General features: G+C 45.0%; 1 protein-coding gene across 1 annotated transcript; it reads right to left on the bottom strand.

The window, feature by feature from the left end:
* Positions 1-2,170: 2,170 nt before the first annotated feature.
* IL6R (interleukin 6 receptor) lies at positions 2,171-92,319 on the bottom strand. Its single transcript, XM_085637626.1, has 10 exons — positions 91,897-92,319; positions 39,802-40,050; positions 31,034-31,157; positions 27,735-27,910; positions 22,052-22,212; positions 19,748-19,892; positions 15,168-15,205; positions 12,846-12,921; positions 11,920-12,055; positions 2,171-4,577 (listed from the first exon to the last, which is right to left on the bottom strand). Exons 1-10 carry the CDS (start codon positions 91,979-91,981, stop codon positions 4,340-4,342), a joined length of 1,428 nt encoding a protein of 475 aa, XP_085493752.1. The 5' UTR covers positions 91,982-92,319; the 3' UTR covers positions 2,171-4,339.
* Between the last annotated feature and the right edge of the window lie 29,577 nt (positions 92,320-121,896).

The raw sequence follows: 121,896 nt of genomic DNA, 5'->3' as shown, positions 1-121,896 counted from the left end.
ACGTGACTTTCACAGTTACCGCAGCTTTCAAACAGGCAATCCTCACACACCATCCCCAAAACACATCCACTTGAGCCAACCAGGCTCCGCAACTATGCCTGATTCCATTGGCTCTCAAAACCTCTAGAAGGAAGTCTAGTGGCTCAATTCCACAGGTCAGAGTAGGTCACTTTCTCTTGACATATATTGAGTTTTTGAGTCCCCTAAGCCCTCGCCTCTCTCAATTCATATCCTCTTCCACATGTTGTCACACTTAGACACCAAACCTACTCTCCCACTTCTGCATAAATGCCACCAGATTCCAGCAAGTGACGTGTCCACTTGGCATCTTCGAGGAAGGGAGCAGAGGTCTGAACATCCTGGAAGAGTGGACGGTCTGCGGTGTTCGCAAAGTGTACAGCTCCAAACCAAGATAGTTCTACGTGGTCCAAACTACTAAGCATACCTTTCATGACCTTGTTCCATCTACAATCATTCTGGCTCCATCACCCCTTTGCCAAAAACCTAGACGGTCACCTGCACAAGGAACTCAATACTCAAGTGAGCCAACAGAACCAATTACCAGCTAAGAAGGATGCAACAATCTGTCATGCATCTTGGACGCAACTGCGCCATTTTAGGCACCGTAACAAATGCTAAGTAGTTATGCAGTGTCCTGCATGCCTCTTTCCAAAAACCCAATATAGGGACAGTGTACAGAATACTACATATAGATGCATATCTGGCTGTGTGACTCAGGAAAGCAGACTGGGTCAGCCTGCCCTTTGCAGCCCAAAGTGGCTGCTGGCGAGGAAGACAACCCAGGTCCAGATTATGTGTCTTACTAACAAATGCAGCTCAGGCACCGCCCACTGTGATCTCAAGATAAAAGATGGCGCCTCAGCGAAGCCAGCGTCAATGGCGTAGCTCTTCATATTACTACTATCACCCTTCCAAACTCTTCAGCTGCAGGGGCAAATGCTTCCTGGTGCAATACCCCAAGCTATAGGACACTCTACCAGTGCATAGCGGTGGAGTACCACCCATCCGTCCTTCAGAGACAGACTTGGCATCTTTCTCTTCTACCTGAAATCAATACTCAACCTACAGATCCCGCCCCCAAAGCTCCCTACTGTCTTTTTAAACTCGGTTTGACCAATCTTTCTGCTGATCCTCATCCCTGTTATTGTATGTTGTACACTTTCCTTATAAGCAACTCATTACCAGTAGGGTTTTAAGGCGCTAGGGAAAAGTCAAACAATACATGTAAAGATTTAGAGAAAATTATTCAAGATGACAAGAGGGACAGGTTCAAAGCTTTCTCTGGAAGGATGTCACATTGGTCTTGCTCCTCAATTCATGGATTTTTTCAGTTAGGCTTTTGATATTGCTTCTTATAAAAAAAAGGTGCTCCCACTCACCTGAGCAAAGCTTTCGCCAGGTTTCTATATGATGTAGTTTCCTACAGGACCAGTGTCCCTCTCACCTGAAGCAAGCACTCTTCTGATCTGAATATGACATGGGTTCTCTCTCACCTGAAAAAAGCTTATGTCAGATCTGCATATTACATAGTTCCCTTAAAGAAAAGTGTCCCCTCTCACCAGAACAAAGCTTTCTTCAGATCTATGTATGATATAGTTCCCTAAATGACAGGTTTTCCCTCTAACCTGAAGCAAGTTGTCTCAGGACCTGTATAAGATATAGATAGTTGTAAGAAAAGTTTTGCATCTCGACATGCAGAATGCTTTTGGCACTCGATGAACAAACGTGTTCATTAGATCAATCAATTGATGAAAATTAGGAATTTCCACAAAAACAGACAAGTGCGATATTTAGGGATGGCTGCATCCCCATGACTCAAGCTCCTGTATTCTTGACTAATCCATGTGTCTTCACCCAATTTCAGCCGTGGCCCATGCAGGTAAGAGTGGTGATTCCGGGGGGAGGGGATTTGACATATGACCATGAGGGAAAATGAAATAAATAATTACTTTTCCCTCGTCATCGTCTGTCGAAATCCCCCCTACCTGGCCCCACCGCTCTTACCTGCACGGGCCGCAGCTGCCCGATTGTAAGGTTTTATGTACAGACTTGTTACAATGTACAGCTCATATGTTCTAAGGGCTTCATTACTCAATCAATGCAAATATAAGTGTCATGCCACAGCACATTCAATCAGAGAAAGACCCACTTGTGTCATCACCGTGAATACATTTATTGACATATTTACAGTTTCAAAATATGAACAATATTTACAATGAATGTTAAATGTAAGAGAGGCGATGGAGTGGGCGGTTCAAACACCGGAAGTGCATAGCAGCAGAGTTTGAACAAATGGTCTGCAGAAAAAGGGAGGACAAGAAAGCTAATTTTTCAAAACAGGGCGGATAGATGAAGAGCACTTCATCCATCACTGGAGAAACCTTCTCCAACATCGCTGCGAAGACCTGGAACTCCTTACCTCTGCATTTCAGGCAATCTCCGTCTTTGACTCAATTCAGGAAGGACCTCAAGACCTGGCTTTTCGACTGAACAGAAGACACCTCCCCACCCCCTGCCACTAGCACCTTGGGACCCTTACGGGTGAGTAGTTGCGCTTTACAAGAACACTGATCGATTGATTGGAGCCACAACCTGACTTGATAAAGATGAAGCACAAACAAGAAGACAAGAGAAGAAAAAGAACAAGGTCAAAGGAAGAAAGTAACCTGTGACGTGTACATTGGCAGAAGACAAAGCATAGATAAAGATGCACTGAACAAGAGCTTTGTATTAGGAAAAGGGAGGAAAGGAGCCTTAGAAAGAGGGAAACACGAAAGAGGACAAGGGCCACGGAGAAGAGAAAGGATCAGGGAAGGGACAGGTCTTCAATATGGGTGGCAGGGTGGAGGAGATGAGCCATGAACAGAAGGGAAGCAAGGAGAAGAGGTGCACTCAATAACAAAGGAGTCTTAACTTTATAACTTGACTTCCCGATACTTTACTCTTAAAGCTGGGAGACAATCTTGAGAGAAACAGGAGAAATCTCACAACTTCAATGAAGATCTGGCAACAATCCTTCGTTAAACCCATTCACTTGTGAATCAGTGAAAACACAAATCATGAAGTAGCCGTTATGGGAGTAGGAATAAAGATAATGTTTGCATCTCGTTGAAACCTGTCCTCTATAATCACTACATATATGCGGTGAGATGTAATGAAAGGCATCTTGTTGCAAAACTGAAGTTACATTTTGCTCACTTTAAAGTATGTTTTGAAATTGGCAAATTCTCTCTCAAGGAATACCAGTTTGTTTCATGCTGTCAATCAATATGACTCTGGTAGGTCATGGAGTGACGTCAGAGATGTCGGGTTTGATGAGATGCCTCTGTAATAATACTTGAGGTTGAGAGCGGTGGTTGACTAGAAAGCTGCAACATCGTCTGCTAGTTAATTAAACAAGGTGAGACGCAAATCCAAAACCCATATTCTACATCAGCAACGTTCTTAGAATTTCAAGTCAAATAATGATAGGGACTGTTGAAAAGAGGGAATTTCTGTGGTATCAATTTCCATTTTGCAAGGAGGAACATTCCAAACCCTCACTACAAAATCAAAATGGTCTGAAATGCTCACAGTCATGGAGAGAGATTCTTTCTCCTAATCTAAAAGTTCAGACATTTTCACCGATACCGGCATTCCGTCCGTTTGGAAGGGCTGCCTGGTTTTCACAGGTTAGGGAAATGGGCCCATAGGGAATTAGGCAATTTTCTAAACATCACAAAACATCCATCAGCTGTACCACAAGAACACACCTACACATAGTCTAGGAGGCTAGACAGAATGTGCTCACCCTGCTTCGAAAATACTTCTTAACCCGGAAGTAGTGGCAAGATCGTTCCTTATCCAGCGACATCCAAGAACATCAAGGAGGTAAAAAAATAAAGTCAACAGTTCCCATTGACACTTTAGGCTTAAAGCTGAGTGATCAGTCCATCGTGGCATCAACATATAAACCTTTTGATAAGTGACTTGGTTTTTCTTGCTGGTATTTATCTAGTGACACAGCTTGTGCATTTAATTGATGATCATTCTTAACAAAGGAGACTGTAAACAAGGGTTCCAAATTGTCCAGAATGCTTATGGATGAGAATCTGTGTATTGAGGGTGCACGTCGGAGCCTCACAACAACTGTGTATAAACTTAACCGCAGACCCTTACAGGGATGGTGTGTATGCAAATGCACCCTTAATCCAAAGAGCACCCATGGATTGTCAACAATCTTTGTCTTGCAAGAAATACTCATCAATGGATACAATCAATTTGCTCAACATTGTCTCTAAGAGCTGAACCTCTCTGCCATGAAGCGATTATGCCACTGCTACCTGGAGAAAAAGAAGTAGTTCAGATTTGTGACATCATAACTACCCGGCGAGATAGAGTCTCCACTGACATCTGCAGGACCATCACTGACGGGAGACGATGGAGGAGACACCAGAGGGATGCTGTTTGGTGAAGGCTGCAGATCTTCTGGGGTCATCTTACTCAGCGGACAGAAGGGGAAAACAGAGTGGAGCTTTCCTCCTTTTGGGGAATCCTTCAGCCATTTTTTCTTGTACCTTCAACAAATAAGAATTTTTCGTTAATTGAGAAACGGAATAGAATTGATATTGTTTGGTGCTAAACCCCCAAACCACAAATGCCTTATTTGTAAAAGAAAAGTCAAAAAATTGTACATAGATAACTTTTTAGGACTCCCACATGAATGAGAGTGTACAGAATTCCCCTAAAATCAAACAGATTAGTTTGAAGGACTCTACAAAAATAAAAACACTTTTCTTAATACAATATGCCTCCAAATGTCTGCAAGATCTTTCCAACCAAGTGCTCCTTCACATAGGGATTTCCTCTTCAAAGTAATCCTCCAAGAAGTGTGCTGCAAAAGACAGGGTATTATGGACATAGCAGTGGCTACACAACCTAGGGCATTCATTCCATGCAGCACTGTCCCATCCTCATGAATTTCCTATTAACTGCAAGATTTGCCATTTTACAAAACAAGTGATCTGTACAACATTATAGAGAAATTGCTTTAGCATAATGTGCTAAAGGATTTCAATAGTAAAAAAAAGTCTTAAAACAATTTTTCTAGTCCCCACACTTCCTCAACCTCAGCCACTTTTATGTGGGCCAGTCTCAAGCTTATACACTCTACTGCGGTCAGTGGTAAAGCAGCTGAGACAAAAAGTGCTAAGATCCACAAATCACTAAGGGGCAGATTTACAAGCCCCTTGCACCAATTTTGCGTCACTTTTCCCATGTTTCAAGTGACGCAAAATTGGTGCAAGGGGCTTGTAAATCCGCCCCTAAGTGTGATGTAGAGAGCATTGGCTAAATGTCACTCTTCCACCTAGGTGACAAACCTGTTTCCCCAAGTCATTCCTTAAACTAACCACACATGATTCTGAATGGATGTAATCTACATCTCTTGAGGCTTTGCCTGAAGACCAAGCGTTAGTGGGGTCTAAGAACTCAAAGAGTTTTTTTACAAAGTTGGCACATGTACTCACTCGGCAAATAACATTAAAGTCAATTTGTTCAGGACTATTTAGGTAAAAGTGTCCCTTATGCAGATGTTGCATGCTTCATGCAGACAAATAATGTAGTTGGGCTTTACGCATCTTCTATACAAGCAATGTTTCAGGTCCTCTACATTACACTACTCTCCTGAGACTGAAAACTTGCCACTTAAGAAAAGTCTTTTAACATCCCGACACAATTCATTTAGATCGGAAAACAAGGTAAGAGGCTTTCTGGTGGCTGAAACATCTAGAGGGATGGAGAAGCAGAGCAATCTCCAATCCTTTACCTGATCTGCTACTATTGTCTGATGCAAGAATGTCAAGTGGAGGAGCATTTTGCAGCAAGTTTTAGACTGGTGGTTCATGGTCTCGAACAGAGTCAACAATGTATACCAATTGTTTAGCACTGCTTACTGGCTTCTTTGCCATCCAGAATTCCAGTAATTGGAAAGCAATTTGCTGTACCCTCTTTCTCATTTATGAACAGCAGATACATCAATGACCCGGGGGGAACTTGGAAAAATGTTTAACAGATTTGGCCAAACAGTATTATGAGTTTTATCTAAGTTATTACATTTCAATCTTGCTGGAGTAAATATCAGAAATGCACAGCACACTAGTGAATTGACACCGGTAATCGTTGGAATACAGTAACTGGTGTCTTCTCCGGTCAGTTGTTCAAATGATGTACAATGTCTAGAGTCCTTTCTCTATTGATCCACACACAACTACCACAAGTTTCAGCTGCAGACTAGATCCAACTGTGAACGCTACACATGTTTGCCTAAAAGACTCGCCTCAAAACCTACATTAGGCTTCCTCTCTCGTTCTGCCATGACCAACAACTAACTGGCTCATATCAGATGTTCGATTGTGTCAGTCATCATAATAGCTTCATTTGAGGAACACCAACTATGGTTTACAGTTCTGCTGGAGCTCTCTGGATTTTCTAATTCTTCTCTACAATTTCCCTGAAACTTTTGCCTTCCGAGGACCCCCACTGAATCTCTGCAGGAAGCTGAGGACCCCAGCCTAAGTCATTTGAACAATATGAACCCCGAAACAATACACAAAAAGGGAAACAATTTAATTCATGAACAAAATAAATAAATAAATAAAATGTAAAATTAAATGGAAAAGTTGGAGTTTTTCAGAATGTATTTTTAGTTCTAAAAGATGAGGCATTAGGCTAAACTCTAGCATATCACTTTGTCTTTTTTGCTCCTAATGTATGCTCTTTTTTATGTCCATGTATACCAGTACTTTAATGGAGGCCACCAGTTATCAACACTAGATTCTGTATACTGTACTTGTGCTGTTCCCACAAATTAAACTAAGGCTACCAACTTCACTTCTAGCCAGGGTTTCGGGGTAGGAAAACGGCCGCAGAGCCCGGGGCCAAAAACACAGGTGACCCCCCCCCCCCCTTGCAAAACCAGGTTGTTTTGTGATAGGTAATTTTGATGTCTCCTCAATACGTTTTGGGCCCTTGCCTATTGTGGGTACTTGCCCCACCCACACAAGTGAGGTACCATTTTTCTCAAAAGACTTTGGGGAATGCAGGGTGAGTGGAATTTTGTGGATCCACTCAGATTCCAGAACTTTCCACCACAGAAGTATGAGGAAAATTAGTTTATTTTGGACAAAGTTTGAGGTTTGCAAGGGATTCTGGGTATCAGAACCTGGTTTGAGCCAGACAATTCATTCCATCCTGGATTCCCCCGGATGTCTAGTTTTCAAAAATGTATGGGTTTGCTAGGTTTCCCTAGGTGCCAGCAGGGCTAGGGTTCAAAATCTACAGCTAGGCACTTTGCAAAAAAAGGGTCCGTTTTCACTGTGAAAATGTGGTGTGACCACGTTGCGTTTGGGGCCATTTTGCTGTCGCGGCCACTAGGCCTACCCACACAAGTGAGGTATAATTTTTATTGGGAGACTTAGGGAAACACAAAATTGTAGAGCAACAGTTATTACCTATTGACTTTCAATGCATTTCTGCCTTCCAAATGTAAGACAATGTGTTAAAAAATAAATCACTTTGAAAAATGACCTATAATTCACATGCTGGTATGGGTACACACAATTTCAGAAATGTGCAAATAGCTACTGTTTCCCATTTTGGAAATACATAGGTGACTTTCATACCGATTTTTCCCTGTTCATATTTTTCCAATTGAGTTGCTATATACGCGGTACACAATAAAAAACCATTGCAAGAGGCATCTCAGTTATTGGCTCTGGGTTCCTCGGATTCTTGGTGAACCTACAAGTCCTATATATCCCCACAACCAGAAGGGTCCAGCGGATCTAATGATATATTGCTTTTAAACATCTGTCATACTTATTAGAAGTTACAGGTGAAAACGTTGGCACAAATGGCTGAGTTTTTATTTTAACTCATTTTCAATTTTTTCTATTTTCAACTGTTAGTTTCTATATGAAAATCTTGAAGGATCTACAAAAATGACCTCTTGCCAAATTCAAAATGTTGTCTACTTTTCAGAAATGCATAGCTTTCCCGGATCCATCATTGCTAATTTCTGGGTCCCCTCCAGGGGAATCAACAAACCCTGGATACCTTTAAAATCCCCATAATGTTGGAAGAAAAGGACACAAATTTGACGTGGATACCTTATGTGGTCAAAAGGTTATAGGGGCCTAAGCGCAAACTACCCCAAATAGCCAAAAAAGGCTTAGCACAGGGGGGAAAAGGCCTAGCAGCGAAGGGGTTAAGCAAGTGTAATAGGTGCCACCGATCATGCCGTAAAATGTGGATTTCCCTAATTTACTGTAATGGGAAGATCTAAATGTATTAAAGACACTGACAAAAGTTGTACCCAACCTCTGTCTCTTTTTTCATCCAATATATTATAATTACTTAATTATTTAAATTTCAGATTGGCATGTATATACCACAGGATTACTATTTATTAAAAGGTTATGTTAAATGCTAAACATTAAGGAGGACCTGTCTTCCCTCCCATGTTTTTATTGCTATTTTGTTAGAGACTAATATATCTTTTTTGTGGTGTAGAGTGTCAATACTCAGTTCCTGGAACGACCTAAGGAGTAGTTGCTTTTAACTCATTGTGGAATAGTGTTTCTCCTTCTTGGAGCATCAATCTTCCCTTAGATGGTTCCTTTTTATCATATTCTCTGGCGACCTTTCAAAATCAGAAAAGAGTGGCGCTTAATGCAGCAAGGAACTGTGATTGGCTGTTGATGTCTACGCTGTTCGGCAGTTCATGTATCAGGGTTTCTGAGCAATGTAGTTTGTTTTTGCAATTGAACAACGGGATGTTATTAAATAAAGAGAGTTATGAAGCATAGCAGGAGCTTCTGTGTCTTTCTTTAAATTTGAACGTTTCCTTTACTATTAACAGAACCCCCCTTTAAGGCCTATTTCTTAGCTATTCAACTAGATGTGATGGGAAACAGCAAATACAACGACCGTTGAACAATGCGTTGGCAGACGAATGTGTCTGAACCTCGCATTACATTTACAATGAAAATCGTTACAGCGACATGCGTTAGGTCAAGCGGCGTTGGACTTTAAAGTCAACGCTTTCCCTAGTGTTACAGTAAATGGAGTTGGAAGAGTAAATTATACTATTCCAAAGTCCAGCACCCCATAAGGCATGGCGTTGTAATGACTTGCGCTGTAAATGGAATGCGTGGTTCAGACGCATTTGTTTGTTCCACCCGCGTTGTTAAGGAACGTGTGGAACATGAATGCGTGCGTGGTTGTGCCATACAACCAGATGTGATTTATTGCTGTGCCAGGTGCTCCTGGAATATAATACCTTTTGCATCTCTTTCATGGCCTCATTAAGAAGTCCTTGTAGGTGCACCCAATAACTACTCCCAGAAAGTTACGGATATCAAGGGCACCAGTAACTCTGTGGGCGCCATGCAAGTTAAATGGGATTACAGGTGGGAACCTGATAATCGTCTTCGAAATGAGGAACTGCTGCGGAATTCGTAAATCTGCGGAAACATGGCTCAGTAATTCCTCATTTTCTGTTGGAGTTTGATCCGGAGTGAAACTAAACAGAACCGTGTTAATCAAAGGGGCTTCAGGGAAGGTTAGTGAAGTTTCTCGATGCAATAGAATATTCTTAAACTTGGCACATGGGAACTGCAATACACTTTCGAGAAAAATGTATATTAATGCAAGCAGCAGAGCGTCAACCAAGACACCCTCGCCACAAACATGCATGTCCTGCTCGTCCTGCGGGGAGGGGCTGCAAGGGTGCCTTGAAATAGGAGCACCCCTTCATTATTCCCCATTGTGCCTACAGGACTGCACTGGTCTTTGGGGGCAGGCTTGACTGTGTTGCAGTACGCCATTCAAACCCTCAGCGATGCAGATTCAGTACGGCGGCTTTGCCTTGCACTTCATGAGCTCGACAACCTAAAACTTAGAATTGGATCCCAGGTGTCCAGGGGTTTCAACCAAGGCAGATCCAGGGTCCCCTCTACAATCCCCAATCTTGTTATAATTAGTCCTTTTCTATACATGCTGTTCTTCATCCAGGATGTGTTCACACGCCAAACGATTCCAAGCAGAAGGCTACCCTATGGCTAGAACACATCCTGGTTTATTCTATCACGAAGGTGTTCATGGTGCGCCAACATTGTCAAACACCAAGAGTGCAATGTAAACCGACATAGGTAGGGAGGCGCCTAGGCGCTGTACCACACTACAGAAATTTGAATACTGCCCCTCAATTAACTCAACTAAACAAAATTGATTCAAAACATCTCGTCAAGGTAAGTAGATGTGGAGCTAAGAATAGTAAATTTCTAGTTCCTTATATATGTTTACCTTCACGGTACATAGCTAGTTGAATACCTGACATCATCAAGGTGAGTAGGTGTGGAGTTAAGAATAGTAAATCTGTAATTCCTCATATATGCTCACCTTTATTATACGTAGGTAGTTAATTACCTGGCTATCTTCAAGGTAAGTAAATGTGGAGTTGAGAATAGTTAATCTGTAGTTCCTTATATATGCTCACCTTCATGATACGTAGGTAGTTAATTACCTGGCTATCATGAAGGTAAGTAGATGTGGAGTTAAGAATAGTAAATCTGTAGTTCCTTATATATTCTTACCTTCGTGATACGTAGGTAGTTAATTACCTGGCTATCTTCAAGGTAAGTAGATGTGGAGTTAAGAATAGTAAATCAATAGTTCCTTATATATGCTTACCTTCATGATACGTAGGTAGTTAATTACCTGGCTATCTTCAAGGTAAGTAGATGTGGAGTTGAGAATAGTTAATCTGTAGTTCCTTATATATTCTTACCTTCATGATACGTAGATAGTTAATTACCTGGCTATCTTCAAGGTAAGTAGATGTGGAGTTGAGAATAGTTAATCTGTAGTTCCTTATATATTCTCACCTTCACGATATGTAGGTAGGTAATTACCTGGCTATCATTACAATGCACTACCATTACAACACAGCTGTTACAATGCAACTGCCTTTACATCGCCTGCCATTACAACACAGCCATTACAACGCATGTCACTACAACGCATGCCATTACAATGCAGACCATTACAACAAATGCCATTACAACGCATTATAAGGTAAGTAATGGGGATTTTTTAAGTTTTAGGGTTAGTATGGGGTACATGCGAATAGTAATTTTTACCCCTACACTATCCAACACTTTCCCTACTGTTGCACTCACTGAAGTGGGAATAGTAATATTTACCCCTACACTATGCAACGCTTACCCTACTGTTGCACTCACTGGAGTGGCAATATTAATGTTTACCCCTACACTATCCAACACTTACCCTACTGTTGCCCTAAAAGTATTATGCATTGTAATGGTATGCATTGTAATGGTATGAGTTGTAATGGAATGCGTTGTAAATGTAGTTTCTAAAAATATGTTGTAATGGCATGCGTTGTAAAATCATGCTTTGCAATGGTAGCTGCGATGTGAAAACCACATTGTAAAAGCATGCGTTGTAAATCTTTGCGTTGTAATGTCATATATTCTACCTGGCTATCATCACGGTGAATAGATGTGGAGTTGAGAATAGTAAATCTGTAGTTCCTTATATATTCTTACCTTCACGATATGTAGGTAGGTAATTACCTGGCTATCATGAAGGTAAGTAGATGTGGAGTTAAGAATAGTACATTTGTAGTTCCTTATATACGCTTACTTTCATGATACGTAGGTAGTTGATTACCAGGTTATCATCAAAGTAAGAAAATATGGAGTTATGAAGTATAAATCTGTACTCCCTTGTATATGGTCACCTTGAAGCTATGCGGGTAGTCGATATTGAGCTGTCATTATATATGCTAATCCGTACTATTAACCAAGACATTGTGATGTGCAGCTAGCCTCTCACCTGATCAAGATTCCGACAAAAAGGATGAACCCGAGGGCCAGGCTAGCCCCTGCAATGACGAACGTGTACTGGGATATCTGCAGGTGACTCTTGTCTATAGTGGGGTCTGGAGGTCTTCGGCTGATGGCTGGCTGCCCTAGAGACATTAAGAAGAGACAGAAAATTACTGTATTTAAGCAACCGCAGACACCATGGTAGAACTGATCAAACAGAATAAAAATGACCAAAGCGACGATCTCTGACTTTATGGTGTGCGGACCAGAGAGACTCTCTTGGGCTCTGCTGTACTTAAAATAGGGATTGTCTGGTACTGTGCAGCCTGAATCTCTGTAGTCATTTTGTGCACCGAAGACGGTCTCTTGGCATAGAGAGAAGTAGTGTATCTACAGTGCGCCTACGGTAGTGACAGTCAATTCCCAGAGTTCACCACTGTAGATATGGAATTCTTACAACAGAGGTGGGCCCATATCATAGAGTTAATCTGTTCCGCTACGGGGCGTTAGCGATATGGCGGCATTTAGCATTAAGAGATAACAATTCTTGTGACTGTGCGTTATCTTTGCAACAGAGAGCAATACTGCAGTTATGACGAGCTTAAGATAGGGGCAGTGTTCAGCACACAGGGAATCTCTGCAGTTCTGGGGTATTACCAGAAGGGGGCACCTTTACCTTAGAGATAGCTCTTCAGTTAAGAGCCATTAACAGTAGGTACAGTGTTTACCATAGAGATAGGCTCTGCCATTGTGGCATGTTGGCGATAGGGCCAGCCTTTACCGTAGAGGGAAACTCTCCAGTGATGCTTTGCTGCCTGTCCATTACCACTGAGAGAGGCACTCTCCTGTGACTGGGTGCTACAGACAAGGGGCAGCCTTTACCAGAGAGAGCACGGTAGCTATAGTGTGTCTATATTAGAAGCGACTCCTTACCATAAAGAGGGTCTCCGTTGTTATAGTCCTCTTCTGAATAGCTGCTCATATCTTCTGTGGAATAGTCTGGTGGAAGCTATAATAAAAAGAAAATCACTGTCAGGGGCCATTATGTTACTCACATGGGTTTTAGTCTGTTCCTGACAGAAAGATCCAGGTCTCTGCTACTGAGAGGTCACTGGTACCTGCCCTTGAGAGAAAGACATAGGACTCTGATACTTGCAAATGGTGTGGCATTGACAGCAGGCATCATGGGCCTGTAAATGCAAAGGTCCCCAGTCCCCTATTGCAGAAAGACAGCTGTGGAGGTCAGTTACTGCAAACTGCCATGGGCGTCTTTTACTGCTAGAAAATGTTAGGTGTTATCCAGGTGTCTGTTACTGACAGAAAATCTCAGTTGTCTATTACTGACAGAAAGTTTCACGTGTCTCTCACTGACACATGGTTCCTTCTTACTTTGACTGACAGAATGTCCCAAGTGCCTGCTACTGACGGAAAGTCTCAGGTTTCTGTTACTGACAGAACGTCTCAGGTGTCCCACTGGTAGAAAGTCTCGGCTATCTGCTAATAAAACAAGGAGTGTTAAACAGAACATTTTATTTGTCTGTTAGTGATAGAATGTCTCAGGCGTCTATTATTGACACAAAATATCTTATTTACCGAAGGCCTCAAGGGTCTTTTACTAACACAATGTCTCAGGTACTTGTTAATGATAGGGGGCCTTGTACTGACAGAAGATTTCATGTGCCTGTTACTGATAGAAGGATTCACGTATCTGTTACAGACAGAAAGTCTTGGGTGTCTGTCAGTGACAGAAGATTCCATGTGTCTGTTACTGATAGAAGGTCTCAGATATCTGCCATAGACAGAATGTCGTGGATGTCTGTTACTCACAGGTTTGTTGTCAACTGAAATTCTTCGGTAAATTACTGGCTGAATGTCTGCAACTGAGAGAAGGTTCCGTATGTCTGTAACTGACAGAAGGTTCTGTATGTCTGTTACTGACGGAAGGTACTGTATGTGTCTGTTACTGACAGAAGGTTCCATATGTCTGTTACTGACAGAAGGTTCTGTATGTTACTGACAGAAGGTTCCATATATCTATTACTGACAGAAGGTTCTGTATGTCTGTAACTGACAGAAGGTTCCGTATATCTATTACTGACAGAAGGTTCTGTATGTCTGTAACTGACAGAAGGTTCCCTATATCTATTACTGACAGAAGGTTCTGTATGTTACTGACAGAAGGTACTGTATATGTCTGTTACTGACAGAAGGTTCCGTATGTCTGTTACTGACAGAGGGTTCCGTATGTCTGTTACTGACAGAAGGTTCTGTATGTCTGTAACTGACAGAAGGTTCCGTATGTCTGTAACTGTCAGACGGTTCTGTATGTCTGTAACTGACAGACGGTTCCTTATATATATTACTGATAGAAGATTCCGTATGTCTGTAACTGACAGAAGGTTCCGTATGTCCGTAACTGACGGAAGGTTCCGTAGATCTATTACTGACATAAGATTCTGTATGTCTGTTACTAACAGAAGGTTCTGTGTGTCTGTAACTGACAGAAGGTTATGTATTTCTGTTACTGACAGAAGGTTATGTATTTCTGTTACTGACAGAAGGTTATGTATTTCTGTTACTGACAGAAGGTTCCGTATATCTATTACTGACAGAAGGTTCCATATATCTGTTACTGACAGAAGATTCCGTATGTTTGTTACTGACAGAATGTTCCGTATGTTTGTTACTGACAGAAGATTCCGTATGTTTGTTACTGACAGAAGGTTCCGTATGGCTGTTACTGACAGAAGATTCCGTATGTTTGTTACTGACAGAAGGTTCCATATGTCTGATACTGGCAGACTTTCTCAGCTGTCTGATAGCAACAAAATGTCTCAGGTGCTTGCTAATTACAGGCAACTGTTATCGACAGAACATACTTGTGTCTTTTACGGACACAAGGGTTTCAGATGGTTGGTAATGACAGAAGGTTACATGTATTTTTACTGCAGTTCATGCACAAATAGGTGTTTGCATAGATATTGCAATTTAATGGGCCACCTGTAATCAGAGCCATATTAGGGTAGGAAAAGGAGTACGAAACGCTCCTCAAGAGTGACTGGTCAAGGAAAATACAAAAGAAAATGGCACAGGGAAAGATGCAGGGAATAAGAAAGAGAAGCCGCCAGGTCAGCCAAGGAGAGAGAAGCAGCAGAGTGCAGGAGGTTGGAGACAACCCAGCAGAGAGCAGACATTTGAAGGCCAGGAGAGAACTTCCAGCAGCTGGAGCTTGTATTGCTGCCATGTGCTACTCACCACAGTACTCTGCAGCTCCTCTTCATGCATCCCAGGGTCTGAAAGGGTAAGAGAGAAAAACATGCTCAGAGTCTGTGCGAGGCTGGGGGAGATAAGAAGTGTATCTAAAGTTAGAGAAGGAAGACTGCTGGGACTGAAGGGACACAGAAGTCAGCAATATCTGCAGAGAAAAAAGGAAGAAAGAAAGGGGGAGAGAGAGAGAAGGAAGAAAGAGAGAGAAGGAGAGAGAGAGAGAGATATGGAAGAATACATTTTCTACTGTGAGAGATAGGGAGAGACAGCTGATCCATATCTATATATATTATATATAGAGAGATAGACAGTGATAGACGGGATCAATATCTATCTATCTATCTATATACATACATATACTTATTTATTTTTTCTCGGCCCCCGCTTGAAGAATCACTGTGAAACTTTCAGGATAGGAGCGGACCGGAGCTGGCCAAAAGTTTTGAAAATTTCGCGAAGATTCGTCAATCGGCGCCAAAGTTATTCCAAATAGAATGTTGCGGATTTCCTATGGAAAATAGGTCCTAACTATATCTACCCACTGGCAACCGCCAGTAGGTAATATATATATATATATATATATAGAGAGAGAGAGATAGAGAGGAGAGAGAGAGGAGAGAGAGAGAGATAGAGAGAGACAGCGGATCAGTACCTGCACAGACACAGAAGGAGGCTTGTCATCGGCAGAGAGTGATAGACCAACAAGAGCCGTACCGACAGAGAGAAAAGAAGATGCCCTCTTTGCAGAAAAAGGCATCAGACATTTTATCTGCAGAGCAATATCTGAAGAGGGATAGAAGAATGAGTGTCATATCTACAGAGACAGGGAAGAGAGTAATATCTGCAGAGGCACAGAAGAACAAGTATGGTATCTGCCATATCTGCACAGATAGCTGAAACAGCATGATATATACAGAGAGGGGAGTGCTGCAGTGTACATAGAGAGAACAAAGAGGGCCCATCAGCAGACAGAGTGTAATATATGCAGAAAGAGGGGGAGGTCACAATGTGCATAGAGAGAATGAAGATTGCCCATCTGCAGAGAGAGAAGGGAGCCCTATGTGCAGAGAGTGTAATATATGCACAAAAAGGGGAATGCCACATATGCAAGGAGATACGAGAAAGTGTATCATATCTGCTGAGAGCGAGCGCCTTATCTTTAGAGAGAGCAGAGAAGAGCCATATGTGCAATGGTATAGAAGAAATATTCTCTAACCAAAGACGGACAGGGGAAAGTGCCTTCTCTGCAGAGAGAAAATCCATAGCTGCCCACCGACAAGAGCAAGTGTGAGAGAGACATATCTGAAGCAAGGGAAGGAAGAGTGCATTATCTGCAGAAAGGAGTGCTCTATCTGCAGAGAAACAGAGAGAAGAGTGCTCATCTGCAGAGGTAAGGGTTTGCTATGGTAGCATATGTGAATGTCATGCCAGCAGAGAGATCATTGCACACCTGCAGATGTGCCCACCAGAGCCACAAATCAGGACAGAAGTGTCAGGGCTGGAAAGAAAGCCCCATGGGTTATGAGAAGAGAAAGGAATGCAGAAAGAGGAAAGACATCTGTATAGAGGGGTACCGTAACCATAGAGTGCAGAAAGGAGGCCCATGTTTGTGGATAGATGGTTGTCACATTTTCAGAAAGGATGGGTCTTACCCAATGCTTAATTTGAGCCGGTTAAGGGCACATTCATTTACAGGGAGAATAAGTGATTTGCCCAGAATCACAGGATGTTGGGCCGACGCAGAGACTCAAACCTTGTTCCCCAGCTCTGAAGCTGGCAGCTCTGGCCATTATGCCACATACGCCCCTCTACTTACATGGACAGCAGTTGGTTCTGTTTCAGGCGGCGCTAACCAGAGAAATGGGCTGGTGCAAGCTGCCTCCTGCCGAGAGCCCCGGCACTTATTATTTTACAAATTAACCACTGGTATTACCACCCACTGTCCGAGAGCTAGCTGAGTTAGAAAGTTTCACTCTTTTCAGCCTTTCTTTTGGGTTTCCCTGACAGGGAATTCTGAACCCCCCCCCTTCTAGCTTACACCAGAGGACACAGATTGTGGTGTGACCAAACTGGGAGGGATGCACAAAATGGCAATAACAGCATGACACCATTCACAGAGGGGCACCAGCGGACTACGGAGAGATGTCTGCACGACTAGGATAAATACAGGGATGACACCTAGGTCAAAGTGCTAGTGTTCTCATGGACCACTAACAGGAATCACCCAGTGGGGCAGTGGCAGCCAGTCATTTTGGAAGGGAGGGTGGCGGGCGGGCCACACACACACATATACACTAATTCACTACCATGCATGCATAAGTGCACACACACACACTGACAACACTAACTCACAACAAATTCATACATTTATACATACATGCACACACCGAACATTCAAAAACATAAAACTCACCCGACCTGCTGCTCCTGTTGAGGAAAGCCTCAGAGGTCTCATGTGGGTTGGGACTGCTGCCTTCTCACATTGGCTGACTATAGGTCAGCCATTAGGGGAAGGCAGCTGTCCCCCACTTGTCACAGAGTGGGATGGGGTCAGTGAGACTGCTGACCCCACCTCACTCTGTGACGAGGTGTCCCTGATTGACACTCGGCCCTGAGCCCTTCAGGGTTTAAAACGGAAGCGCCCAGGTCCAAAGCCATCAGTGATAGTCGCCCTCATAGGGGAGGCCTTGAGACACTTTTCCAAGGCTGAGGGGGTCATGCCCACAGAGCTGTGAAATCCTCAGACTGGCAAAGTTCCGCTCTGGCAGCCAGGAACCTGCACCTTATTACTTTCTTGTGGGGACAGTGTGCACAAAATTCATACTAAGGATACTGCAAACTGCCTGGAGAAAAGGAGGAGCTGCCTCCCGGAGAAAAGGACTGTGGAACTACAATCCCCCAGACAAGAAGCCTGCCCTGTGGCGTCATCGGCCCAGCTGCCTGGCAGTTAAGGAGCTGTGTGAATATGTGGGTACAACATCTGCTGGGAAAATGGAATCTGCCTGGAGGGAGAAAGCTACACTTGCTGCTGTGGAAGGGCTGTGCTGCAGAGCCCTGCAGGTAGATAGGGGCTAGAAAAGGGGAGGCCCCACTCTTCGAGAACGAGAAAGAAAAATGCTCAACTGGGTTCTTGTGGGTGGCACTGGTGACTAAATCCTACCTCCAGGAACAAGGGGCAACCAACTCTGTCAAACGTGGCTCAATTGGGTGGCACATATTTGCAAAATGTTGTTATGTTACGTGTTGTTATGTTAATTTAATTTATAACGCACTCGAATCACCCGGGGGGGGGGTCAATCAGGTGCTGCCTCTCTGAACATCACTGCAGATGCTCTGTGGCCGGGGGCGCCCATGGAAGCAAGACTCTCGAAGTGGGGTTTAGTTTGAGCTCCCAGTTAGTTCATTTTACCACATGCCTGGCTGTGCTGGGCTTTAAAATGTGTCCATTTCTTTCAAGGTACTTCATGATGGACAGGGCACACCCACATGTTGTGTTGTAGGCGTCACCCGTAGAATGTTCCTCTTTAAAAATATTGTTACTACTTTCCTTTTTGTTAGTGTGGTATATTTTTTGCAGCCTGTGTATTGTGTATATATGAGATTCTATTCATGTTATTTAGCTTTGTTTGTATTAAAGTACTTTACATTTTTTTAAGAACAGCTGTGATTGACAGTGATGTAGTGAGTGTTACTTTGTGCAATAATGGCCGGACTGGGAACCCAAAGCAGCCCTGGCAGTTTTCTCAGACCAGGTCCTGGAGAAGCACTGCCTGGCCCCGCGAGGCTGGAAATGCTTGCTTGCTGCTTTTGTTACTGGGGGCTGCTATTGCAGCACTGCTGCAAAACCTGCCCCTCACTGCTGCAAAACCGGCCCCCACCCTTCCAGCCTCCAGGGTAAGCACCCGATGCCCGATACGGTCAGTCTGGACCAATGTGCATTACTGAGTTTCCAACCCTCATCACCTCTCTTAAGGAGCCTTGCATTGCGGTGTCACTGCTACCCATCAAGTGCTGAAGGGTGGTGCTTGGTTTTCAATTTGGGATGTCGATAGTCCTAGGACCTCTGTATGCCTGCAGTGAAAGACTGTTGACATCCCAACCAAGATCAAGGAGCCCCTGGATGCCCCAGGCCCCCGAAAACGTTCAAACACCCACTTCTAATGCCGATCCCCTATCCCTGCCCTGGAACACCCATTTCTCAGAACCTAAACTTACTTGAAGAAAATGCACCCTGGTAGACATAGGGTCAGGGACTCCTCTTATTCTGACTCTCTGACTCATTATATTGGGGTCCTGCCCAATCGTATTTTTTGTTTGCGATCATGGGGCATATTTACAAGGCCCCTGCGCCACTTTTGCGTCACTTTTCCCATGTTAATAATGATGCAAAAGTGGCGCAAGGGCCTTGTAAATCTGCCCCCATGTGTATAATTTATGCTTGCGAAATGTTTTGAGAAACAAACCACATAATCTACTATGTTGTGAGAACTTTGGCCACCACGAGACACATCCGTGCACACACCACTCTTCCTCCTTGAACAAAAGCAGAGTTTAATAGCTGGCCCTACCAGTCCAAGGGACGCCGGTGGCCTCTGGGCTCCAGTGACTCCAAGACCCATGTCCAAATTCCTCCTGTGCTCTCACCTGGACCAAGTGCCTTCGGTCAATCAAGGCATCTACAATGAGGTAGGAAGGTCTCAGCTGGACGTGTGCCTGAAACCATCAAAAACACAAGCAACAAAGTGTAAAGCACATCCAAGCACCAAACCACAACTGGACAGATGACGGGGCTGTCACAAGTGAAGGTGTGCACAATGTATATAAAAGCTACTATATATATATATATGTATATGTATATATTTAAAGGGAGAGTACATGACAGATAAAGATTTATTATTTCTATATTCCTAGCTATACATTTTTGCATATCAGTTGATCTTTCCTGCCTTTCATACGATAATGTCTGAGGAGGAGAGCTGTGTAGATGTCTTACAACAACAAAGAATCAACGTTAAATGTTCAATTTTCTTCTTAGTGAAAAGTTTAAAAAAAAAGTCAAATATGAGATCTGAACATTGTGCTTCATGTCCTACTCTAGTTCAAAAAAGGAAGGCCTTCCCAAAATGCAAGGTAGCATTAGTAGGAAAATGCTTCTGAAAAGTGAATCTAAACTAGTACATTTGTTAGTATATCTGAAAGGAGTTAAGATATCATTAGTAAGGATCAGATTGTTTGATTTAAAAAATCAATATATCTAGATTTTTTATAAAGGCGAATTGAGCATTTGAAGGCTTACAACATTTGTATTTATACTTTCTGCACCAGTTACCTTAAAGAAGCATCATTTAGTCGCTGTAGCTCTCTTGATCAGTTTATCACTTATCTTTTGAGCCATTTAAAAAAATCAAATACAGGCTCAGTCAGAATGAAAGCACAAAATTGATACTAAATCAGTAACCAAATTTGCAGAATATTCTAATTTGAGAATACAAATAGGTTCTCAAAGCCCTTATATTGCATGGGTGACTCATTACACATTCGATAAGGAGGTTATTACTAAATATTTCAAGGAATGTGCCTTCTCTATGTTCTTTCTTCTGTGTTGTAATTAAGTTCAGTATTGATAATGACGTTTTTCTCCGAAATAAACTACCATTTATTCCGCTTCAAGTACATGTGTATACCCTCTGCGTCTGTGACCCATACACACCAATAATCCAAAAATCATCGTCGCAAAGTCTATTGGTCTGCCCTTGACAACTCCACTATGTTTATTTGATTGCTGCAAATATATGTGACAGGCATTTAAAATGTAAAAATGAGAGGAAGTAAAAATGTGGTGTGCCTTCCTGCACATAAACAATCCAGAATGGCAATTTGTAACGTCTATGTGTGCTGCTTTGTGCAGCGCACATAGAAGTTGCAATTCATCATTTTTTTTAATGAATGTTTAAGTGCAGGAAGGGACACCTACCTGCACATAAACAATCATTCATGGTGTTTTGCTGTTTCTATGTTTACTGCACAATGCAGCACACATAGAAACAGCACAAACGAGGGGAAATAAAGCTTTTCTCCTCTTTGTGCCATGTTAAGACTAGGTTTTCCCTGGTCTTAATTTTGGCGCTTTCCCATATTTACGCCACTCTTGTAAATATGGGGCCGCGTCAAAATCAATGGGTATTGCAGCAGAACGGCCACTGCAACACCCATCATCCACCCCTTTCACGCTAAGGGGCCGATTCCGATCCGGGTCGGAAAGCACTCCGACCGAGTCGGATCCGGAGGGTTTTCCGACCGAGCCGGACCCCTACAGTCCGACCGAGCGAGTACGATGTGCACGTATGCTGTCGGACTCGGTTCGGTCGGACTCCCATAGAAGTCAATGGGAGCCGGTCGTACGACGCGTACATGGGCTCCCATTGACTGAATGGGTACGTCTCGAACAAGTGCGCCCCCTACAGTGGGTACGCGTCGGTGCCACCCGCACCATACATGCCTGTGTTGGGGAGACCCATAGGTCTCCCCCTGTGTCCGAGTCATAGGGCTGCGGGTGTCAAGGGGTCCGACGCGGACCCCCAAAGATCGACTCCAGGGGCCCTTATTTACAAGGCAGCTTTAAGCCATGCAACGTGGCTTAATGATGCATTGTAAATAAGGCAAAGCCCCTATCGCAGCAGAAACATCGTAAAAAGTAATACACCTGTGGCAATAGGGGCTTGTAAATATGCCCCTAAGCGCGTAATAGAAATGCAGAAGCCAGGTCACTGAAGTAGGAGTAATAGAGGAAGTAAAGTGTGAAAAAGATAAAGGAGGAAGAAAGACTGCAAAAGAGAGACTGAGTGACAGAAGCGCGCAAAACCCAGACTCACTGTGGTGACGAAGGAGGTGTGCTCTGCTCGATATTTCACTTGGAACTGAAGTTTGTAGAAAGAGGGGTTCCAGGAGGGAGGGTACTGCCATGTGACGATCAGCTTCCGAGGAGCACCCTGAACCGGGCTCACCTTCACATTCACCGGAGGATCTGGTTGGACTGTAGTAAAAAAGAAAATAAAAAAAACTGAATTTATTACTTAAAAATGTGTGATAGTTTTCTTTGGCAAAGAGTTCTGGCATACCATATAGTATATTGGGCTGTACTTCAAAACATTGTAGCAAAAATATTGAAATATTGTTTGCAAAAATATCCTCCCATTTGGTGTAGATTTTCAATTATTAACACTAATGAGGCAATATTTTTGTAAACAATATTTTGTACAAGGCTTTTCTGGCAGACGGTGTTTTGGTTACAATGTTCTGATATTCTGGTACCACACCATGTGCTGATACGCATGACTTGTTTCGAACTCTACAATGGCGCCAATAGCGCATAGCAACTGGCAATTGGCTTTGATTACTGTAGCCACCTCTGCAAGAGTGGATGGTCACCCAACCTCACACCACAACCAGAGAGCTCTTGCAAGGACACATCGTCTGTGCTAGAGTCAGATGAATAACTCCACGAATGTCCTAAAGCGAGCCCCCAAGACAATATTGGAAGTTTTTTCAGCGACTAGAAAACCTGTGAATATATGAGCCACGAAAAGCTGGGGGGAGATCATGACAGGACTCAGGGTTACAAGGATAAAGTAATAGAAAGTTTGGTATGGGCTGACAAAGACAGAATGAAATCCTATATGGCAAAAACATCAGCCAATTTCCAGAAAAATATGCTACCTTTTCATGTTATACTTAGACCTGGGTTACATTTTAATTATGCTGGAGAAATTTGCGAAATTCCAAAATGTCTCATTATGTGAAATTCAAAAAATGTCTCGTAATATTACATTACCCAACTTTATATTAATTTTTTTTAAGCAGAAGAACTCCTTACCTCAAATAAAAGTCTTGCAAGATACTGCAAGAGAGAGTGTTAGATAGAAAATATCTTGCTTGGAGTATTTTTGTACACGAATAGGAATCCTGCTGTAACTCACAAGACGTTGAAATATTGTCTTGCTTATGCATTATGAGAGGTCCACATGGGACTCCAACGAACCACATTTTGGTATGAAAGTATACATTCATAAAACGTTTGTGACATTTCATTGAATTTCCCGATAAGAAAATGAACCTATTCCACAAACCCCTGGCTACACTGCATTATCATCCCAGATCCCAGTATCTCAATGCATGATAACTTGTGAATGGTATTTGGGCATCCAACAGTGGAAACGACTGGTTAGGATACGTGCGGTCAATTCTCAAGGTCAAGTCAGTCAGATAAAAACATAAAACTTTATCTACAAACCAGAAAGGTTCAATAACTGATTGCACTATAGATGGTGGACCTCTGATGAAAGAGGCTCCCCATAGGCAGACAAGCAAAACCAGATAATTAATTAAAGACAATAAACAAAACAGGAGCAGATAATACTCGAAAACACTGATGTTAAGGAGAAGTAACCTTGCAGCTCAGGTTTGTGAATATTCGAGGCCTTTAAAATGGTAAAGAAATATATAAACAACAAAGGGGGACTGGGGACGTTTATAGGTCCAGCATACGAGCCCCTAGAACATATCAATTCTATCAAAAAGAGTATGCAGATCCTGAGAACAAGGAAATTAGAAGGATTGGTTGGTATAACTATATCTGTCCAAAGGTAGGAGGCAGAGTCTCCTCTTTTTGGAACTAGGGCCCTCACACACCCAGCTGGGTGTCATGCTTCATCATAGGGCTTGTTCCTCGTTGGGCCGGCGCTGCAATGCCCGACGGTCACCCTATAAGGGTCTCTTTGTTGGAGATCTTTTTGTTCCAAAGCTGTGATGTGAAGTGCAAGTATAGGGCTTGGAAGTGTAGATGAGTGTATAGAGTGTGTGAGTGGTGTAAAGAAAATTTAAAAGAAGACCAAGTAGTACTCTAAAACTATTTTAATCTGTGAGTCTACTTGTCAGTTTAAAAACAGGATTAGGCTACCGCCAACATAATGTTTTGGTGGTTGCTGATTTAGAGAGGTCAACATGTTTCTTGGTGAGTAAGTCACGAAAGTGATCAAATAGCAATTAACCAGGACACGAAATCAAAATTCTATCTACACAGTGCTTGGCATCCTAGTTAGTATGAGGGGTAGACCAAGCACTAAAACAACTTAAATGTGAAGTACCTGTAGTAATACTGAAGCCAATGTGGTGGGTAACCAACTACATCAAATGCTGGCAGAGGGAACGCTAAATTGTAGCGTCGGTGTTGTAGCGACTCACTCGCCGGACGACATACTCTCGCTCAAACAGAATGGTAAAGAAATGCCATGCAAAAAGCCAGATATAGGGAGGGCTCAGATGAGTTCAATATTTAAATAGGAAATGGTAAGTAGAGGTAGTAAAGTTATCTGAAGTAAAGTAAACATTCTCTTGCAAATTGCAAAGCAACGTTGGTCAAGAGAAACAGGGAGGTACAAGTTATATATCCATAAAATCCAGTGACTTAATTTTCTCTTACCGCACATGTTGTTACATCGAGCATTTGACAATTAGTGGTGGAAGTGTTGAACAAATGTCAATATCCAAAAACTGTAGAAAGATACTATTGATCCAGGATCAGACTCAGTTCTTGGTAGACAAAACACATGCTAGAATTCTGCAACAGTTTATTTCTCTCTCACTAGACCTGAGACATTTTAGTACTTTGTAAATCTAGCCTCCGCTGGCAGCTGACAGCCAAAGACACCGTTCCAGGTTGCTCTGGATACATCTCACATCTCTGATATCCTCTTGGAAGCAACATAAAGACTAAGGAGTTCTGGGAAAGCTGCAGAAGTCAGCTGGGACACCATCACCTGGTTCTTAGCAATTACTTTAATTAGTTCTTTGTGGCAGTTACATAAGGAACAGCCATCAATGATCAACCATGAGGGGATTGTTTAGTTTTCTTTGGTGATACTTAGCACCCATTGAATTGCATTTGTCTCTGGCCTTCTTTATGAAGTACACACTATTGAGTATCAAACTAACTTGAACCTCAATGTATCTCCCTCATACCAGTGGCTTGTTGGAGCAGTTTCATTTTCCTATAAAAGGCTTGCTGAGTAACTAGGCCAATGGAGAACAGTGTGGGATGCTTGATTGTTATTTTTAGGTCTGACATCAGCCAAGACCTTTTGATTTGACTAAATACTTATGCATAGGAGCTTTCAACCATTTTTCTTCATCCCATTGGTCTGCTATTGTGTCATTCCCATTTCTGCTCTCATCTGCTATAGCATACAGCAAGAGGGAATGGGTCAGCCCACTTTAGCTATTATCTAACTTCATTTTGAATGACAGCCCTCTCACAAGGAGCACATCCACACACAAATGAATTCTCTTGTAACGCCTGTGACTACTAAAGCAATGTGTACGTTTAAAGGCCAAAAAATGTCTGTTGCTTTTGATCAGTGTTTGTTTTTAAATTGATGAAGGCCCAGCAGCCTCTTCAACAATACAAAAACCATGACATAACAAAACAAGATTTGAGATAATTAAAAGGCGGGCAGCCACTGCCAGGCCTTTTGGCTTTGCCAATGCTTGTTATAATTTGTCATTATCCAAACATTGGGGTGCTGTGTTGTGAAGCGGTATGATCTCGTCCTCCGAAAACAAGGCATCAGGGAGACAGACGTACTTCTGGCTCAGAGGATGAAAAGGTGAGGGCTTTAATACGTGAAAATGATCTGACCGTAATTCATAATTTCATCAGGACCACTTTGCAGTCAGATACAACCATGGTGAGCATCACAGGAAGCCGTCCAGTTGACTGCGGGATCTAAGACCCCATTTTGGGTGTACTTATGCCACTCCAGCATTTCTTTTCTGGTGGAACTGGATTTTTAAAACGTCCTTGGATTTAGTCTAACTAGGCTGATTATTGTCACTAGGGATATGGGAGCTAGGTTTGCACACATTTTTATCAGCTGAAAATTTAAGACAAAGGTATATTCTGAGTTCATGACGGCTGTTCTGCTGAAGATCGAGAATGGGAATATCGTGATACCTTAGTATCAAGGACAAAATATCAAGCAGCAAAGTAATCAAACGTAAGTGCATATACTGAAGTATAGATTTACCATGCTTAACTCCACATATATGTACCTTGGTGATATATATTGTCATGGTAGATATATCTCTTCTATGTGGGGTTATATGTAGGAATACTATAGGGGCATATTTATATTATCAAGGTCCGGCGATAAATATCGCAAAGCGCGCTTAGCGCTTGCATATTTATTGCCGGCTATCTCTGGAATTTATCGCCCGGTTAGCGCGTTATCAACAACGCGCATCGCCGAGGTGATAAAAATTCCAGAGATAGTAGGGATATCGCAGTTTTCCATGGTGGAAAATGGCGATATCCTAGATGATAGGGCCTGTGGTCTTAACCACAAAATCCACCCCCCATGTTAGGTATGCCTTAGTCAGGATTTTAACAGACATTAAATTCCTGCATTAAGGCATACTTAACGTGATTTTAAATATCGCTAACCCTCCTTGTCAATATGACGAGCTGGGTTAGCGATATTTTCCCAAGGGAGTCTTGTCAGGCATGCCTCCTTTGCATCTCATAAGCGATGCGATGGGAGGCGTGTTGACACGGGGTGCTATTGCCAGTAACCTGTCGCTAACAGCTGTTAGCAACAGCTTGCTGATAGGGCGATAAAAATATCGCCACTTTAGTGGCAAAAAGTGCCGCTAATGTGGCGATATTGCCCTTGATGATATGCCCCATAGTACTTACCTTTGCATATTTGGCCCTAGATATTGTGTACACGATTTAAGGTTCCGCAATATTTCTCATTCAATATTCAGGATCGACACCGTTCCTATGGAACATAAGTCTGCCTCGCATTGGACTGCCAACATCGTTTTGTACCTCTGCCTGGGCAGCTCTGAACGTGAGGGACGGGGTTAAACGTGAGAAACACTGTACTGGGAAATGCATAGAACAGACTTAAGCAGCCTATACTCCCTGGCCTTGGGTCTGAAGTTACCTTGCTGAGAGGTCTGCTTGTAGGAAGGCTCCACCCATCATGAACGGTGCAGGGATTCTTGGAGCCCAAGGCGAAGCGATCTTCTGACACCCAACCCCTGCTGCAATGGGATCATATCAATGGCTCAACCACGTGCCCCATGCTAGTGACCCCCTAAGCATCTGCCATAGCATTTCCCGTAATGTGGCATCCACTGGGCCTCCCGCGGCATGAGGAACTTCCAAAGAGGTTGTCAAAGAGCACAACCATTTTTAGGTCTCCAGAAAAAACCAATGGTGGTTTTGACAGATATGATGCTTAGTCCAACGAATGCAATGCCTCTTTCAAACGCGTTGCTGTAGCACTTCATCTAATAAAGCCTCTTCTAGGATTCACGCCCATGTCTATGTGATTGCTTATTGTGTGTAGATGTGACGACCACAACATATTTAACTTTACGTACATATATCATGCATTAGATTACACACTACTGTAGGACTTACACACATCGTGTGGATACTACAGATTTCCAATGGACATAGGGGCCCTACAAATAAATATTGATGTTACGTACGGACGCTGTATCCGCTAATCATTTGAGGTACACTGAGCTGGCTGTCGGCCATGCTGGTGATGCACATGAACACCATGTGGCTGGTGTGATCCCCTTCTCCAAGTTTCAGCCGACAAATGTATCGATGTGCGCTATTGTAGTACGTACAAGGCTCGGTTTTGTGCTCGGTGTTGAACCTAGAGGAAACCAACAGCGAAGAGAACACATGTTAGACAAAGTGGAGCCCACTTCATTCGCCCACACTTAATACCCAAACGGAGGTTCGCACCCGCCCTAGTTCATCCAGAAACAGTTCTTGAATCTTATTTCAGTACACCTTATTCACACAAAAAAACTACTATCCAGTACTGAATGCATGGAAAGGCCTCCCAGAGGAAGGTGATCGAAACTAAATAAAAAAACGAAAACAAAAAAGATTGAAATAAACTGAGTCGTCATAGGTCATAAAACTAAGTTATAATGTTGGAGACAACCTTGCCTATGACGTCAAGGACGAGAAGGAAATAGGCTGAAAAAAAGAGCCCAGTAGTCCCTGTCCACATTAAAAACTCTCTAAATGGGGTCATCAAGTGAATGACGTCACAATACACCTCAATGCCCATGCTGACATCAACACACAAAGCTAGTAACCAATGAACAAGAGCTACTCATATTATTTCTTTATTTTTTTTAACCTTGTTTTTATTGATTTTACAAAACAATAAGACAGTCATCATACCGCAATATAAAGGCAGATAGGCACATAATATAACAGAACCCAGTTATCATCAGCATAGGATAATAGTCTTTAACAATGGTGAGCATCCGTCTGTGTCCTCAAATGGCAACATGTAATAGTCCAATATTCTCAAATCTGGTTATCCAACAGTCTGTTCGTGTAGAACATTTTCATGAACTTGTTATGTACAGGATGTTTAGCATAGCGGATGGTAAATTATGAAAACCTACAGGACTTAACATTGTTAAAACATCCTAACAACGAACGGGAAAAGCAGTCTCCCCAATTTCCCTCCCACCCGCATGCTCGGCCTTGTACATCCATCTATGAGATTTGCACAACATTCTCCACCACATGTGCGTGTATGTCGGCGTCAAAGTCTATCTCAATGGAGCTGTATAATCCTGTTCATTCACCTAGCAATGCACACAGGCAGCATGAGAAGCCCAGGTGACCCACAGTCGCAGGTCAGACCCCCTTGTCACGTCTCCAGGGCAGTTCACTAAGACAAGATGTCTATTGCGGCATACTCTTCCAGCATCGCATGCCAGCTGAGTGAAATCGGTGTCTTCCGGAGGCCCCTGAATTCCTTCCGCTGCAATTAGGTCCCTTCTGCTCTACCCCATTTCAACATTTCGGTATGCCTTTCCAATAAGGACGGGGCTCTAGTGGCATTCCAGCGTGTGGTTATGGCTCTCTTGGCCAAAAGGAGCGCTAAGTTCGCGAAACGTGCTGTAGAGTCGCCCTTCTTGTCACGGGGCCCCAGACCCAGTATACAGTGTTCTAAGGTGTCATTTTGGTGCACCGGGGCCACCGCTGTCAATATCTTACATACCGTCGCCCAGTAATGTCCCAGTCTAGGGCAGGCCCATACCATGTGTGTCAGCCCCGCGTTGGGTTCGTGGCAGCGCGGGCAGTCAGAAGTCGCCGCCTGAAACATAGCGCTCAGCCTGCACGGGGTTAAGTATGCCCTGTGTAGCAACATCAACTGTATAAATTTGAACTTGGGATTGCGGGAGACCTTCTTGGGGAACCCCAGTATAGTGTCCCATTCCTTACCCCGTAAATGTACGACCCACGTCCCATTCCCGAGCTATTCCTATAGACGCTATAAGGGACTCTGTAATGTATTAAATCAATAAAATGACCCCCATTTAGCCATCACTATATTGCCGAATTAGAAAAATTATTGTATATTCTTTATAAACAAAAGATTGCAATCTTGATCTTGCACTGTTTTATATAAATATATCGATGGAGTATAAAACATAAAATATATACATAATATATATAGCATATTGGTGTTTTTAATCTCAATATGAGGAAGGAATGAATGAAGAGTGAATGTTGATATGGGTAAGCAATAAAATACATGTTATTATGAACTTTGAATGAATATCTGAGTATGATAATAAATATAGTTTGATATATTAATATAGGAAATAGTCAGTAAACGTTTGTGCACATAGAATAAACAGGTTTCCAATTAACGAATAAATAGGTGATTATGGGGGGCTCATTGTATTAATCATCTATCAAAGCAACAGTCTAAAATCCGTTTTGTGGGTGAAGATGCAGGTGTGGGTAAAAGGGGCAGATTTCTTTCTGTGGACTAGACGGCCCCTTCAAGGTACAACCCACACTTTACTGGCCTACCCACCCTTGGCTCTATCAACACCACCAATGAAGAAGAAGCCACACTGCCAACACTCCCAATAAGGCACTATGGGGTAATGGACCTCTGATTTCCTGCTCCCTGCTGCTCTCGTTTGATCTCCCTCGAAGAACCCTGGGCTCGTCCAATGAATACCTGGCCAAAGTACCTCGAGTTAGAGGAGAACGACATGGAGGGCGTTCCTTCTCATTTAATGCGGCTAAACTCTGGAACACCCTCACCCCGTCACTGCGTTCGGTCAATCAGCTACTCTCTTTCCGAAAAATGCTCAAAACCTCGCTTTTTCAGAAAATTGCCTTGCAATAGAATATACAAACTATTTAGATACTTCTGTGCCGCACTATCAGCGCTGGGATACCTACGGGTAGCTATGCACTCTATAAGTGCTTATTCATTCACTTGACCAACAACAATCCACCCTTTCTAACATGGCAGGCCGCATACTCTCCTTTCTGTGGAAAAAAAAAGGTGCTGGGACTATGGATCCATTTCCCACCATCCACTGACATTATTGACAACTTGTTTTTTTCAACTGGGACAGGCTTTATTTGGGCTATTCTTTGTCATTTGGTTTGCCCAGGTGGGTCTTGTACCTCTCTGCACTATGCCAAATGAAGCTCTAAATCTGTGTGCATCGATACAATATGCTCTTTTATTTTTTACTTCCACGTCATGGCTTCCTACAAAGCAGTACAAAGAAACTCATAACTCCTTGGTTTTCACAGGAAAATATGACAAAAAAGTAAGGTTTTTTTCTACAAAGAAGAAGACAGACCATGGGAAAAGCAGAATGGGAGAAAAGAGAAACTGGATCAGGAAGAGAGACAGAAGAAATGAAAGATGGATGGAGAAAAGTCCTACAGAGAAAGAGATAGGGATAGAGGTAGAGGTAGAGGGTACACTCACCCTTTACGCACCAACAGAACAGCCCTGGTGGCGGGCGAGGGCCTGTGCGAGGGATGATACTCACATCGGATGATGCCAACTGGAAACTTGCGAGTGCAGGACATATGGGGCACCTCGAGGACCTCTAGGGAAAGAGAGGAACCACAGGTTTGTGACCACCAGTGTGTGATCTAATGTTGGGTTAACACTGCACCCCTACCTAGAGTCCAAGTTCTTCAACATTCATTCAGATTATTTTATAATCTGACAGGTGGCTACACATTGGAATCACATAGAAAGGAATGTTGCAAGTTATATATTACCTGTGAAGCTGTAACTATGAATTTCAAGATTAAAATGAGATAGCCACAGACACACGCTTAAGATGCTCTTATCCCCACATATCACCCTATCTCCCACATCTCACCACTGGGGTGCAAGGTACGAAAAGGAACCTAATGACCCTTTAGCCATCTTTCTCTCTCTCCTTAGGGTTTTAATGTCAAATTGCAAATTCAGTTTACCATTGTACTGGAAGGGCAATGAGGTCCCAGAAGGACAGTGAAGTGTATTTGCGAAAACGTAGTATAGCACGGTCAGGTCATGTCGAAAAAGGGTATAAGTTCCTTCTTCAGGATATATCTTCAGTTACAGAAAGATGATAAGTTCCATGTAGTGCCCCACCGGGAGCAGCCTCCTTGCTGCTCTGCCCAATACACTCCAGTTGACTCTTGTCTAAGCACCGACACTCCCAGCATTCTGATGACCTCACCACTGGCCGAGCAGCAAGGCAGAGAACAACAATGGGGAGGATGCATTATACCAGAAAGTAGATTACAACAGTATTTCATCTCCAACAAGATGCAGGTTTCACAGATTTTAGAGCGGTCTTCCTGACCTTCCTGTTTGCACATCCATGGTAACTAGAGTACAGCTCCGAGCCACAAAATAGAAACATCTTAAACATAAATATCGATAATATTCTCCTTCAGTCACTGGCCACAGAGATTCAGCACTTGGATCAAACACCACTAAAGGGTCTACAAGATCAGGCAAGACCATGATAGAATCTCAACAACTGGATCAAAAATGCCCTGCTTGACTGTCTGCTCAATCTGGCGTTAAGCCTAATGTTACATTCCCCACATTAGAGCTTAGTAGAGGTTTACGAGGCCCATGTGGCAGTCTCACATATCTCCGATAAGGAAATGTGTCTAAAGCAGATGTAGCTGCTTTAGCTCTAGAGTGTCTTTCATACACAAACATGTTTCCAACCCTGTAGCAAATCCCAACCCCTCATAAAGTCCATAAAAAGTACACCATGATCCTAAATGATCGGGTCTTCTAGGGTTGTCTTCTAAGAGTCAACATGCAGAGCTCTTCTGACAACCAGCACCTGAAGCTTTCCTGTAAGTTGGAGGCACACAGGGTTGGACTGGCCATTCTGCCACTCTGGAATTTCCCTGTTAGGCTGCATGCCAGATGGCCGCTTTCAGAGCAGGATGGGCTGCTATGACCAAAGCATGAAAGATTTACATGGGCCGGTTCTAATAATAACCTTCTGCAGCGTGGGGCTGGTTTGCAAATATTTGCCCGAGCTGAGTTTGGATATCAGTACAGTCAGGCATGCAACCTAGAAAGAGTGTTTTTAGATATTTTGACTCATTAATTTAAAAATAGAAATCCACTTAAAATTTAAAAAAAATAGGAATGAAGGCCGCACTAGTCTGGCATGATCATTTAAAATATTAAAAATTGGCAAAATATAACATTCTGAATTGGATCCAGGTTAAGGAGGAATTTCCAAATGGACTTCCAACTTGCTAACTTAGAATAAGCATGTTGCCGGAGGTGTTGATATGACCTCGATAAAAAGAAGTAAAGACATAGAAATTCCCTATTGAAAAACAACTTTGTATTCTCCCAATCATGATCTTGCTATAGAGAATTTATGAAGGCCAGAATTGGTCAATTTTTCATCCTTAAATTAGCCAAAATGCAGTAAAATGAAACCAGAAGAAAATGTACTGCTATGAGCGAGGATGGCTGACTCACATGCTAGTCACAAGAAATAAGTGTTTGCATGATATTCAGCCCATGGCAACATTAACGTCGAAACAGATCAGAACTTCAGATGCATAGACAAGCCATATATTCAACTGTTCTTCGTGGCAGCCTTTGGCAAACCTTGGGATGAGACAGAGCCTGAAGGTACCTTAGATACCCTTTAGTGCAATATCACTTGACGGGGTGGTTTCCTCGAAAAACATCAAGGCAAAACCAGAGACCAAAGCATACCTCAGATATTACAATGCACCACCAGTCAAACTTAGTCTGCAGATGCTTCAAACATCAACAGTGAAGACTATTGACAGAAAATAACATGGTCCTGCATAAAATGTATATCACGTGAAAATGTCAGACCAACCAAACCAGTTGATACAAATAGAAATATGTAGCATCTTTTGTGCACTCACCACCCAGAAATACTAAAAACAGACTTCAAACGCAACCCAACAACTTCAATGAAAGTAAATAGCACAAGGCAGGGAACCCAGCCCATAAACCTGAAGCATCATCATATCCATCAACACCATAACCTAATCTGCAAACAGTGCGGATAGCTTTTGACCTGGTACCTGAATTGGTGGCTACCACATGAACCATCAGACATAAAGATTCTAAAGTACTAGTTGAACCATGTCAATCTATCTGCGTCAAAGAGGTTTTCACCACTCTGGCCTCTGATGTCACAAAACTAGTGAATGTATATATTGCTAATGGCATTGTACGCTTATCCTTACAACTGAGCTTATTTACACTTCTCTTGAAGAGAGCAGGCTGAGACCCAGATGTGCTAGTCAAATCTATGATCTCCATGCAAGATCCTCAAAAGAGCACAGCAGAGGAATGCAACAGCTTATAGACAGACGCAATCTGTGACATGACAGGCAATCTGGTTTTCAGCCAAAGAGGGAGACACAACTTCTAATAAAATATATGCAAAAGCCTGCTCATAGCAATATATAATGTTAGTCCTTGCTCTCTCAGCTGCCTTCGACGTAATATACCTTGTAGTGCTGAACAAAAGGCACGAAGAAGGGCAGAGGGTGTCCTGATCAGTCCAGTCATCTCGCCATGAGCCCAACCAACAAATTCTGATTAAACCAGGCTAGTCATATAGATGCTGGGTAACATGTGTCATCCCACATGGCGTCCCCCTTCGGCCATTACTGTTCAATACAGATGCCTATTGGTACAGGCAATGGAGAGCCACTGCATTGATTTCCAATGTAAGCTAGTGAGATGCTGAATTACCTCCAGATGGAGAGGGGATCAAGGAGCTAAGCTGCTAACACTGGTGGCCTAAATCATGATCACTTTTGGATGAACTAAATTGTACTTTATTTAACAGCAATACAACGGAAATCTTGTCAGTGGGGGAGCACTGAAGATGGAGCGTTCTGATACAATAATCACAAACATTGGATCCTTTTCTAGATCTAGCACAGGAAGTGAAAACAGCTGGGCAGCATCTTGGAAAAACACCTAATAATGTAATTGCCAATCTTCAAGTTGATAAAAGGCCTCCAACCCTTACCTATCGCTACTGATTAAAATTCAATCCATAGTGGAAATCACCCATCCAATAGAATGAAAGAGTCAAAGGGATGGTTGTCACAACTTACTCCCTGCGTTCTCGTGTCCACCTGCCCCCTGCTGAACTGTGGGACTTTCCCGACCCTCACCTTCATGTACATACTGACTTCCAGCGATCTGGACTCTACTTGGAAATGGCCATCCATGCCGGGTTTTGTGGAAGCCAGCCTGCTCATGCCGTAAACTCCATTACCTAGAATTCCCTGCTCACTGCTTCGTCTCCACCCCTGCAGACCAAGGATGGGCGGAGGAATTCAGCTCACCTGTGGCTGGCTGCTGCTAGCCTGCCCACACCTGATGCATGTGATTACTGTGAGTTCTTTTAAGCCCCAGCTCCATTCAGGCCAAGGTTGGTCTTTCTAGCTGTATACCGGTGAGACCGACACTTGTTGCCAGTGTTTCCTGAGCCTTTGATGTCCTTGTTTCCAGGGTTTCCTGAGATTTAGTTATTCCTTGTTCCTGAGCTCCTGCTGTTTTCCTTATTCCTGAATTCGCACTGCCTGCAGTGCTGCCTTGACTCCTGAGCCTTAGTATTCTTTGTTCCTGTTTCTGAGCTGCACCTATTTCTTGTTCCTGATTTGCACTGCTTGCAGTGCTCTCTTGACTCCTTGTTTCCTGAGCTGTAGCTATTTCCTGTTTCCTTGAACCAGCACTGCCTGCAGTGCTACCTTGACTCCTGAGCCTTAGCTCAATTCTTGTTCCTGCCCCAGCACTGCCTTCTATGCTACTTTGTTTTCTTGATTCCTGAACCTGCACTATTCTAGTATATCCCTGAAGCCTCCCCTTCTGTGTATCCTTTTCTAGTCTCTGCCTTTCTTCCCATTTCCTTGGTTCCAGTTCCTAGCTTGCTGTCTTTCTATTCTTCTGTCTTGCTTCTGTTACCTTGTATGTTTGTTACCTGCTTTCTGCCAAGTGTGTACTGTGATTTCCTTCCTTTCCTGTTGAGCACTCCTCATTGCTAGCTCCTTGTCTATTGTGCTTGTGTTTAGTTCTACCCCTTGCTGTTACTGCCTTGCGTGTTCCTGTTTGAGCCCCAGGATCCGTGGGCACAGCAGACTACCTAGTTGGTGTTACTTGTTCACTGTGAGTATTGTCTTTGAGTTAACATCACCATAGGTATAAGCTCCACAGACCCTGCCTTTGCATGCATATCCTATATGTGGGTTTTTGCAGTCAGTATCTGTAACAGCAATTGTGGGTGAGAAACTTACTCTTACCGTGTGGAGCTCCAGAGTGCTTTACCCCTCACTCCCCTTTATTGTTAATGTTGTTTCATAAATATGTCTTGCACATTCGTCCTGGGTGTAGTTTTTCTGAATGCTAAATTACCTCATAAGTGCCTGTCCTTTCTGGGTCTTAGCCATTGTGTTCACTTGTACAGGCTTCCCCTTTGGATCCCTTTTCCTCCTCTGACTTCCTGTGTGATCCTGGGCAGCGCTGTACTCCTCTTTCTGTGCACATTTTCTACCTAGTGCCCAGTCCTTGTCCAAGTCCCTCACTTTGTTCCTGACATAGTCACGGACCGTCCCTGATAATGGTTTGGTTGACCAGCCTGGAAAACAATTTACATGGACCTTCGTCATAAACTCCAAAATAATCATTAGAATGTCTAAAACCAAGTTGATGCCCTGACTCTAGAAGTTCGGCTATTGGTACCGTTCATACTAGCCAAAAATCCTATTTCCCATGCGTAAAGCATCCAATAACAGAGGTCCTGGCTACTCTTAAGCAAACACAAAGAGATGATGGATAGAGCGCTTAAACTTTTCAGACACTCACCCCCGGTCACAGATCTAGGTTGAATCCATCATCGTTCTTTAGCACACTTCACCACAGCAGTTCAGACCCAGCTATAAACAAATCAGTCTTGACCCTATGCCTCATGGGAACAGTCCAGCCCGAACTGCCAAGGCTGGTCTTCTCTGGGCCGGTAACAAGCATGGTGCTGTTGTCCACGTTAGTGTGACAGCTGTACTTGCTTCTATGGCCCTTGCTGAGGTTACAGCTGTGGTTACTGGTCTACCCCAAGCTGTTGTACCAGATGTTGGTTCTACTTTGGTCCCTTTGGGCTAGCAACTGTTGAGTTGCCGGGTCCCTATTGTCAAGAAAGCTGTTTTTGCTTATGTTGTCCCTGCTTTTGACTTTGCTGTGGTCACAGCTGTGGTGGCTGCTATTGTCTCTGCTGTTGTGGCAGCTGTGGTCAGTGCTGTGGTCCCTACCGCACTTACTAGTTTGGTGGAAGTTGCTACCGCTGCTTTGGTGGCTGTTGCATTTGCAAATTGTTTCAGCTCTTGTTGGTATTGTGGTGGTGGATGTAGTCACAGTTGTTGTTGCTGCTGTGGTGCCTGCTGTAATACAACCTATTGTCGCTCCTATTGTTGTTGCTGTGGTGGTGGCAGATATAGCTGATCTTGTGGTCCCTGCTGTAATCCCTGTATTGGTGTCAGAGCTGTGGTCCTTTTTGTGGTGGCAACTCTTGTTGCCACTGTGGTCGTCAATGTAGTCCTGCTGTGGTTACAAATGTAATCACACCTGTTGGCCCTGTCTTGCTGGCAGGTGTTGTTGCTTATATTGTCCCTTCCCAGGTAGCAGCAGTAGTCTATTGCGTTTTATATGGCATACTGTGGTAACTACTGCAGACCCTGCTGCTCCGGCAGCTGTTGTTCCCTCCTATCATTGAAACAGTGTCTGCTGCTGTTGTAACAGCTATAGTTGGTGCTGTAGTTCATGTGCTGGTTGTTGCTGTGGTACCTGCTGCTTCTGGACCTATTGTTCCTATCATGGTAACAGCTGTGGTCTTTATTGTGTTTACAGCTTTGGTTTCTGTTGTTGTCGCTGCTGAAGTGGAAGCCATGGTTACTAATATGGGTCTGCTGCGGTTACATCTGTGTAGGGAGCTGTTGTGAATGCTGCATTTTCTGGTGTGCTTGCAACTAGTGCTGGAGCTGCTGTTGTGTTGATCTCAGCTGATGTAGCCAGTGTGGTTGCTCTGTCTCTTCTGTGGTCTCTGCTATTGTTGGAACTATTGTGGCTTCTGCTACGGCTAACATGATGGTAGCGGTGGTTGATGCTGTAGACCCTCTTGTGGTTACAGTTGTTGTTGCTGCTCTAGTCACTGCCCTGGTGGCAGTCTTGGCCACTCACCTTGACTCCCTGTTACTGAAGTGTTTCCCGCTGTGTTTTCCGCTGTGTTTGGCTGCTGAGGCAACTACTATAGCTCCTATTGTGGACCCTGTATGGTGGCAGCTGTTCTCATTACTCTGAATCCTGATGTTGTAATAGCAGTTGTAAACTGGATGCTAGTATGTGCACAACCAAATGTTTGTATACCTTAATGTAAGCAAGGTGTTCTGTGCACCTGGGTATCACTCACTGAACCCGAGTGAATCAAGTACAAATGGGCTGCATCTCCACTGATGTGGGGTATGTCCCCAGGGCACTGGTCTGATGTCCTCTATATGAGGTTACTCCTTTTGATCTCCAAATGTAAATAAATGATCTCAACCCCAATGGTTCACTGGCGTTGATTTATTTTTTATACAATCTCTTATGTTCGTTCTGTCAGAACGCACTAACAGACAGAACGCTACATGCGACTTGAAGCTTGAGACGCCGCCGCAGAGATCCACAAACTGTCCCCAGATGAATGCCCGTACGGCCGAAATGCATTGGGACCAATAAAATGCATGTTGGGATATGTAGTGCGCGTAACTACAAATAAGTTTAAATCAAGAACATAAGAGATTGTATAAAAAATAAATCAACGCCAGTGAACCATTGGGCTTGAGTTTATTTATTTACATTTGGAGATCAAAAGGAGTAACCTCATATAGAGGACATCAGTCCAGTGCCCTGGGGACATACCCCACATCAGTGGAGATGCAGCCAATTTGTAAAAGCAGTTGTAGCTGTTGTCCCTGTTCTGTTTACCACTTTGGTTAATTGTTTTTACAGCATTGTTAGCAGCTTTTATTGCTACTGTTCTTCCTGTCTTGTTGGTAGCTGTGGTCGCTGCGTAGGTCTTTATAGCTGTTGTTGCTGTTATCGTCCCTTACATGGTGGCACCTGTGGTTACTGCTGTAGTGACAGTTGTTGTTATGGAGCAAGGTCTGCCTAAATCTTCTAGAAGGTAATTATTTCACAAATATATACGTAGTGTGACTCTCTGTCAGAGGGCCGTGTTTTGCTTGCCTAGATTCTATTAGAGTGCCAATTGTTTCACTATGTAGAAAAATAACTTTGCATGGGCAATGGCTAGAGAAATCAAGGAGAACCTACAGCTTTGAGAAGGGAAAGAATTGATAAGTTTGGAGAACCTAATTCGCAAAAAATCACCCAAAGCTGTGCACATCCTAAGCTATATCAGCTAAGACCATAAGTGGTTCATCACTTCTGAGGGGCAAAACATTTCTTGGTAACAGTATTTTGAGGAGAGGGTTTGGAGTACTAACCAAGGAGTCACAAGATGGTTCACAAAATGGCAGAATGGCCTGGAAAAACCGGGAGACATCCGTTACATCGCGGTCTTTACACTGCAATACGTTTACAACGCAGGCATTACAATGCAAGTCGTTACAACAACTTGCCTGGATGGCGCTATTCACTAAGGAATAGTTTGTTTTACTATTCCAACACCTTCCCTACTTTTATGTAGGCTGGAGTTGGAATAGTAAATCATACTATTCCTAAGTCCAGCGGCCTCCAGCGCAAGTCGTTGTAACGACTTGCGTTGTAATGCCTGCGTTGTAAACGTATCACGGTGTGAAGACCACGATGTAACGTCACATATTCGGAAAGACCAATGCCCCATTAACACCAGGGTACTGTGTTGGGTCCTACCTGGACATCCAGGCTCTGGAATAAATTGCCAGAGCAGTTCTGACTCACCAATAAGGTGTGAGCACTTAAAATGGTTTGAAAACATCCCCTTTTCTCATAGGTTCATATCCTATCACTATTGCCTCTTCATTAAGCGCCTGATCCAATGAGGGGTGGAGAGCTATATAAAGAATGCTGATAATGAAGTGAGAATCCTACATAAAGGATTTCCTTCAACATCCCAGTTCAACTGCCCAATAATAGACTTTGGAGAAGTTCACAACCCACTTTCCTCTGTATTTTCAACTCACCTCCCACCATGAGGTGGATGCTGCCAATCTTGAGGCCATTCCTGTAGCATGTGTAGTTCCCAGAATCCCTGTGGCGCACGGACTTCAGCAGCAGCAGGGCGCCTGCCACCAAGCGGTTGGGGTGCTTCATGCCCAGGGTCCGGTTCTCCAGCCTCCAGGTGAAGGTGGCGTTGCCCGCCCAGGCCTCTTGTGGGCATGTCAGGTTCACGTCTACACCTGCAGGAGTATGGAGGACGTCTGAGGGAAGAACTAGACCAGAAAACATTAGGAGAGTGGTGTGTTAGAGCATTATAGTGCCTTTAATCATAGGTTTTAGTGTGCTTTATAAATATCTTCTAACATAACAATGACAAAGAGAAGGTGTAATTCTGACACTGAGACGGCCCCCTTATGGCATCACTCAAACCAATTATTTTACAGAAATATAACATGTAGATAAGTCATTGAGAAGAAGGGCTTTATTATTGATAAGGAGCATCAGCCCAATGCCCACATACCCTTTCTCCAAAAACTTTAATAAACTAAGGGGCATATTATCAAGAAACTGCGTTAAAATTATCACCGCTTTAGCGGCAGAAAACTGCCACTAAAGCAATGTCAATGGGCTTGATAATATGCCCTTAAGAATTCCCATAGAAGCCCAGGTTCTGGTGTCAACATGGGCTTCTATTGGAATTCTCTGCGGCATATTATCAAGCCCATTATCGCCGCTTTAGTGGCAGTTTTCTGCAGCTAAAGCGGTGATAATTTTAACGCAGTGCTTGATAATATGCCCCTAAGAAATCTATGTGCTCTTTAGAAAAGTCTGGATTTTTTATTGAAATATATTTGCCATAGGTTTGATTTGTGTCTACTAAGGAGCTCAATCTGGAAACAAGCACTGGTATTGCCAATAGGCCTGGCTTTTAAAGTGTTGTATCCTGCACTCTCATAGACACCCCCACTTACTATGTTCTCACAAGGGCAGAGTCTGTTGCCTTTAAGGTGCTAGGAGTAGAAGCAAGAACCAAGAAGGAGCTCTGTCTGCTCTGGTGCAATGGAACATAGGAATGACCAAGAGTGTGTGTGAAAAAGGAACTGAGTGTGAGTGAGGCATGTAGGGCTGAAGCCGAGGGTTATGATTCTCAGGACAAGTGGCAGCCAGTGCCCTGTGCCCCGTACAAGGTATCGGTAGGAAGATCACTTTATTAATCGATAACCTTAGGAGGAAGTCTAACTGGGGTTTAACAGGAGTGTGCGGAGGTAAATAAAGTGAGAAAACAAAAGACACACAGATGATGAATGGAAAGGTAAATTAAGGAACATATGTGGCAGCAGCCTTTTCCAGACTGATCGTGATAGATATTTAGATCAACTGAGCGAGACTCATTCTGACAATATAACAGGATGAGATCAACGTATGGATCCTTCTTTCTACAACCCAGAAGCAAGGAAGACCTTTTCTTAAGCTCTTTAAAAATATATATATATTTTTGTTTTTTATTTTATTAAATTTCCCAAATCATATTCAAACAAAAATCCAATCACCTCATATTAACTAATATCATCCTGACATATATAAACATATACCTCATCAGAGGTCTAGTTGCAGTTTTTGCAGTTTTCAATGGATTGGATGGGGAACAAAATATAACAATAAAAAAACGATAATACCCCTATCAACCCCTTTACAAACATATATATCAATGGTCTTGTTGAAATAAAAGGCAGAAAGTAAGATCAGCGTTGACACTACAAAACTACATTTTTCATCTTAGTAGCAGCGTTTCGGTTTGGGCCAAGAGCCAGTGGCTACCAAATGAAGGTTCAGGTCTAAGGAAGATTCCCTAGCACTATCACCTGAGTTCTATCTGCATCCGACTTCAACAGGTGACTGGTCATCAAACATGCAACTGAAGCAAGAAATTCCTAAAGTGTAAGAGGAAAGCCAGAGCTACTACCATTATTTTGTTGAATCAGTAATTGAATATACCAAAACGTGGTCCAAAGGTAAAGCCAAAAGAAGGAATGAAATAACGCAACTCAAGGGGCTAAATAAATGATTTTAAAAAACTCCACAAATTGAACAATTATTCTTAATAAATCCATGTCGAGTATATTTATTTCAAAAAGAAAAAGTACTTTAGTTCACAAAAAACGAAATGCTACACATAAAATTACAAATGTACACACTGAATATTAGATATCTCTAGCACCCCCTGAACTAGGGATCTGTATAAGAAGGTCTTTTAAGTTTCAACAATGTATAGCTTTCAATAATGTATAGCTCCTTCCAGTGGAGTTCCTCAAGGAGTTAACACTAGGAAGGTCTTCCTAGTGTAGTTGTCGAAGAATTCGCAATTTAGAACCCTTTCCTCCTGCATATGCCAGAAGGTGTGCAACATGCCCCCCCACCCCCCCCCCCCCACCTCCAGCCCCTCCCCAGTGCAATTGTCTAAAAGTTCAGAGTAAAACTTGGCTTCCAGGGTTTTGAGCCAGAGCAGCCCAAGGCTGACCCGGGGGTTGTTAAAGGACAGAAATCAAAACTAAAAAAAACCACAAAGATAACCCTCAAATAAACCAATGTCCAGCCAGTGCTTTATCAATAAATAAAGGAGGGGATAGATTAAGGGATGCACAACTAAGTAATATGATCAAGTTGAAAAATATTTACAAGATTTCAGCTTAAATTAAACATCGAAACCCTTTCATTGTATCCCTTACATATTAGCCGGAGTGCAAATCGCGTACCCTAAAAAATATCACATGGGCAACTAACCTGTGCAGGTAGTCTGTTCCAGACATCTTTGAGGTATCAAGTGACAGTCTGTGCCCCAGCAGGCTCCACGTGTAAAAAACATGAGGCTTCTCATAATCATGAAGGTTACGTTTATAGGCTGTGTCGAGTTAGGACCCGGGCCGGGTAGGCAAAGCCGGACCCATTAGAGGCCCGGGCAAAACGCCATCCGGCGGCGGAGGCCCTCCCCCGTCCGCCCTCCTCATACATTAACATATGGGCTAGGCCAACGGGGGCCAGGATTGGCCCCATCGGCGGGAACAAGCCCCCCCCCAATCAGGGGGCGAGCATAGGGGCCAGGGGGGGGGATAAAAGGGGGACGCAGGGCCCTGTTGGAGTCACACATCCCCCCCCCGGGACTTGGACAAAGGAAGAAGAAATGGCGGGGCATACCTGGAGGCGACCGTCGGGCTTTTGTTTGGCGCCTAAAACCAGTGCGGCAAGGACTCTGCAGGCTCCAGCGAATTTCCAGCCCACGCTTGCCAAGCGACGGCGGCTCCAGAGCGCGGGGGAACCCGTGAGCGAGCACGGACCGGCGACGGCGACCCTTCAGCGGCGGAAGAATGGGGTAGCATGCACAGGAAGCCACCACCCCCGCCAGCGTGGTCCAAGTGAAAGGGGGCCGAGGCATCCGGTTTCCCTCCAGCGGCAGCCAGCCACAGCTTCCCCCCAGTGGGCGTCCACAGTGCGGCACAGGGAACCCCCCCCCACCTTCGCCTTTCCCAGGGGAACGAGGCATCTGGCCGCCAAGTACCTTCGGCTGCGCACGACGACGCGGTGCCGGAAAAGCACGAGAGGAGGGGAGCTGCCACCGCCGTAAACTTCTTGGTGGCAGTGAACAGCCCAGCTTAAAGCACAGGGCAGGGTTTATTACCTTCCCCTTTTAAGGTCGATCTTACCCCCTGCCAGTGCGCGGCATCGCTGGGGGGGCCGTGTTTGGAAAGCACGCTTGAGCCCCTGCAAGAGGAACACGAATACGAGCTGCCCGTGACGAGAGCCAGGAATAGGAGCAGGCATCGACGTGGAGGCGACCTCACCGCCCCCGGCAGAAAAAATTCGGCTGGGTCAACAGGACAACCTGGAGGGTGGCCCTTTTCATGTGATCGAGGAGCCGAGCGGGCGTGGCCACGTCCCCTCTACCGCGTTGCATTTACCAGCACCTGTAGCCAGAACGGCAGTGCTCAGAAGAAGAGGGGGCAGGCTTAACGGGGGCACAAGGAGCCAACAGAGCGGCATTAATGAGGAGACAGGTTAACCTGAGCGGGACCTCCCGCATTACCATAAGATGGCGCCCCTGCGCGTAGAATCGAGCCCGCGCTTTGGAAGGTGTTTATCGCAGCTGCCAAGACTCAGCGTGTGGAGAGGAAAAGCGCTCTGGTCTGCAGCACAGAGAGACCCCACTGTTCTCGCCGTTCACAGATTTCCGATGTATGTGACACACTGCTGCGGGGCAAGAAACGTGGCTGCAATCAAAAAACGGATGACAAGCTGCGGGTCCGTGAAGGAATCAGTTATTGCGCGTAGGTGCGGGCGCTGGTGCCCCCGGAACGAGGGATAACATCACGGAGTGAAGGTAAGCACAATAGAAGTGTAGCCAGGGGGCCAGTGCTGCGGCGTACCGGGCATAGAGGGTCGGCATGGGAAGAGTCGTTAGAGCACGCGTTGTAACAGGAGGCTCTAAGATTGAAAACCGGGAGAATCTAGCCTGGCATTATAGGCCTCAACGCGGCTGAGAGGGATCACCTGGGCGCTCCTGCCCCGTTTGCCATGGGGTGGAAACTCTCTCTAAAGTGGCAGGTGAATAGCTGAGAGAAAGGCGACAGTCGGGTATTGTTAGAGAATGGGAGAATTGGTCACAGTATTCATTTGACTTGGGACGCTGGCGAGGTGTGGGGGGTGCGAGAGGAGGCGTTGTGTTTCATGCCCTCAAGCAGCTTTCTGGGTTGGTTTCTAATGCTATCCCAGTTCATTTCAGACCTGAAAAAAGACGACATTTTAAAGGTCACTGAATACTTGATTAGAATAATGTCAGGATACACCTTTCGTAACCAGCAGGTCATCCGTTCCGTAACTGCAGTTGCCAAAGCTGTCGCCGGAAGCAGAAACACCTACACCACCTGGCCAAGAGCTGATTTTCAGCCAAAATGGTGGCAGTTTCACCCCAAAGCTTTCAAGGGCCAAGATTGTCTCATAAGATTCGACTTGGCTGCTTTCGTCAACAAGCGCACAAATTGTGGAATTATTTCTAACAATTCATCGCACAACAAGCTTATTAGCTCTTTATCACAAGCATGCAGACAGCGTCAGTCTCTCTAAACACTCGGCAGCTTTGCTCCTCTGCGAGCAGAGCAGAGGGCATTTTCCCTTGGGGAACAGCTTGCCCATAATTAAACGAGACAGTTATTTGTAGCCCTCCCGGTACAACTTACTACCTAATGGGTTCAGAAGAGTATACGATACATAGTGCTTTATTCTATTTATTCTCCAGTGATTGATGCGCACGGAAGGTGTTATACTTCCGAAGCAGTGACATGGTAACCGGTCTAAATAAAAAAAAAAAAAAAAAAAAAAAGCTGGATATCAGTGCGGGGTTTGAGTCAGCATAATGTGGACCACATACTGCTAGATCAAGGCTGCTAGCGGCAGTCACCCCCCTCAGCACCCCGGAGCCCTCCCATCCCAGCTTTAGAAACAGGCACTTACCACGCACAATATCCCTGGCCTTCTGAGGTTTATGGCGCAGGTCTTTGCAGGGAATAGAGGAGGATGGCAGGACAGTGAACGCCATTGCAATAGTGAGCAACCTCTGAATACTGTTGTTGATTTATTCTCTTACTAGTGCTTTGCAGAGTTACTATTAAACTATTGGGTACAGTAGAGCCGAACAAATCATCGGAGGCGTTATAGGTTAAGGGCACCAACTAAAGTGGTGAGGCGTAGTGGCCAGAGCAGTGACTTCTCAGCTGACTTCGCAGCTGAGATAGGTCAATTGGGTAATGCGAATCCTGCGGGTAATTTGCCCCTAGTTAGGTAGGCCGTTGGTCGCTCAGACCGAGGAGAAGAGTGGGACGAGGAAACGTTTTTATTGTTTTCTGCGGATAGTAATATGGAGTAAGGAAGCTGAGGGACCTCTCAAATATAGTAAAGCTGAGGTAGCTAAGAATTAAATAAACTAAGGCGAAGGGGAAAAGGACTAGGTCAGTTATTGAGATCATGTTCACTGCAAGGCGCAACTCTCTTCAAGGGATGGGATATTATACACATAGTTAAGAGACAAAATCCCTGTTTGACCTATACCGCTAAGATGGCGCGCATCAGTTTTATATAAAAGAAAAAAAAAAGAAAAAAAAAAAAAAAGAAAAAATTGTACTGAGTGGTGATAAGAGGGGTGAGAAGCATGCACGCAAACCAGAGAAGGAGAGATGCATGTTACACAAAGTCCTGAGTACACAGAGGCCTACGAAGGTTATTTTATTTGACTGTTTTCTAACATTGTCATCAGAATCACCGAGGGGCCAGAGAGAATTGTAAGTGAGTGGGTATAGGTGCAGATCAGTGCTGGCTTACGTAACATGGGAGATTGCCCTGTGTACAGCAAGTAGATGGAATGAAAGAGAGACGGCGTGGAATCCTGCACAGAAGCGGGCACAATGTTGCTCCTAGAATGGCAATCGAAGAGAGGCATTTAACCCTCGGACTAGTAAGCAACCCCGCAGAGACAATAGTCCACAGCGAACTCTTTCGGAGCCGGGGGAAACAAAAAAAAAAAAAAAAAAAAAAAAAAAATTATGTACATGACAGTAAAAGTGATATTGGCGCGCAGAGATCTGACTACCCAAGTCTCGTGGGTCGGCGGTCGGCGACCTAGTTGGCACGCATAAGAACCAGTTCAACAAGTGTAGTGTAGGCTGGAGGAAACGGCCTTGCGCATAGAGGTTGGGAATTTCTGTTAAGGACTGATGGCTTTGCTAAATGGGAAAAGCGAATGCCACACTTTACTTAGTTTACAACCACCAGCCAAAAGCGTACTTTGGCACGGAGGAAGCGATGAGTTGTTGCAAAGTGAAGGAGAAGCAGGCTAGGGTTACGCAGCAAGAATCGGAAGGGGAAGGGTCACTCCATCTTAGTTCTTACCCAGCACCTGCAGCGTGTGATGTTCTGCTGCAACCATTGACGGTCCAGAAAGAAGTGTAGTTGTGTTAAAACCCCAATTCAGAGCAACGGATCTAACAAATTTATTTATTTGTTTGCAAAGTTTTATCTGGCGCTGGCTGGACCCGAAGGGGTCGGAGCGCTTTACATAATTATCAGCGAGTTACAGGTTACATAGTTACATCAATTACAGGAACCAAGTATAGGCATGGTATGGATAGGTTATGGTCTGAAATTGGCTAAATGGCAATAACTAAGTCGCTTAAATAGGAAATATTTAACAAAGCTGCACATCCGGGAGTTAACTAGTTCATCAGGGCTAAATGAAGGCCAGGTCAGCTGGCAGAGTCGCGAATAAACACAGTTGGAAAACAGCAACTTCATTTATAGATAGGAACAAGGATGCTACTGATAAACCCCAAGCAAGAAATTAAACCGGGTCAGGGGCAGCAGGCTTGCTGACATTAGGCACTTTCCAAGCAAATCTTTTATTCATCCTGGCGTCTGCTGCAGCTTAGCCCCTTCACCGCGGCGGGAATTCTGCCGCGGCGCTGGGGGGGGGGCGTGGGGGAACAGCGGCGGCGCCGTGGTCGTGACGGGGCCGCTCCGGCATGGGTCACGGTTCGTGGCTCGTGGCGGAGTGGTTCCGTCACGAGCAGGGAAGGGGTTGAGTTAGCTGCATGGTCTCAATGGAAGATAAACAGACAGGGAGAGGTTGGCAGTAAAACATGCCTTCACCCATGGACAAAGGAGACCAGCCTCCTGCGTCCACTGCCTAATTTGCAATAATTGTAGGGGTACTGGAGCAGAGGGGTTTTCTCTGACGGTAGGGCAAGGCAGGGGTCGTTTGGGGGGGAGCTCCCTCTGATCGATAAACCATAGGGAGCGTGGCGGAGCTAACCTAACTAAATTAGCAAACGAGAGGGAAGAACTCACTAGAAGATAGATGGGAGGCTCTCACAGTGTCCTTGGGATGCCGCACGGCAGGGGCACTGGGGGAGCCAGAGGGCGGCACGCCGCCAGCAAAGACTAGAGATAATGCTCTCCCATGACCCCTGGGATGCCTCACGGCAGGGGTTCAGAAGGAGACAAAAGCAAAGGACCCAGTCGCAAGAAAATAGAGTAGTTGCTCAAGAAAGGTCCTTGGGATGCCATCCGGCAGGGACCTCTGGGTGAAGGGAGGGCCCACGAAAGGGTACAGGGCGAGCGGGACGGCGCTTGCGGCCCAGACAGGTCCAAACGGAGACCCGCCAAATCGGTAGCAAGCTGAAGCCTAGACCCGAAATCAGAAAACCCAAAGAAGGGTTCCCTCCCCTCCCTGGTGATTGATAAAGCTGGGTCAAGAATACTAATAATGCAACATGTACCTAACCATGAACAATGTGATGCAAATGTATAAATTGTTATTATGCGAATAAACTGCGACCTTTTCAGGCACCCAATAAAGTTGTCAGTGGTGATTTAAGGTAGCAGAGCGCAGTTGGATGGAATGAGGGGGGAAGCGGGGAAGGGAGACTCGCCGCCTGGAGGGGGTTAGGACCCGGGCCGGGTAGGCAAAGCCGGACCCATTAGAGGCCCGGGCAAAACGCCATCCGGCGGCGGAGGCCCTCCCCCGTCCGCCCTCCTCATACATTAACATATGGGCTAGGCCAACGGGGGCCAGGATTGGCCCCATCGGCGGGAACAAGCCCCCCCCCAATCAGGGGGCGAGCATAGGGGCCAGGGGGGGGGGGATAAAAGGGGGACGCAGGGCCCTGTTGGAGTCACACATCCCCCCCCCGGGACTTGGACAAAGGAAGAAGAAACCCACCCACCCACACCTAGGAGTCGGGCGTCGCAGCCGCATGGTGGAGGGTAGCGGAGCTAACCTAACTAAATTAGCAAACGAGAGGGAAGAACTCACTAGAAGATAGATGGGAGGCTCTCACAGTGTCCTTGGGATGCCGCACGGCAGGGGCACTGGGGGAGCCAGAGGGCGGCACGCCGCCAGCAAAGACTAGAGATAATGCTCTCCCATGACCCCTGGGATGCCTCACGGCAGGGGTTCAGAAGGAGACAAAAGCAAAGGACCCAGTCGCAAGAAAATAGAGTAGTTGCTCAAGAAAGGTCCTTGGGATGCCATCCGGCAGGGACCTCTGGGTGAAGGGAGGGCCCACGAAAGGGTACAGGGCGAGCGGGACGGCGCTTGCGGCCCAGACAGGTCCAAACGGAGACCCGCCAAATCGGTAGCAAGCTGAAGCCTAGACCCGAAATCAGAAAACCCAAAGAAGGGTTCCCTCCCCTCCCTGGTGATTGATAAAGCTGGGTCAAGAATACTAATAATGCAACATGTACCTAACCATGAACAATGTGATGCAAATGTATAAATTGTTATTATGCGAATAAACTGCGACCTTTTCAGGCACCCAATAAAGTTGTCAGTGGTGATTTAAGGTAGCAGAGCGCAGTTGGATGGAATGAGGGGGGAAGCGGGGAAGGGAGACTCGCCGCCTGGAGGGGGTTTTTCACCGGGTAATATGAGATGCCTAATGCCTGTATCACCACATGTAATAATCATTAAAGCACGCTTGTTGGCTGTAACTTGAACACAAACAGTGCCATGTTGTCGCTGCTTAGAAGGATCCATCAAACACTCTGGCCGGCTCAAAGTATACATTGATATGGACATTAAGTCTCCTCTTAGAGATACCAGGCCTCATATTATAGAGAGGGTGCACTGCCCAGCTCGGCGTCGCAGACACTTGATAGTGCACTGCGGCGCTGACTCAGTCAGTGTGCTCCCTCACGATGAATGCGGTGCTCACCCTTCGCACCTGGAAATGTGCACCTGCCCTGGGAGCAGCACACTAGTGAAGGGCGGACCATCTGTCTGAATCCACCAATCTGCCTTCTACTGTGCAGTCCAGCTGCGGCCCATGCAAGTAAGAGCGGTGGGGCGGTGAATCCGGGTGGGGGGGTTTCGTAGGAGGATGACAAGGAACATTATTTATTTATTTCATTTTGCTTCGTCCTCATCCGTCACAATCCCCCCACCCGGCCCCACCGCTCTTACCTGCACGGGCAGGGCTGGTGCAACTTGAATTGCTGTTAAGAGGAGGCAGAGATTCCCCTGTGGTTGGGTGCAGTGAGTGAATGTTCCTGCCTGCTGGGGATGTCCGGGGACCCTTATTCACGTTTTGTAATCACTCCTTTGCCTCTGCACTCGCGTCTATAAAAAAAAGCGCAGAAGCAAAATATTCCTCATATGCTGGAATCAACTCCCCCCACACATGCAAATGATGGAATGCCCGCCCCCTGAGATTGCACAGGTGCATCAGGTGCACTCTGTATTACTGAAGAGGCCACATGAGTGTCTGCAGCCCCTTCTGTAATGCCAAAGTGCCCTGTGGCTCAGAAGGCAGGTGTACAAGGTGCTTGCACGCTGATACGGCCACAAGCGTTTACTGTAGCCACACCTGAAAAAAACCATTATGTATAAACCCCTTGCTATTGCATTTGTCAGAGTTCACAATGTAAAACCCATCTCTGTTGCACTTGTCAGACACTTTACCATTCAAAGCTCCTTTTATGGTGTTTGGTAAGGAATTCACAATGTAAAACCCCTTCCTATTGCCTTTGTCAGAGAGCTCGCAATGTAAAAACCCTTCTAATGGCATTTGTTGGAGTTTGCATTGTAAAGTCCCCTCCCATGGCACTTGTTAGAGGTTTCACAGTGTAGCGTGTTTGCGAAGAGTTGGTAATGTAACAGCACTTCGTGCTGTATTTGTCACACAGCTCACAATATAAAGCCACTTTGTTTTTGGCAAGCAATTCAATGTGCTCTCCGCCCTCTAATATTTAACATAGGGGGCGAGCCAAAACTACAAAAAACAAGCCCCCCCCCCCACCTTGCTACGCCACTGCGTTTGACCAATTACTTGCCTTCAAGTAACAGCCCTGTGTAGAAACTTCACCGATTCCATTTTAGGCCCTGGATTTAATGTTTGCAAACATTTGAATTTGCCTCGCACTGCGCAGAGGGAGGGCCGATGTCACTCGGCCACGTCGACTTGACTGAGCCTCTGTCGGTCCCTTCACTCGCCAAAAAAAGGTTCACTTACGTGAACGTGGCTTTCTTTTGTACAGCAGGTGCAGTGGCACCGGGATACAGAGGCCTGACTGACCACAGAACCCTGATTGTTTTCTGTATTTTGCCATTCAAACCGCAACCGAGACACCCATGTCCTTCCTTGCACTAAAGTGCACGACACATTGGCGACGTCACTACAAACGGGGCGTTCTGGTACAGTGTTGAATATTACGCGCACCCCTCTATCCCCTATCAGAAATCGAAGCAAAGGCCTGTGTTCATTATCCGGCCCACCTGCTGCAGCGGAACACCCTGACCTTTGTCCAGCAAATGTCAACAACAAAAAATACACACAGCAGGATGGCGCGTGCTAATCCAGGCATCCAGTGTCCCTGTTCCAGGAACGCAAAAGGGGAGGGTGGAGGGGGTCCACCTCGAGGAGCAGCAGGAAGCTCACTTACCTGCTAACACAGCCACCCACACACCTCCTGCCACCTCTGTGTGCTGATGCAGTAGGCTGTGTGGATGCAAGCTTCCCGCAGGATCACACGTCGCCATGCCCTGCCACCACACACGAGAGCATCCATTGAGACAGAGCGGACAACTTACACCCAACTCAGCCAGACTATGCAGTTATCTGGATATCAGGGTACACAACCAAACTTGCTACCCTCAGCTACTCACACACACTTGCTGGGCAATGGGTACCCGTAACAAAAGAAGAAATGCGCATGAGACAGTGGGTGGGCCCCACGCCCCACCCTCCAAAACACTCTAAAAAAACACATACACTCCCTCTATTAACCACACAGCTACATAACATCGAATGAGAATGTTTAGTGCTGTCACGCTATAGGCCGACTAGGAGTTTAGGACGGATAAAATCTGCCCAGGTTGTTGCATTTATGATGAGGAAGAACCCCATATTATGTTTTTCTGTCCTGCATACAATCGACCCAGAAAATACTGGTTAGCTCCTCTATGCAGAAACTTGGGCTTAAGGAGCTATCTCCATTCCCTTAGAATATTGAAAACGAGCACGGCACCCCACATAGTATTTGCAGTTGCTAAATTTTTAATGGCCATGTGGCAGTTAAGGTCAAAATATCTTAAAGACTGATCCTTTTGGCTATGATTCTTAACGCCTTTCGCAATCGGAAATTCTTTTTATACTATGATGGTTTTATGTATTTTACTATGTTCTTAAACTAATGTGGATGCATTTTAATGATATTGTTTTTGCATCTTTTATGGCCAAATTGGCCGAAATAAAGAATTTGATTGATTGATTGACTAGGAGTTTTAGAAATGATAGCTAACATTAATCCTTAACACCACAGAATGTTGTGTATTGTTTTTGCCAGTGTCCATATCTACAACTGAGCCAAAATACGTGCATGAGGTGCGCAAACGTTATCATCCTAAATTATGAAAGATAACTAAATATGACTTTAATTGTTCTCGGTCAGCTCTTAGCTTCCCTCAGGCTCTGGGTGGACAATAATGGCGAGGCTCTCTGTCCTCTGCGTCACGCCCTGGTTTATCTTTCACCCTCTCCCCTCCTCCAAAGGGATAGGAATACGTTGATTCAATTTGTAGTGTTTTGTTGGAGATGGCCATTCTTTGTGTGGACCCCCATGCCGGCCCCCCCGTCGACGCCGCCACCCCCAGCCCATATTTTTACCTTGGCTGGTTTTGCTGGCTATGGAACTCTGTGCACTTTAGCCCTGCTAACCAGTGCTAAAAAGAGCCACTGCTCCTCCTTTCAACATGATGAAACTGGCATCCCCCTGAGTGGCACATTTAACCTACTTATAAGTCCTCAGTATATGGTACCATAGTGTATCCATGGGCAGTAATGTAAACGCCACAAGTGGCTCATTGTGCCATCGACTACAGTAGCAATGTAAACATGGCTGCAGGCCTCCCACAAGCATCCTGGCTATGCAGGTTAGAAGTGCAAATATGACCCCGTCAAAAGAACCCCTTTTGATAGGCCTAAACCCATCTTCTAAACATAAATAAGTCACCCCTAACACGGCAGTACATGTACATAATGCACGTTGCATGGTATTGAAGAGTGGGACATACAAAAGTTTGATGTTAAACATGTCCCTGCAGTGATAAGGCCCAAACACTTTTTCACTGTTCAATAGGAAAGCATTGGAATACAGTATACATTTATTATTGTCTATCTCCCCTTACGAAGCAGCTACAGAGTTCATGGTTGGACTTTTAAAACTGTATTTTACAATCTCAATCCATTGGCAAAGTCAGAGTTGTGATAAATATTTTTTTTAAGTTCTTTTGGGAAGTTAGCTACTGTCTGCCTAAAGCGCCTAGAAGCCCATTTGCATGTGCTTCCAGCTGTTACCCAAGAGCAGTATAGCTACCTGATGAGGTGAGACCTTACTCCCAGAGTTGAGACAAAGGCCTTGGGAGTGGAGAGGTGTTCTTTTTCTCTGGCAGGAGGACCATTCGTCTGTGCACAGGGAAAAAGTGGCGACTATTTCACAGGCAGCTGTAGGTAATACCTTTGCCTGCCCCCTTCCTTTGTCCGGCTAGCCAGTCACGCACCAGGCCCAGTGGGAGAGGAACTGCGCCCGGAACAGGGTTTGAATGACCACAGAGGAGAGGTTTCTAATTTCCCTACCACACCTCTAGGATGGACACAGGAGCTCTGCACAGGGAAAGAAAGGTTCTCCCATGTTGTCTTTAAGCAGAGAGGGGCACAGTGGAAATGATGACAGTAAAACTTACAGGAAGTGCAGCAAAGGGGGTAGGATCACCTGTGGGATCTTTTCCCCATTGGGTAGGGAGCGGCCATACATTTCTATCATGCATAGGCTGCCAGTGGGATTAAATGCAGCAAACTCTGGGGCATATTCACAAGAACGTGTTATAACTACCGCAAGAGTAGCATTACGCAACTTTCAATATCGCAGCCCATCGCGGGAAAATAACCCTGTGACAACGTGGAATTCACAACAAAGCGGTAGCAAGCGATAGTCTGCCGTCCGCAATCCAACCACCACGACGGCGATAAAACCACAAACCACAACACCAAAAAACACGCGATGGGCCAAACCGCGATGAGGAAATCAGCGATAAGCAGCGCCAGGCCTGCAACACACACATGGGAGGCGGGAAAAATCACCATACAAGTAGAAAAAAACACCCAAACACAAACTGACCAACACCCAAGCACCATGGAGGCAGCCGGAGCAGGCGCAGAGGACGAGCGCAACCCCACAAGCACCCTGGACGACCATCCTGGGACCTCGGGGACAGGGAAGAAGACGAGGAAGACGAAGTTCAGTCCGCAGGCAAACAGGATCATTGTCACGGAGGTGATGGAACACCATCAACAACTCTTCGTCACCTCCCAACGTGTCATTGGGCACCAAAACTGGAATACGGCGGGACATCATCGACAAGGTGAATGCCATCGGAGAGCACAAGCGGACAATGGACGAAGTCAAGAGGCGATGGAATGACATCAAGCGGAAGACCAAGGAGAAACTTTCTGCCAACGAGAAGGCAGCAACGCAGACCGGACATGGGGGCCCAGCGCCCCAACTGGAGCTGGATGACATGGAGGAGCTGGTGTCAACAGTCATCAGTGTGGAGACTGTGGCTGGAGTTGGGGGAGCGGACACTGCTCGACAGGACACAACACTACCGCAACAGGGTGAGTGACCACCAGGTACTGGGGGTACGGGTGGAGATGGCACAATGGCACACATGCACAATCAAGCAGGGCACAGTAGTCACCCACAATGACCCTGGCTCCTCGACCAGACCTACAGACTGTCACAATGTACAATGCCATGCTGTCTGAATGTCAACATGTACCATGCGGCTACATACATGTGGAGACATTGAAACACACCATCTCCCCTTCACATCACAGGGGCATCGTCAACACCTCCTGCCATTCAAGACATCATTGACCTCATCTGCCACTCACCTCCAGGATCAGGGCAGACCAGCTACATCAATGAGACCCAAACCACCCAGCAGGAGGCACCCACAGCCCGGCACTCTCCCAAGACCCCCAGGAACAACACATGGCCTTCGAACGCCATGTGCTGGAGTGCCAGAGGGAGACAGCTGAGCAGGTGCGGGTGGGCTTCGGCATCATTGCTGCCAAACTGGACGCCATCCTAGGGTGTCTATGTCCGACCCATGGTTTCCAATGAGCCCTGACTGACATCACTGGAGTCATGACGCGGAGAGAAGAACAGCTGTCTGCTCAGAGTGGCTCCAGCGATGCCAGCCGTGAGCTGGCACACATGCGAAAGCTCATGGAGGACATGGTGCAGATGGAGGCGGAAAGGATGGCAGCCACCGCTGTACATCATCGAAATGTAGCTGGGATCTATCACGCCCTGCAGACTTCCATCATGGCATTGCCGCCACAAGGCGTGGCGCTGATGAATGCTGCTGTCCCCACACCATCCACATCACCGCCCCCTGGTGTGTCAGTGCCTCCCAGAGCGGCAGGCGCATCCACTCAGGCACCTGATGTGTCAGTGGCACACAGTGCCTCAGCCGGTACTGCAACACCCACAGGTGGGGCAGAGCACACATCCGGGGATGAGGACGTGGATGGGTTTGTGATCAGGAGGCACTAGCATTCATTTCCGCCACCTGGCCTGTTTCTGCTTGGTGCCGCACATGGCCCCATGACCTACCACTGACCCCCGATACACTCCGATGCACTCACCTTGGACAGTGACCTAGACTGTCACATCCTGTTCGATGACCAATAACACAGTGGACAGACTGCGGACTGTACCCTTCCCTTCCGCAGGACTGGTCAACCCCGGATGGACTCTGGCTGGCCCTTCACGGGCCCATATTGTGTAGTGTGCTCGGCATTGACCTGTACTGCTCTAGCTGCAGAAGTGCACAGGATGTGCACTAAACATCCAGTGATGCACTGCTGTGTCATGTCTTTCATCAGTCATGTATGCATATGTGGATGAATGTAGGGACAGTGATGTCACTTGCGTCAATGTTGCTCATCCTGTGGGATGCCAGTCAGAGGGTGCTACATTGCATTTTGTGTACCGGGTCCCGTGGACACTACAACAGGGACACACGCATCACTCACTTCCTTGTCCGGACATGGGCTGAACCATGCCCAGAGCCCACGAGTCATTGTTGCAAGCCCTGCGCTGATCCGGCGTACGGCAGGGCAGACCACTCCGCTTACTCTCCGAGGCGGGGCCCTCATTGCTACCCATCGCTGGCGTACTCGCTGGTGGTGTGCAGGTCACTGGTCTAGTTGTCAGCATGTCACAGCCACTCCCTGAGGGCAGGTTTGCACACACACCACACCCATCTGGCACATGTGTCACTGGCCATGTGACTCAGCCAACATAAGGGGCCGACGACGTCACATTCCCCTCTTCCGGTGGTGACTGGATGACGGACGCTCCACGGTTCTCAATCATAAATGGACCATGAGTTGTTGCGCACATGGTTGGTGGCACCCGTGGCCTTGCGTACGGCAAGGGCCTACCACCACGCGGCGCTGACTGGAGTTGCACAGGGTTAGTGGCATCCGAGGCTTTGCGTACAGCAAGGGTCTACCACCACGTGGCACTGACTGGGGTTGCACAAGGTTAGTCACACCTGGAGCATTGCGGCCCGCACAGGCACCCCGCCACGGGACGATGCTCCGATGGGCAGCGGGAGGGGTGCCTCTGCCTGGGTGTGCATGGGCGGGCAGGCACTGTTGTCTTGTGCAAGGGTGTGTACTGTGCCAGTCATGTATCTGGACTCTGTTTCAGATGACGGCTCTGACTCAGATGTGTGACCTGGTGTACTGCTATACATACCGGCAAGTGGTTGGAGACACACCTGTGGCAGCAGGTGAGCAGTGTGGCCTGGGTGGGCAGGGGTGGCACTCTCTCTCTCGGTCTCTCTCTCTGTCTCTCTCTCTCTCTGTCTCTCTCTCTCTGTCTCTCTCTCTCTGTGTCTCTCTCTCTCTGTCTCTCTCTCTCTGTCTCTCTCTCTCTCTCTCTCTCTCTCTGTCTCTCTCTCTGTCTCTGTCTCCCCCTCTCTCCCCCTCTCTCTATCTCCCTCTCTCCCTCCCTCTTTCTCCTTTGATGTGCGCAGGACATACCTTCTCATCATGTTTTTTGTCTTGCAGGCTGTGACCTACGGAGTGTCCCGAGGGGAGCCGCCATGTGTCTTCATTTCATTTCAGTGTGCATTTTAATAAAGTTTCATTTGTTGCTTCGAAAGTGAATGTGTGATGCTCATTTCTGTGACGACATATGCATTTCACCAGTTGTGATTGTGCGACATCAAGTAGATTATTTTGTACATGTTTTGGTATAGCTGATGTGGCATGTCTTTGTTCGGGGGGGGTGCCAGGGAGGGGTGGTCCAGGGGGTGGTGGCGGTGGGTGTTGTTGCCCTCTTGGGTGTCCGGGCCGCATGATGAGTGGCTCCATGGCATCTGTTGCACTTCCGATGTGGCCCTGGGCTGGGCTCCCTTTTGTGGTGCTGGCTGCCGTCCGACTTTACACCAGGTCAGAGCACGTGTAGATTTCCTGCTGCTAACGGGCCTTATCGCCGTTTTTGTGTTCCTATTGCCGATCTGGCTGGTCGTTGAGAATGTTGAGGAGTGGTGTTGTCACGGCTTTTGGCACGGGACCGCCCACTCTGCATCTCATTAGCGATAGTTGCGGGGGTCCTCTGTGGCAATGTTTTTTGCTGCTGCTATCGCGGGTAAACTGATGCTGTGGGCTGTTAGCACCAGCTTGTGAATGGGGAGGTAAATGTATCACGACTTTGGCTGCGATAAAGTGCCGTTAATTTGGCGATAGCTCCTTGTGCATATGCCCCTCAGTACCATCCTCTGAACACTTCTGGGTCTGCTGAAGGACATTAGAGGACTGGACCTGCTGTCTGTGACGTCAGAATAGCCTTGAAAACTGGACCTTCTCTTCCTCGTGTACCCAGGACAAAGAAATGGACTCAAAGAGTCATTAGGCTGATGTCCCGTTTGGGCTACAGAGATACAACAAGCTTCAAGATGCATTTTACTGCATTCCCAGCTGACCAGTTCCAACTAGACCTGCTCTAGACTCTGCTGGCGGACTCTGCTGGCGGCCTCTGCTGGAGTGAGTTTTGACCACAAGTGCTGCTCCCAAGGTTCTAGTCCCTTGGATGATGTCAGAGCGAACTCCTCCAAAAGTTTCCTGAAACCTGGTACCTAGAAACATTTTGCTGTGTGTACTGACGGGGATCCAGGACCGGACTGCCAAGCTGATCCAACAAAGGTGCATTTCCACCGGGTCAAAGATTCAGGTTACCTTTGCTACGTTCTTCTCTGCAGCAGCAAATCTGATTCAGCAGGACCTCACCGAAAAGGTATCTGGCCTCGTGGAGCCAATTCCTCTACAACCATGCTCCGGTGATTGAATTCGAGCTCCAAAAAAGTGGCTAAGTGCGAAGGTAGATAGATTTACCGGGCATGGGCACAAAGAAAATACGGTCAACGAGGGACCTTCTCTGGACGAGAATTTTTAATTTCATCCACTCTCAGCTTTCCAACCAAAAGTCAATTGTTATCATGAGCCCTCGTCCACAGCCTATCGCCGACATGGAGCCCTCTTCTGCCACAGCCTGTTGCCCAGACCTGCTGAGGAATTTTGACTTCTATTCCAGAGACTAATTCTGAAGATAAATGTTTTGACCCTGATGAACCTGCCTCTTACCCGTGCTCTATTGCAGTTGGCCTTTAGCTTTACCCTTGACCTGGTCAAGTGCAACCAGGTGATCGGTGCGTAATGCTTTTTGGTACTATTTTGACCTGTACATTTTAAAAATTCATAACTCCAGTTCTTCTTTTTGGATTTTTGCAGTTTTGGTGTTATTTATTAAAATGTGCTCTATTTTTCTAACTTTGTTTTGGGGTTTTCTGCCATAGTTATCAGGGTGTTGAGCCGTGTTAATTTAGTGAATTTAGTGGTTCACTCTGACAAGGGTTTTGGTTGTCATTTGAAGTGGGTTCTCACCTCATTCAAGTAATATCCCAATCTTTTTATGCGTTTGTACTAAGGAGCCAACGTACCAAGCTTCACCCTACTACATCACAAAAGTTCGTAATTAATTAAATCTGAGTTTATTTCTGGTTTAACCCATGAAACCTTAAAACCAATGAAGTCAAAATCAAGACTTTAAAACAAATGCCCCAAAATAACATTTAGCAAATTATTGTTATAAAACAATTGCAGAAGAATAAAAAAATTATCCGGACAGATAAACATTAGGGATATTATGAGCTTCTATGAGCTGCCCTTGTCTAATCAACTAAGCAGCCAATAGCTAACATGCAAGATAATATTTCTAGAAGTGTTGGTTTTACACACACCTTAGCCTCTGTTTAATATGCACCCTTTGCCAGTTGGCCAAGCCACTAGTTCATTGTCTTGGCCTAGAGAGGACACAGGAACAAAAATCACTGGCAAGATAAATAGGTTTAGCCATGTTGTATTGTTGCTTGGCTGCAGTTAATCAAGATTTAGAAACAGAAAACCGATATAATGAAGCCAGCGTTGGCAGTGTCATAACGCTTTTTATTTTACTTTCAGCCATGCACCACATCAGATATGGTGCTGTACAACTTAGTAAAAAAAAGTTGACAAAGCCAATAGATCTGTACAGAATGTACAGGAGAGACCTACTGGCTTTGCATATGCTTGTTTTTCCATGCATGACTAACTACTCCAGTGCAGGTTTTTTATTTGATTTCTCTGACTTGTAGTCTTGTTTATTTCATTATAAAACCAGAACCTCAAGTCCTGAGGGAGAGGACGGCAAGCAAGAACACGGGAGGGTGTATGAGGTGGGGCAAGCAAGAATGTGTGTGGGGCGGCGAGAGCAATGTGGGATGAGGGTGGGGGTTAGGGTGGGGGTTAGGGTGCATGCAAAAACGTGGGAGGGAAGATGGGGCTTACAAAAATAGCACAAGCAACAACAGGGCAACATCAATGGGGCAATAACAACATGCCAACAATAGAACAAGAACTACTAAGTAAAAGAAACAACAGGACAAGCAACAACAACACATCAACATTGATGGGGCAACAACAACATTGTAAGCAGCAACAACGGAGCAACACAAATGCTAAGTGAGACAGGGAACAGTCTGCAAACACATGCAGTCTTATAGATTGTTACAACTAAAATTTAAAAATTACCTTAGAAAGCGCACAAACAGTGGACGAACACTGTACGCTGAATGGAAACAGGACTTGGACCATGCTCCGGGGGATGGCCAAATATGTGAAGCGGGAGGAAAGTAAGCTTTTGCTGAACAAAAAAAGCAAGGAATTGAGAGGGATGATGGAGTCAACTATTGGTAAGCAATGTGTGGGCTCTACACCCCCCTCCCGGTAAGCTAATAAAATGTGTAGCAAGCAACAGCGCATCTCAGGTGAGACCTAAAAAGTGGAAGTCATCCTCAATTTGATCCATATAATTGACAATATCTATCCTTTACAGGAGAGGTGAGCCATTCATACATAAAATGATTCAAGGGTAAAATGCCAAACTTAAATATCATAAGTAAATGTTTGTTAGTTCAGGTTAGATTTCATCCAATTAAACTTCGAAATTAGGTGTGGACTTATTTGTCAAAAATGTATGAGTTTAGGTAACCTGCTGTGCTTTTCTACTCATATCTCCTATCCACCAGGATACTTATATCATTATATTCTTCATTTGTACTGGCGGTTGCAGGACGTGGGCACGGGGGAACAGGGCTTATTTGACACCATAAAACTTTGGCCCAGAGTGAGGATGCCCCTCTCGGTGTATGGAAAGATTTCACTCATCATGATGATAGCGCCAGCCTAGTTCTTATACCTGTCCTTACAAATCCATATTTAGTCGTCTAGTATGGGTGGGTAAACAAGCACGGATAGGATGGGACACCTTGACTTGACTAGTGGACTTGGTCGGCCATACAATGGTGGGTGACCTTTTCTACGCGGCCACTACTTCGGATTGCCATTAGTTCGCATCTTTAGTATGCAGAAACCATTACTTCGCATGGTTTGACTCTGCATGACCATTACTTCACAGGCTATCCACATCGTTGTTTTGATTTGGAGGTGCTTTCGTTTCCAAATAACGCAGTACGACTCTGAAGACGCAGGAAGCTGGAGCAGTGGAAGGTGATCCACGAGGAGAGAGAGGTAAGTGGGGCTGTGTGTACGGTTGTGTAGGTGTAGTGTAGAGTAGTGTATTTGGGTGTAGGGTAGTGTCAGGGTAGTGAAGGATAGTGTTTGGGAGTAGGGGCTGGACTGGGGTCATGGGAGGGATGTGCAGGGGGTAGTGTTTTAGGGTTTAGGGTAGTGTTGTGGTGCTTGTGTAGTGTAGGGTAGTGTTTTAGGGTTTAGGGTAGTGTCGGGGTGTCGTGCAGGGTAGTGTTGCAATGTAGGGAGCGGACTGGGGGAAGGGTGAGGGTCGTGCAGGGGGCAGTGTTTTAGGGTTTAGGGTAGTGGTGTGGTGTTTGTGTAGTGTAGGGTAGTGTTTTAGGGTTTAGGGTAGTGCACCGGAGTTTGGGTAGTGTAGGGGGTCGTACTGGGGGTAGCGTTTTAGGGTCGTGTCAGGGGGTAGTGAAGTGTAATGTTAGAGTGTAGGGTCAGGGAAGGAGGAAGGTCATGTAGGGGGTAGTGTATTAGGGTTTAGGGTAGTTTAGTAGTGTTTAAGTAGTGTAAGGTAGTGTAGTGTAAGCATGATTTAGTGTGATGTTTTAAATTAGCATAAACCATAGTACATTTATAACCATTTGCGTTATAAATGCATGCGCAGTTAAAACTTGCGAAGTAAAAACATTGCACTAAAATCATGCGAAGTCATGGTATGCGAAGTACCGACATACATCCCCATACAGTGCCTCGTACTTGATTATTTTACTTAAATGCACAGGCGCAATTGTTCAGATATTGGTATGACACCTTGGCACAGTGTAAACATCACTTGATAGAGGCTAGATCGGTGGAAAGAGATACACTGAAAATGATGTTTAGTCATGGACCAAGGATGTGCAAGCGAGGGATACGTACCGTCATGATCAATAAATGGGCATGGTGTTAGTTAGCCAAAACAGCAGGTCTTAACAAGCTGGATTCACCAATACTACCACTGGTGTACAACTCATGCACACCATTAACACGCGAGGGAGGAGCCGAGTGCATATTTACAAAACTGAAAGTGTGACACATAGAGACACATAGCTGCCACCTTTCCCAGGTCAGTGTGTGATGAGCTGCTCCAGTACATGTTTTTTTTATTTGAATTCTGGGACTGGTAGTCCTGGTTTTATAATGGAGCACAGAAACTTGGCAGGGACGCAGACCAGTTTTTAGAAGGGATATTTGTGACCCTACTGTACTTAGGGGCTCGTGGACTGAGAGATGACACACTGCTGGCCATATTGTTACTTTTCTGGCGGAAACATTCGCCGAGAGTCCTATTTAAAACTTTTCAAGACCCACCCTATGAATATCAACTGTTTACAAAAATGCTGGACAGGGAAGTGGACAGGAAGATGGGACCTGATCTAACAGAGTGTTTAACCCATTCTGTGTCTATGGGAAAATATGTTCGTACATATCGGCCATGGTTTCCATCTTCTACTCAGAGGTTGTCAGGTCCTTGCAGAACAAAACGTCCTTAGCTAAGGCCCACTGGAAGGTTGACACTGGACAAACAATAACAGACTGCTTTAAATATAGATGTAGCCAGATGGGGGAATTCTCCTTAGATAGCTGAGTTGGCACAAATGTTAATACATACAGTTTTGCACAGAATCTACCGCACGCCTCAAACTATTGACAAATTTGACTAGGAAAGGAGAAGCCACTACTAATGCTGCAGACAAGAAGACAAGAATTCCCCACACTTTGCATGTGGCTGGCTGGAAAGACAGGAATTTGTAGGCCAGTGATGCAAGAAAAGGTCAAGATGGTGACATGGGAACCTTAAAGACCCCACTGCTCGAGGGGCTCGCCCATGTCAGAACGATACAAGGGGTATGAGGAACACTCTTAGCGACAGCTTCTGGCTAGGCCTGGGGTGGGGCACTGCATTGGTACCGTCCTCCCTCCCAGATGGAAAGCCTGGTTTCACGATCTGTCATGAATGAGCAGCGAATATGCACTTTGTGGCTGTTGCCGTTTTGCTCGCCTTAGTGGCTATTGCCGTTTATACCAGAAGTATTTTTTTTTTGTGGACTTTTATATAGCGCGAACTAGACCCCAAGGTATCAGAGAGCTTTACATGAGCACCAGTTGCGTTACAGATGGACACATTCATTTTTGTTAGGCATGGGGAGATAAAGGGATTTGCCCAGAATCACAGAATGTTGAGCGTCCCTGCCGAGACTTGAACCCAGTTCCCCAGCTCCGAGGACGACCGCCCTAGCCGTTAGGCCACATTCTCTTGCCAGATAATCCATCATCTGTTGCATGATCTTCAGATTTTAGCAAACAAAGAAATTGTTCATACCTCAAGCCTGTAGGAAAGTAGGATCTGCTTCTTATGGTTACCCCCACTTTCTGCATTTTGCACCCACTGTTTTTACTAGTCTGGCTGGGATCCTGCTATTCAGGACCCCAGCCTATCTGCTTTCTCCCTTAAATTGATATGTATGTACTTTGGTACTACTCCAGATTGGATACTGGGGTACCCTTATCAGTCCCTAGTATATGGTACACATGTACCCAGGGACTAGGTCCCCCAAGGCCTCCCATGGGCTGAAGCATGTATTATGTCACCCATGAGAGGCCATGCAAAATGGAACCTCAGGTCTGCTACTGCAGCCCAGGTAAGCTGGTGCTTGCACAACTTACGAGAGATATAGGTTCACTATATCTATATATATCACTACTCTTAAAACCTTATGTCACCCCTATAGCAGGCCTTAACAATCATGAAGGCAAGGTGCTGGGTTTTACGTGAGAGGGTGCTCCTGCATGAGCAGGGCCCCTCTGCAGTCTTTGGAGACCCTTCTCCCGGACTCTACGTGATACTGCCAGACATATAGGCATTATAAACTCACGGTAAATGCTATCTCGAAAACGACTGCAATGAAGTATGTCGTGTTCGGTGTCAAACACCTTGGAATCATACCTTCCTCACCAGTAACTGGTGTAGGAGGTATGATTCCTCCCCTCAGAACCGAGGGTCTGGGGGTACCTAAGTCTACTGGTACCAATTTTCTCGAGCCTTACAGCACAAAATGGATGCTGCCAGCCACAGACACTAGTCTGCCCTCCTGCTGCTGAGCCTACGCTCGTGCAGAGGAAGGTTAGACAATAGGTATCCTGTCACAGGGAGGTGTGACCACCTCCCAGACAGGATTTAGTGTATTGGAGCTGGGTGGGTGCACGGTCTCTGTGCCATAAAGTCTGCACGAGGGGCACATTTGGTATCCCTGTGCATAGTCCAGCTCAAACCAGTTCTGGGAGCCATTTGCTCCTACTCTGGTGCAAAACTGGACAAAGGACATGGGTGTAACCACCCCTCCCCTAGGAGGGTCCCTAGAATCTGTCCAACCCTTTCCCGTGGGTATAAAATGGGTTACCTGCAGGGCCAGACTGGGAACAGCAACCAGCCCTGGCAGGTTGCTTCTCCACCGGTCCTGGGAACGGGGGAGGAGGGGGTTGTTAGCCGCTATGCACTGCTCCCACTTTTCATACAGAGGGCCGATTTTGCAGCACTGCTGCAAAACCGGCACCCTGTAAGAAAAGCGGCCCCCTGCGGCCACAAAACCGGCCCCCACCCCTCCGGCCCACCCGGGAAATGCCCAGGGCCCGCTACAGCCAGTCCGGCCCTGGTTACCTGCCTATAGGACATTAGATTTTCTGTGGACAAGATTCTGCAAGAAGATACCACTACACTTCGACCGTCTGGACACGCTGGACTTCGCTCGACCTCCCTTGGGCTCGACTTTGTCTTCCCTTGCCGTCCCCAGTCTTGCCACTGTCCGTGATCCATACAGGCTCCGTGCTGGAGCCTGTGGACCTCCAAGACAACAGAAGAATCTCCCTTGGGGTGAAGGAGTCACTCCTCTGCAAACGCAGACACCGTAACGCATCTGAATGGTTTGCTGTTCCAGAGCTCCTGCGGACTCCGAAGACTCCAACAACACAGGAGGTGGGTTTCTGAAGGTCCCCGAGTTTGAGGCTGATATCCCTCGTGGGGTCCATATACCCGTACCCCTGTACACAGAGTTTATTTGCAGCTGCACATGCTTGTTGTCATGCAACAATTCCGTGCAGTGGGCCATTTGTAGCCCTGCCCCCAGCGCATCTTTTCTGAGAAGGACTTTGGCATCCTCCCACTCTGTGCCCTGCTAACTGGTATCCTGCGAAACTGCCTGAGGTCCCCTCGCGACTCCTGTGCCTTCAGCCTGTGGGTCCACTTGAGCGCCAACTTTGCTTTATTTGGGCTCCCCTGGTTGGTCCAGGCCTACCCTGACTCCCCTTGCTGTAGTGAGTCCCCTGGTCCTTGCTGGGTCAGATGGACACCGATTTTGACCAGCTACGCTGTTTGCCCCTCAGCACTCGACATCCTTCATGTGACAGCTTGCCTCCGGCTCCTGGTCATCCTAGTCATCTCGGGGTCCTCGCAGCTGAAGAGTCAAAATCACCATCAACACACCTGAAGCACCCGACATCGGTGGGCATTCGTCTACCCAGCCCCAGGTCACTCCAAAGTAACCCAGACACTGTCCCCTCTGCTTTCAGGTTCTTCTCATCTAGAATCCACGTTTGGATTCCACTGGGCACTTTTCGTACTTTCAGCAGCAGCATTTCTTTGTCGACTTCCATAGAAAACGACAAGGATTTCCGACGCCAATTCGTGCCTATGCACCCGGTTCCTCTGGGATAGGTAACTCTGGTACAAAGGTATCCACGGGTGGCATGGCTCTTCAAACTCTTAAGTTCCAAGGGTTGTCTGTCTTCGTAATCTGCTGGGAAGGGTCCCTACTCACTCACCTTGGGTGGTTCCTTGGGGTGCCAGCAATTCTACACCTCCTAGACTAAGTCTAGCCCCGAGTCGTGGTTCTTATACCAATTATTTAGTATATGGTTTGGTCTCCCCTGGAGCCCACTGTGTATTGTGCTACTTACGTTTGATTCTTGACAACTGTATTATTTGATTTGTGTTCTATCCTTGTGTAGAGGATACTAGAGAGTGTTATAGATAATAAATACATATTTTTATAACTACTGTGTGGTTTCCCTTTCATTTAACCAATATTATAAGGTTGCATTCTGGTAAAACAAGGTGCATTCCTTCAAGACTTAGCCTGAAGGCTGCTCTCCATAGCTACCAGGAGGATAGCTTTCAATAAATGATATCTTTGACCTAATCACCATAAGGGTTGTTTGGACTGGTACAAGGTGCCCACTTTAATTAGTAGACAGCATATGCCAGGCCAACTTCTCACAAAGCCAATCAAAATGTATTATATTAAAAAAACACTTTGCCACATATGCTTGTGCGCAGTGGAAGGCCCTTCGCAAAGGCTAACTGGTCATCTTTCAGTTGCTTGCTTCTGTATTTGCTTGTTGAACTGGTACAAATGAGGTGAAACCTTTGCCCAGACAGTATTACCAGTGGATTTAAAAAAAATAAAAGAATACTGTAAAACGAAATGTTTTCTCATTATGCCATTTTTTGTATTTTCTTGTTGCATTATTTAGTCAGCCTGCAGCATAATGTGGTGCTCCTTTGCCGCATAATTCCAGTGGCTCTGGGTATATGCTATCCCCAGGCAAGGGACATATACGGTCTAGGTGAAAGTGGAGGGGGGGGTGGTCTGAAATGAGACAAAGGGTTGTGTACTTCTCTCCAGTTACCGCACAGGAGGGATGCAGGAGTAATAGGTAATTGGAATATTGTTGGGTCCTATGGCACATGTGAAATGTAAATTGATTTATGACTGTGGGAGTTCAAAAAACAGGGTCTGAGTTCACTGCGCCCGCTCATTAGATCACGGATGTCCCTCTTGCAATTTAATAAATTAGTCTCTGAACCTAATAATTGCTACTTTTTCTATCAACCTGCTTTCTTTGGTTGCTGCTATTATCAGTCTGGGTGAAGACTTACTCACCACAGAATGTCTGACAGGATACAGTTGCTGAGAAAAAACGTAATTGAGGAAATGAGCATAAAATCATCAGTCTTCAACCAGGTGGGCATTGCACTGTTTGCCTCCTTAAGCGTGATAACTTTGTCTGACCTCAAAATGGCTTCTGTACGGACACAAAACTCCTTTAACACCACACCACAAAATGACAACATGGCATAAACAAGGGCTGGACTTTGGTACAGTCAACACATAAAGCAAACCACTTGCATTCGCTCAGATCATTGCAGGTGAATGCCCAAACCCATCTTCTTCAACATCCCATTCAGAGATATCATGAGTGTAAAAAAAATCAAACCGAAAAGAGAGTGCATCCAAATTCCTGAACCTCTGTGTGATCTGGGATGCCTCCCGGATGCCCATAAACACACTGCTCTCACGGGAGAGTGTCCGAAAAAGGGAGATTCAACTGTTAAACCCCGGTCCACCCCTGTTCTTGGGTAGGCATTGGGTCTTGCCATATAGCTTCTGTGAGGAATAATTCTTAACCCGCTGAACTTATTTATCGTGATTTATACCATACAATTCAAAGACACTTCTCCAGCAAGTCATTGTACCAATATCTAAATGTGGAGGTGTACATTGATCTCTGAGGCAGGTGCCTTACTCTGCTAAGCTATCTTAAGATGGGGTGTGTTTGTGGACAATCTAGTAAACCAGAACATCTTTACAATCAGGTGTTGCCAATTTCTTTGGGTTAATTCATTGACTCCGCTCTTGAGGGGGGCTGCCCGTGACTCCATTCGCCCGCTACCTCAATCCCCGGGTTCCTGAATTACGTATTTTTTCTCCATTTGCCGAGGTTAGGGTGAGGGGTTGCTGGGGTGATTGTAAGCCGTTAATATTTGATTACTCTGATGTATCTATGGGAAATAAAGAGGCATATTAAAAAGAAAGATGGCGGCCCGGTGAGGGGCATATCTATCTTAGTGCTGCAGGTTCAGTGGCACTAGGGCCCAGATGTGTGAGGGCCCGACGAACCTCCAAATACGGTTGACTTTGACTACCCATCTGGGGGTCACTGGAGACCATTTTCCTTGCATTGGGGCCTGGCTACACCCTAGGGCTCAGGTGGTAGTAACAGTCTCCAGTATTAACATTTAAAGTCCGGTGGCTGGCCACGTGACCGCCTTTGCTCATGGTGTTGTCCTCATCTCTCTCTCTCTCTCTCTCTCTCTCTCTCTCTCTCTCTCTCTATCCCTCCCTCTCTCCAGATGTGCATCACTTCTCTCTCTCTTTCTCTCTCTCCCCAGATGTGTATCACTTCTCTCTCTCTCCCCCATATATATCCCCCTCTGCAGATGTGCATCACTTCTCTCTCTCTTTCTCTCTCTCTCTCTCCCTCTCTGCAGATGTGCATCACTTCTCTCCCCCTCTGCAGATGTGTATTACTTCTCTCTCTCTCTCTCTGCAGATATGCATCACTTCTCTCTCTCTTTCTCTCTCTCCCCAGATGTGTATCACTTCTCTCTCTCTCTCTCCCCCATATATATCCCCCTCTGCAGATGTGCATCACTTCTCTCTCTCTCTCTCTCTCTGCAGATATGCATCAATTCTCTCTCTCTTTCTCTCTCTCCCCAGATGTGTATCACTTCTCTCTCTCTCTCTCTCCCCATATATATCCCCCTCTGCAGATGTGCATCACTTCTCTCTCTTTCTCCCTCTCTGCAGATGTGCATCACTTCTCTCCCCCTCTGCAGATGTGTATTACTTCTCTCTCTCTCTCTCTGCAGATATGCATCACTTCTCTCTCTCTTTCTCTCTCTCCCCAGATGTGTATCACTTCTCTCTCTCTCTCTCCCCCATATATATCCCCCTCTGCAGATGTGCATCACTTCTCTCTCTCTCTCTCTCTCTGCAGATATGCATCAATTCTCTCTCTCTTTCTCTCTCTCCCCAGATGTGTATCACTTCTCTCTCTCTCTCTCTCCCCATATATATCCCCCTCTGCAGATGTGCATCACTTCTCTCTCTTTCTCCCTCTCTGCAGATGAGTATCACTTCTCTCTCTCCCCCATATATATCCCCCTCTGCAGATGTGCATCACTTCTCTCTCTCTTTCTCTCTCTCTCTCCCTCTCTGCAGATGTGCATCACTTCTCTCCCCCTCTGCAGATGTGTATTACTTTTCTCTCTCTCTCTCTGCAGATATGCATCACTTCTCTCCCTTTCTCTCTCTCCCCAGATGTGTATCACTTCTCTCTCTCTCTCCCCCATATATATCCCCCTCTGCAGATGTGCATCACTTCTCTCTCTCTCTCCCTCTCTGCAGATGTGCATCACTTCTCTCCCCCTCTGCAGATGTGTATTACTTCTCGTTCTCTCTCTCTCTCTGCAGATATGCATCACTTCTCTCTCTCTTTCACTCTCTCTCTCTGCAGATGTGTATCACTTCTCTCTCTCACACGCACAGTTTCCCTTCTCTTCTGAGTCGCCTTTTCTTGTTTTTAGCTGGATTGTCTACTTTTCGCTGATGGACACTTTCTCACTGAAAGCTGTTCACCCTTCTTCATCTCTCGCTTCCTCTCTGGGGATCCCCGCGGTCTCGCCATCCGTCCAACACCAAGAGGGCACTATATACAACAGCCAATGGCAACAGTCCAAGGCGCCTGGGGGAGAGGTATCAACTGACCACCGTAAGGGGGAAGGGAGAGGAGAAACAAAAAGCCCACGTTGGGAATACACACCAGTGCTTGATTTGTTTAAAAAAAACGGTGCCAGGGCTCTTTTCAGGAGGCTACTGAAACTTGCACTGCCTACTATCCCTGCCAGCGCAGTCAACGACAGTACCAACATTACTAATAACCTCTGCACTCCTACAAGTGTGTGACAATTCAGACTATTTCAGGCTCCCAAAGATATAAAAATAGCGTAATTTTTAGTGTATATTGAATTATTAAACATTGATGTTTTACTCATTTCAAAATTAGACAGAGAGTGCCACAGTGTGGTGGACTGTCATTAGGGCCAGAGTTGGGAATTAAGTGTTGTTGCTGAGCACCGGAAACCACCAGCTCAAATTAAGCACTGACACATCCGGCACATGGAGGCAGTGCCGTGTGGTTCAGGGAGTCTGGATCTACACACATTCGCATTCAGTACTAGTGGGCTTGTAACAGAAGTCACTGGCCCCATCGGGATTACAAGTCCTACGTGAGCAATGAGGGGCTGAATAATGCGGCCCAGTCCCAGAGTTACAGATGCTGTGGGATCATCAGTTTTGATAAAGCGTCAGTGCGTGGCTTGATTACGGTGTCGTTTTCCTGCCCGGTCTGCCGCCATCTTTACGAGCGGAGTGACCCGGTTAAATGCGACATGTGGGTACAGACAGGGGCGCAGTGAACCCATGCATTAGCAGCTTCAGCAGGGGTGGAGTTCTTTATGGGCCTCTTCTGTCTGCTACTCCACTTATAGCTTGCTTAATCTCCACATGGGCCCCTCGCGGCGGGATGCCTGGCTTTCACCTTGCGGATGCCCTGCTGGGTTATCTCACAGGGGAATACCAGGACGGGTTCCCTAAGCAAGCGCTTAGAGACCGCTTGGTGATTTGCGCTATATAAATTCCTGCACATTCCTGCACATTTACACTCACAAAAGCTGATAAATATCACTGTAAAGGAATACAGCCTCAACCAAAGGGCAGACAGGAGCAAGGAAGAATGAAAAAGATGGGTCAATGGAAGAGGGAAAGATGGAAGGAATACTGAACGGCAGAAAGGGTGAAAGGCTGTATGGAATAATGGGTGAATTAATAAGTAGTTCGAGGGATGAGTGTGTGAAAAGATGAGTGAATGGATAGGTGAACAGACAGGTGAGAGGATGGCAGAGTAAAAGGATGGATGGATGAGTGAGTGAATGGATAGGTGAATGGACAGGTGAAAGGATGGCAGAGTAGAACAATAGCTTGATGGATGAGTGAATAGACAAGTGAATGGATGGCAGAGTGAATGGACAAATGGATGGATGGATGTGTGGATGGCAGAGTGAATGAATGTGTGATGGATGGGTGGATGGCACAATGGATGAATGGACGGCAGAGTGGATGGATGGCAGGCAGAGTGGGTGTATGGATTGATGGAAGAGTGGATCGATGGGTGGATGGATGGGTGAATGAATGGCAGAGTGGATTTATGTCTGGATGGAAGAGTGGATAGATGGGTGGATGGATGGGTGAATGAATGGCAAAGTGGATGGGTGGATGAATGGTGAAGTGGATGAATGCATGATGGAAAGATGATGGATGGATGTTAGGGTGGATAGATGGATAGATCGATGAATGGCAGAGTAGATCAATGGAGGATAGAATATGGAAAGATCGAATGATGGATGAAAGAATTATGGATGACAGAATGTAAACGTGAAATAGTGGATATCAGTGAGTGAATGGAAGGGTAAAAGGATCAATGTATATATGCTTTACTGGAATAGACAAGGGAGCTCTTCTAGGGAGGGTTGGGCCCATTGGATTGGCTTGCTTGGTGCCAGAGGTTTAGTTTGAAGTGGGGGGTAATTTCATTTTGTGGCTACTCCCTTGAGTGGATAAGTGCTGTTACCACACATATCATAATCAATAGTTTTGTAATAAATATCGGCAGGTCAAACCTGCCAATATTTATCAGGAGTGAAATGTCGAGTATTTACTAAACAATCAGCTTTTGGAGCAGTAGGAACCAAAATCTGCATATTGTTCTACAAAAACTCATAAATTCTGACTCAGCGGAGTTGGATTTGATCAAGTGCGATAAATTTCACACCAGTTACTAGGCCACTCATAATAAGGTCCACGGGGTGGAGCCATGTAATGTGTACTGTACTACCAACGGTGGAATGAGATACATTGAGCTAAGGGGGAGAAACCTAACATTTCCCCACCTTGTATGAGATCTATGCTGTGCCCTCATGTATCCCAAGAGATGGCACGCCCTGCCACTGGAAAAAGAACCACTGTGTGCAACCACACGGGGAATGCAAACACTATCGGGAAGCCTGACTGCTGCATAGCCGCTGCACCAGGGGCATCTTCACTCCAACCACCAGACCGGGGGATTGCCTCTGGGATTCTCCCTCTCGCATCTTCATACTAACAAGTGTTCGCAACGCCATAGGGTGGAGGTTAGAATGGCTTGAGGTACACACCCAAATATCGTGGTATGTGCAGATACACAACACTCTCTACCATGTGTTTGGTCCAGTGGCACTTCTGGAATTTGAGTGAACAACACAGTTTTGAGATTCTCATTGACTGGAGTAAAAATAATCTGTTGTGTTTGGTTGTCTTTTGGTCGTATGTAATGTTTTTGGGTGACTACGGTAATATACTATTTGGTACTGTGATATATTGGATAGGGGCCTGGCTATATCCTGTTCGGATCAGAGCATTTGCCTATGTATGTATTTGCTGCAGTAATTTGCTGTTTGTTTAATTCTACTGGAATGCATCGTTGTCCTTTGTTCAGCTTGGAGATGCTCATTTTATAGACATATCTGCTGGATATGATGCAATGCGTGGTGTGTGTGAGTTATCTTCGGATTGAGGATTGATTGGTAGGTAGATTGGTGGGAGGATATGTGTGGCTGAAGTGGTAACCTTCAATCAACTCTAAGGCTTCATTGCTGTTTCGTTTACGTAAGCTGATGGCATCAACACCGCTGAAGGCTCCGGGCGATCAATCCCACATCTCCCAAAACTGAAATCCTCGCATTTGGGCAAGAAAGATTCTTAGGTGGAACTGACAAGCACTCTGGTGATGCCATGCCTGGATTGCTGCAATGTAGAAGCTTGCAAAGACTGCAGAGCAGGGCAGACACAATCTGTCTGACTCTTCAAACCCCCAACCACTTCCAACCAGCCTTGAAGAACCCCCATGGGCTCCTGGTGGATTAGAGAAGTTCACACCCATCTCTACGCCAGCCATGAATCCAAAGATGTTGAACTGGCACTGTATCAATCATGTAATGAACTATTAGGCAAAGTCCCTGAGAGCTGGAGAGGCAAGACTCTTAATTCTGACAAATCTCAACCATCCGCACCTCTAGAAATGTCGGGAAACAAGGTTGTTGAGAGTGGCCTTTGGTTGAGGCTTTGTGCATGTCTAAGGAATACTGGCTAGAGATCCCAGCCAGCATCATGTTGGATTCCAACCTGACTTTTCTCCAGTTAAATGGCGAAAGGCAGAAATGCCCATGTCACTCTTAGGGCAAATATACAGCTCCCTCAAGGTCATGGATGATAGAGGTGGCGGTGGAGCAGGTCTCTGTTGGTTCCCCACATTTACAGTATGGGTAAGCCAAGGCAAGTCCCCTATTTTACCTACAATGAAGTTGGGGTTCCTGGGAGCTGGAAGGCTTCTTAAAGGTGAGCATCAAACACACAAAAGGTGATGGCAGGAGGAATGCTTGGAAATAGTCTAAAACCCTGGCAATTGCTCACTCATCATTTTGCACACTGTACCACTCTAGACGGTAATATGGACTGTTCACAGGAGGAGCAGGGTCAGAGAAAAGTTCCATGAGGCGGCTTCTGTCTCATTCCTTTCATCACCTTTTGAGTGATTCTTGCTTTTTGTGACCTGCAGGGAGATCTGCGCTGGTGGTGGTTGTCCGTCCCCTCCTGGCATGCGTTATCCCCAACGCTCGCTGCTGCCGCTCTCTGGAGCAAAGACAGGTAGATGTGGGCACCATCACAAAGATCTTCTTTGAACGTCACTGGGGGTTAAAATGGAGGTAGGAAGCTAAAAGACAGATTATTGCTGAACCCTGAGAGAGGGAACACCAAAAGGAAGTCACCAACCAAATAGGAAACAAGTGTTTTGTGTCTGTTGAATGAGCAGCAGAAAACTGACTAGAGCAGTCACAAGGGACTGCAGAGGGGGCGTTCTGCTCCAGGCCCCCTACTTCCCAAGCCCGCAGTCATTTATAGGGTTTTTACTGTAACCAAGCTAGCCATCTTCATTAAGAGGCTGCTTTCATGGTCATACCACTCAATTCCACCAAATGGCAGGTTTTCTCTTTCTTTAAAATTAAGAAATAGGTACTTATGGCATCTGCCGAAAACACAAGAGGTGTCCAGAAGGCCCGCGTTGCTTTGACCCCAGACCTCCCAATACCTTCTGACAACACTGACTAAAGCAGGATTATGCCAACAGTATAAGAAGTTATTGGACAGGGCAACCAAGCCCCCAGGACATGAACCTGCTAAATATGAGTGCGATGTCAATGGAGGTAGGGGAGGGCAAAATGAGGATTCAGGGGGGCTTTTTCGAAACCTTGCGCCACTGATATGCAAGTTGGAAGAAGGAGCGTTGTTGCGATTGGTGATATGGCGGGTCTTGAAAAGAGGTAAAGGCATTGGTGATGTCCCATGAACACAACCCAGACTCTAAAATGACAGCAAAGGACTCTAAGATGGTGGGTGAAAGCGCCAGCGCTTTCAGCACAGGGGCCAAGGTGGCAGCTTTAGGAGGGAGGGCAGATACCTTGAAAGGGAAGGTAGAGGAGGTGACCGCACCTGAAAGACTTTTCCTGAATAGGGGATCCATTGACCAGGACAAAGGTAGAGAGGTGGGATATCAAAAGCGTATTGTGTCTACGAATAATGCATTTATCAAGTTTGCCAGACGGTTACTCTTTTTTACCACATGTATTGCCCATGGACAACAGGAGCATTAATACAGATCAGGAGAGTGCCCAATTGACAAACAAATGAGGGAGACAAGTATCTAAAGGTGAAGGAACTGTGCTGGCCACCATCGTGAACCCAACCACCGGCAATGCTGAAAGATGCAGCTCCAGAGATAGGGCGTAAAATGGATGGTTGGCGAGAACTCCTCTTCCCAGATCTTTCAGTCTCTGAAATGGAGAAAGGAGAGATCCAGCGAAGGACAGCACTTTGGATACGGATGTCCACTCATCGGTTTGGTAATCACAAAACCTGAGAATACAGTAGCAAGAGTAAAGGTGCCCATACAAAAATACTGAAAAAGGGGGAGCGAGTAAAAAGCAGGGCGGCCCATAGTAAATAAGGGTGGGCGGGCATTCCCGTCTCATCACTTTCAGGTATCACCTAATAAGCGAAAGCCCACCATGTGGGACATCTTTCCATGTACAGAGTATGGTTCAGGACATGTATTTGGGCTGTTCACCTAAAAGCTCCTCTCTTGCCCTTGAAGGTGGGACATAAGGTAAAGTAGACAAGAGCTAATTTATTTACAGTAACTAAGGACACCCTGCTGCTTCTTTCTAGGGAGCTAAGAAATCTTTCAAGGCTGATTGCAATGTTGTGGTCTGAACCAGGTGGTGCTATAAGCATAAACTGTGTGTTCATGTGTTGAGGTACCTCGACATTTTGAACCATTAGTAAAAGCAATGTAACCCCAAAACATTTGAAGCTTTGGATGTTCTGCAGATTTTTGGCCACCAAGACTCAAACCCTCTGGGTTGTCTCTTCTTGCACCCTTGGACAGAGGAGCTACCTCTTGGGGCAAGCAGCATCATCAATGCTATTTCTTTGGTAAAATTACAGCTCAGAATGAACAGTGAGTTTCTTGTGTGTGATAATAATAATCATAATCCACATTTATAAAGCGCGAACAATCGCCCGTAAGGGTCTCTAGGCGCTGGGGGGTGTAGGGAAGATAAAGCAAACTATTGCCCAGAGTCACATGGTGCTGGGCTGAGCTGCCCTCGGTGCCGGGGTTCGAACCGTGATCCCCAGATTCCGGAGTCAGTCGCCCCTGGCTGCAGCGCACACCACTGTGTCTTCCTGTATCTGAGGGCGTTCGACCACTACATCGTGGTCGGCATATCAACCCACAAACTTTGTAGTGTAACCCACATTGGAGAAAGTGGAAAGATGTAATCTCATATTGGGGGCTGCGAAAGGACTGCACTGAATTGCAGACGTAAATAATCTACATCCCCAAACTTAAACAAGCACAATACGCACTCTGGCCTGTGGGCACTGAGGTGTATGTGGCCTCCTAGCAATGCGGATTCTGAGCATCGACCGTGGTACAATAGCATGCAGCATGACCTCGGAACAGAGACACTAAGGGACTGATTTATATCTTGGCAGATAGGGAACTCCATCGCAGTGGCGCAGTGCCTGGATATCCCTGGCCACTGTCTCACATACAGCTTACACGTCTTCAGGGGCTATGCCCTGCAGAGTCTGCGTGTCACTGACAGCTGTCCCACAGAATGTCTGTACACTGCTGACTAATGTCCTGTACAAAATATGGACATAGTGTCTGCATACCAACAGTGCCTGGATATTCCTGGCCACTGTCTCACATATGGCTTGCACGTCTTCGGGGACTATCCCCTGCAGAGTCTGCGTGTCACTGACAGCCGCCCCACAGAATGTCTGTACACTGCTGACTAATGTCCTGTGCAAAGTATGGACATAGTGTCTGCACACCAACAGTGCCCGTCTCTCTGCTTTCAGATATCACTGACCCTAGTCCCGCATATCAACAATCAATCAACAATCAACAGACTTTGTAAAGCGCAACAGTCTGGGTGCTGTGTATCCGAAAGCGCAACACTGTCACCCCTAGGGGTATCTGGGTGCTGTGTCTCCGTTGAAGAGCCAGGTCTGTCATATCAATGGCAGCTGGTACATGCAGTGCCAACTTATCACTGACAGCTATCGCACATCATGCCTGCGTTCCAATAACAGCTCCCCCAGTGTCTGCAAACCATTACCGCTGTGGGATGTACCAAAATATCAACCCATGACTGACAGCTGTCCCTCAGTGGCTGCAGAGCAACTACCACCTGTCTCTTGCAGTGTACCCCTACCACTTGCAGCTGTCCCACATCTGGCCTGTTTAGGACTGACAGCTGTCCCTCATTGAGTAACCACCACCTGGCTCTCACAGTGTACACCAACCACTTATAGCTTTCCACATCCGGTCTATTTAAGGCTGACAGCTGTCCCTCACTGTCTGCAGAGTAACTATCACCTGGCTCTCACAGTGTACACCTACTACTTATTGCTTTCCTACATCCGGCCTAAGACTGACAGCTGTCCCTCAGTGTCTGCGTGCCACTGCAGTGCTTGCACACTCCTGAAATTACTCACAGGCTGAGTGTCTGAATATCACTGCCGTCTGCATGACAGCATGTCCCTGCATCAATACAACTGCTGCAGTGTGTGAGATCCCTGAATGCTGTCCCCATGTCTGATATCACTGCCGTCTGCATGACAGCATGTCCCTGCATCAATACAACTGCTGCAGTGTGTGAGATCCCTGAATGCTGTCCCCATGTCTGATATCACTGCCTTATGTCCCGCGGGTCAGTTTAGCACTGACTGATGTCCCTCAGTGTCTGTACACAGAATGAGTGACAGCTGACGCCATGTTTACCCCTTCCCTGTACAAGGGCCTCTGCTTCCTGCAGCTGCAGACTCAGTGAAGGTCTGGAACGTTGCCACGGTTTTTGCTCTGTCCAAACAAAAACAAGGATGATGAGTTTAAATCTGGGTTTAAAAAACTTAAATGTGGTGGAGGGGGACAGGGGTCAGGAAACTGGATCTAGTCTAGACCATATCACAACCTGGAGGGGAGCATGAGGGGGGGGGGGGGCAAACAGAGCCACATAAACAATAGAAGGACACAAAACTAACATTATTGTTCAGGGTTATCAACCCAACTCAACCCCCTCGAGTCTCTCATTCCCTCTTGGATTTAACCAACATTATTACACTAGTCTAGAGAGTGGCCTGCAGATCACAGAGTTGAGCCTTTCATTGTTCTGAGGTCCATCACGTGCATAATGTATGGCCATATTGTATGATTTGATCAATGTATCGATAGGTCGGTTCGCACAATTCCTATTCGGATTAAGTTGCAATCTGACCTGTCTCATGATTGTTAGAGAGGTAGGTCACAGAATGTGCCTCACTCCAATTGATGGCCATCAAGGGGATGGTGGCCAGCTACTGTCACAGACCACCATGTCTGCGACTGCCTTTTAATTTTAAATGCAGCCTTAAATTTCCTTAACACAAATGGTGCTGCATTTAAGGAAGAAAGATTGTTTTTTGAGAGTATATGTGAGAATTGCCAGTAGTCCAGCCACTGCTTGCATCCAACCAAACCTTTTTTTTTTTTTTTTTAACATTTACAGAGGCAACATGGTCCCAAGGAGACCCTTACATTTTGTGAACAGCTTACCACCACCTCTCGGGAATCAGTCCTTTTTCAATATTTTGCGACTGAATTTCAGTGCAAAAGGAACAAATGATGGACGGAATGCTGACAGTGGAAACATTCATCCCCAGTCACAAAGATCTGAGTTTAATCCATTGTTCATTTGCTCACCCCTCCACCTGAGTTTGGACCCATCCATATGCAAATCAGTCTTGACCCTGTTCCTCATGGGAACAGTCCAGCCTGAACTGCCAGGCCAGGTCCTACCTGGACCGGAAACAAGCATCCTGGGACCGGTTTCGGGGCATCACCTCTCATCAGCCAGGTTAGCTTGAATCCAGTGAATTTCAGTGGCAAAAGATAGATACATGTCACGTCAATTCAGTTGTTTGGAGGACGCCTACAATATGCTCCTTCCAAATACCGAATCGGTATGTGGTTGAAATCCCATTTTAGGACTCGGTAAAAGAGTATCGACCACTAAAATGGGATTAGTACATTAAAGTAAGCCTTTTTAAGGTCGCAAATTCTGAATCAGAGTGTTTGAGGACATAAAAATGCTTTGCACATCTGGCTCCTAGTCAAGTAAGACATGTGTTGTCCACTTAGGTAAGACAGTCTCACAAAGCAGCCAGATCGTTATAACAAGAATTTGCTTGGTGTTTGGTCTGGGCTCCTCGTTTTCAGAGTGTGTATCCATATAAAACTTATGTCATTTATGAATAATGGGATATACATCTTTTCTTGTATTTTTTGATGAACTCTTTGCAGAAATACTTTTTAAAAAGTCCAGCGCCCCAAGATTTTTCTTAGGAGACGGCTGCAAGTGCTGGAGTTGTTGAATACTAAGGTTGCCTAGTCTTGATCTCACCGCACGCCTCTTTCTTCCACCTCTTTGCATTTCTTTCCTCTCTATCTCATGCTTGTAAGTTCTTTTTTCATCCTTGTTTTTCCCTTTGTTGCTCTTTTCCTATATTTCTCTACCTTCACCTTTTTAACTTTTCAGCCCTTCACTCTTTTCCCAGTGACGTAACAAATCTTAAGCCCCCCTGCAAAGTACATGGAGGTGGCTCCCCTCCCCAGCCCACCACCTACCATTTTAGTGACGGGGGTCTCCTGAAGCTTATCGCCCCCCCTCCCCCGCATAACGGGGGCTGCGGGGGCTTATGTCACGTCACTGTCTTTTGCTCTGGGTTAAATCCTGAAGATGAACATTAATTACTCCTGTTCCCCAAAAACTAGTGCTGTTGCCCACCACCTGCACAAATTAAGCACTGCTATGTCAGTTATGTCATAGCCTCTTATCAGCTTTGTTAGAAGCTATGCCTGCTTATGAACTTGCTTAGATGGCAGTCATTCCTGCTGTGTCACAGCCTACTTGGGAGTCACGCCTACTGCGTTGCAGGTTTCACGAATCCGGGTGATTTCTGCTGCGTCATGGTGGGCCTGGGTGCCACAGATCTTGGCTAACTCTGGCAGTCTCTTGAAAATAGTGTGACATCCAGGTCAAACAGGAACACGTTTCTATTCACCTTGTGCTGGTGATCGAGGCTGCTATCAGGAATGTCTGCAGAAGTGGCACTGTTTTTGTTGGTCTTGCCTGAAACAACGCATGCGCAGTCGCTTGGAAGATCTTTGGTTTAAAAATAAAAACATCTAAACTCGGCTTAGAGCCCGCACATTACTTAACATTGGTTGACATCATCGTCACTCTCATTTCCTTGTTTTTCATTGGTCAGCGCATGCCAGTTTAAACTTCTTCTTCATGTGTTTGTCCCTTCGATGCAGCATAGACCAACAAGCATTTGCAATGCAATAGGTCTCGCATTAGGAAAGTTTGAGCTTTTTGTATTGTAAATTGACTAATTTTTTATTAATGTGTTGGTATTGAAAATATTGAAATTACTAGCTTTCTCATGTACAATGTCAATAGTTTTAACTGTTGCAAATGTGACACCTATAGCATTTGTAATGCAATATGTGTTGTATTTACGTGACTTAGATGTATTGATATTACAAATAACAATGGCTTTTAATTTTTGCAAATAATTAATACTTAAATAAAAGTTAATGTAAATTATAATGGCAATCGTTTAAACTTTTGTTAATCACTCTTGTGAAGATTATGTTTAGTGTATTTAATTGCGCCTAAAATCCAAGAACAGAAGTTAAATATTATCATTTATTTTGTGCCATTTGTAATAAAGCCTAAATATTGAGAGAACATATTAGAGCCAGTTGTTGTTGAATGGTTGTACAGATTGATACTGTGGTGGCGGTGAGTGATGTTGTGGTGGTGTCGAGTGATGCTGTGGCGTTAATTGATGCTGTGGTAGCGTGTAGTGGTGCCCTTGAGTGATGCTGTGGTGGTGCTAAGTGATGCTGTAGTGATGTGATAGATAGATAGATAGAGTACAATAGTCCGATAGATAGATAGATAGATAGATAGATAGATAGATAGATAGATAGATAGATAGATAGATAGATAGATAGATAGATAGATAGATAGATAGTGAGGGCGATAGATAGATAGAGTGTAATTATGTAGAATATAATTATGTGGCACTGAGTGGTTTTGTGTGGAGTGTATGATGATTTTAGTGGCGTGTAATTATGTGGCATTGAGTGTTATTTTGAGTGTATCTTGCATTGTTTGCATTGTAATTAATTGGCACTGAGTGTTATTTGGAGTGCATGTGGCATTGAGTGTAGTGTAATTATGTGGTGTGTAATTATGTGGCGCTGAGTGGTATTTGAAGTGTATGTGGCATTGAGCGCTGTGTAATTATGTGGTGTGTAACTATGTGGCACTGATTGGTTTTTGAAGTGTCTGTTGTATTGAGTGCATTGTAGTTATGTGGCATGTAATTATGTGGCTCTGAGTGGCATTCAGAGTGTATCTTGCCTTGCCTTGTATTTCTATGGTTCCTTAAACCCTTAGAGGCAATTCTTTTATTTTAACTAAAAGAATGTTAGTTAAATGGTGTTTACGGCAGGATGGTCGGTAAATGGTGGCCTCGGAGAAGCTGTGTGCTGAAAGGCAAAGAGAACACGGGCATGAAAGTGAAAGCGAGGAGGAAAATGGAATGAGTGTGGCAGGATGGTTGTTAAATGGTGGCTACGGAGGAGCTGTGTGCTGAAAGGAAAAGAGAACACGGGCATGAAAGTGAAAGCGAGGATGAAAATGGAATGAGTGTGGCAGGATGGTCGTTAAATGGTGGCTACGGAGAAGCTGTGTGCTGAAAGGCAAAGAGAACACGGGCATGAAAGTGAAAGCGAGGATGAAAATGGAATGAGTGTGGCAGGATGGTCGTTAAATGGTGGCTACGGAGAAGCTGTGTGCTGAAAGGCAAAGAGAACACGGGCATGAAAGTGAAAGCGAGGATGAAAATGGAATGAGTGTGGCAGGATGTTAGTTAAATGGTGGTTACGGGGAAGCGGAGTGCTGAACGGCAAAGAGAACACGGGCCAAAGCTGGAAGAAAACACGAGATGCGAGAGGCATGTGTGTGTGGCAAACACTGGTGGGGCTCAGAGCATTCTGTTGCTGCCTTGATGCCTGTGTGTGTGAGCAGTGGGGCTGTGTGTGTGAAGTGCCTAAAGTTGCAAGAAAACATATGGTTATTTAAATCCTTAGACGCAGAATTAATGGAGCTAATGTTATCGACCTTAGAAGGATGAAAAGGGAATGAGCGCGGTATATGTTAACTTTGTATGCGCAGAAAGCGTGCAGGGCAAACTTATTATTTTGGTTGTTTGAGACTCAGATCTGGGCAAAGCTGCAAGAAAACACGGAGGGGGGAGGGCGGGGGAGAGACAGGTGAGAGGCATGTGTGTGTGGCAAACACTGGTGGGGCTCAGAGCGTTCTGTTGCTGCCTTGCCTTGTATTTCTATGGTTCCTTAAACCCTTAGAGGCAATTCTTTTATTTTAACTAAAAGGATGGTAGTTAAATGGTGTTTACGGCAGGATGGTCGTTAAATGGTGGCTACGGAGAAGCTGTGTGCTGAAAGGCAAAGAGAACACGGGCATGAAAGTGAAAGCGAGGATGAAAATGGAATGAGTGTGGCAGGATGGTCGTTAAATGGTGGCTAGGGGAAGCTGTGTGCTGAAAGGCAAAGAGAACACGGGCATGAAAGTGAAAGCGAGGATGAAAATGGAATGAGTGTGGCAGGATGTTAGTTAAAGGGTGGTTACGGGGAAGCTGAGTGCTGAAAGGCAAAGAGAACACGGGCCAAAGCTGGAAGAAAACACGAGATGCGAGAGGCATGTGTGTGTGGCAAACACTGGTGGGGCTCAGAGCATTCTGTTGCTGCCTTGATGCCTGTGTGTGTGAGCAGTGGGGCTGTGTGTGTGAAGTGCCTAAAGTTGCAAGAAAACATATGGTTATTTAAATCCTTAGACGCAGAATTAATGGAGCTAATGTTATCGACCTTAGAAGGATGAAAAGGGAATGAGCGCGGCATATGTTAACTTTGTAAGCGCAGAAAGCGTGCAGGGCAAACTTATTATTTTGGTTGTTTGAGACTCCGATCTGGGCAAAGCTGCAAGAAAACACGGAGGGGGGAGAGCGGGCTGTGTGCTGAAAAGCAAAGAGAACACAGGCATGAAAGTGAAATCGATGGATGGCAATGCATGCGTGAGACTAGCCCTGTGGTGGGGGAGGGACAGTTGTGAGAGGCGCCATGAGGAAACAATCTCTCGGCATGCTGTGGCAGGGGCGGGGAGCGCATTCCAGGCTGGGGAGCGGACCCTTTGAAGAATGATGTCGAGGATGTGGCTACACGTGCACGCGCCAGTGGGCTGAAGCGCTTCCCCAAACGGATTGCATGGCGGCACGATGCACGTGATTGTGCGCGTGCTCGCCATGCAATCCACTTTTGGGAGCACTTTGAAATGTCCCTCTTACTAGAGTCTCGCATAGCGATTGCGTAAACGCAATATCTAGGCGAGACCTAAAAACTGATGAGTTGCTTTATTAGTGTCCTTCCACTGCTCAGATTCAGGGATTTTGTTTTTCTTCCCTCCCGCCCCATTGCTTGTTTTCTAATGTAGGAAACCTGACTAATGCCCTCTAGCAACCTCATAAGTTGTATTGCCTTAGAAATATCACTCATTTTCACCACAGATAATTCCACGCTGTCAATACTGGACTATGAGCTGAGTGCTGTGCAATGCCATAATTCACTATATTAAATACTCGTGGGTTGTGGACCATGTAAGACAAAAGTGATCTGAATCTTGGATTTTTCCAGCTATGTCGCAAGAATGTCCTTTTTGGTTCACCTGCCCGTTAGGTTTGTCAACTCTTTGCTTTTCTAAGGGTTTTGTGTAGTAGATAGGCCTTGTGTACTATTGATGTGGCACCGAGCGTCCTGTAAAGACAACAAGTATTGGCAAAGCCAAAAGATCTCGCCTATGCAAGCTCTATTGGCTTTGTCAATGTTTTTAGCCATGTTACACAACAGTGTAGCTTATGTGGTACGTGGACAGTAGTAAAAAGAATAAAAGCACTACAACTTGGTCAATGCTGTCTGGGTCGTATCACTTTCTTTCTGTATTTGCACCCTTGTTGCACAGCGTCCACGCTGCTGTGCAACATGGCTAGAAACACTGATAAAGCCAAAAAAAGCGGTCGCCAGTCAGTCAAATAACTTTATTTGGTTCAATCGGACCCTAAAAGTTTGACAAACATGCATAGAATAGATAAATTTTCATAGGAAGACTATACAATGATTAGACTTAAAAGACAAAAATATAAATTCGAAATTTAAAAAAAATCTTTTAAAACAATGTGTACTTTGCCTAGCTTATGAACATGGCCACCTCCAAGCCACCAGTCCCCCCAGCTCAAACTCTGGATTGCTAATTTTTTATACATCCTATCATTTTCCAACACATCAATATAAAGTGAGTTAAAATATATAAAATCCCTTAAAAAACTCCGTCTCGTTCTTACAATTCATAATGGTTCCTAATTAAAAAAAAAATTCTAATGTAGTTGAATACAGCAGGACAGATAGCAGCAGTAGATAACAATCGTAGGTGATTAACTGTCGCATGTTTGAGAACTATTTCGCTTTCTCAATGTTTTTTTGTGGTGTGACGGGAAGAGCAAACAACACAGATTGGGGTGGGAACAGGCAAGTAACACGGTAGGCTGCCGCAGCGTTAATAAAACAAAATAATAAAGTTAGAGAAAAGTAGCATGACGCGGTCAGCCTGGCTGCATCATAGGGCTTTTTTTTCTTTTAACTTTACAATTTTTTTTTTAGCACTGCAACACCTTGCCACGTTGTTGATTGCACCCTCTAACCCCACCACAAAAAAGCATTGACAAATCCAAATAGCTCTTCCATATGAAAGCGCTATTTGGCTATATCAAAGTTTTTTTTATTCTTGTTGCACATCAGCACAGCCATTGTGCAAGTTAGCTGAAAATAATGAAAAAATAAAAGATTTATGACAAAGCCAGCGTTGACCGAGTCATAGTGCTTTAATTTTCTTTATTTCCAGCCATGTTGCACAGCTGTGCTGCTGTGCAACATGGCTGAAAAACCAGTGATAACACAAAGCCAATAGAGCTCGAAGGGCCAGACCTATTGGCTATGTCAATGCTTGTTTTAGGAATTCATGCTTGCTATCTCATCGCCTGCATGAATGTTTGATGCATGTGTCGCTATATAAATACAAACCTTTTTTCCCTCTTCTATCCCTCCGCTGTACTTCTCAATCCAAATAACTGATTAACATGTCCAACACTCAAATTAATTTCATATTTCACTATACTAACTCAACACTAATCCTTTGTGGGTTCCGGAGTAGCGTGCTACTCGCCGAAAAAGCGCTTCGACGCTTCGTCACGGGTGGTAAGCGCTATATAAATGCAATTACAATACAATACAATTACAATACAAAAAGTGAGGAAGGGTGAAATGTTGCGGCGGTCCCAAGGCCAGAACTAGGCGCCCAACACAGTCCGCAGCATCCTAAACTCTCACCAGTGCCTACATTTGGCATAGAGCGCTATAAAAGCAAAGCATTGCTTATTCAACTACATTATTTGTTTCCGGACCAGACATGTTAGAGCGTACATCTTATTGTAGGACCCATCTCGAACTTGTGGCGAGAGAGGACCTCATACGTAATAATCGCAGTACTAGCCAGAACTTTTTTTATACATATTTATTTTACATCTATTAATTTAAATATATTAAGCAGTAGTTTGCCTAGAATGACACAGGGGCATGTTATCAAGAAACAGCGTTAAAATTATCGCCGCTTTAGCGGCAGAAAACTGCCGCTAAAGCGGCGATAATGGGCTTGATAATATGCCCTGGAGAATTGCCATAGAAGCCCATGTTCTGGTGTCAACATGGGCTTCTATTGGAATTCTCTGCGGCATATTATCAAGCCCATTATTGCCACTTTAGCGTCAGTTTTCTGCTGCTAAAGCGGCGATAATTTTAACGCCGTGCTTGATAATATGCCCCACAGTTTATGTCAAGCGCTGATACCAGGATCACTTATTCAGATTCAAAGTTCAGCTGCTTAAACACCAGACACCGCATCTTTCGTCATGATCTGCGCTATTGCAAGGTTCATCCTACACAGCACGGGGGAAATGCATGTCAACATTATAGCAGAATGTCATGTGCAATATACATTGAGAACCTCCGATGAGCATATGAGGTAAAGTGTCTACATGACATTTGCAGATGGGTGGGTTTCCTAAATGCAGGCTGGGTAAGGATGAGAAAGGGGCGGTACCAGCACCAGCAGCGCCGCCAGGGCGAGATTCCCCCACCCTGCCTGAGCAGGTCTCTAAACCCTGACGGTGACTTCTGTAAAGGTTATCAGTGACATCTGTCATCGCTATAGGGGGCTTCCTCAATCGCTATCAGCGGCATCTGTATACTAATCATTATTAATGGCATCTCAAGTGTCTATCAATTATATCTCCAACTTCTATCAGTGACATCTCTAACCACTATTGTGACATCCCTAACCCAATTGTGTAACAAAACTTGAGCGGCCGTCCCTGCAAAGTACATAGAGGCCCCCCCACGCTCCGGACCCAGTTAGGAGCCCTCAGGTTAGGCGCCCGCCGCCCAGCGGTGGCTGCTCTGCTAAGGCAGAGATGTGTCATACCACTGCTTTGAAACAATGAAAGAAAGGAAACATGAAATAATAATAACTGGAGGTTATGCAGGTTTGTGGGCGGGGTGAGGCTGCTCCAATGAGAGAGGAGCATGGGGGAAGAGTGGGTTGCCCACTCCAAGTGCGCATGAATGTTCTTCACACAGGCTGCAATGCAGTCTGCGTGGAGAACATGCCCAGGTTCCCATTCCCTAGCCGAACGGCGGCACTCAGACCAATCACAATGCTGCATTGCAGCGTTGTGATTGGCTCAGGGGAGCCTGGGTGCTTACCAAACACAACTCTGTATTGCAGCGTTGTGATTGGCTCAGGGAAGCCTGGATGCTTCCTGTTCCTGCCCCAGCAGGGGAGAGACGGAGCATCAGGTGTTTTTTATTATTTTTAAACACCCTTACTCCCACCCCCGCCACTTCCAGCGCCCATGCACAGTGCCGGAGGGGGCCCTCTGGAGCTCGTGCCCCCCGCACCACAGGGGCTGAAGGATCTATTGGCCAATTCTCTAACCACTATGTGACATCTCTAAATATTATCAGTAACTTCTCTAGCACTGTCAGTGACTTCTTTACTACTATCAGTGGCATCTCTACCCACAATCAGTTAAATCTTTCACCTCAATCAGTCACATATCTAACTTCTAATCAGTGAAATCTCTAACCTCTATCAGTGATATTTCTATCTACTATCAGTGACATCTCTAACCACTAACAGTGACATCTCTAACCATTATCAGTGACATCTCTAACACCTATCAGTGACATCTCTATCCACTATTGCAACATCTCTAACCTCTATCAGTGACATTTCTAACCACTATTGTGACATCTTTAACCACTACTATAACATCTCTAACCACTATCAGTGACATCTCGAACCTCTATCAGTGACATCTCTAACCATTATTGTGACATCTCTAACCATTATCAGTGACATCTCTAACCATTATCAGTGACATCGCTAACCTCTATCAGTGACATCTCTAACCTCTATCAGTGACATCTCTAACCATTACTGTGACATCTCTAACCACTATTGTGAAATCTCTAACCACTACTGTAACATCTTTAATCAATATCAGTGACATCTCTACCCTCTATCAGTGACAACTCTAACCACTATTGTGACATCTCTAACCATTATCAGTGACATCTCTAACCATTATCAGTGACATCTCTAACCTCTATCAGTGACATCTCTAACCTCTATCAGTGACATCTCTAACCATTATCAATGACATCATTAACCATTATCAGTGACATCTCTAATCTCTATCAGTGACATCTCTAACCACTACTGTAACATCTCTAACCATTATCAATGACATCTCTAACCACTATTGTGAAATCTCTAACCACTATTGTGAAATCTCTAACCACTATCAGTGACATCTCTATTCTCTATCAGTGACATCTCTAACCACTACTGTAACATCTTTAACCACTATCAGTGACATCTCTAACCATTATCAGTGACATCTCTAACCATTATCAGTGACATCTCTAATCTCTATCAGTGACATCTCTAACCATTATCAATGACATCTTTAACCATTATCAGTGACATCTCTAATCTCTATCAGTGACATCTCTAACCATTACTGTGACATCTCTAACCATTATCAATGACATCGCTAACCACTATTGTGACATCTCTAACCATTATCAGTGACATCTCTAACCATTATCAGTGACATCTCTAACCGCTATCAGTGACATCTCTTCCCACTGTCAGTGACATCTCTATGCTCTCTCAGTGACATCCCAAACCACTATCAATGACATCTCTATTACTATCAGTGTCATCTCTAACCTCTATCAGTCATCTCTAAGCACTCTTGTAACATTTCTAACCACTATCAGTGACATCTCTACCCTCTATTGTGACATCTCTAACTGCTATCAGTGACATCTCTACCCTCTATTGTGACATCTCTAACCACTATCAGTGACATCTCTACCCTCTTTTCTGACATCTCTTCCCACTATTAGTGACATCTCTATGCTCTTTTTTTTATCGTGCCCGAGCCGACTTCTTATCCCAATCCATCCCTGCAGCCCAGTCCCAACGCAGGCGCACACTTGCACCATAGTACAAGGGTGTCTGTTTGCAGGGAAACATTGTTTATGTGCAGGAAGGTCCCCCTTCCTGCACATTAACAATCTTTAAATGCAGTTTCATAACTTCTATGTGTGCTGCTTGAAGTTGCATACTTTTTTTTAATGATTTTGTGCAGGAAGGGGGACCTTACTGTACATAACCATTCATTGGCCTTTTGCTGTTTTTATGTGTGCTGCACCACGCAGCACACATGAAAACAGCAAAAACGAGGAGAAATGAAACATTTCTCCTCGTTGCGCCAGGGTAAGACCAGGTTTTCCCTGGTCTTAATTCTGGCACTGCCTCCTATTTACGCCACCCTTGTAAATAGGAGGGAGCGTCAGAATCAATGGGGGTTGCGGTGGAACGCCCATAGCAACACCCAGTGCCCTCCCCTTTCATGCTAAGCATAGCGTGCAAGGGGGCCTTCTTTACAAGGCAGTGTTAAGCCACATTAAGTGACTTAACGCTGCCTTGTAAATAAGGCAATGCCCCTACCGCCACCAGAACGTCACTAAAAGTGAAGTTGTGGTGGCGATAGGGGCTTGTACATAACCCAAAGGTTTCTCCCTCCACAGGTCTGTGAGTGAGGCTGGCTGCAGGCACCTCCCGTCGTCTGTGGCAGCACAGAGCTGGCCAAGGGGTAATGAGGCTGCCCGCGGCGGCCACCTTAGTGCCACATGAAGGCACATAACCAACTGGTCTAGTGTTTGGACCCTCTTGGGGTCCGGCGCATCCTGCTTCATTTCCGGCGAGCCAGTGGGTGGGGAACCAGGTATATCTACCTCCCCCGCCCACCTGGCGATCCTTTTGCGCCGAGCCTCCACGCCGTCTCCCTCCCTACCGCTTACCCAGCCTGTCGGCTGGAACGGTGGCTAGGGTAGGAAGCCTGTTAACTTGTTATTTTGTGTTGCAGGCGGAGTTACAAGGCGATCCAAAGGCTGAATGGTACATAGGGGTACCCTCTACAGGAGCACAACAAGGGTGCAAATACCAAACAACCCCAGGAAGTCCTTACGGCAGGACCCTGGAGGTACAACGGCGTCCAGTTAGTCCTTTGGTCAGTTGTAAACCTGAGCAAACAGGGGCTTGCCTGGATACGCTCCGCCCCCTCAAGAGGCGTGAGTAAATGAGTGGACTGGTGGTCCTCTGTAAGAGGTAATACCCCCAAATGGTGAGTACCGATTGGTTAGGGCCACGGAGCAATTTGGCTCTTCAGATAGGGCAGCTTAGGGGGTGTCACTGCTGCCTGCCCTTGGATCGCCCCTAAGTTGACCCACCATGTTGGCATATTTCTTATGCAAATAAACCTGTAGCAATGTTTTCTCCAACAAGCAATGTGTCTTGTCTGTTCTTGATTATGAGATTGTTCTGATGGCGGGTGGTGTGTGTCGCCGATATTGGCATTAAGAGTCAGGGAGAGGGCAGAAGCGAAGGGAAACAGAAGAGAGAAGGCGCCACAAAGCACTTCAAAAGAGAACGTGTCATGCTTGTTGGTGATCGGGAAAGTCCACACGGAGGTGGTGACGGTGCCGCGAGGCGGAGAGGGCGGGGCTGGGCGGTGCGTTTGCTTACAGTTACTTATTCTGCTCAGATGTTATCCGAATGAGAGTGAAAGGATTCAAGTAAGGGAATGGGCGCTCGACAAATCCTTACACTCCGAGCAGAAAGTAGGAAGACATAAGAGTCGCTCAGATTGATAGCTCAGTGGGTGATGTGTCTGCTGCAGCAGACAGTAAGAAGGAAAGGCTAAACCGCGCTCAGGTAGCTCAGTAGTTGATTTGACTGAGAATTAGAATGTAGGAAGAAGGGAAGGCAAAACACTAAACTCCCTTCGCTGGCTGCATAGGTTCAGATATGACTGGGCAACCCGTAGGTCACAAGTTCAATCATGCGTCGGCGCACGAAGACTTCCCACCTTCCAAGTTCGATAACATGAGAAAGATAATGACGCAAAACGTGTTCCAGTTTTAAAATACGTCTTATTGGGTTTATATCACAAACTGTAAAGACTATTGCGATAATGAACCCACGACATGATACCTTAGGCGCTCGAATACAATGTAAATGCTCATCAAATGTTATTATTATACGATTGTCATCTTTATTGAATGTTTTGTCATCAGGGCCAAGGCCTGGGAAGAACTCTAGAGACCACGGGGAGGGCCCGGGGGCAGGAGGGGAGGATGTGGAAAGAGAGAACACAAGATAGTGCTCCGAGGCCCCTCGAAGCAGTGCTAGAAAGTTAGAGACGCTACATAACACAACACAATACAACCCAGACTTGGAGCTAGCCAACCACAACCATATATTAGAACCATAAGTACAACTCCACACCTTACTAAAAACACCTCAATCAACCCCAAACCTATCAGAAATCAATAACATAATTCGAACTGCAACCCAAACGTAAGAATAACCACAGTGTCCAACTACTACCCATAAAAAATAATCACCACAGTCATGAACCCTAAGCTGAACTATAGCATCTCTCAACCATATGGTAAATCTAACAATAAGTCTTAAATTTAACAAGACCCAATAACCAAGTACCTTAAGCCCAGGTTGAACCATAAAATAACAGACCGAAAGTTATAGCCTCAAACCTCCCAATAACTATTAGCATAACCCCAAACTTATCAATAAGCCAATAACACAACTAAAAACCTTACAAGAACCACATAATCCAAACTCGGCTCTATTTAAAATCTACAATTTAACCTAAATAGTAACAGAAGCCCATAACATAACCCAGTTATAATCCTAACCCCAACAATAATTTAACCACAGACATAACCACAGACATGGCCACAAACCTAACAATAACCCTATAACACTACCACACACCTAACATTAACCTTATAAGATAACCACAAACTTTACAATCACTAACTATAAAGTTCAAACCCAACCATAAACCCTAGTCTAACAGCAGCCACGGTTCTAAACCCCAAACTTAACCATAACACTACCCAACCCTGGTGGCAAACCAATCCATAATCCGTCCGTTTAACCCAACCTAATAACACAATGTTTTATCATTAATCCTAAACATAAAATAACAGAACATGACAATGAACTCAAACGTATCTATAGCCATCAGCCTAACCCCAAGTTCTATCACTCACCACAAGCATAACCTCAGACATAACCATACCACGACTCAAACCATAATGGCAAACCTATCCTATTAATACAAACCTACCTAACAGCCCAATGTCTTAACTCCAAACCTAACCATAAACCAACATTGCTCCAACAATGAACACACCCAAACAACGTCCATCCTAGCCCCAAAACCTAACAATAAGTACAATCACAGCACCAGCAATAACCATAACATGACCCCCCTCGGCAAGGACATATCTGGAGGTATAACACAACTCAACAGCTCCTCGCCATGGACTCCAAACCTAACCATAAAATAGAAGTCGACCAAAAACCGAACGCTAACAATGACCACACACCTACCCATAAGTGAAGAGTAAAGCAAAGCGTACCTGGCTTGGGGCACAGCCCCTCCTGCAGCCCACTGGACGTCGCCAGCAGGGACGGGACGAAGAGGCACGTCAGCACAGCCCACATGCTTCTCAGAGCCCACCTCGGGCTCCACCATAATCTGCGGCTGACACCCCAGAATAAAGGAAAAGACGCCACCCCGCGGCCAGTCGAGGAGGGCACCCTGCCGAGAGGGGGCCGGGGTTATCACGGAGCCTGGAGAAGCCTCTGGCAGGTGTCTGCGAGATGCTCAGCTCTGCCGGGTGAGTATGACTGAGGGCACACCCGCGCGCTCCCCTCCGCGGCTCGGAGTACGCACTCTCTCTCTCTCTCTCGCTGCCCGGCGTGGGCACTCTCTCCCACCGCTGCCCGGCGCGAGCACTTCCCTCTCGCGATTGAGTAACTCCGTTCACAGGAAAACATATGAGGAACACGGCCGGCTGCAGTGGGCCCGGGAGAGGCGCTTGTGCAATGCCGGGGTGCTGGAGGGAGGGGAAAGGGCGGCAAAAACACACATCCACTTGTCAGAGTCGTGAGGGGTTCCTTATGAGGACACAGCTGACGGGTCCACCAGCGCTCAGGGTTTTCAGTGGGATGAAAAAAGTGTTTGGGGGTGGAGAGGAGGTTATAAAAGGGGCGTGCTCCCTGTAATTAAAAACCTGGCTTAAACACTTAAACTACATTTTTGTGATTTCTATGGTGTACAACCCGATCAGTATTTTTATTTCTATTTGAGCTTTCTGTTACTGTATCCATATATTTATATGCTACAAGGGGAAAAATGCAGAAACACAACATCCTGGAAATAGAGGACACTCTTAGAGAATGCAAGATAAGTAAAATAGGGGAAACCCAAACAAGAACTCAATTGCAGTGGTGGCTCTTCTGGTATGGCGGAGGAGCGTTGCCCCACCCTGTCAGCCTATAAACTTGAAAAATAAAGCGATTGTAAAATGGGTTTATTATTGTTTTATTTTTCAGGTTCTGAGGGCTGGGCGAGTCTTGGGGGCAGGGCCATCGCAAGGGCAGTGACGACAGGGAGTGGTTGCACTGTGATCAGTGTGCATGTCGGTTTGGTCGGCTGTCTCAGGTCGGCCAAACCTACATGCGCACTGATCTCTCTTCAACCCAGGTACTTTGCTAGGTTGGAGACAGCAAAGTACAGGCTCACAGTATCTCTGGGAGCATAAATTCACGGCACTCAGTCCAATCCTGATGCAGCTTTCAAACATAAAAGCAGCATCAGGATTGGCCGCAGGGGAGTCTGGCAGCCTGCCCTGCAGCGAGGACACGAAAAAGAAGAGAGGCGGGTAGCACGCGGAAGGGAAGTTCTTTTTCCCTATTTAAAAAAAATGTTTTCTTGTTGTCTGTTTCCCCTTCCCCCACCTCCCCGTCATCCCGCCACCCCCGCAGTTCCGCCACCCCCTGCGCCACTCCGCCTGCATACCAGCCTCTACTACTAAATTATTGACTGAATTATCTTAACGCTTTTTACATTCGTTGTTTATAAATAGATCAGTGTTTTTGCAAGTAGAGTTATGGACATGAATATAGGGCCTGAGAGGGACCCCTTTCAATGTCTGTTTTTAATTACTACCAGGTCTGAGACACGGAGGAACCCGGCCCACTTAAATTCCCGACTAAGCCGACCTTTCCCACCATGTCACGGGCATCCCTTTTCGCCATTCGAGGAGGGAGAGACTGAATGGTCCTGGATGTGAGCCCAGTGAAATCAATAGAGTTGAAATCTTATTTTTGATGTTATCATTTTTTCAGGGCCGGTGACCCCACTAACTCTACCAGAGGCATTTTACTTGTTTGGTGAGTAAAGAGGAGTGCAGGGACAGTCAAACGCCTGCTGAGGATGAGTAGAGAGATATGCACTGGTTACAAATCACCCCACCTGCAACAAATGTGTGAGTGGAAGACAGATGAACAGTAATGTGTACCTATGCTTGTTTAAATCTGTCTATTTTTTCGTGGTCTTACAAAGCGCCAACTTTACTGATATACGGGTTTCAGAGCACCATACAGCAGAAAGGTATTAGAGCATTATGTAGAGAGTTAACCCTGCATTGACTAGTAGCATAAAAGAACAGATTGTTTGCAGTACTCCGAACTTGGATCACAATACACTGTATACTATAAATAGGTAATGAGAGAAATATACTTAAGTAGCAATAGATACATGGTTATCAACAACGTAGACTACAAGTTTAGAAGGAAGAATAAATAATGCAGAACAATATTTAGCATATTGCGCATTGGTCATACAAGCAGGAAATAATGTATGACGTTACATGAAGATTACTTAAGAGCAGCAAACCAGAGTTTGAACCGCTTCAAAGTAAGGGGCTACCCTTGCAAGACATTGGATGCGGCTAAGCTCAAAGCAGACAAAAGGAACAGAACTGATCTCATTCAGAGTGTGGGACAAAAAGAAAAGAAAGAGAGCTCCAATAACTTTAGAATGATCACACGCTTTTCTAACGCAGCAGGTGAAGTTAGAGCTATTATGCGTAGAAATTGGCGGATTGTGAAATCAGATGCAGTCATTGGGAGGGATCTGCCAGAACAACCAGGCATAACCTTTAGCAGAACCAGATCCATAAAGGATCATCTAGTTAAGAGTCACTTGACCACAGTGAAACCGCATCAAGGTCTGGCAGACCTGCATGGCTCATTTCCCTGCGGGAAATTCAGGGCATGTGCTACTAGCAAGAGGATAACCACATATGAGATCCCTGGGTTGAAAACAACGAGGAGAATAAGGAAATTTATGACGTGTAGTACCCCATTTGTGGTATGCTGCCTTATCTGTCTGTGCAACCTACGTTACGTAGGGAGCACAATAAATCAAGTGAAGATGAGAATACTAGAACATCAGAGGGCCATTGCCAGCAACGATACGAATTACCCTGTTGCTAGGCATTTTGCAACCTATCACAATAGTGATAGAACACTGCTGCAATATTTCTGCCTTGATCACTTCCCTTGGGATGTTAGTGGAGGTGACAGGGAGAAAAAACTAAGGAGGCTTGAATCAAGGTTTATTATAAACCTCCAGTGCAAATCTCCAGGGGGACTGAATAGCAGGGAGGAACTTGCTGTTCATTTAGGATCCCGATAGGATTGGAGGTACAGTGCGGGCCCTGACTGGAAGTGTTAAAAAGCATGCACAGGCATAACATCTAGTTGACATTATCTGCCCATCCAGGGCGAGATCTTTAAATAAACACAGTACCACAGTGAGTAGGTCATCATAACCAGACTGACAATGTCACTAGATCCACACTGCATGGTTTAGTCTCCACGGGTACGTATTAAGCTCGATCAGCCCATTCAGGGCGCAATACGTATAAGACTACCATAGATGCCTATGTATATAAGGGAAATTATCACTATGAAGTCGGGAGAAGTGGTGATTAACTGCTGGCATTGGATATGGTGTGTGTTAATATTGTAAATAAGGTACATAAGATGATGGTATTATGAAATGCATTCATGAATTATTAGAGAAATCACAATTTGTAGGATGCACTACATGCAAACTGCTTTTATACCAATGAATTCCATGAACAACTTAACAAGTTCCAAAATGGCATTCACATTTGTAAATTTACTGCTTGTCCATTTTCTAAGTTATGATGTATCACATGTTTAAATATTGCCATGACAACGGCAGCCGCCGACATTGACAAAGGCAGGCTTGCCGAAATGCGTTTGTCTTTTGAGTTTTTTCGCCAATAAATCTAAAATAAGATACAACTAACGTGAGTGCTGGTCCAATCTACATGTTGTGGGGCGCTGGAATATATATATATATATATATCGCAAGAAATGCGCATGCGCGGGCGTCCGCGCATGCGCATTTGTCAGAAGAAGTTGGAAATGGAAGAGGGAGCCCCGGAGACGCCGCGCTTCAGGTAAGTTTCTTTACTTTTGTATTTATTGTAAATGCGGGGGTTTGATTTAAAAGGAGGGCGGGCAGGAGGCGGGTGGCGGCGGCAGGCAACTACGCTTCGCCCTGGGTGTGCGTAGCGCTAGCCTGCTTCGCCTACTTTGAAAACTGCGAAGCAGGCAGCGCTACATACACTACGTGGGCGAAGCGTAGTGTCTCGCCCAGGGTTAGTTTTAGTAGGATTAGAATCCAGTCTTTGCTTATGCATTGATTAAATGAGTCATGCTTTGACACTGATGTGGTGTACTTAAATATGTAGATTGTGTGCAGTACCATTAACTCTTCCAGAGTAGTGAATGAGTTTTGGTTAACTCCTAGGATAGTGTTGCTTGTCTAAAATCACACTGTGAGTCTGTGTGCATTTGGGTAAGGATTGTGAGAGAAGCATTTGGTAACATTGTGTATTTGCTGACATATACCTGTTTTAAAACCGGTCATGTTGTGAAGTTTTAGTAGCATTAGAAGCCAGTCTTTGCTTATGCTTTGATTATATGAGTCAGGCTTTGACATAAAAGTGTAGTCCTGAAATATGAAGATTGTGTGCAGTTCGCTTACCACTTCCACTGTAGTGAATGAGTTTTGGTAAACTCCTAGGGATAGTGGTGCTTGTCTAGAATCACATTGTGAGTCTGTGTGCATTTGAGAACCACTGTGAGAGAGGCATTTGGTAACATCGTGTATTTGCTGACAGATAACTAATTTAAAACCTCTCATGTTGTCAAGTTTTAGTAGCATTAGAAGCTAGTCTTTGCTTATGCATTGATAAAATGAGTCAGGGTTTGACACTAAGGTGCAGTACCATGTACTATTCTGTTCACTGTGGCAGAACTGAACATTTAAAAGTTTTACCTAAGCACTGTCCTAGAAGTAGTCTGATTATTTAGTCAGTTTCTAAGTACCAAATAGACTGCTTCAAATGTCTATGCAGTATGCATGTAGTGTTCTAACATACTATACACTTGTCTTTTACACCTTCAATTCCCTAGTCAGTATCCATACACTTCCAGGAAATATCCTGTCACTTCCTTTGCAGTCCTCTAGAGACCCATTCAACAGAATGTACTAATCCATTCACTGTGCCAAAACCCAAACACTTATAAATTCACCAAGACACTCTCTTTCCAGTACTCTAATGATTCAGTCACTGCCTAAGTATTCATGCACAGAGCCAGGTCTTAGCATATGGACTTCTTCAAACCCCTATCCACTATGCATGCAGTCCTCTAAGCACCTACACACTTGTCTTTCACACCTTCAATTCCCCAGTCAGTATCCGTTCACTTCCAGCAAACACCCTGTCACTCCATTTGCACTCACTGCGCCAAACCCTAATAAATTCACCCAGGCACTCTCCTTGCAGTACTCTAATCATTCAGTCAGTACCCAAGTACTCATCCAGTGACCCAGGCCTTAGTATATGGACTGCTTCAAACCCTTATCCACTATGCATGCAGTCCTCTAACCACCTACACAATTGTCTTTCACACCTTCAATTCCCCAGTCAGTATCCATACACTTCCAGGAAATACCCTGTGACTCCCTTTGCAGTCCTCTAGCGACCCATTCAGCACCATGTACTAATCCATTCACTGTGCTGAAACCCAAACACTTATAAATTCACCAAGATACTATCTTTGCAGTACTCTAATCATTCATTCAGCCAGTGCCTAAGTATTCATACACTGAGCCAGGCCTTAGCACATGGACTGCTTCAAACCCCTATGCACTATGCGTGCAGTCTTCTAACCACCTAGACACTTGTCTTTCACACTTTCAATTTCCTAGTCAGTATCCATACAGTCCAGCACTTGTGACTGCCTTTGCACTCCTCTAGTGACTCATTCAGTACCAAGTACTAATCCATTCCTTGTGCGAAAATCCTAGCACTTATAAATTCGCCTAGGCACTCTCCTTTCTGTACTCTAATCATTCAGTCAGTACCCAAGTAGTCATGCAGTGAGCCAGACCTTAGCACATGGACTGCTTTAAATGCCTATGCAGTATTGATGCAGGCCTCTAATCACCTACACAGTTGTCTTTCACACCTTCAATTCTCTAGTTAGTATTCATACTCTTCTAGCAAACACCCTGTCACTCACCCAGTGTGTTTCCTTATAGTACTGTAATTATTTAGTCAGTTAGCATGTAGTCCTTTAGTGAGGTAGGCTTTAGGGCATGAACTGCTTCAAAGTAGTATGCACTATGCATGTAGTGTTTTAACGATCGTCACACTTGTGGTTCAGGGCTATAGTTTCTTAGTCAGTTTTTATATAAAATGTGTTTGTACAGTAATGGAATAGTATAAATTTGAAACTTATTAATATACATTTATTTGTGATTCTTTTTTACAGATACAGAACATGAGTGTTTCTCATCTGTTTGCACTCTTCTCGTGCAAGATTGTTTGGATGAAGGGTCCTTAGGTGTTTCATCATACTTGCTGTGCCGCACGAGTATTTTATTGTTAGGATCCCCTCGTAACAGAACTCTTTGGCAAATCTTGCGAATGAAGAAGGTGGCATTGGTCTTTGTTTGCCCCTTAAAAAATTAAAAATTTCTTCACCACTGATGAAAAACGTTGTGGGTGTGGTGCCCATGTCATGAGTGATGTAATATGTGACGTCCTCAGCAGTGCATTGCGGGGGCGCGAGTTATAGTTAGCTGAACTAACTATAACAGGGGAATTTCAATGGTTTTGTATGAGGGAAATGTCCAGCTAACTATAACACCCCTGAAACCTATGGTTTTTTCAGTGAATTTCTAAGGTTTTTTAAATGCCAATTCCTAACTATAACGCCCCTGAAACCTTTGGTTTTTTCAGTGAATATATATATATATATGAATAATCCCTAAATGCAAGACTTCAAAAGAAGCGGGCACGATCTCCAGACATCAACGTGTAAATAATGTACTCTTGCTACTGCTCACAAATGTACATGCCGCGTTTCGGCCACTGCAAGATGGCCTCGATCACATAGCCACGCTGCAGCATTTTACCCCTATTTAAAATTTTACCATGTGGTTAAGCAAGGCAATTTCATTTGATAGCAACCGACAACAGACTATCATAAGTACATATTACTGCCTGATGTAAAAGGCAGACTGTCAGAGCTTTTATTTTATAAATGCCCATTCCTACTCATTGATCACAAAATACTGTTCTAAATTCAGTCTTATGAAGGAGAAAATTCACACATCAATAAATAATAATAATTATCATGAAACATCATTATTATATTATTAATAAATGTGCATTGAAAAACACTGACTCACATAAGCTATATCATAACAAAATATAGCAGTAAGAAAATGCCTGGCAATTAGTGATACATGATACATCAATTGTGTCCAAAGTTGTCACCTCTCAGGAAAGTGCATGCTAAAGTGCTAAATGTATACAGTGCATAGTGCCTAAAAAGTGCTTAGTGTGATAAAGTGCTAAATACAAGAGAATCAATTCGCAGCTGATATGTTCAATTCTACATGTTATCAAGACAAATTAATTATGCATATTTCAAATTACATACTTCTTTTGCAAAAAACCCCTATATTAATACAGTTTCAGTTGGAGTGGGTCCACATCATACCAATATATTGGGAACATGATGTTAAAAAATTATAGCTACAATAGTGCTGTTATAAAGCAGGTATTACTCAAACGTGGTGATGACTAGTTATAAAAAGTTGTGGAAGTCTTCACTAGTGTTCAGCCCATTAGGTATTTTGAAATCCAGATCCAAAATGAACCTGGACTCCAACTGCTGTAACATTTTTTCTCTATTGACACTTCTCCTTAAAGCTGGTACTGCACCTATAACAAAATATGTAAGATTATTTAAATTGATATTGTGGAAAAGTTTAAAATGGCGTGCTACTGGGTATGTTGGGTCCGAGTTTACTATAGCCCTCAGATGTTGAAAAATTCTTATATGTACTTGCTTTTTCGTAGTACCTACATAACGTAGGCATAAACTTCAAAATCTGTTCTACAATTATAGTGTCCCTTTAGATCAATTGGTTCAAATTGAACTCTTACATATAGTTAGAAGTAATGACCCCAAAATGACATGCCCTACAGGAGGTACATTTAAAGAAACCATTTTTAGGGGACAGCCAATTGGTCTTACTAACTATTTCAAGGTTAGTCATTACCAGTGCACTTCTCATGGAGGGAGCTCGCCGAAAAGTCAACGTGGGTTTCTCAGAGAGGCATTGGCCCAAAGTGTCAACTGTTAAAACTATGGGCCATTGCGTATTGACAATGGATCTACTCCTCCTTTCCTGTCGGCTAAACGTGATGAAAAGTCTGATGTCATTAACTTCATTACAGCCCAAGGGCACATTTTCTGGTTTCCTGTCAATATCACTGGGAGTTTGAAATAGAATGGATTCCCTGGTTCTCTCATTCGCTTTATTGATGGCCTGTTTAATGATGCTAGCATCATATCCTCGTTTATGGAGTCTAGTTGCAGCTTCTTGCTGGCTGGTGTACAAATCAATTTCCGAATTACAGTTTATGTAGTTTCAGAAATTCCCCATAAGGAATGCTATTCATTAAGTGTTTGGGATGGAAGCTGGATGCATGCAAGATGGAATTACCTGCTATACTTTTTTGGTGTAGTCTAGACTCTAATTGGTTGTTATTCACATATATTTGCACATCCAAAAAATGTATGGTCTTTGTATCTACACAAGCAGTAAATTGCAGATTCAATGTGTTGGCATTGATATGTTCTACAAACACCTTGGCACTCTCCTTGGTTCCATTCCAGATAACAAACACATCATCGATGTATCGCCACATGGTTCTCCCAATCAATACGGTGATCAGCCTTAAGAACCTGCTCCTCCCACCAGTCCCAGTGTACACACGCGTAGCTGGGGGAGAAGCAGGCTCCCATGGCAACACCCCTCAGTTGTTGGAACACTTATTTACCAAACAGGAAAAAGTTATTGTTTAGGCACCAGCTAATCATGTTAACCAACATCCTGTTGTGATTATACAAATGGATCTATCTCTTATTCAGATAGTATTCTACTGCTTTTAAGCCATTCCCTAAGTTCTATACTAGTATAAAGGAAGGTTATGTCCATAGTCATTAGTATGTATTCGTCCGACCACGCTATACCATACAGCTTTTTAAGAAAATTGTTGGTGTCCTTTATATAATCTTATAAATCAACTACAAATTCCTGGAGGAAATAATCCACATATTGAGAGATTCTCTTGAACAGGCCATTTTTTGCAGAAAAAATCTGTCGGCCTGGCACTGGAAAGATGCCTTTATGAACCTTTGGAATAAAGTAGATGACCGGTAATACAGGAAATACTTTGTGCAAGAATTGGAATTCTTCTTTGGTAATCAAACCTGCACATTTACACTTAGTCATATCTTCTTTAAGTGGAATTTTAATTGCCTTCATTTGTTGCATTGTGGTTCTTTTATAGCATGTAGTGTCAACAAGATGTTTGTGTGTCTCTTTGAGATATTTTGTTTTCGGCCATAACACTACATTGCCAGCTTTGTCAGATTTATTCATGACTACTTAATTCAGATATATATATATATTTAAATATAATTTTTTTTTAACTCCTTAAACCCTAAAATTGCCCTGCCCACCCAAAAACCCAAACCCAGCCTAAACCCTAAAATTACCTTTCCCACCCAAAAATCCAAACCCACCCTAAACCATACATACTTACAGGAAAAATATATATGCATTTACCATTTATGCCTTTACAACGAAATTAGTTGTAAAGGCATGCGTGGTAAAGGCATATGCATTGTAATGACATGTGTTGTAATGGCATTGCGTTGTGATGGCTCTTGCGTTGAGGTGGCATGCGTTGTAAAAGCATGCGTTAAAAAAGTTTTGTTGTAATGGCTGTTTAACCTGCATCAGCACTAGAAACAGCAGTGCATCTACTAGTACAAGTTACAGGATAAGAAGCAGGTACTGAGCGGGCTCCAATGACGGGCTCTGTGGAATTTCTACCCAAGGGAATAGAGTAGCACAGGTAGCATAACAGAAGACATTCGTTGGGAGATTAATTGAGAGAAGATGTGGTGGTAGGGCCAGGAACTGTGGAACCAGGTTTGAGTTTCGGCATCCAGTCAACATCCTGTGATTCTGGGTAAATCTCTTAATCTACCTGTGTCTCAAAAAATAGGAATGTGCCCTTGTGTAATGTAAATGTTGCTTATTTGAAGAGCTCCATTACCTTTCGGGTTGCGTTTGTGCTATATAAAAAGCTGCAAAAACGAATAAAAGAATGACAATAATTACAGAACAATATACATCCTAGGTTAAAGAGGTATAGAGCGTGACAGTGCACAGAAAGAATATAAAAAGTAAAGAGAGAGATATATAGTGAAGAAAAATAAGTAAAATACTGTAATATGGTGTAAAATTTCATGCAGGTAGTAACCTCAGTGACCAATACAGGCAGAAGAAGATGCAACAATATAATTTAAAGTGAAAGAGGATGGCCTGGGAAGGTGCGGGTTTTGGGGGTTTGAGTGTTTGAGCAGAAGCAGCACAGAAGTTAATGTGTGACTTAAGGCAGTGCTTAATTTGTAAAAAAATAAGGACCAAGGCCCCGTCAGTAGGCCACTGTAGCTTGCACCACCCGGAGGCAGCACAGAAGTTTCTGTGTGACTAAAGCACAGTGTTTAATTTGAAAAAAATAAGTGTCAATGCCCTCGTCAGGAGGCCACCACCTATTGCCCCTGCCAGCACTGTCAATAACAACACCAATACAACTGCTAACCATCACACTGCTACAAATGTGACAAATCAGACTATTCCAGACCCCCAAACCTATAAGAATGTCTTGGAAGTTAATTATTAGTAATTTTTAATGTATATTGAATTGATAAGCAATTGTTGCTATGCTCATCTCTAAACTGGAGAAAGAGCGCCACCATGTGACAGTCTTTCCTAAGTGTTGGTGTTAACAATTAAGTGCCAGTGCTGAGCACCGGAAACCACTGGCTCAAATTAACCACTGACAGGTTCTGAACAGTCAGATGCAGATGTTTTTCATCCAGAAGTTTGTTAAGGAGGGACATGAAGTTCTGAAAGAAGTGGGTGTTTATAATGTGAAGCAGGAGGCCATTCCATATTCTGAGAACGTTGCTGGGGAAGGCTCTAAGAAGCATAGACTTTAACCGCAACGTGTAGTGGAGTGATATCTTCTATCTTTCCAGCAAGAGTGTCCAGAAACTGAAAGTTTCTAGGTGAGCACATGTTGTGCTTGAAAGTTCAGGACTTTAATGTGATTGATTCATTTGTGATAGTGATCATGCCTTGATTGGGGGCCATTTAAATGATGTGAGTGAAGGGGGAGTGTGCCCAAGTGATTTAGAGCTGGTGAGAAACCTTGCAGCATCATGTAGCATTGATCTGAGGGGGTAAATGGTTGAATTGGTGGGTGTTACCAGGGCTCACACACAATAGGTCATGACCCAAATGTAGATTGTGGCACAAACCAAAACGGTGGTTTCACCCAGACACCACCCTAATCAAAGTAATGAGCTGTGTGATTGGTTTTGTGCTCTTCTGTATATGGATTACAGGGGTAGTTGAATCCCAAAATTCAGTTTTTTGACGTTATATATGCTGAGAAAATGAGTACTAGTCTATGGTATTCTTTTCTTTTATTTGAAGTCATGTGCAGAGACAGAAGGACAGCTGACACGTGTTTCGCCCGAAGGCTGACAAGCCAGGGCTTTCTCAAGGCTGAAGGCGGGGTAGAGAGGTTATAGAGAGATAGGTGTGTTTAGTGAGTGGTGGGTAGAAAGGGAACATGACAGTTGGAAAGTCATGAAATTGAAAAGAGAAGATAAAAAGGTGTGCAAGATGCCAAGGGCAAAGAGGGTAGGTATGAGTTACGAACGGAGAGAAAGGGGCAAAGATAGGCCAGAAATGGGATAAATGGTTGATATAATGAAGGAGGCGGTTATAAAGCCCAGAGTGTATAGATGAATGTTGGAGGTGAGAGGGAAATAGTGTGTCAGATGGCGGGAGAGTAAAGAAAGGCAGGGCGAGATGGTAAGTTGAAAGTGAGAGAGGGTACAAGGCAAGAGTTAATTCACAAATAGTTGAAGTGCCAATGTAAAATTAAGTCATTTCAACACAAATCATCAGTACATACATAAGATGGCACACAGTAGTTACAGGGACGAGAAAGTAAGTTGAAAGTGAGAAAGGGTACAATGCAAGTGTTAATTCACAAACAGTTTAAGTGCCAATGTAAAATTGCACCATTTCAACACAAATCATCAGTGTATACATAGGATAGCACACTGTAGTTATAGGGAAAAGATGTAGTCTAGAGACAAACAGAAATGTTAATGCCATATTATTATTGTGACACCTGGGGATGAAGCGGTATCCAAAATGTCAAAAGATCATAATATAGTCATTTAAATATTAAACATAAGTGGTACCTACAAACTGTGTGTTCAGCATAAGTCTAAATCTTACACCAGTAACATTACCACATTCATCCAGCAGTTTGTTAAGGAGGGGCATGAAGCTCTGAAAGAAGTGGGTGTTTATGATGTGAAGCGGGAGGCCCTTCCATATTCTGAGAACGTTGCTGGGGAAGGCTCTAAGAAGCATGGACTTTAACTGCAACGTGTAGTGGAGTGATATCTTATATCTTTCCAGCAAGAGTGTCCAGAAAATGAAGGTTTCTAGGTGAGAACATGTTTTGCTTGAAAGTTCAGGATTTTAATGTGATTGATCCATTTGTGATAGTGATCATGCCTTCATTGAGGGCCATTTAAATGATGTGAGTGCAGGGGGAGTGTGTCCAAGTGATTTAGAGTTGGTGAGAAACCTTGCAGCATAATGTAGCATTGATCTGAGAGGGGTAGTCTATTTTCTGATAGGCCAGTGAGAGAAGAAAGTGGAAAGAGATATCTGTAACCTTGGATCAAGCATACACAACTGGAACTGGAGCTGTTCTGAAGATGTCAGGTGGTTGGATAGAATGAGTAAGTTATCCACACACAATTCTACCTCCCAAGAGTTAAGAGATGCTGAAGCTGGTGTCAAAGGCAGCTTCAGACTTATGTGGCTAGATTCACAAAGTATTTGTTATGAGTTATCATCATAGCAGTGAAAATAAATGTGGCCCAATATCACGTTATTTAGAGCAACTATACAAAGAAACTCAGATTCACACTTTTATTACAAAATTACACTAATATTAACATGAGAAAAACACTGTTTCCTGCTGTTGCAAAGTGGAATATTATGTGGTGTGGCTGGGAGGCCTTACCATGCAATATTCTCACAATACACAGAGATGCTCCTTGGATTCAACAACAATTATCCTTAGCTCTGTCCTGGTAGTGTGGCAAAGAGCAGTCAGGCATTAATGGGGGAACATGTGTAAAGTATTTAACAGTGCCATTATGGTGCATAAGTAATTGAGACGAATCAAAAGAAATCCAACGCCAATTTATAAAAATAGAGAGTACTCTTTCACTAGCCATCCTGGGAGGGCAGATGTGTGGCCTCTGTCCTGTCCAGGTTCTTTGTCAGTCTAACTCTTGTCTTGACGGCAAACGGCTCGGGGAAGCCCGCCAAGGCACTGAGTTTTTGTACCTTACGAGGCATCCACTCAGGGTGGCACCCCGGGGCATGCCACTCTCCCTTGACAAGAGAATCATGTCAGGGTGAAAAAGCAGTGTTTGAGGCCAAACACTACACAATTCAGCGGTACCATAATGGAACTCGCTATCTCAAGTTTGCTCGGTAGCCAGCCCATTGTATCCTACGGACCACGGTTACTTACAGCAAACCTTGCTTTACAGGGATACTGTAGGGATATACATGTCTGAACATATATATCCACACCTTTAATATAATGCACCCTGCCTCCTGGGCTATAGGAGGCCTACGTTGGCAGTGATTTCCTTACATTAAGGCAGTAATAGTGATCATACAACACATGGTGTGCAGGGTCTGTCTCAAGCAGACAGGTTGCTTGTGCAGGCTGCAATGCCAGACCTGCAGACACACTTATAATTGGGTCACACAGGGTTGCACAATACAGTGCTGCAGCCCGGTTGACCCCTTTACCACCGTTGCCCTGGGTACCATGGGTACCATATACTAGGGACTTATAAAGGGGGAAAGTACTTTGCCAAATGGGTGTACCAATTCATATTACTTTAATGGAAAGAGCACTGGCACTGGGGATTGGTTGGCAGGTCCCGGTGCACTATCAGAGTCAAAAACCAGAATCTAGCTGTGCAAATGGAGACAAAAACTGAGGGGGGGGATATTCTGCAAAGAATCCCAGCTTGCTACACCTGCCTCAAAAATTGTTCTTACAATGATCTCCCATTGTAGTTGCAACGGGCTCTTCAATGTGCATATACCTTACTGCACACATTTAACCCAGTGCATCCATGTTTTGCTTAAATTCCTTTTTTCAAACCAAAAATATAAAACATGCCACTGCATAAACCATATGTGCAGATGTGTAGAGTATAATACACTACTTACTACATACTTGAAGAAGGGGTGAGGCATCATTCCCATGTTGAGGCTCCGCCTCTGGCTAAGTATAGAATTCTACACACTCAACAAAGGTAATTCATCGAATTTTTCACTCTGAACATCTGTATATATACTTTGTATTGCATATCACTGAAAATAATTCTGGCACCAATTATTTGTATTGTATTGTAGAACTTACATAGCACTTCTTCCTTTGCTGTTGGGTGCTGAAGCACATCATCGGATGGATAGCACGCTAAGCATCGGAGGAGTGTATGATTCGCGGTGTTGTATTTGTTGTGATCTGATGTGGGAAGAATATTGATATTGAGCAAAGAGGTGCTCCTAGCCTGTTTTTGGATGGAGGAGGTGGTGTGAGAGACAGGTATGCAAATGATAATTGTAATTAGTTGATGGTTAGAATTTACTCTGCAGGTTCTGTGTTATGTTTCATGAGCTGTCTTACACTTTCAGTAGATATCACCTGCAGACTACATATCTTGTGAAAAAAATGTAAATACATATAAAATGAAATTGTAGTTAGCTATTTCAGATTTTACAGATGCTTTTGATCAGAATTTAAAACATTAAATATCCAAGATTAATTATTTTGACCAATAATTAATTTTCATTCTAACTACTGGGTCTGTGTACGTTTTGATTCAACAAATTAATTTTCTTCTAGAATTCCCATTCAAAACGGGCTGAAACAAGGCTGTGTATTGGCATGTTTTACTCTTAACTTGTCTGATTCTCCAAACTTGATAAAATCTTCATTTCTTTCGCTCGGTCGGCAAGGAATATCCACACTGACGTATGGGGAGGATTTTGTTCTAATAGATCTAACCCCTATGAGATTACAAAGACATTGGAATTCATTAGCAGCAGAAGCTGATCAACATAACTTGCTGGTTAATTAAAAAAATAAGATAACGATTATGGTGGACTCAGGGATTATCAAGTCAGCGGAATGGTACTTTAGCCATAAATGAGTTGAGGTCATAAAAATGTGTCTATTTGTGAGTTACAGCAACAAATAACTTATCATGGTAGAGTGATTGTAAAAATCAAATAGCAAGAGCTGATTCTGTTGGCATGGGTGTGCTCCAATTTCTAAGTGTACAAAATTAAAGAGTTGTTTCTTCCTTAAAGCACGTTTATATTACTAAAATTACTTCAAATGCACTTTATACCACTGAGGCTCAATCTTTTATTATAATTGTAAAAAAAATTGCAAATATTGAAATACAACTGTGGAAGGATAGTTTTGGTCTACGGCATTCAACCCCAATAGAAATAATACCGCTGGAGACGGGGCTGACTGCTATAAGCTTCGAAGGATTTTCCGCAGAACTTAGATATTTTTACGGATCTTTTTAATATCCCAAAAATATATATGGAAAAATGTACTGTGAAATGAAATTTTACATTACATTGAGGGGATGCTAGTGGCTTACGAAATCAGCTTATTTGTCTTTAAAATCTTTAGAGATATAGAAGGACGAAAATGTGTCTATGACTAGCCCAGTTATGATGAAGATATTGTTGAAAGAAAATCGGCAAGAACTAAGCTTTTTTTTGTGATTTCTAACACTATTTGAAAACAAATTCAGTACATTTGAATTGCTCCTCTTTAAGAAAGAAATACAATTTCATTTAAATCCAGTTTTAATCCTGAATTTGGAAAATTTATATGAATAAAGTTGGGAAAACTTCCAATGCGGAGAAAATATTTGGATCTTGAATAAGAACGGAAACAAAACATCCAGAATAACAATTCTGTACTGCAGAAATTCAATAATTAAATCATGCTTTTTTTGTACTGGCTTAGTTTTTATTAAGATCACTTGTAAGACCTATCTTTGTAAAGGATAATGTCCCGACTCACCACAAAGCATTATTTATACTGTTGTACCCCAAATCAGTCAATATTTGTTATCAATTGTTTATTTGTAGCTCTTTTTTGCTCTGTAAATGAAATTGTATTTATTGTTATTCTAACCTATATGATTATGTAATATTTCTGTGGAATTGTTACGAAAGAATAAATATTAAAATGCGCTAGCGGGCTGCAGCCGTTGGGTAAACCACTCTGTAAGGGTTTGTGAGTCCGGGAGGAGGACAGATAATGGAGGAGCAGAGGAGCAAAGGGAGAAAGAGGCAGGGAAACCAGGCAAATATCTACCTTGATGGTCCATGCTATAGATAGTCCCATTGAGGGGTGGAGCTAAAACATATACGCACCAACAGAGCTGGTTAAACCAGAAAAGACACACAAATCTAAGTAGCAAGATGTGCATTGCAAAGATGCTGTCACACGAGTTAAATGATGGCCAAGGGGGGATATTAAAATACTTACCTAAATGTCTTTCATAGGCATGCTTTTTAAATATTATTATACAATTTTGTAAAGCGCATAGCTGCCCTAACATAGCTTTCAAGCGTTAGGCAAATTCAGGTAGAGCATCAGAACCTTTACGTCCAAACAGAAGAGTTAGATGAGCCAAGCCTTTAAAAGTTTCAGGGAATCACCAAAGGACCTACAAGATCTCATAGAAGCAGGCAAAGCATTCCACTATTTGGGGCCCACGTAAGAGACAGACCATCAACCCTATCGGGTTCTCCTAACTCTGGGAAGAGTGAAGAGATGACTCTTGCTTGACACAGAGGACAGCTTGGGTGATAGGTTGCCACCAGTGATCTAATATAGAGTGAACCTCAATTATCAAAATATTCTAAAAATGATAAAAAAATTATAAAAAATATACAGATTTCAATATAAGTATGTGAAAAATGACATACTGCAAAATCAAAACTGAATGCCAATGTGGAAAACATAAAAACTTGCTTTCCAATGTCAAAGTAAAAGCAGAACAAAAAGCAATAAAAAGAAAATTATTTTCTGCCCTGCCATTTTGGTCAAGGGCTTGACATGGAAACTACATTAACCAACATGCACTGTGGTTGGAGACATTAAAATCTGCAGGGGGCAGTAAATGAACTCCGGTACCTGGAGTTTCCACAAGCATTGGTGCCTTGCCTGAAACATATGTCACCTTACTGTGATGAAAAATTGGCATTTGAGGGGCAATGGAGAATTCACCTGTCCTATTGATTGTTGAATATGTGGCACAAGAAGTAAATACACTACGAATTTACAACTTATACAAGTATTTCTGTAGTTTACATGCATTGGATCTTAAAGTGTTTTCCTTCTAAATGCACCAAGGGTAGACAGCCCCAGAGCATGTGGCTGACAGTGTGGAAATTTAGCGTGCAAACTGAACATTATCTGCGCCATCTTGCCTCTCCCCAGCACCACGCACCGCGAACGCACGGCCGCCATTTTAGGCACCCCACTCTCTCCCCGCTCATTTTCGATCACCAGCGCTTTCCCCTAGCGCTGCGAGCATCCCCCGCGCGCCGGCCACCCCTGCTCTCTCATACAGGCCATAAACCCTCTCCTTCTGCGCGACCCTGCTACGGAACCACATCCGACCGACATCCCATACATGGTCATGCCTCTCCTTTGATAACCCCCTTCCTCTGCGCCCCATTGTCCGAACTGGTCCCAGGCCATCACCTAGCCCTGCGGATGCAGTTTATTGCCCCTACTGTAAGGGAAACACCCCGCATCAAAGGGATTACAGTAGATCAAAGCCCCTACCCCCTGAGACCCGGCCGGTTGCACACACCCCCGGGAATTAGCGGAATTCCCTGCTGCGCGATAGCCATCTCCCACTGCGGGTAGGGTGGGAACCTCTGCTGTAACTATGTGTGGGATCGGATCTGAGCCGGGGCTTCAGGGGATGTTCTTTCATGCATCGAGAGAATCTCAAGAATGTACTATATGCAATAAAGCAATAAACCGGTGTATAAGAGACCAGGTCTCAGAGATGCGGTTAGAGCACCTCGTGACGATACCTTGCTGTCTGATCTGATGTGTTCTGCTCCGACAGAATAAAACTTTGTTTCCTGCCTTCCAGTCTCCGGCGCCTGCCTCTTTCATTGGTAAATTATCGAGTGGTATGAGAGGCGATTACCGCCGGGCAAAATACTTGAAAGGTTATCGACTGAAACTGCCGCTACCATTTAACAATTGGCGTCCCAAACGTGGGGCCCATCAGCGACACGTGGATCCAGTGGGAGAGGTCCCGACGACAGAGTGAACGACTGCAACGATCGGGAGAGCTCCTGCCCAATAGACCCTCGTCTGGCAGCCGATCATCCGAACTTCACTGGTTCCGAGCAGACCTCTCTCGAGTGATCTACGGTCCTGACTGGGAACCATCAGGAGTGCCGCGGCAAATACGGAGAGTAGAGGACGATCGGGCGCTGGAGGCGGAAGACGAGAAACTGTCCACGCGGTCCGGGTAAGGTCGTGATACACGACAAAATGCGAAATAATTGATTGATTGTTTAAAGCTTTGGAAATACTAGTATTGCTCATTGATTGTGCTCATTGATTGTTCTCTTTGAGATATTCGCTGTCTACAAACGGGGAGGAGTAGAAATACACTCTCTCTCCCTTTGCAGATAGTGAAGGGTAGGTAACGCAGACTTTTGTCCCCGTTGAAACCCGTCGTGCCTATCTTTATCTCCCCATTGATTGATTGTCCGAACATTGATTGTTTTGGAGAATAGTGCTTTTTGAGATATTCTCTGTTTGCAAATAACGTAGAATAGGAATATTCTGTCTAGTCTTTGCAAATAGTGAAGGGTAGGTAATGCTGACTTTTGTCCCCGTTGAAACCCGTCATGCCTATCTTTATCTCCCATTGATTGATTGATTGATTGTCCGAACACTAGTTGTTCGATATTGGTTCTTTGGAGGTATTCTCTGCTTACAAATAACGAGGAATAGAGATATTCTGTCTAGTCTTTGCAAGCAGTGAAAAGATAGGTAGTGCTGACTTTTGTCCCCGTTGAAACCCGTCATGCCTATCTTCTCCCCACTGATTGGTAGTTGGTTCTGCCCGGACCGCTTATTAGAGGTGAACCATCCGGCTCCACTGGAGGGCACCCCTAATAAGGACATGTTCACTAAATATGGACTAGTCGCCGTAGCTTATACCAAGCTATGGCATAAATATACTAAGAAGGACCCCGAGAGTCAGTGGCCACTGATGGGATCCTTCGACGACCATAAGATAGAAGCGCTAGAAATAGCTCTGCGTAGCAATAAGACGACGCCTACTATGCTTGACAGTATCGGCATGTGGCGCAAAGAAGCAACGCAACGGAAAAAGAGGGAAGAAGTAAAAGCAGAAAAGGAATTATGAAAGGCAGCTCACCTTGCCGCTAGAAAGTTAGAAGAAGACATAAAGGAGAGAAGGGAAACTAAACTAAGACAGGCGCCCGAAACCTCAGGCCAGTACGCTGTTAGGACCCCTTCTTTGCTCTACCCTGAGTTATCCTCCAAGCAGCGAACGAATGATGAATTACTGTTAGGTCCCCCGATCATTTACATGCCCCCTCCATATGCACCCTCCCAGTCAGTAGTGCAACACCTACAACCCCCGAACACGAGCGAAAGCAGTACAGGGGCCTCGGTCCTCACGGCCTCCGCGCCGGCCGAGCCTCCTGTGCTGAACACAACGTCGGCTATAACGTTAGACGACCCAGAGATGAGAAAGAAAGAGTCCACCAGAATGAATCGGCTAGCGAAGGATGAACGAACAGGAATCGACAAGATAATAAAGGCACTGGTAGGATCCTTTTTGACCTTACAAAAACTAAAGTAACGCTAGGAGTTAGCCCTTTGTGGGACATATGAAACCAAGGGAAGGAGTCAAGCTCACGGACAAGACGACCACGAGGTGGCCCGACTCCATTACTCTCGCTACCCAAACATGTCTGCCCTACTGCCCACCCCGCCCAATAAGCATGACAAAATCCCGCACAAACGGAAGCCCGCTGACACCCACCATCAACGTCACCAAACTAGGGCTAGATCGCGCACAATTGGGCTATGTTATCTTTTCCGATTGCACAGTAACCTCCTTGTGCTCGTCATCAGATTGCAAATATGTACAAACACTCCAACGACGTAGTATAGTTATAACATTTTAATAACTTATAAGATATAACAAACACACCAACAGGGTAAACAGGTTAAAATACGTTTTAAAACAACTATTTACATGACAGTCTGCTGCAACCTCCATCCCAAAGCCTTAACGTCCACGTGACACCGTCCTCGCCTCTCCTTCCTCGAAATTGCAACATTGGCCTGTTTTGGGCGGTTCTTTTAGTCGGCTTTGGGCTATAAAAGCCATGCAAAAATCCATTGACCTCAGTGGCGGACGACTGTGCGAATAGGCCGGAGGCTATACGAAGCGCCGAAGTTCTGGCAACCCCAAGGCGGAGCCCGCCACGCTGTGCGGGCCTTTCCGCTTTCTCTTCTTCTCTTCTTTCTATGGTGGCAGCGCTGCTCAAGTCTTGAGGCCGCTGCTAGGTGCTTATACGAATTCTGGCGATATCTGTTCTAAAACTTAGTCTGTGAAATAGTAACGTTTTTTTAATTGTGTCTACTTGCTCAGAAAGATTTTAAATGTTAAAACGCTCTGTTTCGCTCACTTTGCACACTTTGCACATTGCACATTTCGACGTATGCTAGATTTGCACAATTGTTTTTAATATATTGAAACTGCATTTTACTCACGCAAATTGTTGCTCCGCCCTGCCTAGCTGCCCCTGACCCCGTTCCGTCACGGCTGGTGCCGATTGAGCGGAGGGTCATCGGGGCTGGTACTCACTTCCGGTGGGCACCGGAACCTGTAGGTTAGCGTTTCAGCCTGCATCCCCTCCTTCCTACTTAGTCCAGGCTAGGGCGCGGACGCGCGCAGCGCTGCTCAAGTCTTGAGGCCGCTGCTAGGTGCTTATACGAATTCTGGCGATATCTGTTCTAAAACTTAGTCTGTGAAATAGTAACGTTTTTTTAATTGTGTCTACTTGCTCAGAAAGATTTTAAATGTTAAAACGCTCTGTTTCGCTCACTTTGCACACTTTGCACATTGCACATTTCGACGTATGCTAGATTTGCACAATTGTTTTTAATATATTGAAACTGCGTTTTACTCACGCAAATTGTTGCTCCGCCCTGCCTAGCTGCCCCTGACCCCGTTCCGTCACGGCTGGTGCCGATTGAGCGGAGGGTCATCGGGGCTGGTACTCACTTCCGGTGGGCACCGGAACCTGTAGGTTAGCGTTTCAGCCTGCATCCCCTCCTTCCTACTTAGTCCAGGCTAGGGCGCGGACGCGCGCAGCGCTGCTCAAGTCTTGAGGCCGCTGCTAGGTGCTTATACGAATTCTGGCGATATCTGTTCCAAAACTTAGTCTGTGAAATAGTAACGTTTTTTTAATTGTGTCTACTTGCTCAGAAAGATTTTAAATGTTAAAACGCTCTGTTTCGCTCACTTTGCACACTTTGCACATTGCACATTTCGACGTATGCTAGATTTGCACAATTGTTTTTAATATATTGAAACTGCATTTTACTCACGCAAATTGTTGCTCCGCCCTGCCTAGCTGCCCCTGACCCCGTTCCGTCACGGCTGGTGCCGATTGAGCGGAGGGTCATCGGGGCTGGTACTCACTTCCGGTGGGCACCGGAACCTGTAGGTTAGCGTTTCAGCCTGCATCCCCTCCTTCCTACTTAGTCCAGGCTAGGGCGCGGACGCGCGCAGCGGCGCGCCGGCGGCGCGCCGAAGGCGCGCCAAAGGCAAGCCCGTCTGCGCCCGTCCGCGCCTGACCGCAGCCAGGAGCCAGGTACTGTGGTAGGTTTGGATGGTATACTGTATCAGCGCCCTACTATTCTTGTCCTAGTGCCCTATTTCTGTTATTGTAGTGCGCTGTTAGAAATATGGGTCTTATCCAATATACAAGCCAAGAGATTAAAGACCTACATCCCTATGCAGGCAGCTTTACTGGCACATGGGAAATTGATCCATCTAAGGTTCAGGACATATGGCGCTCTTCTGCACCTCTTTGTTGCAGGACCCCAAAACGACCTTATTGCTGTGGCAAACAAAACCCCCTTCTCAAGGCGATCTACCTAAATGCCCGCTCTATTCCTAAACATTCAACTGAGATATGGGATATATTGGGTTCTAATGACCCTGACTTGTGTTTCATCACTGAAACCTGGCTTCATGCAGATTCTGGCCCTGACATTTATGTCGCCTTTCCCTCAAAATATAAAATCATCCGAGTTGACAGAAAAGGAAAAAGAGGGGGTGGTATATTAATAGCTCACAAAGACACCTTAGAAATCACAATTCTGGACAATATAGTGAATGCTCAGATGGAAATATGCGCCGTTAAGATTAGTGGTCCCTTAAATGGTACCTGGAGAGCGGCTCTGGTCTATCGACCTCCTGGTGTTAAAGCCAATTTCTCCAACCAAATACTGGAGTTTATAGCTCCACACGTATTAGCCTCGGATAACTTTCTCCTGATTGGCGATTTTAATCACCATGCAGAGGTATTATTAAACCCTGATACGGAAAAACTAATTACAAATATGAGTTCGCTAGGTCTTGCACAGCTGGTTGATGGTTCTACTCACCATGCGGGGCATACACTAGACCTTCTGTTCACGAATATACCTGATATTGTTATGGAACCTCCAGAAGCACTGATATGGACCGATCATTACCTACTGAAATTTATCATCCCCACGGTCTTAATAGGGGAAAATAATTTGGAAAACGAAACTGTTCTACGCAGGTCATGGAGTAAGATTACTCCTCATCTTTTCCAAAAATACTTTGGCGTAAACCATAAAGCTGCAGAAATCGACACTAATCTAAGAGCATTAAATTTGAATGAAGACATTCTGGCCACTCTTGATAAAATTGCCCCTTTTAAAAAGGCTAATCCAAAGGCAAAAACAGCCCCCTGGTTTACTGATCAATTAAAAATTGCTAAAAACCTATGTAGAAGGGCCGAAAGATTATGGCGGAAATACAGAAGCCCCGCAAATGAGGAAAGTTATAAAAAACTGCACCACCTGTACATGAATGAAATAAAACAGGGAAAAAAATCCTATTTGTTGAACCGAATAACTAGGGCAGAGAACTCTTCTAGAGAACTTTTTCACATTCTAAAAGATTTCACAACCTCCACAAGCCCACCCATTATACCTGTGTCTCAAGATTGGGCAGATTCGTTGTCAAATTTCTTTGAAGAAAAAGTTATGACTATTCAAAAAACTTTTCCCCCTATATCCAACGGCAGTCATCTAACGGAACGACCCTGTTTCTTATCCAATCCATCGGGCCTCCTAGCCAATTTTATAGAATGCGATCAAAAAACTGTTATTTCTGCTATGCAGAAAATAAAGTCCGGCTCCCCGGCTGACGTTATCCCTGCCAAATACTTCTCCTTAATTGCACCCACCGTCCTCGACAGTCTGATTGCACTTTTTAACCAATCTTTGGCTGACGCGGTGTTCCCTTCTGTTTGGAAGGTAGCTAGTGTCAGACCAATTTTAAAGAAACCAACAGCGGACCCTAAGGTACTTTTGAATTATCGTCCCATTTCACTACTCCCATTTTTTGGAAAAGCACTGGAATCCATTATAAATCGGCAGCTGGTGGACCATCTGGAGAGGTACGAACTTCTGGACCCCTCTCAGTCCGGTTTCCGGGCAGCACATAGCACAGAAACGGCATTGGTTGAAGTCACTGACAATATCAGATTGACTCTTGATAAACACCAATCTGCTGTGCTTGTCCTGCTCGACCTTTCTGCGGCTTTCGACACCATCTCCCATAAGATTCTTGAGCAAAGATTATGGGAGGTTGGTGTCAGGGGAAATGCTTTGAGGTGGTTCATCAGTTACCTATCCGAGCGCACCACTGCTGTCCAGCTGGGAAACTTCGTTTCCAGTGCGAAGCCAATGAAAATGGGAGTTCCTCAGGGTTCAATTTTAAGCCCGACTCTTTTTAACCTTTATATGACCCCTTTGGCTGAAGTAATTAGATCGCACGGGTTTGATGTCATATCCTATGCGGACGACACGCAGATTCTGGTCACTTTCGGCCCCGACCCAAGTGACACAAAAAAGCATTTTAAGGACTGTCTCATCTGTGTTGACAATTGGATGAGATCAAACCATCTTCAGCTAAATGGGGCCAAATCAGAGATTGTGCTTTTTGGAAAAGCCAGTAATTATTGGTCACAGGACTGGTGGCCTTCCGAGCTCGGAATATGCCCTGTTCCAAAGAAAACAGTCCGAAATTTAGGCTTTCAGATGGATGACTGCCTATCCATGCGCAACCATGTTAAGCACGTTATAGGGACCTGCTTCAGCGTCATGCGCAGTCTCAGAAAGGTTTTTAGATGGCTCCCCGCGGAGGCGCGTAAACCCCTGACGCAAGGACTGATTACAAATAGAATAGATTATGGTAACGCTCTACTGTTATCCATAAATGAAGACCTCTTGGACAAACTCCAGGTTCTACAGAACACTGCTGCGAGACTGGTCCTGGACCGTCCATACAGATCATCATCGGTGGCCTGTCTGAATACGCTCCACTGGCTCCCGATTAAAAAACGAATCCATTTCAAAGTATTGTGTCTTACACATAAGTCTATTTACGGAATCGGCCCAAAGTACTGGCGAAAAAAATTGCAATGGTATCAGCCGGCTAGAAGGTTACGTTCTAGTGACGCGGTATTACTAACTCCGCTGAGAATAAACACCGCTAGACAAGGAGGCCGTTCATTTTCCTTTCTTGCACCGGCTCTCTGGAATAAACTACCTCTCCATCTACGCACCATAAAAGAACATGGTAGTTTTCGTAAACAGTTGTAAACCTGGCTATATGTTATTTAGTCTGGTCTTTGCCCTCTTGAGCAGTCTGCAGCGCCATGAGACTCTTTTGAGTGATATGTTGCGCTATATAAATTTCCTTTGATATGATATGATATGATTAATGAGGGCTGATGCCCTGGCGGGGGGAAGCGACGCGGACGGGCCTCCCCCACCTCCCCAGGTGGAGGCTCGCCAGCAGATGAGGGCACCCCAACCGTCTTTTGACTCGCCGGCCAGCTAAGCTGCACCCAACAGTCTTTGACTCACCGGCCAGCTGAGCTGCACCCTGCCGCTGCACGCGACCACCGGACAACAGCCCAAGCACGGGTTCACCAGGATCGCCACTAGCTCCCGACGCGGGGAGTGGGCCCCCGCAGCAAGGTAATCGGGGACCCACCCCGGTGGTGATACCATCCAAACTGCTGTCGTCACTGCTACTGGAATCACCCCGGTGGCAGTACCATCCGAACTGCCGCTGTTACTGCTGCTGGCTCCTCTCCGGTGACTGTACCGAAGAGCTGCTGCTACTGCTGCCCTTGAACTCCGGCGGTCGACTCCTCCGGATCCAGGCCTAACGCCCACCGTGAGACAATTCTGGACTCGAAAGCTTGTCTGCTTGGGCATGGGCCCCACCCTTGACAAGATGCTCCCCTCAGCCTTGCAGAATCGGCTGGAATCATTTGACACTCGACTCCCGCGGACTTCCGGTAAGGACAAACCGCCGCCATTGCTCTTTGCCCCGGACGACAGTCACCTTGCCTCCGCTTGGTGCAGTGAGAAAGACTGGTTCGAAGCGTCGGCGGAAGAACCCGCCTCCTGCCCCGCCCCAAGAACGAACCATGGCATTTCTACGGGGTCGCAGTGACGCCATGCTGACGCAAAATTGACGCTAACGAAAGTTCTCGAGCTACTGAAAGGGATTCTGGTCCAACAGCTAATTCATGGAAAGACTTAGACTGTACTCTGGCCCGGCCTCGCCCCAAGATGGCGCCGATGTAGGAGAGGCCTACACACCCTTGTGGCATCCCAGTCACGTGACATTTGTGTTAAACAGATATATATATATATATATATATATATATATATGCGATGCTTCCACACATGATGGTCGGGGAGGGGCGGCAAGGGAACCGATTTTATGCCGTAGTAGCGTTGCTCATGACACTCGACGCCTCCCCCACCACGTGGCCGGCCTGAACGGTTGTAGGCCCGTATCTTGTATGCTGACATTGTTTTAAATAAAGGGTCTCTTGAAAGAATCACGGAATCAGTGCCATGACTAATCACATAGGTTGATAGGGATTACTTCATTTGAATAAATGATTGTTACCCCCAAACAATAGAAAACAGATAATGCAGTCCCCATTTGCCTGAATCTTTTTGATTAACGGAGTTTGTACCCATCACACCTATCTTTTTCCAAGAGTTGTTAAACCATGGTCAACCATAGCTCAGGGTATATGCCGAACGCAAGGTATGGTATCTTGCACCCTAATACACGACCGATTGAGAAATGCATATATGACAAGGGAACCCGAATTTAGGAAATGAAATAAATTAGAGCATCCTTTGTCTCGGACAAAGAGAATAATAGGTCTGTGGTATCACCCATTCCTGCGACTAGCCTGGTACGTGGTAAGTAGAACCTTTTCGTGTCTGCGCGCGCTGGGGTACTTTGAATACTGCACATCCCCTCCCCTCTTTTTCCCCTCTTTTTCCCCTCTATAGATCACAACGAAGCTCCGACTGAAGAATGAAGTGGACATGGACCGCACTGAGTTCGATATCAAGGAAAATTTAGACAAACGTTGTGAGATAGTGCGTGAAGTGCAGACCACCATTGAGAACATAAGAAACTGTATGGCATGATTGTGCGTGTGTGCTATGATTACACGGTATAAATGTGTGTGCATCTCATGCTTAGGTGACTTGGAGAGAGCGTCACTGTATGATCGAAATGCTCACCATCGATCTAAGGGAGGAGAATACAGGGTCCGACACCCCCTAGGATAAACTACAAAATACTGAAAGTACGCAGCATGCATAGGAAAGGAGGACAGGAAAGGAGAGGTCCCGATGCTCAACGTAGCCCTGAATCTCCATCTTAAATTTCTGCACTTGATGCATGTACTGTCACACCCTATCCGGCATTTGTGTGTACGTGATCACCGAATTTATGTCTTTTCCCCGCTTGTGTTTCCTTACATGGAACAGACCCATGCTACTCCATGTTGTGTGTGCACCAAGTGGCCTATTTTCTTACCCATGTCTCTCTCTCTCGTTTTGTGTCGTATGTATGCCAAATAGCCTACTTGATGCACACATCTCCCCCCCCCCCCCTCTCTCTCTCTCTCTCTCTCTCTCTCTCTCTCTCTCTCTCTCTCTCTCTCTCTCCCACTCCCTCCCTCACTAAAAAGCCTTCTTACCCTCTTTTCTGTTTGAATAAATTAACGACACATACCTCCTCGGTAAGTGTATAATTGGCCTGGAGCACGGTGGTGTTCGAACAAATTGACTGAAACAAAACGACCGTACTCTGCCACGTTACTACCTCTCCTTTCTACAAATATTGAGCTTAATTGGCTGAGAAAAGAAAGGACAGGTAAGACGACTGATGTCTCCCAATTTGGCCCTCATCACGGGGACTATGTCAGTGGTTTCCGCTTTTCAGGGCTTTAACAACCCCATCTCCACCGCCCAGAATTACCCCCGCCCAATTACCCCGAAATAGAACGTCTAAAAGCACCCCGTCCTCCCAAGATAACCCCAGCCCTATACTAGCCGCCTCACTAATAATACATCGCCTAAACTATTAAAGGGTTACCTATTGTCGCCAGCAAAAATAATGCTTAGCTTATGTTCCTCCCCGAAATGGATACTCGTGAACCCGTGACAGTAGCACCTCGCACTTTCTTTTCATAAACTTAGCAGTCCTCGGAAGGATATATATATATTAACAAAACTTGTGTTGAGACGAACGAGCCTCTGCCGGAGAAGCCGGTTCGAATTTTTAATAGACTAGAAGGTTGACAGATGTCAGGCTTCCTGCAACCAGTATCGGGCGCAGGAATCGGCACCTAGGGGGCCAGACGATGGACAGGGACACCCACAGAAACTTGCACCACAGCAATGATTAATAGATTAGTAACGCACACACTAACATCAGAGTTAAAAGACACCAATCATGCAGCAACCGATAAAAACATGTCCGCAACTACTCGGTGGTTGGGAGAGAGGATGAAGTATGTAAATGTCTTCCCTGCCAACTCTCTAAGACTTTTGTTTCTTGTACCCATTTAAAGATAACGTGCTGCCATCGGAAGGGAGGGGTCGGACGTGACGCACAGCCTGGCTGCAGACCTTGGAACATCTATGACATCGACCAAGGGGGAGGCTACGAAGCAAAAAGGGCGTGGGACGAGACACCATTTTCAGGATGATAAGCGCGAGGGGCTACATCGAGGCCCCCTGCTCACCGACCAGCGTGCCTGAAGTCTCAACCCGTCGGGCCCGATTGGTGGGCCCAGTGCTGGAAGATTCTGCTCCCCTTGGTCCACATTTTTGATCTGATCCCACTCCACCCCCTCTTCCCTCGGCGTCCCGAAGCACGTCACACCCTTCTCTCTCTCACCATCTTTTATATGGATTATGAATCTGACCTACCCACAGAAGAACAAAAGGCAGGTACCCTGTCTCAAAGTACCTATGGTGAACTGTGTTAATGAACAGGGCTGTGGTCGGAGAACAATGAATGATCACACCCTGCAACGTGAGAAATTGGATTTGAGCTGGACCTTAGCTCCACCGCCGGTGCTCAACAGTGCCAACGAAAGAAGAACAACAATGAGAGCTTACCAGTGATAGCTCTTCATAAAAAGGACACTGGAAAGAAGAACCCATGTCAAAGTCGAAAATCCTCTCCCAACCACCTTTTTATACTAACTATCTTCTTATCAAGTTTTTATGGTGTTGCATCAATCACTTCCGACTGTACACTGAGAAGTTAAGGAAATGTAACTTTGTATAGTAACATCCATACAACACCAGCCATGTACACGACTACACTGTAACTCTGTATGTACTACCTCCTCGCCTACTTTATCACCTGTAAGTAACTATAAGCAAATGTGTCAGATTACTCCTGCATGTCCTAAAAACTCTGTATCTTTAAGGAATGTACGAAAGACATTAACGATTTTATAGCTGAAGGTTAACGAAGAATAAATGACGGCCAGGCAAGCTGGCGAGATATGTTAAAAGGGAGGACTGTGGAAATTTAGCGTGCAAACTGAACATTATCTGCGCCATCTTGCCTCTCCCCAGCACCACGCACCGCGAATGCACGGCCGCCATTTTAGGCACCCCACTCTCTCCCCGCTCATTTTCGATCACCAGCGCTTTCCCCTAGCGCTGCGAGCATCCCCCGCGCGCCGGCCACCCCTGCTCTCTCATACAGGCCATAAACCCTCTCCTTCTGCGCGACCCTGCTACGGAACCACATCCGACCGACATCCCATACATGGTCATGCCTCTCCTTTGATAACCCCCTTCCTCTGCGCCCCATTGTCCGAACTGGTCCCAGGCCATCACCTAGCCCTGCGGATGCAGTTTATTGCCCCTACTGTAAGGGAAACACCCCGCATCAAAGGGATTACAGTAGATCAAAGCCCCTACCCCCTGAGACCCGGCCGGTTGCAC

The sequence above is a fragment of the Triturus cristatus genome, chromosome 12 (assembly GCF_964204655.1).
Source record: "Triturus cristatus chromosome 12, aTriCri1.1, whole genome shotgun sequence".
Taxonomy (NCBI): Eukaryota; Metazoa; Chordata; class Amphibia; order Caudata; family Salamandridae; genus Triturus; species Triturus cristatus.
This window is presented reverse-complemented; position numbering and strand designations above follow the sequence as displayed.

Coding starts and splice junctions, on each gene's coding strand:
- IL6R (XM_085637626.1), bottom strand. CDS start 91,981: ATGTGGGCTGTGCTGACGTGCCTCTTCGTCCCGTCCCTGCTGGCGACG. Junction 31,158..39,801: donor CATCCACCTCATGGTGGGAG/GTGAGTTGAAAA, acceptor CTCTTTCCCTAG/AGGTCCTCGAGGTGCCCCAT. Junction 12,922..15,167: donor AGGAGCTGCAGAGTACTGTG/GTGAGTAGCACA, acceptor TTTTTATTATAG/CTTCCACCAGACTATTCCAC.